This window comes from Mobula hypostoma, chromosome 28 (genome assembly GCF_963921235.1).
Source record: "Mobula hypostoma chromosome 28, sMobHyp1.1, whole genome shotgun sequence".
In the NCBI taxonomy this organism is placed as follows: Eukaryota; Metazoa; Chordata; class Chondrichthyes; order Myliobatiformes; family Myliobatidae; genus Mobula; species Mobula hypostoma.
In genome coordinates this window covers 7,060,014-7,204,192 of record NC_086124.1, presented here as the reverse complement: position 1 = coordinate 7,204,192, position 144,179 = coordinate 7,060,014, and the positions used below count along the sequence as shown (strand labels likewise).

Below are 144,179 nucleotides of genomic sequence, written 5' to 3'. Positions count from 1 at the left end.
ACATACCCAAACCAGAAGCCATGGATGAACTAGGAGATTCGCAGTCTGCCATTGGCTAGATCTCAGGCCTTCAAGACCAGTGATCCAGAGTTGTACAAGAAGTCCCATTACGAACCACGGAAGGCTATTTTAAGGGTGTAAAAACAAGTCCGATTGTGTTTCGAGATGGACTCAGATGCACGTCAGCTCTGGCAGGGTTTGAGGGCCATTACTTCCGACAAAGTGAAACCTAACATCATGAATAGCAATGATGCTTCAGTCCCAGATGAGCTCAGTGTCTTTCATGCACACTCTGAAAGGGAGAATAAAACTACACCTGTGTGAACCCCTGCAGCATCGGGTGGTCCTGTGAACTTCGTTTGCAGGCCAACGTTAGAACGTCTTTCAGGAGGGTGAACCCTTGCAAGCCATCAGGCCCTGATAGTGTATCTGGTAGGGCTCTGAAAACCCGTGCCAACCAACTGGTGGGAGTGTTCAAGGACATCTTCAATCTCCCACCGCTGTAGTCGTAATTTCCCACCTGGTTCAAAAGGGTGACAGTCATTCTGTTGCCTAAGAGGAGCCGAGTGAGATGCCTCAGTGACTATCGCCCAGTGGCATTCACGTTCACAGTGATTCACAGGTGATTTGGAAGGCTGGTCATGGCTAGAATCAACTCTTGTCTAAGCAAGGACCTGGACCCTCTGCAATTTGCCTTTCGCTATAGGAGGTCTACAGCAGATGCAACCTCACTGGCTCTCCACTCAGCCTTGTATGACCTGGACAACAGTAATACCTGCGTCAGGCTGCTGTTTATTGATTGCAGCTCAGTGCTGAACACAATTATGTCCTCACTTCTAACCGACGAGCTCCAAAACCCGGGCCTAGATACCTCCCTCTGCAATTAGATCCTTGACTTCCTCACTGGGAGACCTCAGTCAGTGCGGATTGGAAATAACATCTCCTCCTTCTGACAATCAGAACTGGCACACCTGAAGGATAAGTGTTTAGTCCCTGCTCGACTCTCTCCACACCCACAAATGTGAGGCTAGGCACAACTCAAACGCCATCTACAAATCCGCTGTTGACACAACTGCTGTTGGCAGCATTTCAGGTGGTGATGAAGAGGCATACAGGATCCCTGTAGAATAGCTAGTTGAGTGGTGTCACGGCAACAACCTTACACTCAATGTCAGTAAAACTATGAGACATAAGACATAGGAGCAGAATTAGGCCATTCAGTCCATTGAGTCTGCTCTGCCATTTCATCATGACCGATCCCAGCTCCAATTTAACCCCATATACCTGCCCTCTAACCATATCCCTTGATGCCCCAACCAATCAGGAACCTATCAACTTCTGCTTTAAATATATCCATGTACTTGGCCTCCACTGCAGTCTGTGGTACAGCATTCAACAGATTCACCACTTTTTGGCTAAAAAAAAAACCCTCCTTACTTCTGTTTTAAAAGGTCACCCCTCAATTCTGATACCTCCCCCAGAGAGAACATCCTCTCCACATCCACCTTATCTAGTTCTTTCAACATTTGGTAGATTTCAATGAGATTCCCCCCGCATTCTTTTAAATTCCAGTGAGTACAGGCCCAGAACTGCTAAAGCTTGTCATATGTTAACCCCTTCATTCCCAGAATCATCCTTGTGAACCTCCTCTGGACTCTCTCCAATGACAATACTGCCTTTCTGAGATATACGACCTAAAACTGTTGACAATATTCCGAGTGTGGCCTGACTAGTGTCTTATAAAGCTTCAGCGTTATCTCCTTGTTTGCATATTCTATTCCCCTTGAAATGAATGCCAACTTTGCATTTGCCTCCTTTACCACAGACACAACCTGTGAATTAACCTTCTGGGAGCCTTGCACGAGACCCCCTAAGTCCCTTTGTACCTCTAACCAAGGAATTGATTGTGGCCAAGGTAACACAAAGGAACACACACCAGTCCTCATTGAGGGCTCAGAGTGGAAAGGGTGAGCAACTTCAAGTTCCTGGATGCCAACATCTCTGAGGATCCATCCTGGGATCTATCCCAAAATATCAATGCAATTACAAAGAAGGCATGGCCACAGCTATATTTCATTAGGAGTTTGAGGAGATTTGATGTATCACCAAAGACACTTGCAAATTTCTACAGACGTGCCATGGAGAACATTCTGACTGGCTGCATCACTGTTTGGTCTGGGGTGGAGTTGGGGGGGGTGGCTCCAGCACAGGATTGGAAAAACTGCAGAAAACTGTAAACTCAGCAAGCTCCATCCTGGACACTAGCCTCCCCAAAGTCCAGGATGTCTCCAAAAGGCGATGCCTCAGAAATGCTGCATCCATCATTAAGAACCTCCATCTCACAGGACATGCCCTCTTCTCATTGCTACTATCAAGGAGAAGGTACAGAAGCCTGAAGACACACACTCCATGATTCAGGAACGGCTTCTTCCCCTCTGCCGTCGGATTTATGAATGGACATTGAACCCATGAACACTGTCTCAGTAATTTCCTTCCTCTCTTTTTGCACTACTTATTAAATTATTTTTTATATCTACATCTTGTTATAATTTCTTGCTTTTATTATTATGCATTGCAATGTACTGCTGCCGCAAAGCAACATATTTTGTGACATAAGCCAGATATTAAACCTGATTCTGAGTGTCTCTGGTGTATCAGATACACAGTTAAAACATCACATCAACAAGGTACAAAGATCAGTCAGTGTGAAATAAAATGTGTAACAATTTGAAAAATATTACCCGTTAAATGTAGGCATCTGTTAGTCTCGTGAGACCATGAATTTGCGCCTTGGAAGGTTTTCAGGGCGCAAGCCTGGGCAAGGTTGTATGGAAGATTGGCAGTTGCCCATGCTGCAAGTCTCCCCTCTCCACACCACCGATGTTGTCCAAGGGAAGGGCGCTAGGGCCGATACAGCTTGGCACCGGTGTCGTCGCAGAGCACTGTGTGGTTAAGTGCCTTGCTCAAGGACACAACACGCTACCTCGGCTGAGGCTTGAACTAGCGACCTTCAGGTCAGTAGACCAATGCCTTAACCACTTGGCCACGCACCAACGCTCATTAAATATATTAAATATAAAGACAGGAATATGACCTTGAGAATCCAAGATATTTATCAGGAGCACTGTATACACAAGGCCCTGAGCATTTCAAGGAAACCTCCCATCCATCCCACAATCCCTTTGACCCCCCTGCCATCAGTCAGGAAGTACCATAGCACAAGGACTGTTAGGATGGGAAACACCTTCTTCCTCCTGGCCCTGAGACTACTGAACTCCCTAAGGGCCAGTAGCAATATACTGTTTACTTTTTAACTTGTATCATAAATAAACCTTATTCTCAATGTCCATCTTCTGGAATATATTTTATAATTTCTAAATTTATTTGTTGTAATATTACATTTTGTGTTGTGTGCAAGTTACATGTACTGTGTTCTCCAAATCTCAATGCCTCAAATCCCTCCCCCCCTCTCTCTGCATTCCGCAGGGATCCCTCCCTACACAACACCCTTGTCCATTCGTCTCCCCCATCCCTCCCCACTGATCTCCCTCCTGGCACTTATCCATGTAAGTGGAACAAGTGCTACACATGCCCTTACACTTCCTCCCTTACCACCATTCAGGGCCCCAAACACTTCCAGGTGAGGCAACACTTCACCTGTGAGTCGACTGGGGTGATATACTGCGTCCGGTGCTCCCGATGTGGCCTTTTATATATTGGTGAGACCCGACGCAGACTGGGAGACCGCTTTGCTGAACATCTACGCTCTGTCCGCCAGAGAAAGCAGGATCTCCCAGTGGCCACACATTTTAATTCCACATCCCATTCCCATTCTGACATGTCTATCCACGGCCTCCTCTACTGTAAAGATGAAGCCACACTCAGGTTGGAGGAACAACACCTTATATTCCGTCTGGGTAGCCTCCAACCTGATGGCATGAACATCGACTTCTCTAACTTCCGCTAGGCCCCACCTCCCCCTCGTACCCCATCTGTTACTCATTTTTATGCACACATTCTTTCTCTCACTCTCCTTTTTCTCCCTCTGTCCCTCTGAATATACCTCTTGCCCATCCTCTGGGAACCCCCCGCCTTGTCTTTCTTCCCGGACCTCCTGTCCCATGATCCTCTCGTATCCCCTTCTGCCTATCACCTGTCCAGCTCTCGGCTCTATCCCTCCCCCTCCTGCCTTCTCCTATCATTTTGCATCTCCCCCTCCCCCTCCAGCTTTCAAATCCCTTACTCACTCTTCCTTCAGTTAGTCCTGACGAAGGGTCTCGGCCTGAAACGTCGACTGCGCCTCTTCCTAGAGATGCTGCTTGGCCTGCTGCGTTCACCAGCAACTTTGATGTATGTTGCTTGAATTTCCAGCATCTGCAGAATTCCTGTTGTTTGCCTCAAATGGTTTGGCAAGTGACTTGTCATTTGAAAATGAACATGGATAGATTATGTGACTTGAAGGACAATTTTAAAAAATATCCGAAGTGGCTTACAAATTTAAAGCCTACTCCAGCGAAGGTGGAGGAAGTATTGAAAAAACTATATTTTGTTGCGTACCCAAAATAATGGTGAGATTTGTATACTTCTTCAGTTCATACCTATACATAGTGTACCAAATTTTAGCAGTAGTAATGTAATCACTCAAGTCAACGTGATGTTCACCTAAGAGGTTGTCTATTGGTGGGGCCTCAGGACGTTGTTGAGGCTAATCCAGAAACCATGCATTCTGGGGCAGTGTGGACAAGAGTAAGTGGCAGCTGTGGTTAGTTAGTGGTCTTTGGTTGTTCAGGCTCTCCTTTCACAACTTAAGGACAATCCATCTGGGTTTCACCCGCAGTCCAAAGGCCAGACAACGCGCCAACCAGGATTTGGAACAAACCCTAGCCTCAGAAAGACCTGACAAGTGGTGTGACCATTTGACGTGGGCAGAGGCCGCTCACAACACCTTACAGGTATCCTCCGCCACTCTTCGGGAGGTACAGGTTGAGGTTCCTGCAGCCAAAGATCTCGCCCAATCCAGTGCTGCAAACGGAAGCTGACTAGAGCAAGAGAGATTTTGCTGGCCTCTCCCCGGAAGGCGGAAACGAAGGCTAACCAAAGGAGAAGACAAGGGTCCACTTTGCAGCCTGGGCAACAATCTGGCTGTCCACTTCTCCGGATGGAGTCTAGAAAGTTGCCACCAGTTCAATGAACCCTTCAAAGTCCTCAAGAAACCTGGGACTGTACTCACTGGAATTCAGAAGAATGAGAGGCAATCTTATAGAAACATATAAAATTATGAAAGGGATAGATAAGATAGAGGCAGGAACGTTGTTTACACTGGTAGGTGAGATTAGAACGAGGGGACATAGCCTCAAGATTCAGGGAGGTAGATTTAGGATGGAGATGAGGAGGACCTGCTTTTCCCAGCGAGTGGTGAATCTGTGGAATTCTCTGCCCAATGAAGCAGTGGAGGTTACCTCAGTGAATATACTTAAGACAAGGTTGGATATATTTTTGCATGGTAGGGGAATTAAGGGCTAGGGAGAAAAGGCAGGTAGGTAGAGATTGGTCCATGGCCAGATGAGCCTTGGTGTTTTTGAATGGCACAGCAGGCTCGATGGGCCAGATGGCCGACTCCTGCTCCCGTTTCTTATGTTCTTATGTTCTTATGAAAGTAAACCCAGTGGTTTACACCCTGCAGCTCCCGAAGGCCTTGAATATCAATGCACTGTCTATATCTCTAAATTAAAACCTGTCAGCACCAGCCCTACACCACCACCCAGGTTTATCAATAGGGAACAGGTCTTCACAGTAAGAAGAATTTTGGACTCTCTAACTGTTCGGGGTGTTTGGCAGTACCTCATGGATGGGAGAGATTTGGACCCGAGGAGAAGTGCTGGGTGACTGAGAAGGGCATCTTCGATCCAGTTCCATCCGCAGATACTGTCACCATCTCTCCAAGCAGCCAGGGCCATCAGGAGTCGGCCGTAGGGGAGGGTTCCTATTACGATACGCACCCAACTGCGCCAGATTCTGAAATTCTGACGCTCTAACTCTCCAGATTATGGATAGCTGGTGTGACCCCTTTAAGGATTCCGGACCGTCCCGCTAATTGGCTGCCATGGCTTGGCGCCATGATTTAAAAAGCACCTAAATGGAGGTTCAGTGCTCCACTAGAGATATCGTCCAGTGTCTTGGTTCGTGCTTAGTTCTCGTTCCAGTTTCATACTGTGTCTTGAGTCCCGCCTTAGGTACTCCAGCATTTGGGCTGAACCATTTTCGTTCAGGTCTCTCATCACAATCTAACCTTGTTGCTATGTTCAGGAAACTAAGGACTTGTATCATGAGATCCCCCTGTTCATCAACATAGAACAAAGAACATAACATTACTGCACAGTACAGGCCCTTCAGCCCATGATGTAGTGCCAACACAAGAGTTTCATAAATGCTCCAAAAGTACCTTCCTCTACGGCAGACCCTGCCCACACATTCCACACACTCACCACTCTGTGTGCTGGCTGGTGGCGTAGTGGCATCAGCACCGGACTTTGGAGCGAAGGCTCCCAAGTTCGAATCCAGCCGGCTCCCTTGCACGCTTTCCGTCCGTGCTGGGTTGAGCATTGAGCTAGCAACTCGGCCTCATAAAAATAAGAAAGCCTGCTAAAAAAAAACTCTGTCACGTCGGCGTCCCGATGACCCCACTCGGAATTAAGGGCTTTCTTCTTCTTCTACCAGTCTGTGTGAAAGTACTTACCTCTGACATTCCCCTTCCCCACACTTTCCTCCAATAACCTTAAAATTACGCCCCCTGCTATTAGCCATTTCTGCCCGAGGGGAAAAAAAGTCTTTGACTATCCATGCGATCTGTTCCTCTTATCATCTTGTACACTTCTCTCAAGTTGTCTCTCATCTTCTGTCCTTCCAAAGAGAAAAGCCCTAGCTCACTCAATCTATTAACGTAAGATCTGCTCTCTAGTCCAGGCAGCATACAAGTAAATCTCCTCTGCACCCATTTGAAAGCTTCCCCATCCTTCCTATAATAAGGGGACCAGAAGTGACCACAATACTCAAGTGTGATCTAACCAGGGTTTTATAGAACTTCAACATTACCTCACGGCTCATGAACACAGTCCTTCAAATACTGAAGGTTAACACATCAGACACCTTCTCAACAAGCCTATTGACTTGCATGACAAACTTGAGGGATATGTGGATGTTAAACTCAAGATTCCTCTGTTCTTCCACATTGCTAGGAATCCCATCATGAACCCAGTATTCTGCCATCTTGCTGTCATTGTTCAAAGAATCCATGACTCGGTGTACAGTATCCACTCACAGAAGTGGGTAGTTCAAAACACACAAGGCACGGACAGGTTAGTGTAGCGATCATTTCACAGCTAAATGTGCATAAGATAAAACAAAATAATTATAATTACCAAATTAAGCCAAAAGATATATAATTACCGAACTTTTCTTTCCAGGCAAGCCATTCCATTCCTCAACCGAGAAGCTGACGGCACTTGACAATGTCAAAGCCATAGTCAGTATCAGAAGCTTCATTCTAGATTAAAGAATTGAAATGAAATGATTTGATTCAAAGTTTTAAAAAGTGTGAGTTGGAGCATTTTTAGAGGAACAGGAATGGTCATTCTCACCCAAAGTTTTCTGTGAGCCAAACTGCTGCTGGGATTAGTCTCTGGTGAAATAAAATCCCAAGTTCGGGAATCACGAGAAGTCTAGTATTTATACCCTTGCAAATGTCATCTATGGTGTTTGATTGCTCGGTCAAAAAAAGAGGAAATGGATGGCTCCTTTCAATTTGGTACAAACCGCACAATGATAGTAGGAAATGCATGAATCAACAGGCAATTTCCCAGATATATACACTCATAAACAGTTGGGAAATGTGGCAGGGAATATTTACTTAAAAAAGATAACATTTCATTTTCTTTTGTTTTGCAAAAACACAAAACATTTCTCAATAGAAGTGCACTTCCTTACTCCAAGCATCGGTGTTAATTCTACCGTCTTTACCTGGCCCTGTTGGGAGTAGTCCTTCACACTGTGCTCTTTAGGCAGTGGGAAAGGCATTCCTCTCTCCATTTCTGACCTACAGCTGTAGTCGTGGTTTGCAAGCCACTGGCTATGATGCTCACAGAAGCCAAAGCAAATTTCTGTGGGAGACTATTCTAACTGGTTGCCTCCATGTGGTACAGAGGCGGGTGGTGGGAGGTGGTGTCACTGCACGGGATTGAAATAAGCTGCAGAAAGTTGTCAACTCAGTCAGCTCTAAGAAGGGCACTAGCATCCCCAACACCTTCAAGGATCGATGCTTCAAAAAGGTGATATCCATCAATAAGGACCTCCATCACCCAGGTCATGCTTTCTTCTCATTGCAGCCATCAGGGAGGAGGTACAGCAGAAGTCTGAAGGGACACACCAAACGATTCAAGAACAGCTTATTTCCCTCTGCCATCCGATTTCTGAATGGACATTGAACCCATGAACACCACCTCATTACTTTATATTCCCTCCTTTTGCACTACTTATTTAATATATAAAATTCTTACTGTTATTTACCATTTTTATTATTAAGTATTGCAATTTCTTTATAACTCAGGTCCTACAGACCAGGCAACATCCTTGTAAGTTTTCTCTGCACTCCTTCAAGCTTATTTACATCTTTCCTGTAGGTAGGTGATCAGAACTGCACACAATGCTCCAACATCTCACACAATCTCAACATAGCATCCCATCTCCTGTACTCAATACATTGATTTATGAAGGTCAATGTGCTAAAAGATTTCGTTACGACCCTATCTACCCATGACGGAACTTTCAGTGAGTTATGTACCTGTATTCCAACAACCCTTTGTTCTACCACACTTCTCAGTGCCCTATCATTCACTGTGTCAGACCTACCCTGGTTGGTCCTACCAAAGTGCAAAATCTCACCCTTGTCTGCATTTAATTCCATCTATCATTTTTCAGCCCATTTTTTCAGCTGATGTAGATCCCTCTTCAAGCCGTGATGGCCTTCCTCACTGTCCACTACACCCCCAGCCTTGGTGTTAGCCACAAATTTGCTGATCCAGTTAACCACATTATCATCCAGATCATTGATATAGATGACAAATAACAGAGGACCCAGCACTGATCCCTGCGACACAACATTAGTCACAGGCCTCCAGTCAGGGAGGCAATCCTCTACTATCACTCTCTGGCTTCTCCAACAAAGCCACTGTCTAATCCAATTTACTACCTTATCCTGAATGCCGTGGACTGAACCTTCTTGACTAACCTCTTATGCGGGACCTTGTCAAATGCCTTACTAAAGACCAGGTAGACTTCATCCATTTTCCTGGCAACTTGCTCAAAAATCTCTTTCAGATTGGTTAGAGATGACCAACCACGCACAGAGCCATGTTGACTGTCCTCAATCAGTCCATGACTATCCAAGTACTTATATGTCCGGTCCCTATACCTTTCAATAACTTTCCAACATTTGATGTCAGGCTCACCAGCCTATAATTTCCTGGTTTCCGTTTAGAGCTTTTTTTAAACAGGTGTCCCAATGGCATCAACAAAGAACCTGCACCAAAACTTTTTACACGTATCACTAAACCCAAAGCAGATTCAGAGAACGGCAAAGCAATGGAGGAAGGTGGAGCAAAGTCAGATGGCACTAAATGGCAACAACTGTGCTTGCATCTTCGGAAACAGCTCTATTTCTGTCTTTGATATCTCTTTTTTTTTCCTTTTCAAGGTTCTTTTGAAGACCCTGACCTGGAGTTACACTCTGACTTTGGTTCTTTGCGGGAATGGGACCCAATCTCAGGGCCTCAAGACCAGCCGCTTTTTGATATCCCAAGGACATGGCCTAGAGGACTAGCGTGCCTTCGGGTGCCGGCTTTTCCTGGCTCTGGAGATGGGCTGATTCAAGGCCGGTGCCCCTGACTGAGGCGTTGCGGGAGAACGCGGAACATCGGCAGCAGCAGGTTAGCTGTCAGCTGTGCGTCCAGAGACCCGAGTCTCAGGGATGATTCTCTGGGCACAGAGCTTGAAAAAAGTGACGCAACAGACTTTTAACAACATAAATCAGTGAGCTGTTTGTTATGCCTCCCCTCTCGCTGTGAAAGGGAACACCTCTTTTTCCCCTATTAGGGGGAGAGAGAGAGCCTGTGGTATGTCGAATACCGGGTGAACGAGTAGTCTTTGGGGTACTGCAAATCTGTGTCTTTATTGATGCTTTACAGCACGCTTAAGTGCTTGGTGGAGGGTGCTGATGTTTTTTTTTGCTGGTGGGGGAGTGGGGGGTTGTTGTCTTGCTGCTGCTTGTGCGAGGGAGGGGGTTGCTGAGGGGTGGGAGTTTGGAGTTCTAACGTTTAGCTGTCATTCATTCTTTGGGGCACACCTCTGTTTTCGTGGATGTTTGCAAAGAAAAAGAATTTCAGGATGTATAATTCTATACATTTCTCTGACATTAAATGTACCTATTAAACATGCCGGAGAATCACAGACTGAAAGACTCCTGTGTCCCTCCAAATCTTAATGGGTTGCTTTGACTCAGGATCAGAGGCAAGAGAAATGAAACCATCCATTAGGAAGGAAGTGGAGCCAGCCAACTCATGCTCGAGACATCACTGTCTGGAGACAGAGGAATTTGCTACAGTTTTCACAAAAGCTACAGGCTTCACAGATTTCAGTTTCTTATTGAGCACTGAGCATTCAGCAATTAGATGACCAGGCTTCCTGCAGTAGAAGCACACTTGGTCAGCTGGGGCATTCACAGATGTATAATTCTTAGCTAAGAGCGAGGCAGGGTGTACTGGTGTTAAAGACCGCGCCTTTACCCCTGTACTCAGCTCGCTGATTACTGCCAAAACTGACTCTGTAGGTTAAGACATACTCATCCGCCAATATAGCATCTTGTGCAAGAGTTGACGCCTTTTGCTCATCTAAATAAACAGATACAACATCAGGCAAACAGCTCTTAAATTCCTCAAGCAAGATGAGTGGCCTAAGTTGTTCTTTAATTTCTACTTATTTAGCAAAGCACCACCAGCCAAACAGACTCTTCTTCTCTCTGGCAAACTCAAGATATGTTTGCTGCTCAAGCTTACTTCAGCTCCTAAAGTGGGGTGATAAGCCTCAGGAACCAACTCGTAAGATTTCAAGATAATCCCTCCCCCTCCCTTCCCCTATCTCTATTTCACTCTGCCCCCTCCCCCAGCTGCCTATCACCTCCCTCATGGTTCCGCCTCTTTCTACTACCCATTGTGTTTTCCCCTATTCCTTCTTCACCTTTCCTGCCTATCACCTCCCTGCTTCCCCTCCCCCAGCCCCTTTATCTTTCCCCTTACTGGTTTTTCACCTGGAAACTACCAGCCTTCTCCTTCCCACCCTCCCCCCACCTTCTTTATAGGGCCTCTGCCCTTTCCCTCTTCAGTCCTGACGAAGGGTTCCGGCCCAAGACGTTGACTGATCGTTTCCACGGATGCTGCCCGACCTGTTGAGTTCCTCCAGTGTGTTGTGAGCAACACACATAAAAGTTGCTGGTGAACGCAGCAGGCCAGGCAGCATCTCTAGGAAGAGGTGCAGTCGACGTTTCAGGCTGAGACCCTTCGAAGGGTCTCGGCCTGAAACGTCGACTGCACCTCTTCCTAGAGATGCTGCCTGGCCTGCTGCGTTCACCAGCAACTTTTATGTGTGTTGCTTGAATTTCCAGCATCTGCAGAATTCCTGTAGTTAGTGTGTTGTGAGTGTTGCTTTGACCTCATCATAATCAGTGCTCTTTTCAATGATTTTGTTAATAATCAGTCAATATATATATATATATAACATGAGCTTCAAGTTAGAATAAATTTCTTTTCCAATCTCTTAATAACACTTGGTTCTTAGTTCTCGCACCGTTCCTCTCTCTCGGGGAAGATGTCACTTGTTCAGTGTTTATTTCGCCCTCCTCGTGGTGCAACTTGCGCCTGGAAGCATGTGTCCAATCAGGTTTCTCCTTCACCTTAACGACTGTGCGGGTCATCAGCACTAGGTAGGGGCCTTTCCACCTGGGAGAGAAAGAATCTTTATTCATTGATCTCACATATATTCTATCCCCCAGCTTAAACGGATGTGTGTTACCTTCAGTTAAGGGTGCCTGGGCTTGCCGGATTCTCTCATACAATTTTCCTGCCTCCTGACTCAAAGCTTGTGCATATTTCATTGTCTTCTCATCATTCCATATTAGCGCTACCTTTTCTGGGGTCGTGGGTAGCATAGTTCCTGTTGACATAGGCTGCCCCATCAAAATTTCATGAGGGGTAAGTCCTGTATTTCTATTCTTCTGATTTTGCAGAGTGTAGATTACTGAGGGCAGTGCATCTGGCCATCCGAGGCTGTTTTGCTGACAAACTAAACAAGTTCGTGCTACCTTCTCGATTGTTACTGTAATCCCTGTGGCATGCCATTGCTGAGTGATGGCATGCTGCATCCCTCCTTTGCCTATGTGAGCCTGGCCATGTGCCAGGTGAGCCAGGGGCAAAAATAAACTACGTGGGCGCACCACTCGGCTGTCTGAATGACGCCATAGCCCGGTATCCTGGTAGCATCCAGATTTTCTCCAGGTACATTTCTCTTGCTGTGAGGCAAGATTTTGGGCTTCCTGCAACTGCTGGACATCCATACACACAGGGAGCTCCTTCCCTCCCAATTCAACCTGAGAGACTTGTAGCAAAGGCTGTTTTGCTACTACATCTCCAAACCGATTTCCCTTGGAGATCTCATCCTTGGCTGAGGTGTGTGCCTCGCAGCTAATTATTGCTAAAGCCTGTGGCAACTGTATAGCTTCTAAAAGGTTCGGTACTAAGGAGGGTGTTTTTTGAGTCATCTCTAGTACTAACACTTCCTTCGGCTCCCTCAGCTTCAATTCCTCTTTCCTGAGACCCTCCTCTTGTTACAGTGATGTCTGCTCCCCTGGGGGTGTCAGGTGCCTGGACTACTCCCCTTTCAGCAAGGACAGCCTCTTAATTTAATCTGGACTCTACCTCCCTTTCAGCTAGGACAGTCCCTCAAGGTTTAACTCGGCCCTCTTAGTTAGAGTTTCTTTGGATCTCGCCCAATGGAGAGCCCATCCTTGTCGCCAGATTCTGTCGAGGAAACACTAGCTAAGAATTCCAGAGTGACTTCGAGTTTCGTTTTAAGAGTTTATTAACATGATATCATGGAGGTTTTGCAGCAGTCTCCACCACCACCAGAACTCTGATTTTTAGGTTGTTACGAGCTCAAATTTATACAGCAAGACAAACAACTTCACATAACTTTGTTTGGCATCCCACGGCCAGTACAAAATCAATCGTTTAAAAGACATGCCAATTATTCTCTCAGCGTGAGTTTAACAGCCTTCTTTGTTCCCTGTTATCAAGCCTCATAATTTAACCCCAGACGCATCCTCCCTCCTGGTTCCAGGGGAAGAGTATCTTATTAATTGGAGTCCCTGATACTGTGCTTATCATCCAAGGTTATTCTCGACACGTATCAGTAGTCTTAAGCCGAGCTGTTCCCACCAGACACTAGTTTTAATTATTTCTACCACAGGTCCAATAAATTCAACCATTTACCCTTTTATGACCAATAACGTCAACCATTGAACTACTTACCAAAAATGTCCAATAACTAGTCATTGGACCATTTCCCCCTTGATGTCAAGTAACTTTGACCATTGGACTATTTCCCTTTTGATGTCCGATACTGTCAACCGCTGGAACATTTCCACTTGCTGTCTAATACATTTAATCACTGGACCGTATCCCCTTTAACATCTAATAACTTCAACCATTGGTCCATTTCCTCATTGGTGTCCAATAACCTCAGTCATTGGATCATTTCACCTTTGATGTACAATAACTTCAACCATCGGAAGATTTCCCATGATATGTCCAATAACTTCAACCATCTGACCACTTCCCTTAAACATTTAATAATTTCAACCATTTCTTTCCTGATGCTCAATAACTTCAACCATTGGACCACTTCCCTGAAAATGTCCACTAAATCCAACCATTGGACCATATCACCTTTGATGTCTTGCAACTTCAACCATTAGACCATCTCCCTCTTGATATCCAATATCTTTAACTTTTGGAACATTTTGCATTTGATGTTCCAAACTTCAACCATTGGACCATTCTACATTTGATGTCCAATAACTTAAGCCATTGAACCATTTCACACTGAATATCCAACAACTTCAACATTGGACTATTTCCTTTTTGTTGTTCAAGCATTGAACCATTTCCCAGTAAATGTCCAATAATTTCAACCATTAGTTTTGCAATTGCTGTCCAATAAGTTCAACCCAGTAGATGTCCAATAACATCAACTATTGGACCATTTTCTATCTGAGATCCAGTGAAGTGAACCACTGGACCATTTCTCCTTTGATATCCACTAACTTGAACCGTTGTACCATTTCCCTCTTTGATGTACAATAACTTCAACAAGTAGTGCATTTTCCTTTGAGGCCCAATACTTTCAACCATTTGGACTATTTCTCCTTTGATGTCCAATAATTTCAACCAATCAATAGGTACATTTCCATTGGAATATTTTGACTTTAATGACCAATAACTTCAAACATTGGACCATTTTCCAGTAAGTATCCAATAACGTCAACCATTGGACCATTTCCCCCTTGATGCCCAAAAACTTCAAGCATGTCCAATTTCCCAGTAAATGGCCAATACTGTCAAACTTTGGACCATTTTGCCTATGATGTACAATAAAGTCAAACGTTGGACCAATTCCCAGTAAATGTCCAATAACTTCAACAGTTGCACCATTTCAAATTTGATGTCCAATAACATCAACCATTGTAACATTTCACTTTGAATGTCTGATGACTTCAACATTTTACCATTTCCTGTTTGCTGTCTAATAACATCAACCATTGGACCATTTCCCAGAAAACGTCCAATAGTTTCATCCATTGGACTATTTCCCCTTTGATGTCTAACAAATTCAACCATTGGACCGTATTGTATTGATGTTGTATAACTTTTATAACCTATAACTATTAGACCATTTCCTGCTTAATGTCCAATATCTTCAACCATTGAGCTATTTCGCATTTGATGTCCCATAACTTCAACAACTGGACCATTTTACATTTGATGTACAATAACAACCATTGAACCATTTCACACTGAATATCCAATAACTTCAGCCATTGGGGCATTTCCCAGTAAATGTCCAATAACCACCCGTTGGACCATTTCCCTTTCGATGTCCAATAGGTACAAACCATTGGATTAACTTCAACCATTGGACTGTGTTGCCTTTGCTTTCCAGTATCTTCAACCACTGGACCATTGCCCATTACATGTCCAATGCCTTCAACAACTGGACCATTTCCTCTTTGATGACCAATAAATTCAACCATTATACCATTTTCCCCTTGATGTCCAATAACTTCAAGCATTGGACCATGTCCCATTTGATATCCAATAGCTTCAACCAGTGGACTGCTTTCTGTTAAGTGTCCAATGACTTCAACCATTGGAAAATTTCACACTAAAATGTCCTATAAGTTCAAAAATTGGACCATTTTCCATTAAATGCCCATAACTTCAGTATTTTACCATTTCCCCTTTGATGTCCAGTAAGTTTAACCATTGGACCATTTCTCATTAAATCTGCAATAACTTCAACCACTGGACTATTTCCCCTTTGCTGTCCAATAACTTTAAACATTGTGCCACTTCCTATTGAATGTCCTATAACTTTGCCCATTGGACCACTTCCCCTTTGATGTCCAATAAGTTCAACCATTTGACCATTTCCTAATAAATGTCCAATAACTTCAATAATTGGTACACTTCCCCTTTCATATCCATTAACTTCAACGATTGGACCATTTCTCATTTGATGCCCAATAACTTCAGCTGTTGGACTATTTCCTCATAAATGTTCAAAATTTCAGCCATTGGACCATGTTCCTATTGATGTCTAATAAGTTCAACCATTGGCCCACTTCATCCTTGATCTTCAAAAACTTCAGTTTTACTTGAGATTCTTCATACCACTTGAGTCGCCTTGATGTGAAAGACAGTCATTCTTAACTCCCATGTGAAATTCTGCTCTATGTTCCATGTTTGGACCAGTGCTGTGATGCAAAGAAAGTTTTTGATACATTGGCCTTCGCAAGTCATAGTATGAGACTAGAACATGGGATGTTATGTTGAAGTTATATAAGACTTTTGTATGGCCCAGTATGGAATATTGTGTGTGGTTTTGGTTACCTGCTTACGGGAGAAATATAAATAAGTGTGAAAGAGTACAGAGGAAATTTACAATGATGTTGCCAGGTCTGGAGGACCTGAGTTTAGAGGGTGCGTGCGATCACAAGAGGCTGGATAAACTTGGGTTATTTTCTCTGGAACGCTGAAGGGAGGATCTGACAGAGATTTTCAAGATAATGAGAGGCATAGAGAGAGTGGACAGAGAGTATCTGTTTCCCAGGGTTGAAGTGAAAATGTACGAGGATGTTGCCGGGTCTGGAGAAACTGAGTTATAAGGAAAGATTAAATAGGTTAGGACTTTCTTCCTTAGAACATATAAGATTGAGGGAGATTTGATAGAGGTATACAAAATTATAAGGGGTATAGAGAGGGTAAATTCAAGCAGGCTTTTTCCACTGAAACTGGAGGTCATGGGCTAAGGGTGAAACGTTTAAGGAGAAGATGAGGAGAAACTCCTTCACTCGGACGGTATGGAGGACTTTGGACCTGGTGCAGTTCAATGGGAGTAAGCAGTTTTAAAGGTACGGAATGGACTAGATAGGCCAAAGGGCCTTTTTATGTGCCTTATTTTTCTATGACTCTATGACTCTCTCAGTGTTCAGCCAAAATGATGACAGCCTAAATGGTCTTGCAGGAGCCACGTATCTATTTTCTCTCTGCCTGTGTTCTGCATTTATAATCAGTAATGGTATTTGTCATGTACGTTGGGGCCAAGTAGAAATAAGTGAGTATCATCACGTATTCAGACAATTGTGCCATTAGTTTAGCTAGAGGTAGACTGAGCAGGGTATGGTTTTTTTGTGTGGACCGCTAACTTGGCTTCTTTCGCTTGTTTTGCAAATGTTGCTAATATTGGTCGCTCATCTTTGCTGGTTTCATATTAAAGGATGGACTTGGAACTCAGTTATTTGGAAGTGCATCATATGGTGTAAGTTCCCAAACTCAGTCTCTCCATGGTTTTGTCTGGGTTTTCAAGTAACTGCTGCAAATCTGTTATGTTCTGCTGTATTTTTATATTGCTTTCCATAGGTATTAAAATGTAGGGAGCATGTTGTAACATTGAAAGCTAAGCTATTTAGTTAAAAAGTCTCAAGAATGAAACTGGTGAAAATAAGGTCAGACAAGATATTACAGGAACTCATTGTCCAGGAAATGCTTTTTGCTGACATAAGGAGATTCATTTGAGAGGTGTTATGAGGCAAAGCTGCTGAATTTCACACTTGGCTATCTGATGTATCCCTTCCACTACAAGTGTTTACCAGAAAACTGACGCTGTTACAGAATGTGAAGACCATCATTTTTCATTGATGAAATGCATCAGAGTCGGAGCAGATGATGGACACATGACCATCACCATGCCTGCTTCACAATCGATGAAGTCGTGGATCTGATCTATACAGTTCCGAGCCCCTGCCTGGTCCTTCGAACCAGAAACACAAGAGGTCCCACAGACGCCAGAAGTCCTCAGCAGGAACACACAAAATGCTGGAGGAATTCAGGCGGTCAGGCGAAATTGAAGGAGGGGAATTATTCAGGCTGAGACTCTTCATCAGGATGGTGAAGGAAGAGCGGAGACGCCAGAATAAGAAGATGTGGGAGGGGAGAGAGCACAAGCTGGCAGGTGATAGGTGAAGCCAGGTGAGGGGGGAGGTAGGTCCAGACTTTTGTTTCTATATTGCAATATTGTGTGATGCAGGCCCTCCCACCCCTTCAAGCCATGCCACCGAGCAACCCCCTGATTTAATCACGGGACAGTTTACAATGACCAATTAGCCTACCAACTGGTACGTCTTTGGACTGTGGGAGGAAACCAGAGCACCCGGAACTAACCCCGCAGTCACAGAGGGAATGTACAAACTCCTTACAGGTGAAACCCCGGTTTCCTTGAGCTGTGTAAGCCTCGGGAATACATACTCCGGCCCCGCCAAATCCATGAGACTGGGACGGCTCTCCCACCACAAACCCCGGTTTTTGTGAATGCCGTGTAATTTTCTACCCTGTTAGAACTCAGAGCCGAGAAATAACAGACAGCACACCACATACGATCAAGGGCATTATATTTATGAGAGTTAATTTATCTAAAGGGTAAGTGAAGAAAAGAAAGAAAGTTTAGTTGATTAACGCTGTTTAGGTTAGTTGTCTTTTTTGGGCGGGATATTTTTTTTCCTTTCTCATGATTTTTTTTTAGATTTTTTTCTGTTTTATATTGTTCATCTGTATCCTGCATGATTGGGAGATTTAACACTCGTGTGTCAACGGGGCTTATATTTAACTATGTTAACTACAACAAATGTATTCCCAATAACTTTGTATCAATAGTATGGTATGTTTATTATTATGAAGCTAATAAAAAGATTGAAAAAGAAAGAAAGAAAAGAAAGAAAAAAAAAATCAGGGCCCATAATACTTAAACAGTCAAATATGCACAAGTTGCTCAACTCCTCCAGAAGTTATATTCACTAATCCTCAGTAGACCTCTGCCCCTTGCTCCATCGAATCACGGTCGCCAACTGGGTCAAATCTTACGATCGGTTCTCTCTTCATTTCCCGCCGAGCAAAACCCTCGCTCATACCGGTGTCAGGCACATAAAAAAACCTGCTCCCCTAATTGGATAGCTCACATTCCAAAGCACCCATTATCCGTAGTCATAACCCAAACACTGCTTCTACACGAAGACTATTATGTAAGCAGTGAAACCTTTCTCAGGGCGTCACATAGACAACAGCGACAACTGAACCCAGCTCACCTGAAGCGTAAAGCATTGTGCTAACTGCGCGCTACAAAGCCGTCCCAGCATCTTCTGATCAGATTCCACCCTTGCTCCCCTCACTTTAGTTGACGTAGTTTAAAGGGATTTCTTTTATTATGGAAGTTATTTTCCCCAGTCCTTATTTCAGAATCAGAATCACAATCACAATCGGGTTAAATATCACCGGAAAGTGACATGAAATTTGTTATCTTTGCAACAGCAGTACAATGCAAAACATGATAAATATGGGGGGGAAACTGATTACAGTAAGTTTATGTTTTTTTTGTGTGCCATACTGATGCACTATCAATTACTCCAAAAGACTGGAAGTAGAGTAATTACTGAAATGCTTTTATTAACAGTAAATGGACCAACGTCCGTGCTGAGTATCTGTCCTGGACTGAGGGAGGAGCAGTGACACAATTGCCTTTATTCAGGGGTCTGTGGGAGGAGCCACAGGAGCAGTCAGCAGAGGGGCATGTCCAGGCATGTCCAGACAGGTAACCCAATTACAACATATATATATATATATATATATATATCTGTATATATGGTTTACCGCACATACTCTGCCAGAGCCTCGACGACCACTTTTCAAGTGGTTGTCTTGAAGGAAAGATTCTGTGAGTGCTCCCCAACGTCCTCCTCACAGCGCAGTTTTTTTTTTATGAGGCCGAGTTGCGAGCTCGACACTCAACCTGGCACGGATGGAAAGCGTGCCCGGGAGTGGCCCGACTGGATTCAAACTCGGGAGCCTTCGCTCGGGAGTCCGGCACTGATGTCACTGCGCCACCCGCCGGCTAAGTTTATATATGTGTATTAAATAATTAACTAAGTAGAGCAAAAGCAAAAATAAAATAAAAGCAGTGAGGTAGTGTTCATGGGTTCAATGTCCATTCAGAAATCTGACGGCAGAGGAGAAAATGCTGTTTTTGAATCATTAAGTGTGTGCCTTCAGGCTCCTGTACCTACTCCCTGATGGTAGTGATGAGAAGAGGGGTCTTCAGGCTCGTGTACCTCCTCCCTGATGGTAGTAATGAGAAGAGGGGTCTTCAGGCTCCTGTACCTCCTCCCTGATGGTGATAATGAGAAGAGGGGCCTTCAGGCTCCTGTACCTCCTCCCTGATGGTGATAATGAGAAGAGGGGCCTTCAGGCTCCTGTACCTCCTCCCTGATGGTGATAATGAGAAGAGGGGTCTTCAGGCTCCTGTACCTCCTCTTTGATGGTAGCCATGAGAAGAGGGGTCTTTAGGCTCCTGTACCTCCTCTTTGATGGTAGCCATGAGAAGAGGGGTCTTCAGGCTCCTGTACCTCCTCTTTGATGGTAGCCATGAGAAGAGGGGTCTTCAGGCTTCTGTACCTCCTCTTTGATGGTAGCCATGAGAAGAGGGGTCTTCAGGCTCCTGTACCTCCTCTTTGATGGTAGCCATGAGAAGAGGGCTTTGCTGGGTGCTGAGGATCCTTCATGTTTGATGTCACTTTTTTGAGGCATCGCTCCTTGAAGATGTCCTGGATGCTATGGAGGCTAGTGTCCATGATGGAGCTGACTGAGTTTACAACTCACTGCAGCTTATTTTGGTCCTGTGCGGTAGCCGCCCGCACCCATCCCCGCCCTCGCATACCAAGCAGTTCCAGATTCTGACTGCCTTCAGTGTTTGGAAGTGGTTACATTTGATGCAAAACACCTCACACAAGAAGGCAGACTGCTCCTCATCGATGTGGGTAGATACTTCATCAACAATTCTGAGAATTGGAGCTTCGGTGACATTTCTTTGCAGCATAATATACACCTCGGTGAAAAATAAAGTATTATCTACAAGTTAATCTGTGGCATTTTACTGAACAGCCTGTCAGGCACAACCTGTTTCAGTCTGCACAAGTTCAAAGTCACCACGTAATTTCTATTTGAATGTTAAGGTAAGGTCTCCCTTGTAAAAATTGTGCATAATTTAATTTTAATTTAGACTTTTCTTATGAACGCTGCCTACAGTGGCTGATGCCATGTGCCTGTGATGCTGTCAAAAACATGTTTATCATTGTGCATATCAATGGTTCAATTTAATATCAGAGAATTTATACGGTATACAACCTGAAATTCTTACTCTTCACAGACATCCACAAAACAGAAAAAACCCCAAAGAATGACTGACAGTACCACGCAGACCCCTCCCCACTCCTTGCACTTGCAGCAGCAAATGCATCAACTCTCCCCCTCTCATACCAGCAAAAGCACCGACCCCACCACCATGCAAGCAATTGCAACCCCCACCCCAGGGACCATGATCCAGAGTCTATCAAAAGCTACAGTCCATAACACAGCACTTTGGTATCTCAGACCGGCTCTCTCTCTCTCTCTCTCACCAGCAAGGGAGTGAGGGTTTAATCCTGCAGCGATGAGAGCGGGAGACCAGCAGGTCACCGACCGTTTCGATGTTACAATCTTCCGCCTCGCTTCTCTGAGATCCCCCCCACCCCCCAGCTCTAGGACCGACAGGCTGTCACTCACTATCAAAAAGAGAGGGAGAGCTACGATAATAAACTTGACTTTGACTTTGATTATTCAATAATACTTCAGTTTTGTTTTCCAAAGTGAAAACTAAATGTCTTCTTATGACCATTAAACTGAGTGAGGCCATGCATCGGCGTTCAAAGACTCGCATGCAACACACGCAAGATTCTGGAGGAGCACAGCAGGTCAGGCAGCATCCGTGGGCAAGAGTGAACAGCACGAATAGTCAACATTTCCGGTCGAGACCCTTCTTCAGGTCTGAGGAGGAAGGGGGAAGATGCCACGATAAAAAGGCGGGACCATCCTTTTATCTAAACATCAAGTTTTACAATCCAGCATGTGAAGGAGACGGGGTGAACTCGGGGACTTTCTTGTTTGTGTTTCTATTACAGTCAAAGCAACAACTTTAAGAGATCTCATTTTCACTACTTTAAAAAGTTCGTGTCATTTGTCATCATTTATAGTTGGTTCTAGTTATTTTCTTTCTTGTAAAAAATATGTATAACTTATGTTTTATTTTTCTTCTTAATGCTGCTTATCTGCTGCTCTGTGCCTGTGACGCTGTTGTAATTAAGCTTTTCATCACACCTGTTCATCCACATGACAACAAACTTTGGATTGATTTTGTCTTTAAATTTTCAATAACTTAAATGTTTTAAAATTTAACATCTGGTGTCTTCAGATTTGGTTCTCAAAACCCAACCTTAATTTATTTCAGTGGATGGTATAAAGCCCTAACTATCAGTAGAAGGAAGCCAAGCTTGGATAGGATAGGGGAAACACACACCAGTCCTGATCGTTTCCACAGATGCTGCCCGACCTGTTGAGTTCCTCCAGCGTGTTGTGAGTGTTGCTTTGACCCCAGCATCTACAGACTATTTTGTGTTTACACACCAGTCCTCATAGGGAGATTAGTAGTGAAAAGCATGAGCAATTCCAATTTCCTGGGTGTCAATTTATCTTAGAGGAGCTAACCTAGACCCAGCATTTCGATGCAGACATAAAGAAGGCAAGACAGCAGTTATACATTATTCATCAAAGTTGCTGGTGAATGCAGCAGGCCAGGCAGCATCTCTAGGAAGAGGTACAGTCGACGTTTCAGGCTGAGACCCTTCGTCCTGATGTGTGTTGCTTGAATTTCCAGCATCTGCAGAATTCCTGTTGTTTGAGCTATACATTATTAGGAGTTTGAGGAGATTTAGTATGTCACCAAAAGCACTTGCAAATTTCTATAGATGTACCATGGAGAGCATTCTAACTGGCTGAATCACCGTCTGGTATGGGGTGGTGGGGAGCGGGGGTTACTGCACAGGATCAAAATAAGCCGTAGAGAGTTGTAAACTCGGTCAGCTCCATCATGGGCACTGGCCTCTGTAGTATCCAGGACATCTTCAAGGAGTGAAGTCTCAAAAGGGGGGGCGTCCATCATTAAGGTTTCCCTAACACAGAGGGCATGCCCTCTTCTCATTGCTACCATCTGGGAGGAGGTACAGGAGCCTGAAGGCACACACTCAACGATTCAGGAACAGCTTCTTCCCCTCTGTCATCTGATTTCTGAATGGACATTGAACCCATGAACATTTCCTCAGTACAACAAATTTAACAACATATGCAGGTAATATTAAACCGGATTCTGATTCTGAAATCCAGGCACATTAGAAGAAGTTTCAAATTTACTTATCATGTATACATCATTGTAGCAAGGGGAAGAAGCTAATTATTATTATCATTTGTTTTTTTTGTATTTACACAGTTCATCATTTTCACACTAGTTATTTGTCAGTCTTTGCTTGTGTGTAGATTTTCACGGATTCTATTGTAATTCTTTGTTCCACTGTGCATGCCTGCAAGAAAAGGAATGTTGGGGCTGTATATGTCGGCACTGATCTACTTTCGTTGAACTTTGAAGACTGAGACTGACCGTCACAAAGGGAATTGGCGTAAGTGGGGCACAGCTGCAGATTCAGGCACGATCCTCTGGAACTGCAGAGCCACCCGAGGGACCTTATGATCTACACCCACCCCTGTTTCACTCCTCTGTCCTTACAAAAAGCCACTCGGCTGCTCTCCTGGGAATGATGCATAGTTTATGGATGAACAAAAGAGAAGAAGATTACAACACTTCATGGAAACTGAATGCTCACAAAGCCCTTATTTAGAGTATCCTCCAAAAGAGAAATGTGAAGCAGTCTTGTCTCTTGGGACATTATGAGGTACTAAAGGTTTTCAAAGTTCAAAATAAATTTTATTATCAAAGTACGTATACAACCCTGAGATTCATTTCCTTGTGGACAGTCACAATAAATCTATAGAATAATAACCAGAAGAGAACCAATTAAGACCTTAGGCATCCAACCAGAGTGCAGAAGACAACAAATAGTGCAAACACATTTTTTTCAGGCATCCGTTAGTCTTGCGAGACCATGGATCTGCGCCTAGAAAGCCTTCACTCTCCAGGACACAGGCCTGGGCAAGGTTGTATGGAAGACCAGCAGTTGCCCATGCTGCAAGTCTCCCCTCTCCACGACACTGATGTTGTCCAAGGGAAGGGCATTAGGACCCATACAGCTTGGCACCGGTGTCGTCGCAGAGCACTGTGTGGTTAAGTGCCTTGCTCAAGGACACAACACGCTGCCTCGGCTGGGGCTCGAACTCATGACCTTCAGGTCGCTAGTCGAATGCCTTAACCACATGGCCATGTGCCCACGCTGCAAATACATACATATATACATACATACATACATAAATAAATAAACAAACAAGCAATAAATACTGAGAACATGAAACGAAGAGTCCATAAAGTATTGAAAGGCCCAGACGGAGTGGATGTGGAGAGGATGTTTCCTACTGTGGGGGAAACTAAGGACAGAGGGCACAGCCTCAGAATTTACAACAGTGATGAGGAGGAATCTGTGTAGCCAGAGGATGATGATTCTGTGGGATGCACTGGTATGGATGAAGTCATTGGGTACAGTACATTTAATGCAGAAGTCGATAGGTTCTTAATTAGTAAAGGGGTCAAAGATTATGGGAAGAAGGCAGGAGAATGGGATTGAGAGTGAGAATCACTCAGCCGTGATTCGATGGGTTAAAAGACCCTAGTCTTATGGTCTAATTCAGATGTTCCCAAACTGGGGTCCACGGACCCCTTGCTTAATGGTATTGGTCCATGGCATAAAGAAAGGTTGGAAACCCTTGGTCCAATGGGATTTGTGGTCAAAAGATTACTTAAATGTACCGAGATGCTCTTAAACCTAAACTAATTTAGTTTTCTCTTGCTAATTGTTAGTCTCGATAATTGCCCTTCCTCCTATTCTCTCACTGTACCCTCAAAGTTCAAAGTAAATTTATTATTAAAGTATGTATATATAATATGTCACCATATACTACCTTCAGATTCATTTTCTTGCAGGCATTCACGGTAAAACAAAGGAATACAATGGAATCAATGAAAAACTACGAAAACACTGACCACCAAAGTACAAAAGAAGACAAACTGAGCAAATACAAAAATAAATACTGAGAACATGAGTTGTACGGTCCCTGAAAGTGAGTTCATTGGTCGTGGAATTAGCTCAGAGTTGAGGTGAGTGAAGTTATCCATGCTGGTTCAGGAGCCCGATGGTTGAAGGGTGATAGCTGTTCCTGAACCTGGTGGTGTGGGACTTCAGGTTTTCTGTACCTCCTGCCTGATAGAAAAATACATTCAATTTTCATCGGTGGTGCGCAAGTGGAACAGGTCAAAAGCTTTAAGTTCCTCGGGGTCAATATCAGAAATGACCTGACTTGGTCCAACCAAGCAGAGTTCACTGCCAAGAAGGCCCACCAGCGCCTTTACTTCCTGAGAAAAGTAAAGAAATTTGGCCTGTCCCCGAAAACCCTCACTAATTTTTATAGATGCCCCGTAGAAAGCATTCTTCTAGGGTGCATCACAACCTGGTATGGAAGTTGTCCTGTCCAAGACCGAAAGAAGCTGCAGAAGTTCGTGAACACAGCCCAGCACATCACACAAACCAATCTTCCATCCTTGGACTCACTTTACACTGCACGCTGTTAGGATAATCAAGGACACAACCCGCCCAGCCAACACACTTTTCGTCCCTCTTCCCTCCGGGAGAAGGCTCAGGAGCTTGAAGGCTCATACAGCCAGATTTGGGAACAGCTTCTTTCCAACTGTGATAAGACTGCTGAACGGATCCTGACCCGGATCTGGGCCGTACCCTCCAAATATCCGGGCGGACCTGCCTCGCGGTTTTTTTGCACTACCTTACTTTCCATTTTTCTATTTTCTATTTATGATTTATAATTAAAATTTTTAATATTTACTATCGATTTGTAATCCAGGGAGCGGGAAGCACAGAATCAAATATCGCTGTGATGATCGTACATTCTAGTGTCAATTGTTTGGCGACAATAAAGTATAAAGTATAATTGCCGATGTACCTTTCTCAGATTGGTGTTGTAGGAAGGTGGTGGTGTAGAACTTCAGGTTTTCTGCTTCTCCCTCCTGCCTGACAGTCGTAGTGAGGAGGGCATGACCTTCCTCCACGTGCTGGGCTTAGAACAAGTCGTCTGACATATCAGCACAACTGAAAATTGGTGTACCATCTCCAATTATTTTTCTCCCCTTTCTCAAGTCAATGCTACTGGTTTTGTTGACATTGAGTGTAAGGTCATTATTGCGGTACTTATCTTCCTCCAGTACACAGAATTATCACCACAGTGGTGTCATTATTGAATTTTTGGATATTTTAGGAGTTGTCCTTAGTCATGGGTGTAAATAAAGTAGAGCAGAATTGTCTTGAAAGATCCCTGATTCAACAAAATCCCTGCAATGCTGGACAAGAGCCCTCAATACACATCCTATCCATGTACGAGTACTTACCCAAACTTCTCATAATTTTTACTTAACTATCTCACTGGGCAGCCACATTTACCACTTTCATACCGTTCAGATTATGAACAGTTCCCAGGAATGAAACTCTGTTGTAATCCGGGAAGGATATGGGCTTCACTCACTGTCACTTGGTCGTGTAATGAGAACACAATGGTTAACATAATTCCCTCCCCACCACTGAGCACATCTGCAAGAAGCACACTGCCACGAGAAAGCAGAATACATCCTCAAAGAACCACCGCCCCCACCCACTGTACTCTCTCCTCGGTGCTGCCATTGAGGGGGCACAGGAGCCTCCGGTTCCACACCGCCAAGTTCAGGAACAATGATTACCCCTCCACCACCAGGCTCCTGAACCAGTGCTGGTAACTTCACTCACCTCAACATCGAACTGATTCCATAGTCTACAATACGGACTCATTACCAAGGACTCGACAGCTCGTGTTCTCGGTATTATTTATTTACTTATTACAGAATCAGATTTAACATCAGCGGCATGTATTGTGAATTCTTTTGTTTTTGCGACAGCTGTACAATGCAATTCATAATAAGAAACAGCTGTAAACTACAGTATAAATATATATATATAATTGTTAAATTAAAAAGTAGTCAGGTAGTGTCATGGGTTCAATGTCCATTTGGAAATCTGATGGCAGAGGGGAAGAAGCTAATTATTATTATTTTTATATATAGCTTGTTCTCCATATTGTACTGCCCAGGTTTGCATATCTAGACAGTTAGGATGCAATATCTATAGTCAACTCTGACTGAAGGAGGCCCTCACATGTCTTTCTTTTCACATTGGTTGCTTGAGTGCAGTTTTTCACCGATTCTATTTTATGTCTTTGTTCTACTGTGAATGCCTGCAAGGGGAGCGTGGGGGGGACTTTGGGGTTCTTACGTTCATCTGCCGTTCATTCTTTGGGGCATTTCACTGTTTTCATGGACGGTTGCGAAGAAAAAGCATTTCTCTCTGACATTAAGTTGGGCCTTTGAATCTTCGAACCTTTGAAGAAAATGAGTCTCAGGGTAGTATATGTTGGCGTATGCCTACGTTGATAATGAATTACCTTTGAGTTTTGAAGACTGAGACTGACGGGTGTTCGGTCACAAAGGGAATTGGCGTAAGTGGGGCACAGCTGCAAATTCAGGCACGATCCTCTGGAACTGCAGAGCCACCCGAGCGACCTTATGATCTACACCCACCCCTGTTTCATTCCTCTGTCCTTACAAAAAGCCACTCGGCTGCTCTCCTGGGAATGATGCATAGTTTGTGGATGAACAAAAGAAAAGGAGAAAGATTACAACATTTCATGGAAACTGAATGCTCACAAGGTTCTTATTTAAAGTATCCTCCAAAACAGAAATGTGAAGCAGTCTTGTCTGCTGGGACATTATGAGGTGTTACATAACCGGCCACAATGAATGTCAATCGAGTCAGGTTATATAAAAACAACCAAACATTTATTAAACACGGGTAAACAATAAAAAACAAACGAAAACCTTAACCGGAAGTCAACCGCTATGCGGCCATTCAACAAATGGCTACTCAGTACTGGTTCTTAAAGCGATAAATGCGAAAACAGTTCTTAAAGTGGTAAAGTCAAACACAGTTCTGAAAACGGTGATTTAGAAAGTCCAACAGATTTATACATTCAATTGGGAGAGACTTCTCTGGAGAAGGATTTCTTCATAGAAGCGACTTTCCTGCTGGTTCTGCCCAAAGGATTTACGATGAAGGAAATAAATGGCTTAAAACAACTGACCTTTATTTCTAGAGAGCAAACCTTGCATGAATTTCCTTTCTCTTTTGGCAAGAGTTATCTCCGATGCAGGTCGCTACTTCTTCAACGATGACTCAATAAGGTCGATCCTTTGTTAAACTCCCGAACACTCCCGACTTCTCTTAATCCTTCACATCCTGTACTTCGATAAAGTCTTCACTCTCCAATACTACTGAAAAGGTACATCAACCAATCTGGCAGAAATGGGTAAACTACCAGTCCAGCACTATTGTACCTTACAATAGAACGTAAAACTCCGTTTTAAAAATGAAACTGCGTCATAAAACAAATACGCAACGGAACGGAGACTCTGACTAACGTTCTAGCTGGAAAACTAACTGTGTCACCAGAAGTCTTCCCCTTTATACCCGTGGTGAGCATGTCATCACGTGACCTCACATCGGCGGGAAAATTACATCAGGTGACCTCTAAGAAACCATTACATCATTCTCACAAGAAAGTCACAAGATCTCCTTGAGGCGTGTAACAGAGGTACTAAAGGTTTTCAGAGTTCAAAGTAAATTTTATTATCAAAGTACATATACAACCTTGAGTATGTGGGCATACTCAATAAATTTGTAGAATAATAACCATTACAGAATCCATGAAAGACCACCCACCCTGGGTGTCCAACCAGTGTGCAGAATACAACAGACCGTGCAAATACAACGAGAAAAATAAATAAATAAACAAACAATAAATATTGACAACATCAGATGAAGAGTCCTTGAAGGTGAGTCTATTGTTTGAGGAAATAGTTTAGTGATGGGGCAAATGGAGTTATCTCCTTTGGTTCAAGTGCCTGATGGTTGAGGGGGTAGTAACTGTACCGGAATCTGGTGGTGTGAGTGCCGAGGCTCCTGTGCCTTCTACCTGATGGCAGCAGTAAGAGGAGAACATGTCCTAGGTGGTGGAGGTCCCTGACATTCATTTTCCTGTGGTCATACTCGTCAAATCTATAGAATTATAACTACAACAGGATCAATGAAAGATCAACCAGAATGCAGAGGGTTTAAATGAACTATGTATACTTAATGCATGGCAATATGCAATTAGTTTTACAGATTTACATCCTATTTATACTTCTAGTTTGGAAGCATAATGTTTCGTGAATGTGGTCAGCATTATAGAGCCCACGAACATTGGTAAATCAGCCTTTTCTGAGTATGTTAGGCAACTGTTGAACAGCAGAGGGCACTATCGCCTCAGTTTCACAACAGTCACCATATTTCACACTAAGTACCCTCGCTCAGAACACTTCTCAAAGTTGTTAATGTAGAGATGCTTTTTGTGCTTGTAGATAGCTATGACATTTTACTTTATATTTTCAACTTCTACACTGAATGATCTAGTGGCACAATTATAGATTACCAGGTATGATGCTGTGGCATCTCTGAGGACCCAACCTGGTCCCAACATATCAACGCAGCTATAAAGAAGGCAAGACAGCGACTGTATTTCATTAGGAGTTTGAAGAGATTTGGTATGCAGACATCCCACCTCTCCCGGAAGTTCTGGGTGTCTTCCGCGTATTAATAGTGGCTCCCTGATGCCCGCAAATTATATGCAATATCCCGGAAATCAATTTTTTTGAGAGCGAGCGCAAGAGCGCGAGCGAGAGAGTGAGAGAGCGAGAGCACGCGCGCCATGGGAGAGTGTTCCAAAAAAAGAAAATATAAAACGTACGTCACCCCAGACTACACTGAAGTGTACCCCTGCCTAATAGGGGTCAAAAATAATGACAGTGTTGCTCACTGCACTGTTTGCAACAGTGACTTTTCTATTGCCCGTGGTGGGTTAAGACTGTAAAAGACATGTTGAGGTGAGTTTAACAGGTTCATTAGCATAGCTAACGTTATTTAAACTAGCTGGCTGGCTGCTAAGGAGCTACCCTATTGCAGACATCCCACCTGTCCCGGAAGTTCCAGGAGTCTCCCACAAATTGATGGTGCTACCTCCCTGAAACGAGTTTTTGCAGGGTGGGATGCCTGGGTATCTCAACAAAAACACTCAAAAACTTCTATAGATGAACCATGGAGAGCATTCTGACAGGCTGCGTCACTCTCCGGTATGGGGAGAGGCTACTGCACAAAATCGAAAGAAGCTGCAGAGGGTCATAAATTTAGTTGACTCCATCTTGGGTACTAGCCTACAAAGTACCCAGGATATCTTCAAGGAGCGGTGTCTCAGAAAGGCAGCGTCCATTATTAATGGACAGGGCATGCCCTTTTCTCACTGTTAGCATCAGGTAGGAGGTACAGAAGCCTGAAGGCACACACTCAGCGATTCAAGAACAGCTTCTTCCCCTCTGCCACCTGATTCCTAAATGGACTTTGAAGCTTTGGACGCTACCTCTCTTTTTTTTAATATACAGTATTTCTATTTTTGCACATTTTAAAAAATAATCTATTCAATATATGTAATTGATTTACTTGCTTATTAATTATGTTTTATTTTATTTATTTTTTTCTCTCTCTGCTAGATTATGTATTGCTTTGAACTGCTGCTGCCAAGTTAACAAATTTCGCAGCACATGCCGGTGATAACAAACTTGATTCTCACTCTGAGTCATGGATAAAAAAGATCATAATTGGAAACTTAACAGTTGCAATGTGAACAAAGTCAGCAGAGAGATGCAGCTGGCAGATATGAAGTAGTGTTTTATTTGACAAATGAAACATAGTTGCCATCATATTGAGACTCTTTCAGAGAAGGAGGTCTGCTTGGCCCGAATTTATATGACATTTTATATGCTGAAGATCAAAGGATAAATCTATATTTGCAATGTATTTGCAAGCTTCCTTCAAATTATATATAACTTTTACACCTCCTTCTTTGCACCCACACTCTAGATAAGGTTAATCAATATTGACTGGTTTTTCAATTCACTACTGTTTACTGTTTTGGCCACCTATTGTCCAGAGCTGCATTTTAAATTTAATCTACAGTCCATGTTCAGGTTTTAAGGCTGGTTGCTGAAGTTAGTTACTGAAGTTAATATTTTGCTGTACGCCATTAGTCCAGAACAGGCCCTAGCATTAACATCTGAGGATACACATCGTATTGAAAAGACAGGCAGGTAAGCAGAGGGGGTTGGCTCTGTTAGTAAAAAATCAAATCAAATCCTTGGAAAGAGGTGACATGGGATCAGAAGATCTAGAAACCGTGTGGGTAGAGTTAAGAAACTGCAATGGTAAAAAGAACCAAACAGTAGCAGGATGTGGGCTACAAATTAAAATGAGAGACAGAAAAGGCATGTCAATTTGACAGTGTTAACAATAATCACGGTGGATTTCAATATGCAGGAAGATTGGGAAAATCAGGTTGGTGCTTGATCCCAAGAGAGGAAATTTGCAGAATGCCTATGAGATGGCTTTTTAGAGCAGTTTGTTGTTGAGCCCACTAGGGGAACAGCAATTCTGAATTGGGTGTTACGTCATGACCAAGATTTGATTAGGAAGCTTAAGGTAAAGGAACCCTGAGGAGACAGTGATCATAATATGATAGAATTCATCTTGCAGTTTGAGAATTGCCCAGAGTGTTTCAAGCTGGTTACTAGCTTGGTAACTGATTTAGAACAAAGAGCCATAAATTACCAGTTGTCACTTGTGGACGAAGACAATAAATGAATACTGATTTGGACCAGAGCCAATAAGAAGGTGCTATAGGTCAATTAGATGACCAACAGCCAACAAGACTGAAATGTGACATTTAAACTGGTAAGGAAAGTGTATAAAAGCAGAGGCTTTGATTAAAAAATAGCGACAACTCTCTCCAGAGACCAACCTTTGTGGATGTAGAGTGCCCCGCGGACACATGGAGATTAGATTGGGACCGCGAGGAACACATCGGAAGCACAGGCTCCTTTTCCAGGTATTACCTTTTCTATTCTTTGACTACTCGTGGAAGGTCCGGGAAAAATTGTAGGTGTGCTCAGTTATTTGGTTGTGAAAATTCACGTGCTTTTCAGTTGAGACAATAAAGTTCCTTGTCAGTAATTGCAGATTCTCTCTGTGCCTACCTGACCATTATTACTAAGTGGCAATCCTTGTAATAGAGGTGTACAAAATGATAAGAAGCATAGATAGAGCGGACAGCCAGAGAATTTTTACCAGGGTGGAATTAGACTAATACAAGCGGGCATAATTTTAAGGTGATCGGAGGGGTGGGGAGATGTCAGAGGAAGGTTTTTTACATACAGAGTGGTAGGTGCATGGAATTCACTGCCAGGGGTGGTGATAGAGGCAGATACATTAGGAACACTTAATGTAACTCTTAGGCAGTCAGATGACAGAAAAATGGAGGTCTATGTGGGAGGGAAAGATTAGATTGATTTTAGAATCGGTTGAAAGGTTGGCACAACACTGTGGGCAGAAGGACCTCTACTGTGCCGTACTGTCCTATATTCTGTGTTCTGTTCAATTCAAAACAGGCCAATGTACATATCTTCTTTCCTACAAACCGCAGAACTAATTTCCTCAATCTTTCTCCACTTTATTAACAGTCATTTCCTGCCGGTCTTGGGTGATTTTGATGTCATTCTTTACAATACTGTGGGGGTCTGGATAACACATCAAGAGGGCTCGTTGGGTATTTTCTGACTCTCAGATAAAACATGGTGCGGCGGAGAGGATATTGACTGGCTGCATCACAGCCTGCTATAGAAACACCAATGCCCTTGAATGGAAAAGCCGAAAGAGGTAGTGGATTCAGCCCAGTGCACTGCAGGTAAAGCCCTCCCCACCTTTGAGCACATCTGCATGGTCACAGGAAAGGAGCATCCATTTACCAAGAGCAACAACATAGAAATTAGAGCAGCAGAAGCTGAAAGGAGACCTGGTTCAGAGACAGCTGGTGTCTATCTGTTTCCTGGGCTTGAAATGTTTAATACAAGGGAGCATGTATTTAAGGTGAGAGAGCATAAATTCAAAGGAGATGTGTAGAGCCAGGTTTTTTTTAGACAGAGCTTGGTGAGTGCTAGAATGTGCTGCCAGTGGTGGAGGCAATACAACAGATAAACAGGCAGACTATTATTTAAATGGGGAGAGAATTCAAAGTTCTGAGATGCAACGGGACTTGGGAGTCCTCGTACAGGATACCCTTAAGGTTAACCTCCAGGTTGAGTTGGTGGTGAAGAAGGCGAATGCAATGTTGGCATTCATTTCTAGAGGAATAGAGTATAGGAGCAGGGATGTGATGTTGAGGCTCTATAAGGCACTGGTGAGACCTCACTTGGAGTACTGTGGGCAGTTTTGGTCTCCTTATTTAAGAAAGGATGTGCTGACATTGGAGAGGGTACGGAGAAGATTCATTAGAATGATTCTGGGAATGAGAGGGTTAATATATGAGGAACGTTTGTCCGCTCTTGGACTGTATTCCTTGGAGTTTAGAAGAATGAGGGGAGACCTCATAGAAACATTTTGAATGTTAAAAGGCATGGACAGAGTGGATGTGGCAAAGTTGTTTCCCATGATGGGGGAGTCTAGTACGAGAGGGCATGACTTAAGGATTGAAGAGCGCCCATTCAGAACAGAAATACGAAGAAATTTTTTTAGTCAGAGGGTGGTGAATCTATGGAATTTGTTGCCACGGGCAGCAGTGGAGGCCAAGTCATTGTGTGTATTTAAGGCAGAGATTGATAGGTATCTGAGTAGCCAGGGCATCAAAGGTAATGGTGAGAAGGTGGGGAGTGGGACTAAATGGGAGAATGGATCAGCTCATGACAAAATGGCGGAGCAGACTCGATGGGCCAAATGGCCGACTTCTGCTCCTTTGTCTTATGGTCTTATGGTCTAACAGAGGTATTTAACAGGCTCTTAAATAAGCACATGAATATCCAGGGACTAACCAGATATAACATTTGTGGAGGTAGAAGGAAATAGATTAGTTACACATTTAATTGAATTGAATTGACTTTATTTCTTACATCCTTCATATACATGAGTAAAAATCTTTATGTTACCTCTCCAGCTAAACATGCCATGTGCAATCATAGTAATTTATAATAAATAGAACATTCAATGTAATATAGAGTACACTCAAATCAGCATGAGTTCATCAGTCTGATGGCCTGGTGGAAGAAGCTGTCCCGGAGCCTGTTGGTCCTGGCTTTTATGCTGCGGTACCGTTTCCCAGATGGTAGCAGCTGGAACAGATTGTGGTTGGGGTGACTCGGGTCCCCAATGATCCCACGGGCCCTTTTTACACACCTGTCCTTGTAAATGTCCTGAATCATGGGAAGTTCCCAACTACAGATGCGCTGGGCTGTCCGCACCACTCTCTGCAGAGTCCTGCAATTAAAGGAAGTACAGTTCCCATACCAGGCAGTGATGCAGCCAGTCAAACTGCTCTCAAATGTGCCCCTGTAGAAAGTTCTTAGCATCTGGGGGCCCATACCAAACTTCCTCAACTGTCTGAGGTGAGAGAGGTACTGTTGTGCCTTTTTCACCACACAGCCGGTGTGTACAGACCACGTGAGGTCCCCGGTGATGTGGGTGCCAAGGAACTTGAAGCTGTTTACCCTCTCAACCCCAGATCCAGTGATGTCAATAGGGGTTAGCCCGTCTCCATTCCTCCTGTAATCCACAACCAGCTCCTTTGTTTTTGCAACATTGAGGGAGAGGTTGTTTTCTTGACACCACTGTGTCAGAGAGATGACTTCTTCCCTGTAGGCCACCTCGTTATTGGTATCATCATCTGGGAACCTCACCACCCAGTACATGTTCTCTTCTCTCTGTTAAAGGAACAGGAGCCTCAGGACTCACACCACCAGGTTCAGGAACAGTTACTACCCATCAACCATCAGGCTCCTGAACCAAAAGTGAATAACTACATACAACTTCACTTGCCCCAACATTGAAATGCTCCCACAACCTATGGACTCACTTTCAAGGACTCTTCATCTCATGTTCTCGATACTTAATGCTTACTTATTTATTATTATTATATCTTTCTTTTGTATTTGCACCGTTTATCGCCTTCTGCACTCTGGGTTGAACGTCCAAGTTGGGGTGGTCTTTCATTGATTCTGTTACGGTCATTATTCAATTATAGATTTATTGAGTATGCCCACAAGAAAATGAATCTCAGGATTGTAAATGGGGACACATGCGTACTTCGATAATAAATTAACTTTGAAAATAGACTTAAAATACTCTGTAAAATGGGATCACGTTTTTTACCTGGGAAGGTTTTTATGTTAACTTTATAACATTAACCAGACGCTGGCTAAAGGTGATTCTGCTTACCCATGTTTGGTGTATCTATGTGCTAAGAAATCACACTCAGATTTCGTGGAAGGATAGCAGGTTTGGACTATTTTGTGACCATCAAACAGATTCCATACAGTTACCTCCTGTATTTGTGACTGAAGTTTTACAAGTATTGTGGTCACATACTGATTCTATCATCTCCCTGATGGTTTCTCTAGCTCCAGTAGCAAGTACAATCTCTTCCTCGGGCACCACATCCTTTCACCTTCACTTTCAGAATCAGGTTTAATATCATCAGCACAGGTCGTGAAATTTGTTGTCTTTGCAGCAGCAACACAATGCAATACATAATAATAGAGAATAAATGTGAATTACAGTAAGTATATATATATATATAAAATAGTTAAATTAGTAGTGCAAAAATAGAAATGAAAAAAAAGTAGTGAGGTAGTGGTCACGAGTTCAATGTCCATTCAGAAATCAGATCGCAGAGGGGAAGAAGCTGTTATTGAATTGTTGAAGGTGTGCTAATTGATTTACTTACTTACTTATTTATTATTTTCTCTTCTTCTTCTAGATTATGTATTGCATTGAAATGCTGCTGCTAAGTTAACAAATTTCACGACACATGCCGGTGATAATAAACCTGATTCTGATTCTGAATCTGACAGATAACTTAAGTTTGTTATAACTACACAATTATTTAGCCTCATGCCGATTAACTCCTGGGATGCTAGGTTTGTCATATAAGAACAATGACAAGCAGAAGGTACAACAGCCTCAGGACTCGCGCTACCAGGTTCAGGAACAGTTACTAACCCCTAACCATCAGGCTCCTGAACAAATGCGGTAACTACACTCACTTGACCCATCATTGAGATACTTACACAACTAATGATTTCACTTTAAGAACTCTTTATCTCATTATCTCACATTATCATTATTTATTGATATTTAGTTACATTTGCATTTGCATAGTTTGTTGTCTTCTGAACTCTGGTTGATCTTTCATTGATCCTGTTACAGTTACTATTCTATAGATTTGCTGAGTATGCCTGCAGGAAAATGAATCTCAGGGTTGTATATGGTGACATATACAATATAAATAACGAGAACATGAGATAATGAGATAAAGAGTCCTTAAAGTGAGATCATTGGTTGTGGGAACATCTCAATAGATGGGCAAGTGAGTGTAGTTATCCTCTTTTGATTAAGAGCCTGATGGTTCACACCATGAATTGGAATTGGAATTGATTTATTATTGTCACATTTACCAAGATGCAGTGAAAAGCTTGCCTTGCAGACTGTTCATTCAGATCAAATCATTACACAGTACACTGAGGTAGTACAAGATGAAAGAATAGCGGAATTTTATTTTTTAGTTATTTAGGAAGGCAGCAACATAACAGGTCCTTCTGGCCAATGAACCCACACCGACCAACTCACCAACTTGTACATCTTCGGAATGTAAGAGGAAACTGGAGCAACTAGAGGAAACCCACATGGTCAAAGGGAGGAGGTACAAACTCAGATAAAGTGTAACCACTGCAGAGAAAGGGCAGAGCAGGTCGTCAATATCCAAGAACACATCCGGGCAGGTTGTGAGGTCGACATTCCATTTTATTGTACTGGGGGTGGGGGGCATTCAATAATCTTGATACAGTGGGGTGGAAGCTGCCCCTGAGTGTGGTTGTACATGCTCACAGGCTCTTTTATCTTCTGCCCAACTGGAGAGGGGAAAAGAGAGAATGTCCAAGGTGGAAGTGTCAGATAAACACCATCGCCAAAAAGAGAGATTCTAATCAATTACCCTTGATATTCAAAGTTCAAAGTAAATTTATTATCAAAGTACATATATGTAGCCCCCCTGGCCACCCTCAGGGTCGCTTGGCTTGCTGTCGTCTAGGGGAAACAGCCCTCGGCCCCACCAAACTGGGTAATTAGTTTGTGTGGATGCTGTGTGAGGTACCCCACCCCGCCCAAATAACAGACAATACACCAGATACGATTAAATGATTTACAGTTTATAGATATTACTGGAACTATATAATTAATAGAGAATAAAATATAAGAGGAAAATAAAAGGCACCACACTTATCAAAGTTCAATCTCTTCATGCACAAAACAGTTGGAGCTCAAGACCCTTCTTCTTCACCCTGCGACCCCTCGGACCACCTCGACCGGCGGCCTGGGACCAACAATGGTGGTCGACCAGACGCTCCACACGAGTCCGTCTCCGTCTCCTCTCCTCGCCGAACGCCCTCCTCGGGGTCTGACCCCGTTAGCGGACTCACAGTACCTGGTCCATCCACTGTCTTTCTCTCCTGCCTTCAGCCTCAAAACCCTGCGCATACAAATCTTCCAGATACACCAACGTCATAACAACTATCCCAATTGGTTCGTAACATCCTCTTACATCCTCTTATCAGCCCCTAACCCACAACAAGCTGCGAACGCAAAACTTTCTCAGCGTTTAACATAACAAAGAAGCATTCCCAAGTATAACATAACAAAGAAGCTATTTTAATTAGCCTACACAGTAACATTAAAGACGAAACCCCCTTACATATACAACCCTGAGATACATTGTCTTGGAGGCATACTCAATAAATCTGTAGAATAATAACCATAACACAATCAGTGAAAGACCACCCAACTAGGGTGTTCAACCAGACTGCAGCAGACAACAAATTGTGCAAACCCAAAAATAAATAAATAAATAAGCAAGCATCAAGATCATGAGATGAAGAGTCCTTTAAAGTGATTCCATAGGTGTGGGAACATCTCAACGATGGGGCAAGGGAAGTTGAGTGAAGGTATCCCCTTTCATTCAAGGGACTGATAACTGATAGCTGAACCTGGTGGGGTGAGTCCTGGGGCTCCTGTACTTTCTTCCTGGTGGCAGGAGCAAGAAGAGAGTGGTGGGGGTCCCTGATGATGCATGCTGTTCTACTGCGACAATGCTCCCTGTAGTTGTGCACAATGGTGGGAAGGGCTTTACCCGTGATGGACTGGGCCATATCCATTACTTTTTCGAGGCTTTTCCATTCAAGGGAATCAGTGTTTCCATACAACGCTCCAAACCCCTCCCATCCATGTAACAATCCAAACTTCTTTTATATGTTATAATCGAACCCACATCGACTATTTCCTTTGATACTTTGTTTCACCTTCTGAATGAAAATGTTTCCCCTCAGGTTCCCCTCAGATATTTCACCTTTCACCCTAAAGCGATGACCTCCAGCTCTAGTCTCACCCAACCTGAGTGGAGAAACTCACTCGTGATGTTGTGGGGATGGAACAGGACTCTCTGACGGTGGTGTCTGAAAAGAGGATGCTGTCCAAGTTGCATGCCATCTTGGTCAATGTCTCCCATCCACTACATAATGTACTGGGTAGGCACAGGAGTACATTCAGCCAGAGACTCATTCCACCGAGATGCAACACAGAGCGTCATAGGAAGTCATTCCTGCCTGTGGCCATCAAACTTTACAACTCCTCCCTTGGAGGGTCAGACACCCTGAGCCAATAGGCTGGTCCTGGACTTATTTCCTGGCATAATTTACATATTATTATTTAATTATTTATGGTTTTATATTGCTATATTTATACTCTATTCTTGGTTGGTGCAACTGTAACGAAACCAAATTTCCCTCAGGATCAATAAAGTATGACTATGACTACGACTATGAGAAAGCTTTGCATCCATTCAACTTATCTATACCCCTCATAATTTTGTATACCTCTGTAAGATCCGCCCGCCCCCCCCCCCATTCTCCTGCGCTCCAGGGAATAAAGTTCTAACCTTTTTAACCTTTCCCTACAACTCAAGTCCTCAGGACCTGGAACCATTTTTGTAAATTTTCTCTCCCCTCTTTCAAGCTTATTCATACCTTTCTTTTAAGTAGCTTACTAGAACTAAACGCAATACTCTATGTCGGCCTAATCTATGTCTCGTACAACTTTAACGTAACATCCGAACTCGTGTACTCAGTGCCCTGATTTGTGAAAGCCATTGTGCCAAGTGTTCTCTTTACGGGCCTGTCTACCTGTAATACCATTTTCAAGGAATTATGGATCTATATTCCCAGGTCCCTTTGACCTACAGCACACTAGAAAGCCCTACCATTCTCGGTGTAAGTTTGACCCTGGCTTGTCCTCCCAAAATGCAACACATCACACCATCCTGAGATAAGACAATAAAATATAGTAGCAGAATTAGGCCACTTGGCCCATCGATAGAAACATATCACATTTCCTTCATCGTTGCCGAGTTGAAACCCGGGAACTCCTTTCCGAACAGTGCAATGGGAACTTACTCTCCATTTGCACCAAAACTGTAATTTCTAAAACATTTAATGAAACAAAATTAACGGAATGGATATTAGAAGAGGTTAATGTTTCTGCATCAAAAAAAAATGTTGAGTCATTAATTAATCACCAATGTCACAAAGTTCATTATGGGGGAATCTATGCCATTAGTATTTGCCAAGGAAGCATATTTTCCCCACCATTTGTCATTCGTAACTGCAGTTCATAGAATTTTGGCTCTGTGACTAATTCTGAATGAGCTTTTCATCAAAGTAGAGTGCTACATTTCAGCAGGCAACGCCCAAGAAAACTATCATCATACTAAATATTCTGGCACACCCGGAAAATTTCCCCTTTTTTTCTGGAAGTGGACGTTATTCTTTCTTGCAGAGTGAGGCAGAAGAACAATGGGCCAGCTCTCAACAACTTGCCAATAAAAACGTTCAAATTAACTTAATACAATATTGGAAATCATCAGGACATTAGCCAAAAGTGCAGAGCTGAAAATGATACACCTCGCTCTGACCTCTGGGGGGAAAGCAAATAAAAATGTACTGTATACATTATGTAATTCTTGTGTGTGTCACCCTGGGTTTCCAACATCTGCAGAATCTCTTGTGTTTAAGTAAAACTTGTAATCGCTGGCACTGGGAATAAATACTAAACCATAGACTTAGATGTCAAAATAAATCTTGCTGGCTTTGAAACAGAACAATGGAGTAAGTATACTGCAGAAGATGCTTTCATTTAAGGCAGCAAAGTTGCAAGTCACTGGGTACCAGTGAAGGGTGTAAAGAGTCTACATTTTCGCCATTCAGTGTTACTGAACAAACGTTCCACAAAATGAAAATGCCTTACACATTCTGACTTTTTATCACTCCGCAGAAAACAAGTAGAACTGCAGTAAGTATTTGCAGTAAGTGATTTGATGTTGAATGTGTTGTTTGTTTCAATGACCAACACAGTCTGAGGAATCAGAATCAGGTTTAATATCGCTGTGTGAAGTTTGTTGTTAAGCAGCAGCACTATATTGTCATACATAATAATAAAAACTGTAAATTACAGTAAGAAGTGTGTGTGTGTGTATATTAAAAATGCAATAAGTAGTACAAAAAGAGAAAAAAAGTAGTGAGGTAGTATTCATAGATTCAATGTCCATACAGAAATCTGATAGCAGAAGGGAAGAAGCTGTTCCTGAATCATTGAGTGTGTGCCTTCGGGCTCCTGTATCTCCTTCCTGATTGTAGCAATGAGAAGAGGGCATTCCTAAGTGATGGGGGTCCTTAATGATGGACGCCGCCTTTTTGAGGCACCGCTCCTTGAAGGTATCCTGGATGCTGGGGAGGCTGGTGCCCATGATGGAGCTGACTGAGTTTACTACTTTCTGAAGCTTACTTTGAAACTGTGCAGTAGCCACCCCTTCTCATGCCAGATGGAGATGCTGCCATTTAAACACTCTCCATGGTACATCTGTAGAAATTTGGAGACATACCAAATCTCCCCATGCTCCTAATGAAATGTAGCCACTGTTGTGCCTTCTTTGTAGCTGCATTGATATGTTGGGTCCAGGACAGACCCTCAGAGATGATGACAACCAGGAAATTGAAAATGCTCACCCTTTCCACTTCTGATCCTTTGATGAAGACTGGTGTGTGTTCCCTCACCTTACCCTTCCTGAAGAACACAATCAATTCTTTGATCTTACTAACGTTGAGAGCAAGGTTGTTGCTGCAGCACCTCTGAACTAGCCGATATCTCTCACTCCAGTACGCCCTCTCATCACCACCTGAAACTCTGCCAACCGTAATTGTGCTGTCAGCAAATTTACAGATGGCATTTGAGCTGTGCCTAGCCACACAGTCATGGGTGTAGAGAGAGTAGAGCAGTGGGCTAAGCACACATCTTTGAGGTGCATGAGTGTTGATTATCAGTGAGCTGGAGATCCGCACAGACTGTGATCTTCTGGTGAGGAAGCTGAGGATTCAGTTGCAGAGGGAGGTACAGAGGGCCAGGCTTTGGAGCTTTTTGATCAGCACTGTAGGAATGATTGTGTTAAACACAGACCCGTAGTCAGTAAACAGCAGCCTGACCTAACTGTTAGTATTGTCCAGATGATCCAACACCACACAAAGAGCCAATGTGATCACAGCTACCATAGCCCTATTGTGGTGATAGACTAATTGCAGTGGGTCCAGGTCCTTGCTGAGGCAAGAGTTGGCTCTAGTCGCGAACAACCTCTCAAAGTATTTCATCACAATGGATGTGAGTGCTACCGGGTGATAGTCATTAAGGAACCTCTCCCTGCTTTTCTTGGGCACTGGAATAACTGTTGCCCTTTTGAAACAGACGGGAACTTCTGGGCAGTAGCAATGAGAGACTGGAAATGTCTTCGAACAGACCTGTCCTCATCACCGTAGATGTGAGTGTTACTGGATGCTGGGGGCAGCCTACAAGTATTGACACGCTTTTGACGCCAACATAGCATGCCCACAACTCACTAACCCTGACCCCTAAATCTTTGGAATGTGGGAGGAAACTGGAGCACTCGGAGGAAATCCATGCGGTGATGGGGAGAACGTACAAACTCCTTACAGACAGCAATAGGAAGGGAACGCCAATCTTCTAAATGCTGGAGCTGCACCGCTAGACTACTGTGATGCCCTTCTATGCTACTGCCCACTCTACTAGATCACTGTGGAGATCGTGGAGATTCGCCATGACATCTAAAACTCCAACAAACTTCTATAGATATGAGGTGGACAGTATATTAAGTGGCTGCATCATAGCCTGGTATGGAAACGTCAATGCCTTTGTAAGGAAAATCTTACTAAAAGAAGTGGATATGGCCCAGTCCACCACGGGTAAAGCCCTCCCCATCACTGAGCACACCTACATGAAATGCTCTCATAGGAAAGCAATATCCATCATCAGGGACCCCCACCACACAGGACATGCTTTCTTCTTGCTGCTGCCATCAGGAAGAAGGTATGGGAGTCTCAGGACTCACACAACCAGGTTCAGGAACAATTGCTAACCCTCAACCAACAGGCTCTTGAACCAAAGGGGGTAACTTCACTGAACTTCACTTGCCCCATCGCTGATATGTTCCCACAACAAATGGACTCACTTTCCAGGACCCTTCATCTCATGTTCTTGATATTTATTGCTTATTTATTTATCATTATTGCTTCTTCTTTTTGCATTTGCACAGTTTGTTGTCTTCTGCACTCTGGTTGAACACCCTAGCTGAGCAGTCTTTCATTGATTCTGTTATAGTTATTATTTGATAATATTTGTTGAGTATGTCCACAAGAAAATAAATTTCAGGGTTGCATATGGTGACATATATGTACCTCGCTAATAAAAAATTACTTTGAACTTTGAACTGAAACAAAATCAGAGAAGCTAGAAGAATTCGGCCAGTCAAGCAGCATCTGTGGGAAGCGAAACCTTCCTCAGGACTGAGCTAAGCTGAGACACAAACTGGTTTCTCTTTCCATAGTTCATGCCAGACTGGCTGAGTTCAAAGTCACGTACACAAGTCTGGAACGCCTTGGCAGTGTGGTGGTTCGCACCATGTGGCCAAGTGGTTAAGGCGTTGGACTAGCGATCTGAAGGTCGTGAGTTCGAGCCCCAGACGAGGCACTTAACCACACAATGCTCCAGTCCACCCAGCTGAAAATGGATACCTGCAAAAATGCTGGGGGTTAACCTCGCGATAGACGGGTGTCCTATCCAGGGAGGAGTCTCGTGCTCTCAGTCGCTTCACGCCACGGAAATTGGCATAAGCACCGGCCTGATGAGCCTATAAGGCTCGGGACAGACTTTAACTTTAATTACAACTCGAGGTGTTAGAGTTAAGAGTTCATACCCAGTGTCCCCTGTAAGAAGTTTGTACATCCTCCCCACGACCACGTGAGTTTCCTCTGGGAGCGCTGGTTTCATCCCACAGTCCAAAGACGTACAGGTTAGTAAGTTAATTGGTCGTCGTAAATTGTCCATCATGAGGTTGAGGTTAAATCGGGGGCTGTCAGGGATTGTTGGAGGTTGGTGTGCAGTGTGGCTCAAGGGGTCAGAAGAATTCATCTGCACCGTATGTCTAAATAAAAAAAAATTACACTTTTACACAGGGGCAATAAAAAACTTACCTGCAGCAGCATCACAGACATATCGGGTCAGATATGGAGGGCGATGTTGGAGGGAATGGTTAGATTAATCTTCAAGTAGGTTAAGAGGTCGGCCCAACATCATGGGCCAAAGGGCCTGTACTGTGCTGTAGTGTTCTATGTTCTCTGTTATCAGTGCACACAGGAGTACAAATTAAACTGAAGTGGCACGGTAGCGTAGCGGTCAGCACAACACTTTACAGCACTGGCGACCTGGGTTCAATTCCCGACGCTGCCCGTAAGGAGTTTGCATGATCTCCCCATGACCGCGTGGGTTTCCTCCGGGTGCTCTGGTTTCCTCCCACAGTCGGTCGGTGGGCTCGTTGGCCATTGTAAATTCTCCTCTAATTAGGCTAGGATTAAATCAGGGGATTTACGGGCGGCATGGTTCAAAAGTCCAGAAGGGCCTATTCCCCGCCGCATCTCAATAAATCATAATAAGTACATTTTAGGCCATTTGTCGGGTAGAGGGAAAACATCTCGCTGCTTGCTCCTCCACTCTCCCCTACCCCCTTGTTCATAGCGTCCGACGGACTGACTCCTTTCCCAGACTCTGTTACGTCTTGCTTGATAACATTCCTGTGAAATACTTTAGGACATTCTTCCTATGTTAAGATGTCACGCTAATAGATGTTGTCTCTGCTCTAAGTCCTCAGGCCATACCACATTACCTGCTGTAAGCCCAGCCTGCCAAAACTTATTCCTAATTCATGTGTTGGCAACAGGTATCAATGGCACAGTATTAACCCCGCTAATTATATGAATATTTTATTTCCCTTCAAAGGGGAAAGAAAAACGACAAGTATTTGACAAACTACACAATGAGACTTCTGTAAAATGTGCATTTTATGATTCACGCAGTGGTGTTTTAAGGTGTTAATGTCCCTTAGATTGGCTGGTATTATTATTGGGATTTTGTTGGAGACATCTTACTTACCAATAATGTCCCAGCTCTTTATACATATATGGACTCTGATCATTCCCCAGCAGATGACATAATTGACTTAACTTGGTCCATCCTTAAAATAACCAGTCGGTCAAAGTGTCTGATATAACTTTCTCCCTGCTGTGGAATAAAGATGCCATATAGATAGGGTGACATCTTACAGCCTAACACACAAGATACTGGAGCAAGCCAGCAGGTTTGGCAGCATCTATGAAGAAGAATAGAAAATCAATGTTTTAGGCTGAGATCCTTCATCTAAGGTTCAAAAGTTCATTTTGAATATCAGGGAACATATGCAGTATGTAACCTGAAATTCTTTCTCTTCACAAACATCCAAGAAACAAGAACCCCACTGAATGAATAATAGAAACACTGAAGCCCCTTCACAAAAGCAGCAACAGAAGCTTCGACCCCCCTTCCTCCTCCCCACTTGCACCAGCAGAAGAAACCCCCCCTCCCACTTCATTCAAGCAACAGCAGAAGCCCCCAAAAAAGTTCTCAATCTAGAGTATATCAAGATGACAGGACTGGGAAGGAAGGGGGAAGAAGGAAGAATGGCGGGAGGAGAAGATGGCAGCGCGACGCAGCTCGCAGCGGCCACTCCGGTGGTGATGTCTGTTATTTGTCAAGTAGGGTGCCGTGCACAATCCTGATTTGATGGAGACAGACTTGAGAGCACGGAGGAACATCTGGTGAAACTTCTGAAATGCCTGCTTCACTGCCGCTGCTACTGTGTGGTCCAGAATCTCCGGAGGGGAAGGCCCCGAGTCCTCGGCTTTGCTTGTTGCTCGGCGGCCGGGTTGGGGATCGAAGCGCTCGGCAGAGGATGGTGCTTGGAGAGGCTGTGTCGAAGGGGCTGGTCGGAGGCCCGAAGTTTTCGGATGGACTCAGAGTCCGCTGCGGTCGGGTGCTTCCAATGGTGCTGCATCGGCAAGTTGGCGGCGCTTGGAGGTTCATGGCAGGGAGAGTTTCTCCCTTCTGCCGTCTGCGTGAGGTGATGAGTCTATCGGGACTTTGAGACTTTTTTTTACCGTGCCCATGGTCTGCTCTTTATCAAATTATGGTATTGCTTTGCACTGTTGGAACTATATGTTATAATTATGTGGTTGTGTCAGTTTTAGTCTTGGTTTGTCCTGTGTTTTCTTGTGATATCATTCCGGAGGAACGTTGTATCATCTTTTAATGCATGCATTTCTAAATGACAATAAACGAGGACTGAGTGTCCTCATAATCTAATCTAATCAGAGGAAGGGTGGAGGTGAAGCAGTACAAGCTGGCGGGTGATAGATGAAGCTGGGTGAAGGGGTAAGTTAGGTGGTTGGGTAAGAGGAGGAGAAATGGCGAGAAGCTGGGGGGGTGATAGGTGGAAAAAGCAAAGGGCTGAAGAAGAAGGAATCAGATAGGAGAGGAGTGACGACTATGGGAGAAAGGGAAGGCGGAGGGGTACCAGAGTGACAGGCGGATGAGGAGAACAGAAGGAATGAAGAGGGAATCCAGAATGGGAAATGGAAAAAGAGAGAAGCGGGAAGGAGGGGAAATTAGAAGTCAGAGAAATTGCTGTTCATACTGTCAAGTTGGAGGCTACCCAGATGCAATACAAGGTATTGTCTCTCCAACCTGTAAGTGGGTTCATTGTGGCAGTAGAGGAAGTTAGAGAAATCAGTGGTCATTCCATCAGGTTGGAGGCTACCCAGCTGGAGTTTCAGGTCACAACCTGAAGTTCTACTCATGCATTAATGAAGATACAAGGCTTCTCCATTTGTATTTTTCCATCCTTTGTGCTAAATCCTTCAGCCACTGGACCATCAGAAAGTAACTGCTCACCTCCTCCATCACCTCCATTCAGAGCCCACACTGTCCTCCCAGGTGAGGCAACACTTCACCTGTGAATCTGCTGGGGTTGTCCCTTGTATCTGGTGCTCCTGATGCGGCCTCCTGTGCTTTGGTGAGACCTGCCGCAAATTAGGAGACCGCCTCGTCGAGCACCCCCACTCCATCCGCCGAAAGTGGTGCCTCCCGGTGTTCCAACATTTCAATTCCCATTCAGATTCCCATTCCAACATGTTGGTCCGTGGCCCCCTCTTGTGCCAAGACGGTGCCACTCTCAGGGTGGAGGAACAACACCTTATATTCCATCTGGGAAGCCTCCAACCTGAGGGCATGAATATTGATTTCTCCTTCTGATCAAGAAAATGTTACCCACCTCTTCCCCTCCTCTTCTTTTCTATTCCCCACTCTGGCCTCTTACCTCTTCTCACCTGCCCCTGGGTCCCCTCTTCCTTCCCTTTCTCCTATGATCCACTCTCCTCTTCTATCAGATTCCTCTTCTCCAGCCCTTTATCTTTCCTCCCCATCTGGCTTCACCAATCACCTTCTAGCTATCCCCCTTCCCCACCTTTTTGTTCGGGCACCTTCTCCCTTCCTTTTCAGTCCCGAAGAAGGGTCTTGGCCTTCAAACCGTACAAACAATAAAAGTCAGCAAGTAACGTTCAGAACTGAAGTTCACGGAAGTGGGTCAACAGCCACGCAGCCAGTCATCGATGCAGCTGATTCAGGAGCCCGTTAGTTGCAGGCCACGGCCTCAGTTCAGCGCAGAGACGAGTAAGCCTCACGGAGTTGTGAACTGAACCGGCCCGCACCTCACCCCCGACCCCGACACCCTGACCTTTCAATCTGTCTAACCTTGGGTCACTCCTCACTCTCGGACCCAAGCCCTGACACTATAAGTAAAAGTATTTTTTTTTAGATTATGAGAACACTCAGTCCTCATTTATTGTCATTTAGAAATGCATGCATTAAAAAATAACACAATGTTCCTCCAGAAAGATATCACAGAAACGCAAGACAAGCCAAGACTAAAACTGACAAAACCACATAATTATAACATATACACGAGGAATTCTGCAGATGCTGAAGAGTCTAACACCATTTGCGAGAAAAGGGGATAATTATAACATATAGTTACAACAGTGCAAAGCAATACCGTAATTTGATGAAGAGCAGACCATGGGCATGGTAAAAATAAGTCTCAAGTCCCGATAGCCCCATCACCTCACGCAGACGGTAGAAGGGAGAAACTCTCCCTGCCATGAACTCCAAATGCCGCAAACTTGCCGATGCAGCATCATTGGAAGCACCCGACCGCAGCGGACTCTGAGTCCGTCCGAAAACTTTGAGCCTCCGAACGGCCCTTCGACACCGAGCACCGAGCACCGAGCACCATCTCTGCCGAGCGCTTTGACCCCACCCTGGCCGCCGAACAACAAGCAAAGCCGAGGACTCGGGGCCTTCCCTTCCGGAGATCCTGGATCACACAGTAACAGCGGCAGCGAAGCAGGCATTTCAGAAGTTTCACCAGATGTTCCTCCGTGCTCTCACGTCTGCCTCCATCAAATCAGGATTGTGCACAGCACCCTACTTGACAGATAACAGATATCATTCACCGAAGTGGCCGCTGCGAGCTGCGTTGCACCGCCATCTTCTCCTCCCGAGAATATTTTAATTTCCATTAATGTTTAATGATCGACATTGATTTTGGAAAGGAGGTGAATATATTTTATTTAGAAGTAAGTCAAGAGTAGCAGAAAGTGGTACAATTAGTCGGTTCCTTCATGGGTACTAGCCTCCATAGTATCCGAGACATCTTCAAAGACTGATATCTCAAAAAGGTGGCACTCATCATTAAGGATCCCCCATCACACAGGTTATGCCCTGTTCTCAGTGTTACCATCAGGAAGCGGGTACAGGAGCCTGTAGACACACACTCGGTGATTCAGGATCAGCTTCCCCCCTCCCCACCCAATTTCTAAATGGGCATTGAACCCACAAACACTACCTCATTACTCTTTATTTGAATTTTGGTTCTTTTGCACAATTTAACTTAACTATTTAATTGACACATATATATTTATAGTAATTTAGTTTCTACTCTATATTTATTTATCATGTATTTCATTGTACTGTTGCCGTAAAATTAACAAATTTCACAACATATGATATTAAACTTGATTCTGATGCTGAATTAGTTAAATGAACAAGAATTCTTAATCAACAGAATATTACAAGATAACGCAAATATTATTTAAATACTACATACGCAACACTCCTCCCTGTTTAGCTATAAACGCCAACTCAATTTAGAATGAATTTCAACTATATATACAGTATATTATGTAATACAACTACTATATACAGACATTCGTAGCATAGCAAATTTTAAGTTATCCCATTCAGGCTTGAGGATTTACTCACTGTAGAGGATTTGTACATATAACCTGTAATCTATTATTTAAATGAACCAGAATGCTTCAAGATTATTGAAATATTATTGAAATGTTAAATACACAACACTCTCCCGCTCTGGATGCTTCTACTCTGTAAATGAGCAAGAAGAAACTTCTCAAAACATCTTGTCCAACAGACAGGGATTTGTCTGCAGCTGCAGACGAATGTTTTCGAGGCTTAACTGCAGCGGAATCCTGTCAACATCAACTCAACCGTGCCAAAGCAACAAATGTCCATGCTCAGGAAAATAATCCTGCCCAGCGTGAAACTGATATCTAAAAATACACAGGCGCATCTGAGAAAACATGCACTCAGTGACCATTTTATTAGATAGCTCCAGTACCTAATAGAGTGGCCACTGTGTGTATGTTTGTGGTCTTCTGCTACTGTAGCCCGTCCACCTCATGGTTTGACTTGCTTTGCACAGCCTACTCCGATCCTGTGTAGTAGTCCCACCCCCACCCCCCATACCGAACTATGATTCAGCCAGTTAGAATGCAATTTCAAGATCGTGGGTGTCAAGATCTCTGAGGATCTATCCTGGTCCCAATATACAGATGCAGCTATAAAGAAGGCAAGACGGGAGCTATATTTCATCAGGAGTTTGAAGAGATTTGGTTTGTCACCTAAAAATACTAGAAAACTTCTATAGATGTACTGTGGAGAGCATTCTGACAGACTGCATCACTGTCTGGTACAGGATGGGGGGATAGCGGCTACTGCACAGGATCGAAGCAAGCTGCAGAGGGTTGTAAAATTAGTCAGCTCCATCATGGGCACTAGCCTCTGTAGTATCCAGGACATCTTCAAGGAGCGGTCCCTCAGAAAAATGGCTTCCATCATCAAGGATCCCCCTCAACCCAGGACATGCTCCTTTCTCATTGTTACCATCAGGAAGGAGGTACAGGAGCCTGAAGGCACGCACTCTACGATTCAGGAACAGCTTCTTCCCCTCTGCCATCTGATTTCTGAATAGACATTGAACCCATGAACACTACCTCAATATTTTCTCTTTAATTTTAGTCTTTGCCCTACTTACCTTAATAATCTAATATATATCTACTTACTGTAATTCAGTATTTTCTATATTTATCATGTACTGCATTGTACTGCTGCTGCAAAGTTAACGAAATTCACGATATTAAACCTGATTCTGATTCTGATGTGTAACTCACAGATTCGTGGTATCACACAGCCAGCTCTAAAGCTTTTGAGAGGCCTTTTAGATCACAGGAGAGCGGGGCTCCAGCAGATGTCAACAAAGTCTTTATTGACCTTCCCCCTGCTGCACTGGGGAGGGTGTAGTGTGAACTTGCTCTTGACTGGTCCCAGCTCGGCTGGGCTCGGCAAAGGCTGACTCTAGTGCATCTCCTCGAGCACTGAGTTCCATCTGTCATGTTGCTATTTTGGGGGCATCGCCTATTGAAGAACAACATCATCATCAGAGAATCCCTCTCGTTTCACGGAAATAACATTTGGGACTGTAAATTCTCTGACCTCGGGAAATTGGATAATTTATAAATATGAAGGGCGGAATGGGCATGTTCCCAATATGCATCCCAGGAATTGTACACTGCTTTCTTTACAAATTTAATTTTTTTTCTAATTTTGAGATACAGAATGGTAACAGGCCGTCTGACCAATTAACCTACCCATGTGACCAATTAACCTACTAACTCGTACATCTGTGGGAGGAAACCAGAGCACCCAGAGCAAATCCACGCGGTCATGGGAAGAGCGTACAAACTTCTTACAGACGGCAGCGAGAAATGAATTCGGGTCCCTGGCGCTGTAATAGGATTTGCCATCCACTACGCTACCAGGCTGTCCCATAAACGAATCATCCCTTATTCAGCACAGGGCTGCGTAATCTTCCCGGTACCTGGAGGGTGGGTACGGGAGCACCAGTGGGACCCCTGACTTTCAGTAAGAGCAAATGTAGGACATGACATAAAAGTTGCTGGTGAACGCAGCAGGCCAGGCAGCATCTCTAAGAAGAGGTACAGTCGACGTTTCGGGCTGAGACGTTGACTGTACCTCTTCCTAGAGATGCTGCCTGGCCTGCTGCGTTCACCAGCAACTTTGATGTGTGTTGCTTGAAATTCCAGCACCTGCAGATTTCCTCGTGTTTGCGTTGTAGGACATGAGTTAGTTTTGTAATGTAAAAAGTCGTGCAAAAGAGCAGAGACGAATTATGTGCTGGGATAAGGGGTAGGATTTGTATATCTGTTAAAGCTTTGACTACACTTGGAGATGTCCTGTACCTAATAAACTGGCCACTGAGTGTCTATGAAAGCTCTCAGATATCCAGGACATTGTATATCAAACGGTAGTAGCCCTGATTTACTACTGCTTGTTGGCCACTGGATGTATGTTTGTGGTCTTCTGCTTCTGTAGCCCATCGACTTCAAGTTTTGATGTGCTGTCCATTAAGCGATGCTCTTCTCCACACCACTGCTGTAACACGTGGTTATTTGACTTATGTTACCTTCCTGTCAGCTTGAACCAGTCTGCCCATTCTCCTCTGACCTCTCTCACTAACAAGGTGTTTTCCACAGATCTGCTGCTCACTGGATTTTTTTTTTCACTTTTTGCACCATTCTCTGTAAACTCTAGAGACTGTTCTGTGTGAAAATCCCAGGAGATCAGCAGTTTCGGAGATACTCAAACCACCCTGTCTGGCACCCACAGTCAAGTTCACTTAGATCATGGTAGCATAGTGGTTAGCACAAGGCTTTACAGCACAATTCCTTGGTTCAATTCCTGACCCTGCTTGTAAGGAGTGTGAACATTCTCCTTGTGACCACGTGTGTTTCTTCCAGGTGGTCCATTTTCTTCCTAGAATCCAAAGACGGACCAGTTGGGAGATCAATTGATTATTGTAAATTGTTCCATGATTAGGCTCAGATTAAATCGGGGAATACCCATGTTACTCGAATTTATTTATCTCAGTAAATAAATAAATAAATAGTGCACAAGTGGAACAGGTCAAAAGCTTTAAGTTCCTCGGGGTCAATATCACAAATGACCTGACTTGGTCCAACCAAGCAGAGTTCACTGCCAAGAAGGCCCACCAGCGCCTTTACTTCCTGAGAAAACTAAAGGAATTTGGCCTGTCCCCTAAAACCCTCACTAATTTTTATAGATGCACCGTAGAAAGCATTCTTCTGGGGTGCATCACAACCTGGTATGGAAGTTGTCCTGTCCAAGACTGGGAGAAGCTACAGAAGACTGTGAACATGGCGCAGCACATCACACAAACCAATCTTCCGTCCTTGGACTCACTTTACACCGCACGCTGTCGGAGCAGTGCTGCCAGGATAATCAAGGACACGACGCACCCAGCCAACACACTTTCTGTCCCTCTTCCCTCCAGGAGGAGGCTCAGGAGCTTGAAGGCTCGTATGGCCAGATTTGGGAACAGCTTCTTTCCAACTGTGATAAGACTGCTGAACGGATCCTGACCCGGATCTGGGCCGTACCCTCCAATATCCAGACCTGCATCTTGGTTTTGTTGCACTACCTTACTTCCCATTTTTCTATTTTCTATTTATGACTTATGATTTAAATTTTTAATATTTACTATCAATTTGTAATCCAGGGAGTGGGGAGCTCAGAATCAAATATCGCTATGATGATTGTACGCTCTAGTATCAATTGTTTGGCAACAATAAAGTATAAAGTATAAATAAGTAACTCACATTTCTTTACCATTCTGATGTTTGGTCTGAACAACAACTGAATCTCTTGACCATGACTACATGCTTTTATGCACTGAGTACTGCAACATGATTGGCTGATTAGATATTTGTATTAACTAGCTGGTGTACAGGTGTACCTAAAAAAGTGACCATTGAGAATTGATTTTGGCATTTTAGATATAGTAATATCTGAAATTAATATATTTAGCTATATTAATATAATTAATTTAGGCCCAATGCCTAAAACTAGGTATCCTTGCATTATGAAATACATGTTGCAATAAATAAGAAGAAGATGTCCTGGACTGCTTAACCACCATCAAACACATTCACAGCATTGACTTACATCATGTCCTTGTGATTTTTCCTCAGCTGTCCCACCAATGCCACTATTCTCGAATTACGGTGTAAGTTTCTAAGTTTACGCTTAAGCTGCAGGTCACTGGGACACGAGCACATGACTGGATGATTTAAAACACCAACAGTTCTGTCTCATCAGAGGCAGATGAAAAGGGCTTCCAACAAGACTCTAGTTATAAACGACGTGTGACCTCACCCAGACACACTGCAATGTGGGACACCCATCTATGGAGGCAATGCTTGTGAATATGACATCTGAACCATCATAAATTACTGTCGGCCTCACGGGTGACAGTTCACATTTACGAAACAATCTACATCTACCTAAAGTTACATTTCCAAAGATTAAAGGAAGAGATTCTGCAGATGCTGATAAATCTGAAGCAAATACACAAAATGCTGGAGGAACTCAGCAGCTCAGGCCACATCTAGGGAGAGGAATAGAGTCAAAATTTCGGGCCGAGACTCTTTTTCGGGACTGGAGAGGAAGGGGGAAGAAGTACAAGCTGGCATGCGATAGGTGAGACCAAGTGAGGGGGAAGAGGGGGGTTGAAGTGAGAAGCTGGGAGGAGATAGATGGAAAAGTTATTGGGCTGAAGAAGAAGGAATCTTTTATCAGTTGCTTTTGGATCCACAAACACTGTCTGTGAACACAAATAATGTTTGTCAAGTATGTCACCAATGAATCCATTGGAATACACAATCATTCCAAACTGCTTCCCTGGCCTATTCCTGAAGAGGAGTTAATTATCCAATTATTTTGTTCACGGTCATTTGAGGAACCTCTACAAAAATTCTCAGGCATTAAGTACAAAGTTCAATGTGAATTTTATTATTGAAGTAGAGAGATATGTCACCATATACTACCCTGGGATTCATTTTCTTGCGGGCAGATCCAGCAAATCTGTAGAATAGTAACTATAACAGGATCAATGAAACATCAACCAGAGTGCAGAAGACAACAAACTGTGCAAATGCAAATATAAATAAATAGCATTAAATAACAAGAACATGAGATAAAGAGTCCTTAAACTGAGATCGTTGGTTGTGGGAACATTTCAGCTAAGGGTGTTTATCCCCTTTTTTCCAAGAGCCTGATGGTTCAGTGGCAGTAACTGTTCTTGAACCTAGTGGAGCGAGACCTGAGGCTTTTGCACCTTCTTCCTGATGGCAGCAGCGAGAAGAGGGCATGACATGGGTGGTGGAGACCTTTGATGATGGTTGCTGCTTTCCTACAACAGCATTTCATGGAGTTGTGTTCAATGGTGGGAGGGCTTTACCCATGACATATTGAACTGAATCCACTAACTTTTGTAGGAAAAATGTTTATGAGTAATTTGTAATCAGATGGAATCCAAGAGTACTGCTTTAATTGGAACAACCTCACCCTTTCCACGATTAATAATAATAATTATTATAAGCATTGAACAACATGCTCAGAGTTGGAGAATTCTTCCTAGAAACAGAGGGGTTCCTTGTGGCAATACAGGACCAGGTGGTTAACACAAAAAGATACCAAAAACACATAATAAAATTCTAACAAATTCAAGATGGTAGATGTAGAAAATTTCAAGGAAAACCAGAAACAATCCAACACATTACAGGATCCTGCAGCAGTTTAACTCAATCTGATTACTTACACAGGCACAATCAAGTGGCAAAACTCATTCACCAAAATCTTGCTTTAAAATACAAACTCATACATGAAATCACACCTATCGAAAAATACAAGCTTGATCCGGTTTTAGAGACAGAATACCACTCATTATATTATGACCGATCAGTTATTACAGATAGGACAATCCACGATAACCGGCCGGATATAATAATACAGGATAAACAAGCAAGAACAACTTAGTTAATAGACAGAGGCATTCCAAACATACATAACTTACAGAAATCAATAAGTGAAAAACACCAGAAATATGCTGAATGAAAAGAGGAAATTGAAAGACTATGGAACATGAACGGGGTATATATTATCCTGATAGTAATATCTACAATTTGCATCATCCCAAAGTCACTAGCATTAAACGATTAGGCCTACACAGTATTATCTATGCAAATCTCCAGAAAGCAACAATACTAAACACCACCAGAATAGTCCAGAAGTTCCTAGCAATTGAGAAATGAGCATACTTGGCTCTGCCTATTTTACCAGCTTGAACTGAGAAAAAAAAGGAATAATAACACATTATAATTATAACACTTTTCATGCAGATGATGTAGATCAAAGTGTTTTACAATGGGATAAAGTGCAAACATGAAAATAAAAGATGAAAAGATGTTAATTAAAAGCAAGGTTAAATAAATAGGTTTTGAGCTGGAGTTTAAAAGTGTCAACAGAGAGTGGGTCCCTTATAGTTTTAGGTATTGAATTGCACAGCTTAGGAGTGTGGTTCAAAAAAGCTCTTCTGACAATTATTGTTTGAGGGAGATTGTTTAAATTTAAGAAACCAATGGGTGAAGACCTGGGAGCTCGAGCAGCTTTGCAATTTACACTTCATAATTGCAGCTTTAGAATTTATAGCAGCACACACAAAATGCTGGAAGAATTCAGCAGGCCAAGCAGCATCGATGGAAAAGAGTACAGTCGACATTTTGGGCGAACACCCTTCAGCAGGACTGCAGAAAAAAAGCTAAGGAGTAGGTTTAAAAGGTTGTGGGGAGGGGAGAGGGAAACACAATGTGATGGGTGAAACTTGAAGTGGGAGGGATGAAATAAAGAGCAGGGAAGTTGATTGGTGAAAGAGATACAGAGCTGGAGAAGGGGTGGAGATTGAGATTGCATTGTTGGTGCTAGACAGACTAGATGTGGAAAGGATGTTTCCCATGGTGGGAGAATCTAGGACAAGAGGTCACAGCCTCAGGATAGAGGGGCACCCTTTCAAAACAGAGATGCGGAGAAATTTCTTTAGGCAAAGGGCAGTGAATTTGTGGAATTTGTTGCCACGTGCAGCTGTGGAAGCCTGATCGTTGGGTGTACTTAAGGCAGAGATTGATAGGTTCTTGATTGGACATGGCATCAAAGGTTACGCAGAGAAGGCCAGGAACTGGGGTTGAGGAGGAGAGAAAAAAGGATCAACCATGATTGAATGGTGGAGCAGACTGGATGAGCCAGATGGCCTATTTCTGTTCTTATGTCTTATGGTCTTCGTTAAGTATCTAAGTACCATCTGTACCAAAGAGATGACAACACAAGTTTCACTAAAAGCACAGATGCCTTTCCAGGAAACATTTTCAACTCTGCCACCCTTATAATTCCAATTTTTGTGAACTGTGACGCCTTAGATTACCAGAAAAATGCTTTGATAGATGCCATGTGAGGCATGTGTGGGTGTTGATGGGCGATGGGGAGGGGTGGGGTCACAGATTATGGTAGGTGGGGTTACTCGGTCATTCTTCGTGATCAACACCATTTCCACATCAACACCATTTCCCAGCAGCTTCCCCATTATCCCTTGATTCCATTGAAGGTTCTGGGCCTGTACCTGCTGGAATTTAGAAGAATGAGGGGGGAATCTCATCGATAAATATTAGACACTGAAAGACCCCGACGGAGTGGATGTTAGAAGGATGCTTCTTTTGGTGGGGGAGTCTGGGACCAGAGGGCACAGCGTCAAAATTGAGGGACCTGAATTGCGAATGGAGATAAGAAGTAATTTCTTTGAGCCAGAGGTGTTGAATCTGTGGAATTTGTTGCCAAAGACAGCTGTAGAGGCCAAGTCATAGGATATAGTTAAGGCAGAGGTTGATATATTCTCGACCATCAGGACATAGAAACATAGAAACATAGAAAATAGGTGCAGGAGTAGGCCATTCGGCCCTTCGAGCCTGCACTGCCATTCAGTATGATCATGGCTGATCATCCAACTCAGAACCCCGCCCCAGCCTTCCCTCCATACCCCCTGACCCCCGTAGCCACAAGGGCCATATCTAACTCCCTCTTAAATATAGCCAATGAACTGGCCTCAACTGTTTCTTGTGGCAGAGAATTCCACAGATTCACCACTCTCTGTGTGAAGAAGTTTTTCCTAATCTCGGTCCTAAAAGGCTTCCCCTCTATCCTCAAACTGTTGCCCCTTGTTCTGGACTTCCCCAACATTGGGAACAATCTTCCTGCATCTAGCCTGTCCAATCCCTTTAGGATCTTATACGTTTCAATCAGATCCCCCCTCAATCTTCTAAATTCCAACGAGTACAAGCCCAGTTCATCCAGTCTTTCTTCATATGAAAGTCCTGCCATCCCAGGAATCAATCTGGTGAACCTTCTTTGTACTCCCTCTAAGGCAAGGATGTCTTTCCTCAGATTAGGGGACCAAAACTGCACACAATACTCCAGGTGTGGTCTCACCAAGGCCTTGTACAACTGCAGTAGCACCTCCCTGCTCCTGTACTCGAATCCTCTCGCTATAAATGCCAGCATACCATTCGCCTTTTTCACTGCCTGCTGTACCTGCATGCCCACTTTCAATGACTGGTGTATAATGACACCCAGGTCTCGTTGCACCTCCCCTTTTTCTAATCGGCCACCATTCAGATAATAATCTGTTTTCCTATTTTTGCCACCAAAGTGGATAACTTCACATTTATCCACATTAAATTGCATCTGCCATGAATTTGCCCACTCACCCAACCTATCCAAGTCACCCTGCATCCTCTTAGCATCCTCCTCACAGCTAACACTGCCACCCAGCTTCGTGTCATCCGCAAACTTAGAGATGCTGCATTTAATTCCCTCATCCAAGTCATTAATATATATTGTAAACAACTGGGGTCCCAGCACTGAGCCTTGCGGTACCCCACTAGTCACCGCCTGCCATTCTGAAAAGGTCCCGTTTATTCCCACTCTTTGCTTCCTGTCTGCTAACCAATTCTCCACCAATACCTTACCCCCAATACCGTGTGCTTTAAGTTTGCACACTAATCTCCTGTGTGGGACCTTGTCAAAAGCCTTTTGAAAATCCAAATATACCACATCCACTGGTTCTCCCCTATCCACTCTACTAGTTACATCCTCAAAAAATTTCTATGAGATTCGTCAGACATGATTTTCCTTTCACAAATCCATGCTGACTTTGTCCGATCATTTCACCGCTTTCCAAATGTGCTGACATGATAGGTTACAGGGAGAAGGCAGGAGATTGGGGCTGAGAGGGAAATGGATCACTCATGATGAAATGGCAGAGCAGACTCATTGGAGTGAATGGCCTAATTCTGCTCCTATGTCTTATGGTCTATTCCCTCAATGTTCAGAAATATATTGACCCATTTAGAATGAACTCCACTGCCTCATCAAAACAAAAGAATTGGGGATAGAGCAAGACAGACTGGAACACCAATGACTTATTCCAGAATTAATTAACTAACTCTCTCCCTCTCTCTCCTGCTCTCCATCTATCTCTATCTCAATCTCTATCTCCATCTCTCAATCTTTCTATCTCTTTCTTTCTTGTGCTCTCTTTTTCTCTCCCTCTCTCTCTCTGCCTCTCGCTCTTTCAAACAGTGATCAGACATCCCTACCTGGTTCCTGATTCTTCTCCTCTTAAAAAAACTGGCCATCCCTGGGTTATAAATGTCCAACGAATGTGCACCTCCCACATATGAATGAGCACCATAATACTAAATCCAAAAGTCCAACATACGTCCATATGTTGGTGCCTATGAATGGCAGAACTAGTGTCCTCTCTCTCCACTTTTAATACTGTTCTCTCCTATCTGTCTTTGGAGCTATTGATGCCACTTAATACAATATCGTCGCTGTATTGAATCGGTTAGAACTTTATTCCTTGGAACGTTGAAGATTGAGGGGAGGTTTGATAAAGGTATACAAAAGTATGAGGGAAATAGACAGGGTAAATGCTAAGTTGGAAAATACACAAAAACCACTCAATATGGCGACCAGCTTAATATCATCTCCTCTCTCACACATTTTTAAAAGCAGCATCTGATGCTCTACATTATATCCACAAGGGAGAAAATGTCTAAACAATATTTGAGGATAAGAATTATTGTGTGTAACGTTTATAATTAAATTGCCCTGGGAAAAAGTCTCTGGCTACCTACTCAATTTGAGCCTCTTATCATCTTGTACACTTTTATCAAGTCATCTCTGATTCTCCTTCTGTGCAGAGAGAAAAGCCCTAGCTTGCTCATCCTATCTTTATAAGACACACTCTCTAATCCAGGTAGCATCCTGGTAAATCTCCTCTGCACCCTCTCTATAGCTTCTACACTTCTCAAATCCTTCTCTCCCTCCTGCTACCTGACTAATTATTCCCCCACTATTTATAATTACAGGTCAATGATATTGATCTTTTGCATTGATTATGCCCATTGTGGGGTGGCAGGGTGGAGACAAGTCTTCACCAAAGGAAGTGCAAGGCACTCCTTCCCTCCGCTAGCCTACGAGTCACTCTTGGGCAAGGGGTAGCACCTGCTTAGCTCCCTCCCAATCAGAGTCAATTGAAGCCATGGGAGCAGGTGGTGGATGGTCGTATGAGCCACTGGTGCATATCACAAGTCCTGGTTATACGACCACTGACATCAGCCAGACAACCTCTGAAGAGTATTGACATTGGCTGGGGTCACCCATCTTGTAAAGACACTGCCTAGAAGAAGGCAATGGCAAACCACGTCTGTAGAAAAATTTGCCAAGAACAATCATGGTCACGGAAAGACCGCGATTTCCCACGTTATACGACATGGCACATGATGATGGTGATGCCTATTGTGTGCTTACTGCTGGGCTTTTAAGCTATTTTTATTGCAGCCTCACTATACTGGCACCTGATTTGTTTTGGGTGTGCCTGGCTGCTGTTCTGGGCATGCCCTTCTTCGCCCTTCTTTCAAGTTCAAGGTTCAAAGTTCAAAGTAAAATTTATTATCAAAGTACAAATGCTACCATATACTACGCTGAGATTCTTTTTATCACAGGCATTTATGGGAAAATAAAGAAATGCAGTAGCATTTATGAAAAATTATACATAAACAAATAGTGGCAAATGACTAATGCACATAAGAAGACAAATTGTTCAGATTTTTAAAAGTAATACTAAGAACATGTCCTTAAAAGTGAGTCTATAGGTCGTAGGGTGAGTTCAGATCTGTAGTGAGTGAAGTTATCCACACCGGTTCAGGAACCTGATGGCTGTAGGGTAACTGTTCCTGAACCTGGTGGTGTGGGACATAGGGCTCTTGTACCTCCTGCTTGCTGAACGGTTGTAGTGAGAAGAGAGCATGGCCTAGATGGTGGAGTCTTTGACGACAGATGCTGCTTTCTTGTGGCAGTGCTCCACGTAACTCATCAGTGGAGAGGGCTTTGACTGTGATGGACTGGGCGGTATCCACCGCTTTCTGTGTTCTTTGCTGTTCTTGGGCATTGGTGTTTCTATAACAGGCTGTGATGTGGGGTAGTCTCTACCGTGCATCGGCATAAGTTCATCAAAGATTTTGGTGACATGCTAAATCTACGCAAAGCATCTCAGAAAGTAGGAGCACTGCCGTATCTTCTTCACGATGGCATTTACATGCTGGTCCCAGGACAGATCCTCTAATATGATTACACCAAGGAATTCAAAGCTACTGACCCTCTCCACTTCTGGCTCATGGACCGTTCTCCTGTAGTCATCAGCTCTTTGGTTTTGCTGACATTGAGTGAGAGGTTATCAAGGCACCATTTGACCAAATTTTCAATATTCCTCCTATATTCTTATGTGTCACCATCTTCGATTTGGCCAACCACAGTGGTGTCCCTCATTCATGATGATGGAAAGTAACAAAGCTCTTTACCCAAAATATAGAACATTTATGCTGTATTAGCAGGAGCCAAAGTTTTTCCCAAATTGGATCTGTCTCACAAGTAAATGTGGATAAAGAAAGCCAGTAGTTTTTGCAGACCCAGGTGACTACTTCCAGTTCGTCCATGAAACAGTTTATTCTTCTTCTTATCTCATGTCTCTTTTTTCTTTTCAAGGTGGCTGGGGTCCTGGTGGAGTCCATGATCTACAGCTGCAGCTCAAACAACTGTTCTCCATGGGCGGAGGATTCTCATTCTTGGACTCACCATGACGCCTGGCATTTCGCTACCTCCAGGTGTGCCTTCAGGAACCGGCCCCGTGACGACTCAGCTCCTCACCGGTGTCACCAACTGAAGTGTCGCAGGAGACTGAAACATCGAGACAGCTGGCAGTGTGCACTGCTGTCGGAGGAAGGCCCCTGCACTTGAGCGATCCCTGTCTGTCTCTTGCTCTCTTTTGACAGTGAGTGATGGTGCTCAGGTTGCAGAACTCAGATTGTAATGCCAAAACAGCGAGCCGCTTGCCTCTCACTCTCAGTTGTTGCAGGGACGATATATCTCCCTCCCTTGTGGATGTCTGTGAAGAGTAAGAATTTCAGGCTGTATACTGTATACATTCTCTGATATTAAATTGAACTATTCAACACTTTACACACATTAATACCTCCAATGGGCTTCATATAAACACTACACAGATTTGAGGATGAAGTTGGAGGACTGATCAACTACATTATGGTTAAAGACCATAAAATTCACTTTGCCTTTGTGTTGTACACATGGATGAAAGGTGAGAAATATATCTAGATGGAAAATCTAGATGGTACATTGGCCTTTATTAATCAAAGTATTGAGTATAAGAGCTGGAATGTTATGATGAGGTTGTATAAGGCATTGGTGAGGCCGAATCTGGAGTATTGTGTTCAGTTTTGGTCAGCAAATTACAGGAAGCATATAAATAAGGTTGAAAGAGTGCAGAGAAGGTTTACAAGGATGTTATCGGGACTTGAGAAACTCAGTTACAGAGAAAGGTTGAATAGGTTAGGACTTTATTCCCTGGAGCGTAGAAGAATGGGGGGAGATTTGATAGACGTATATAAAATTATGATGGGTATAGATAGAGTGAATGCAAGCAGGCTTTTTCCACTGAGGCAAGGGGAGAAAAAAACCAGAGGACATGGGTTAAGGGTGAGGGGGGAAACGTTTAAAGGGAACATTAGGGGGAGCTTCTTCACACAGGGAGTGGTGGGAGTGTGGAATGAGCTGCCAGATGAGGTGGTAAATGCGGGTTCTTTTTTAACATTTAAGAATAAATTAGACAGATACATGGATGGGAGGTGTATGGAGGGATATGGTCCGTGTGCAGGTGAGTGGGACTAGGCAGAAAATGGTTCGGCACAGCCAAGAAGGGCCAAAAGGCCTGTTTCTGTGCTGTAGTTTCTATGGTTCTATGGTTCTATGGAAAAGAAGTTGTGGACAATCATAAATAAGAGAAAATTTGCAGATGCTGGAAACCTAAGCAACACACACAAAATACTGGCGGAACTCAGAAGGCCAGGCAGCATCTATAAGAAATAAGTACAGTCAATGTTTTGGGCTGAAACCCTTCAGCAGGACTGGAGGAAAAAGCAAGCTGAGGAGCAGATTTGAAAGGTGGGGGAGAGGAGAGAGAAACACCAGGTGATAGGTGAAGCTTGGAGGGGGTGGAAGGACGAAGCAAAGAGCTAGGAAGTTGTTCAGTGAAAGAATTTCACTTCCCATTCCCATTCCGATAAGTCCATCCATGGCCTCCTCCACTGTCATGATAAGGCCACACTTAGGTTGGAGGAACAACACTTTATATTCCATTTGGGTAGCCTCCAACCTAATGGCATGAGCATCGATTTCTCAAACTTTCAGTAATGCTCTCCCCCCCACCCTTCACCATTTCCCATCCCTTTTCCCTCTCTCATGTTATCTCCTTGCCAGCCCATCACCTCTTTCTGGTGTTCCTCTCCCCTCCACCGCCCCACCCCCCCGCCCACCACCACCTTTTTTCTTTCTTCCATGGCCTTCTGTCTCTTTCACCATAAAATTCAACTTGCATTTGTGTCGTACACAGAGATGAAAAATGAGAAATATATCTTGAGTGAAAAGCTGTGGACAATCTGCGGATGTTGGAAATCTAAGCAACACACACAATATGCTGGAGGAACTCAGCAGGCCAGGCAGCATCAATGAAAAAAAGTACAGTCAACGTTTCGGGCTGAAACCCTTTAGCAGGATGGGAGAGAAAAAACTGAGGATCAACTTCCTAGCTCTTTGTTTCATCCCTTCCCCTCCAAATTTCACCTATCACCTGGTGTTTCTCTTTCCCTTTCCCTCAGCTTCTTTCTGGATACAATCAAGTGTGCTTTTTTTCCATAGATGCTGCCTGGCCTCCTGAGTTCCTCCAGCATTTTGTGTGTGTGTGTTGCTCGGATTTCCCAGCATCTGCAGATTTTCTCTTGTCAGCCATAATGAAATGGTGGAGCAGACTCAATGGGCCAAATGGCCTAATTCTGCTCCTATATCTTATGGTCTTCTAGTCTTAAATGTCCCTACACTACTCTGATGACCTCAAGGGTCAACACCAGACATTGTTACAAAGATCAACGAGAATTCAAATCGCAGTCAATTGGTTAAACAGATAAAGTTGCAAATATTGGAGAATTTTACATCAGTAAGACTAAGAAATTGATTATAGTTTCTGGAAGGGGATGTCGAGGGAACATACATCAGTCCATATTGAGGGATCAGCAGTGGAAATGGTGAACCGTTTCAAGTTCCTGGATGTCAAAGTCTCTGAAGATCTATTCTGGACCGAACAAATCAATGCAATTCCAAAGAAGGCACAACAGTGGCTAGATTTCATTAGGAGTTTGAGGAGTCTTGGTATGTCACCAAAGACAGTTGCAAATTTCTACAGATGTACCACGTAGAGCATTCTAACTGGCTACACTACCATCTAGTACGGACGGGCCACTGCAAGGGATCAGAAAAAGCTGCAGCAAGTTCAAAGTTCAAATTACATTTATTATCAAAGTATGTATACATTATATAATCCTGGAATTCATCTCCTAACAAGGAGCCACGAAACAAAGAAACTCAAAAGAACACATTTAAAAAAGACCACCAAACCCCCAATGTGCAGAGAGAAAAAATCATGCAAACAATAAACGCAAGCAAATAGCGTTCTGAACTGAAGTCCACAAAGAGAGATGGGCCCCAGACCCTCAGTTCAGCACAGAGTGGAGCAGCAAGCTGAACTGACTCGTTCCTTGCCTCAGGCCCTAACCTTTTCAATCTGGCTCTTGCCTAAATCATCGTCCAAACATTGGGCTTAGTCACCTTGATGTGCTCTAAGGATCGGACCTCACGGCCTTGATTTGGCCTGTACCAGACCTTTCCAAAATGGCCTGGCGCTCAAAACTATCGAGCCTCGGGTCTTTCTTGCTCTCAGCAATGAGCCCACTGCCTTGCCTCAGTTCTCCCATATCTAATTGCTTCCAAGTCCAAAGGGAAGTTACAGATTATTGCTTGCAATGATTGTTTACCAGAGAAAGAGCGATTAACCAAGTAATTAGTTGTTTTCCTTGTTTCATCGGCCACCAGCCAGACATTGCTGAGATTCACCAGCACCATCTTAAGCCTGAAGTTGAAAACTAAGTCAGCTTCGTCATGGGGAATAGCCTCCCCAACACTGAGGACATCTTCAAAAGACAATATCTCAGAAAGATGGTATCCATCATCAAGGACCTCCCTCCCTCAGGACATGCCTTCCTATCAATGTTACCATCAAGGAGAAGGCCACAGCCATCCAATTTCTGAATGGATATTTGTCACGTACCCCGTGACGGGAATAAAGAACCAGCAGAAATGGAAAACACTTTGGAGTCCAGTATGGCTATTAACTAATAAAATTTATTAGTAACTACACAATACAGTAATATAAACGTAGATAAATCAAACAGGTTAGCAATGATTATATATATAAGTAAGTAAATCAGTAAGAGTGGAAATATATATGAAAACCCAGCTTCTTCAAGTCTAGGGGTAAAAAGATACAGTCTTACAATGATGAGTAAAGTTCAGTTCAGTTCAGTTCATGGTATTGAGTTGAGCAGTGATGGAGAGGGAGAGAGGGTGAGATTTGAGTCTTCAGGTGAGCTGATGCCGTCGATCTTTTTGTTGTCCTTCGAAATCCTTTAAAAGTCACCGACTGTGATCACAATAAAGAGGACCGTTTTTCTGTGGTGGAGCTATCAACTCAGGCAAAGGTTGGACACATGGACAACTCCCCACCAATCAACCCCTTTTCTCACTGTAAGAGCCAACTGATCGATCCGCCTGATCGATCCTCCAAAAACCCACTTTTTCTGTGGGCGCAACAAAGCTCATTCAGTGTCCAAAACATGTGTCTGAGGTCTATATCATCTGACCTCTATTTATCTCACCATACTGGGTACCAACTGTCATTCAAATAATTCCTCCTTCCTTTCTCTGTGTAAGAAATGTACAAGCAGGCAAATGTCCTTGAGAAGTGTAAACACGCTGCCGAAAAATCATAACATTGATTGTCCATCAAATAACGCCGCCCTCTGTCACCATAGCGACTTACGAGCTCTGAACTCAGCAGGAATCCAAAAGTTCCTCAGTTCTTTCTCATGTCTTAAAGTGACAGTCCAACAGTTAGTCTTCATCTCTCTCTCTCCTTCTTTCTCTCTCTCTTTTCGAAAGCATAGTTCAAAGGGGCAATCCAGCACAGTTCATACGGGCAATTCAGGACCTCTGTCACACATTAAACTCATGAACACTACCTCACTATCTTTTCCTTCCCCCTCAGGATATCATCTTCAACTACAAAATTCCTTTTAGAACACAGAACATTACAGCACAGTACAAGCTCTTCAGCCCACGATACTGTGTCAGCTTTTTAGCCTACTCTGAGATCAATCTAACCCTTTGCGTTAGTGGTCGTATAACTTGTGATATGCACCAGCTGCTCACACAACCATCCACCACCCGCTCCCATAGATTCACGTGACCCTGATCGAGGGTCTATGCAGGTGCACCTTGCCCAAAGATGACCTGCAGCCTAGCCGATGGAAGGCCCCCTTTACACCTCCTTTAGTAGAGATGCATCTCACCCTGCCACCCTAATATGTCCATAATTAGCTCGTGCTAAATACTACTTACAAATTTTTGAATGTTGTCCAGTGATTCAGTGTTTATTGTACACCTATTGTCAATTAAATGGTTGTACGTACATCTATAAATCATGATTAATAGCCACAGTACGGTGTTTCTTTACACTCTTTATATCTCCTGTGCTTTAAGGAGCAACTGTTGCTAGGGGGATCCCAACAGGGGTCAATTATCACTTGTGAGTTGGGATATTAGCTGGCCGAGATTCTGCTGTAGCAAAGTTATCAGCAAATCTGCAAGCATTTGCCTTCATTACCAAGAGAAACTGAGAACAACTTGACTGTTTGTGCACTTGCCACCACCCTACCAATGATCCAGAACCTTGTGCCTATTCCTCTAACAGTGGAATCCCCTATCATTTCTGCAGTCCTCTTCTTCCCCTCACCCCCTCCTCCTTCCCTTCGGAGACCTAATTGCTGTGGCTCTCCCTGGTAAGTCGTCCCCCTCAACAGTGTCCGAAACAGTATGCTTATTATCGAGGGGAATGGCCACAGTACTCTGTACTGGCTGCCCATTTTCCTTTCCTCTCCTGACAGTTACCCATTTACCTGCCTCCTGCAACTGAGGGGTGACCACCTCCCCGTAGCTCCTGCCTATCACTTCCTCAGTTTCCCGTATGAGTCCAAAGTCATGAAGTTGCAGCTCCAGTTCCTGAACACGTTCTCTAAGCAGCTGCAGCTCAGTGATCCTGGTGCCGATGTGGTCATCCGGGAGGCTGTAGGTCTGCCAGAATTCCCACATCTCACACAAAGAACACAGCACATCACCTGGAGCCACTCTCAGTGCTTACACAGATGAAGAATGAAGAAGAAGAAGAAGAAACTCACAAGATGCTTACCTTGCCTTAGCCAGCTCTCACCGGAGCCTAATGAGCCAAAGCTTCCCTGCTCTAATTGTGGTCCACTCCAACAATGGCCACTCCCCTTGTCCTTGCCTTATTTTTATTTATCATTGATAATGAATGGTGACTGTATTGCTAAGAAGATAAAAATCCTGCAAAAGCTCCTTTTACAAATATATCTCTCCCCGACATGCATGAGGCCTCCTCCGTCAATCTTGGGTGTACTGCATTGTCCGTTGCTGCATCCAGTACACTCATGGGAAGTTTCACGCACTCAATAACTGCAGACTGTAAGAAATCCAGAGAAATTTATTCAATTAATGATTTACAATGAAATCAAAGAATCAGAATCAGGTTTAATATCACTAGCATATGTCACGAAGTTTGCTAACTTTGCGGCAGCAGTACAATGCAATACATAATAATAGAGAAAAAAACCTGTGAATTACAGTTCATGGGTTCAATGACCATTCAAAAATTGGATGGCAGAATGGAAGAAACAGTTCCTGAATCGTTGAGTGTGTACCTTCAGGCTTCTATATCTCCTCCCTGATGGTAACAATAAGAAGAGGGCATGTCTTGGGTGATGGGTCCTTAATCATGAATGCCACCTTTTTGAGGCATTGCTCTTTGAAGATGCCCTGGATACTACGGAGGCTAGTGCCCAAGATGGAGCTGGTTAAGTTTACAACTCTCTGAAGCTTATTTCGATCCTGTGCAGTAGCCCCACCCCCACCATGCCTGACAGCGATGCAGCCAATTAGAATGCTCTTCAAAATACAACTGTAGAAATTTGTGAGTCTCTTTGGTGACATATGAAATCTCAAACTCCTAATGAAATATAGCTGCTGTTGTGCCTTTTTCGTGCTTCATGTTGGGACCAGGTTAGATCCTCAGAGATATTGACACCCAGGAACTTGAGATTGCTCACTCTATGGCAGGGGTCCGCAACCCTTTTTGCACTGCTGACCGGTTTAATATTGACAATATTCTTGTGGACCGGCCAACCCAGGGTGGGGGGGTGGGGGGTAGGGTTGCCAACGGACAAGAGTAGCAGTTAAATACGTTGTGTTTACCCCAAGAAAGACTACAATGACCATGAAGCCTTGCGCGGGCACCTGTGCACATGCGTGTACGTGCCGATATTTCTTTCTACAAATCGTTTTTGGCGATTCTGTTCCGGCAGTGGGGGGTTGGGTGTTAATCACGACCGGAATATAGATGATAATTAAATAATAAACTCAATTTCATTTCTAAAAGGGTTTATCTAACGATTTTAATATTAAACACACAGCACATATTTTCCTCACATGCATATAGCAATAAGTCAATTATCAGGGGTGTTTGAAGTAAGTGTTGAACGAACTTCCAGTAGAAGTGGTATAGGCAGGTTCAATGTTATCATTTAAAGAAAAATTGGATAGGTATATGGACAGGAAAGGAATGCAGGGTTATGGGCTGAGTGCAGGTCGGTGGGACTAGATGAGAGTAGCGTTTGGCACAGACTAGAAGGGCAGAGATGGCCTGTTTCCGTGATGTAACTGTTATATGGTTATATATGTAAGTCAATAGCATCATAACATTTTAAATAACATTTGGATATTAAACACACATCACATATTTTCCCCGTATGAACATATAAAATCATTGCAACGCACCAATATCGCTGAATCAGTGGGAGGAAGTCAGAATAAGAAGGTGGGGGAGGTGACAAAGAAGTACAAGGTAGCAGGTGGTGGGTGAAACTGAGTGAGGGGGATATCATCAGTGATATAACCTGGGGGTCATCGGGTGTTCCAGGTCTTTCAACATCATACACCCTCATCTAAGCAACCCAGCCAGGGTTGATCAGGCCCCAGCTTGTATCCCAGCCACACTGGTCCATGGGTCACACCTCTTAATCCATAGCCATCCAGAGGCTCGCTCAGCAGCCTCTGTGACGGTCCTGACGCCTCTTTTCTTTGCAGCCCATGTAATGCCAATGAGAGAGTAAGCTCTACAGAGCAAAACCTCGACACTCCACCTCTATCGGCTCACATCATGTTCTGCACCCCTGTCTCTGGCAGTGCTCTACCAGCTCCTGGTACTTGGCTTTCTTACGTTCAAACGTCTCCTCAATCTGTTCTTTCCAAGGGACTGTCAGTTGTACCATGACCACTTGCCTCGAGGTTTCTGTCGTAATGGCCATGTCAGGCCTCAGGGATGATGATGCGATGAAGTCTGGGAACTTTAATTGTTTGCCAAGCTCAACTTTCAGTTGCCAGTCAGATGCCGTGGTGAGCAAGCCTGTTGGTGATCTGGGCTGAGGTTCTGGTGGTCTCCAGGTTTGACAAAGGCCATGGGCTCTCTGGGTTGGTGGAGATGCCTACTGTTGTAAATGGCTGAGGAGCTACTATCTGCCACTGCCTTCAAAACCTGGTCACGGGGCCAGGGGCAGTGGCTTTCTCCCAGGGCTTCTAGGCAGCTGCTGAGAATATGTTTCAGGGCCCCTCTGCCAGGACAGAGAGAACATGATGGTGACTCACTTTTGCCCCAAGCATAACTTAAAGAAGATGGCGGTCCGACGGCAGTGCGCGTGGCCTCCCCGGTGGTGATGTCTGTGATCTGACAAGTAGGGGACCGTGCACAATTCTGATTTGATGGAGAAGGATGTGAGAGTACGGAGGAACATCTGGAAATCTTCTGAAATGCCCGCATCGCTGCTGCTGCTACTGTGTGGTAACCAGAATCTCCGGAGAAGAAGGCCCCGAATCCTCGGCTTTGCGTGTTTCAGCGGCCAGGGAGAGGTCGAAGGTGCTCGGCAGAGGATGGCACTCGGGAGGCTGTATCGGAGGGGCTGGTCGGAGGCTCGAAGTTTTTGGATAGATGGACTCAGTGTCGGCTGTGGTTGGCTGCTTCCAAGGCATCAGCAAGTTGACAGTGCCTGGAGGTTTACGGCAGGGAGTTTCTCCCTTTTGCCACCTGCTATCGGGGACTTGGGAGTCAATAAACTTGGGGACTTTGAGACTATTTTTACCGTGCCCATGGTTTGTTCTTCATCAAATTATGGTGTTGCTTTGCACTGCTGTAACTATATGTTATAATTATGTGGTTCTGTCAGTGTTAGTCTTTGGTTTGTCCTGTTTTCTGTGACACCACTCTGGAGAAACATTGTATCATTTCTTAATGCATGTATGCATTTCTAAATGACAATAAAAGAGGACTGAGTGTCCTCATAATCTAAAAAAATAATAATACATGTAAAGCATTTCTGAGCTTTTTTACTACAGGTATAAATGACAAATCCATTGAAAATTCTCTCTGAGAGTATTTTACCTGTAATCAAAACTCTTTGACAAAGAAATTTGCATCTTCTGCCTTTCCTTTTTCCCCTTCATCTTTAATGCGGCAGACTTCAATACCGTAAATCAGCAAGTGTTTTTTTATATGTCTTGTTAGTCTCCCTTCTTGCTGTGTGACACCTCACTGCCCCTCCACTAGGGAGAGAGAGAGCCAGTGGTATGTCGAATTGTCGGGCGAACGATTAGTTTTTGTTTTACTGCAGAGCACAGTCTCTATTGGGGGCTTGGTGGGTGGAGGGTGCTGATGCTTATTTGTTGAAATAAGTGGAGGAGAGGGAGAGGATCATTGCTTTGCCACTTGTGCGTGGGAGGTGGGGAGAAGGGTGATTTGGGGTTCTAACCTTTTTACTGTCATTCATTCTTTGGGGCACTCTTCTGTTTTTGTGGATGCCTGTGAAAAGCAAAAATTTCAGGTTGTATATTGTATAGCTTATCTGATATTAAATAGAACTATTGAACTATTGAAATATCTTGTTTAGTCTGGAGATATTGTAACAGAGGAAAGAATTATCAGTTCAGAGTACATGTCCATTAATAGAATGCAATATTCAAGCCAAAATACGATCAGCTACTTTATTTAGCACCAACATTGGTTTAGATAACATTTTCTCTAATATTACTCACTGCAATCTACCCATTATATCTTGGCTCTGACTTTTAATTGCATTAATACTGTTACAGATTATTTCAGCACATGACATTAATGAAAGCTGCTAACAAAACCTGGCTAGCGCTATGCAGCATCCAATTTTAAGTGGGAAATTTAGTGAAAGGGTTTTGAATAAAGTGTCATTAAACAAAATGTCCTAGAGTAAGTTTTATCCCCTGATTTATTCACACCGATGGATCTTTCCCTTTCATGTCTCCACAGTCCCACAACAAATTATCTTACATGATCTATTGTTATTTATTTATATTTTCATTTGCACAGTTTGTTCTCTTCTGCACTCTGGTTGATTTTTCATTGACCCTGTTATAGTTATTTTTCTATGAATTTGCTGAGTATGCCCACAGAAAAATTAATGTCAGGGTTGTATATAGTGACATATATGAATTTTGACAATAAAATTTACTTTGAACTTTGAAATTTTTTGAACTTTTAACTGTCCTCTTCAATGTCAATTTGCCAGAACATAACAATTTGGGTTTGAGGACTTGGGAATAAACCTGACTAAACTTTCTCTCCTATACTTAGGGTGTCGGGATGGAGGTATGTCTCTGCAAAGGAGGTGTAAGGTGCTCCTTCCCTCCACTAGCCTGCAGGTCACTCTTGGGCAAGGTGTAGCACCTGCTTAGCTCCCCCCCCCCCCGATCGTGGTCATGTGAAGCCATGGAAGCAGGCGGTGGATGGTCGTATGAACAGCTGGTATGAACAAGTATGTGACTACTGATGCCAGACAGACAATCTCTGAAGAATATTGATAGTGGCTGGGCATCACCCATCATGTAAGGACACTGCCAGAAGAAGGCAATGGCAAACCACTTTGCCAAGAACAATCATGGTCAAAGACCATGATCGCCCACATCATATGACACGAAACACAATGAACGAACATAGATTGGAACTTAGTTCATTTTCATCCTGGTCTGCATCTGCTCCCTATAGTGTCAAAATTAGTGATAATGCATCATAACATTAAATAACAAATAGATGCATTTTAAAAACTTCAGCAAAAGGTACAGTAGATCTATTTAACAGGTAACTTTTTTTGTTCTGTTATACATACAATATTTCATATTGTTTTAGTTAACTGTTTCCATCCACATTTAATTAAATCAGAATCTTCTGCTTCTGCAGCCTTAGCTCCCAGTGGAGAATAGGCCATTGATGACCTCCCATCTCCATTGTCCTCTGCTCTTTTCCAAGATTTTTATTAATTCATTTATATATGAGAATACAGAGTACAGGAAAAAAATATCAGTACATTAAACTAAATCACACATAAAGACTCCTTACCCTATATTCGTACAAATCAATTAGTTCGTAACATTGAAAAATAATAATGTCTTTATATTAAAAAAATCTAACCCACTGCCAAGACCAAAGCTGATTAACAGCAAAAAAAAGAAAAAAGATTGTTAGTCATCATCTGTGCTTTAACAACAAATCAAAGGTTTTGAAAATAATTCAGAAAGGGTCCCCACAATGTTTGAAAGTCTTTATTAGCTTCAAAGATTGAACATCGAATCTTCTCTAAATTTAAACATGACATCACATCACGTAACTATTGGGTGTGAATAGGAGGGGCCACATCTTTCCATTTAAGCAAAAGCGTCCTTCTGGCCTTAAGAGACATAAAAGCCAAAATGTGCAAATCAGATGGCTCCAAAATAATATCCTTTCCTCCAACAATACCAAATAAAGCCTCTGTTCTGAGCCAGTTTCTCAAGGGTGGACCAAGAGTGTTCCCATCGTCTAATTTCAGTCTCGGTGTTTCTCCTCCATGCGTTCTTTGGACGTCCCTCGTTTCTCGTTCCTTGGGGGTTCCATTTTAATGCCTGCCTGGCTTCCTCGAGGTGTGGCCAGTCCACCTCCATTTCTGTTTGCGTATTTGTATCTCTATGGATTCTTAGTTGGAGTTTCCCCCACAGTGTCCGGTTGGTTACTTTCCTAGTTCATGTGATGTTTAGGAACCTTCTCAGGCACTGGCTGAGGAAAGCCTGCAGTTTTTGTATTGTCTTCTTTGCTGTTCTCCATATTTCAAAACCATATAGGAGCACTGCTTCAACAAGTGATGAAGATAAACGCCACTAGCAATAGACCCAACGTGATGTGAGATACAACACTGGAGGTAGTGACTTCCTTTGTCTAGCTCGGAAGCACTGTGAATATATATGGTGAAACAGATGAGGATGTCAAGGCTAGGATCAACAAGCTGGGAGTAGTTTTCAACATCTGGAAGTATGGACATCAGGAGACATATCAAGGAAAACCAAGATCACAATCTTCAACTTTAATCAGAACAAGAATTAGTTTATTATCACTGACATAGAGTGTATAAAAATAAGCAGTGCAAAAAGAGAGAAAGATAGTGAAATAATGTTCATTCACCATTCAGAAATCAGATGGCAGAGAAGAAGGAGTTGCTCCTAAAACGTTGAGTGTAGATCTTCAGACTCTTGAACCTCTTCTCTGATAGTGGCAATGAGAAGAGGGCATGTCCAAGGTGCTGGGATTCCTGACTGATGATGCTACCTTTTTGAGGCTTTGAAGAACATAAGAACACAAAAAAATAAGAAATAGGAGCAGAGTCGGCCATCTGGCCCGTTGAGCCTGCTCTGTCATTCAATAAGATCATGGATGATCTGGCCATGGACTCATCTCCATCGACCGGCCTTTTCCTCATAGCTCTTAATTCCCCTAATATGCAAAAAGCTATCCAACCTTGTCTTAAAGTTTTCCTCAAAAGTTTCATAGTCACTCTTTTCATGTGAATCTCTGTGTAAAGGCAGGTTGTCTATCCTCTCTATCAGAGTCAGATTTAATATCAATGGTATAGGGCAGGAGGAGAAGATGGCGGTGCGACGCAGCGCGCGCAGCTCTCCGGTGAAATGATATTGTATTTGTAAGTAGGATGCCGTGCACAATTCTGATTTGATGGGGACAGACGTGAGAAGGCACAGAGGAACATCTGGAGAAATTTCTGAAATGCCCGGTTCGCTGCCGCTGCTACTGTGCAATCGAGAATCTCCGGAGGGAAGGCCTCAAAATCCCCGGCTTTGCCTGCTGCTGGCGACCGAGGCTGAGGTCGAAGCGTTCGGTAGAGATGGTGCTCGGTACTCGGTGTTGGAGGGCTGATCGCAGCTCGAAGGTTTTGGACGACTCAGAGTCGGACTGTGGTCGGGCATGGCAGGGAGAGTTTTCTTCCTTCTCCCATCTGCGGGAGATGTGGGACATTCAAGAGACTTTGAACTTGTTTACTGTGCCATGGCCTGTTCTGCATCAAGTTATGGTATTGTTGCACTGTTGTAACTATATAATTATGTGGTTTTTGTTAGTTTTTCAGTCCTGGTCTGTCCTGTGTTTCTGTGATATCACACTGGAGGAATATTGTATCACTTCTTAATGCATGCATTACTAAATGACAATAAAAGAGGACTGAGTGTCCTCATAATCTAATCTAAAAAAAGTCATGAAATTTGTCTTTGCAGCAACAGTACAATGCAATACATATTAATAGAAAAATAAAGAAACATCATTTACAGTAAGTATAGAAATATACACAAATATAATAGTTAAATTAAATAAATTTTGTAAAAATAAAAATAAAAGAGAAGTGAGATACTGTTCAAGGGTTCAATGTCCATTCAGAAATCTGATGGCAGAGAGGAAGAAGCTGTTCCTGAATCGTTGAGTGTGTGCCTTCAGGCTGCTGTACTCCTTCCTAATGGTAGCAATGAGAACAAGACATGACCTTCAGCCACCTCTGCACTGATGATTGATCTAACTAGAGGTCTAACCATCCCCATGTACCCATTGTTAACACCAGAAGCTCCTCCTCTAGTAGTATTAATGGGGGCTAAATGATCACTCTTTGGGCACTTTATTTCAATGCAGTTACAATAACTTCTGTACTCTGCAGATACAGGAGACTGCAGGTGCCGGAATATACAGCAGAAGAAAATCTACTGGAGGAACTTACACAAAATTCTGGAGGAACTCAGCAGGACAGGCAGCATCCGTGGAAAAGCGTAAACAGTCGACTTTTCAGGCCTTCATCAGGACTGGAGGGTGGCAGAGATCACAGAGAGGGGAGCAGTGAGAGAGTGCAATGCTGTACTCCTGTCAAAGGGAAGATTTAAAACGTCTTCATGATAGGCGTCCCTTGAAGAGACTTCACAGTGTAGAAGTAGTATCTCAAACATGAGAAAACCTGCTGTCAGTTGCTGGAAGTCCAAAGCAACACACCCAAAATGCTAGCAGGTCAGGCAGCATCTATGGAAAAGAGATAAGAAGGGTCTTGGCATGAAAGGTCATCTATTTACTCTTTTCAGTAGATGCTGCCTGGGCCTGCTGAGTTCCTCCAGAATGTTGCCTTGGATTTCCAGCATCTGCAAAATTTTCTTCTGTTTCTGGAGGAAACAGTAGATTCTGTGGAATGATTCTGTCATTGTCTCTGGTTAAGACCCATCATCTGGACTGGGACTACATCCAAATGAAGGAACTGAAACCAAGATATTCATTGTCCATTTCTCTCTACACATGCTGCCTGACCAACTGATTTTCTTTAAAGGTTCATTTTTAACTTCTATATTTTATTTGAAATACTTAATCATTGACCAACACTGATTCCAAACACAACTAATAAACACTCCGTGTCCACTTTATCAGGTACACCTGTACACCTGCTCATTAATGCAGATATCTAATCAGCCAATCATGTGGCAGCAACTCAATACATTAGAGCATGGAGACATGGTCAAGAGGTTCAGATGTTGTTCAGACCAAATATCAGAAAGGAGAGTAAATGTGATCTACGTGACTTAGACTGTGGAAGGATTGTTGGTGCCTCATAGGGTGGTTTGAGTATCTCAGAAACTGCTGATCTCCTGAGATTTTCATGCACAACCATCTTCAGAATATAGGAGAAGAGAATGGACCATAGCAGAAAGGGAAGGGGGGGGGGACCAGGGGAAGTAACAGGCAGGTGAGAAGCAGTAGCAGGTCAGAGTGGGGAATAGAGAGAGGGGAGAGGCTGAATTTGTTTACCAGAAGGAGAAATCGATATATATACCATAAGTCAAAGTTGCTGGTGAACGCAGCAGGCCAAGCAGCATCTATAGGAAGAGGCGCAGTCGACGTTTCAGGCCGAGACCCCTGAAGCGTCGACTGCGCCTCTTCCTATAGATGCTGCTTGGCCTGCTGCGTTCACCAGCAACTTTGATGTGTATTGCTTGAATTTCCAGCATCTGCAGAATTCCTGTTGTTTGCGTATATACCATAAGTATACACTTGGCAATAACGGGATACACTGCATCTGAAATCAAAAATTTGCTGCTATTTGGAGTTTATTGAATTACTTTCTCGGCTTAAAATTGGCTGGTTGAGTGATGTCACAGCAACAACCTTGCACTCAACATCCGTAAGACCAAGGAGTTGATTGTGGACTTCAGGAAGGAGAGTTCAAGGAAACGTACAGCAGCCCTCATTGAGAGGTCAGCAGTGAAAGGGGTGAAGATATTTGTGCTAACCCTTTCACCTAATCCAAAATCAGCTTTTCCCTCCTACGTAGCCCTCCATTTTTTTTCTTTCATCCATGTGTCAACCCAAAAGTCTTTTAAATGTCCCTACACTACTCTGACAACATCAGCTGGTCTTCCAGGATCAACACCAGCAACACCAGACAAAGAACAAAGAGAATTCAGAACTCCAGTCAATTGGTTAAACAGGTAGAGTTGCAAATATTGGAAAACGTTATGTCAGCAAGACCAGGGAATTGATTGTAGATTTCAGGAAGGGGATGTCGAGGGAACACACTTGAGGGATCAGGAGTGGAAAGGGTGGGCAGTTTCAAGTTCCTGGGTGTCAACACCTCTGAGGATCAAACCTGGGCCCAACATATTGATGCAATCACGAAAAAGGCACACCAACTGTTATACTTCATTAGTAGTTTGAGGAGACTTGGTACATCACCAAACACTCTAATAAGTTTTGACAGATGTACCGTGGAGAGCATTCTGACGGGTTGTGTCTGTCTGGATTTGCAGGCAGCAATGCGCAGGACTGTGAAAAACTGCAGAGGGCTGTAGACTCAGCCAAATCCATCTTGGGCACTAACCTTTGCACTGTCGAGGACTGCCTCAAAAGCTGATGCCTCAGGATGGTGGCATCCATGAAGACTCCTGCCACCTAGGACATGCTCTCTTACCATTACCACCTTTGGGAGGAGGTACAAGACCCTGAAGACTTACACTCAATATTTTAGGAACAGTTTCTTCATCTCTGCCATCAGATTTCTGAACTGTCTGTGAACCCATGAACGCTACCTCAGTATCTTGCTCTCTTTTTACATGATTTATTTATTTTTTAAATATGTTCTTATTGAAACTTATAGTAAGTGTTATACGTGCATTGTACTGTTGCCACGAAACAAGAAATTTCACAGCATATGTTAGTGATAATAAACCTGATTCTAATTATTCTTATTCTAATGTGTGAGAGGTCCGGGGAGTACAGGAATGAACAAATGGTTGTTTTCCATTTCCCAAAACTTGCAATGAAAACATTAAACTTGCTGACAAAGCAAGTAGTTAAACATATTCTATTGCTTTAACATTTACTCCCCATTGTTGTTTTAAAAGTGAAATCATTTTCAAGTTGGTCTCCTGTTGTGAAGTAGGTTGGAGCTTCTCTCTGTGTCCGCTTTATTAGCTACCTCCTGCACCTAACAAAGTGGCCACTGAGATTACGTCCATGGTCTTTGGCTGCTGTAACCCACCCACTCCAAGCTTCAACATGTTGTGCATTTAGAGAGGCTCTCCTGCTGTAATGTGTGGTTATTTGAGTTACTGTCAGCTTGAACTAGTCTGGCCATTCTCCTCTGGCATCCTCGTTAACAAGGCGATTTTGCCCTCAGAACCTCTGCCCACTGGATTTTTTTTTTTGCTTTTTGCACCATTTTGGGCTGCTGACCATGAAGATCATCATGAAATTTCCCTATCACACCATTTTTTGAAATCACCTACTTGATTTCATAATTCAAGTCAGAATAACTGATGCCAAGATTAAGGAAAGCATTTTTGTTGGTCCACAACCAAACAAGCCATCAATGACAGGCAATTCGAAGAACTTCTAGTGGGACCGGTGAAAATCACATGGAAGGCATTCAAGGATGTTGCTGAAAAATTTCTTGGCAACTACAGAGCACCAAACTACATGCAGCCTGTTGACGACATACTTCAAGCATACAAATCCATGAAATGCAACACGTCACTAAAGATTCATTTTCTGCATTCCCATTTAGACTTCATCCCTGCAAATCTTGCACTGTCAATGTTGAGCATGGGGAAAGGTTTCACCAGGACATTACAGTCATGAAGAAACGGTATCAGGGCAACTGGACTCCCACTATGCTCGCGGATTATTGTCGGACACTTAAGTGAGAAGCCTCAGACACTGAGTACAAATGGAAATCATCAACAATTATCTTTAGCTTAATTAAGCTATTGTAAAACAACAGTGCCATTATGCAATTAAACACGTTATATTCAATAAAAAATTAAGTTCTTGTTTCTCCAAATTCCTACATGATATAAGTAGTCTGAAATCATACTTGTGTTCAGCTTCAAGCGGTCTATCACAAACGAAAAACATTTCTGAGGAAGCAACACTTCCGAAAAAAATTTGTCTGGTGTTATTTCAGACAACTCCTGAAGAACAAAAGACAATCAAGAAAATCGCTGGGATTCCTTCATTTGTTTGGGAGACTATGCCACTTAATAGTGGCAGGAGACTGTTGTTGACACTACACTGTGATTAGAGTGATAAGCTTTTAAATAGCATCAGTTGCGCGTGTTTGTGTTGAAAGAGCAGTGATTTTTGGCAGTGATAGTTCAGAAGAATAAGCAGTAGAAAAAAATCTCAAGTGTTTGCTCACTGCAATTTTAAGCATTTAGTGTTGGAGATGCCAGACCCGGCCAAGACTGAAAATGAAATGATTTCACTACGTCAACAAGTTCAGATCCATGGATAATTTGAAGGTATCGACAATCAGCTTGAATGTTACAATTAAAATAAATATTTGGAGGATGCAGTCATCAATAGTATTGTATGAAGGCAGTCCATTATCTGCACTAAGAGTCTGTGCAGATTTTGTTCATGGCATACACTGGCTGAATTCCTCGGTGGATAACTGTTAGGAACTAATACAGAAGTTTTATAGTACTGTAGCTACTACTGGTAGTGTTCTAATTTGTTTACTATTTCACTCAAATGCATAATTTATGAATCAGTTTGCCTTTTTATATCTTTTTAGCTATTTCCATGAAATTTTGGCTAATTGGGACAGCCTCTTAATTGGGTCAAAACATACTGGTTGCAATGTGCCCAATTAACCAGAATCCACTGTGATTCTTACCTTCTGTGTCACCTTTTTTGCTCCTGACCCACCTCCATTCCTCCCAGTTTGCTCCCTTTTCCATGCCCCCCCATCCACCTATCACCTACCAGTGCCTCTCACCCCCTCCTCCCTCTTCTCTTTATCGTGGTTATCATCCTTCTCTACTCTCTGTCGTGATGCAGGCTCTCAATCGAAGCATCATCAGCTCCTTCCCCTACAGATTCTGCTCAACTTCCATAATCCCTGGGCGCAAATGGCAAATACCAGAGGTCACCTTTATTAAGCTGAGTGGAGAGGAGTTTGGAGGTGATATCGGAGGTAGGTTTCTCACACACAGAGTGGTGGGTGTGTGGAATGCACTGTTAGGATTGGTGATAGAAGCAGATACTTCCTGAAAAAGCTAAAGAAATTTGGTCTGTCCCCTAAAACCCTCACTATTTTTTATAGATGCACCGTAGAAAGCATTCTTCTAGGGTGCATCACAACTTGGTATGGAAGTTGTCTTGTCCAAGACCAAAAGAAGCTGCAGAAGATCGTGAACACGGCCCAGCACATCACACAAACCAATCTTCCTTCCTTGGACTCACTTTACACCGCACGCTGTCGGAGAAGTGCTGCCAGGATAATCAAGGACACGACCCACCCAGCCAACACACTTTTTGTCCCTCTTCCCTCCGGGAGAAGGCTCAGGAGCCTGAAGACTCATACGGCCAGATTTGGGAACAGCTTCTTTCCAACTGTAATAAGACTGCTGAACGGATCCTGACCCGGATCTGGGCCGTACCCTCCAAATATGCGGACCTGCCTCTCGGTTTTTTTGCACTACCTTACTTTCCCTTTTCTATTTTCTATTTATGATTTATAATTTAAATATTTAATATTTACTATCGATTTGTACTTTAGGGAGTGCGAAGCGCAGAATCAAATATCGCTGTGATGATTGTACGCTCTAGTATCAATTGTTTGGCAACAATAAAGTAAAGATACATTAGAGACATTTAAGGGACTCTTAGATAGGCACATGGATGTAAGAAAAATGGAAGCGTAACTGGGAGGAAAGGGTTACATTAATTATGGAGTAAGCTAAAAGGTTCCTCCAAGAGGACCACAGCCTTGTCGTAGGGTTTGGAGGCTTGCGTGCCTCAGTGACCCGGAGAGCTACGTTGGCTGGAGTCAGGGATTTATGCTTTGGCTCTTGGTAGGCTCACCCATGCCAAACAGGTCAAAGGGTAGAGGCCAGACTGAGAGTGGTCCAGGTTTGGGGGTTCATCTCAGGGCTAACAACCCTGACTGGTCAAACAAAACTGTTACAGAAATAGCAGTGAAGAATCATTCTACATCTGCACGTGACAGTATTCCTGAGTCTCCACCGGGGACTTGCACGACTGACAGTAGTGAAAACCAAGAGGAAGCTACTGACACAGTGAAGGACATTCATTGCTACCCTAAACGCAGTAGATAGGTAGGTAGGCTAAAAGGTTAGCACAACATTGTGGGCTGAAGGCTCTGTACTCTTCTTTATTGTTCTATGTCAGAGGTAGTTTTTTTTATTACATAGACTGGTGGGTATGTGGAAAGCGCTGTCAGGGATGGTGAGCAGAGGCAGATACTTTCGGGACATTTAAGAGACCCTTCGATATGCACAACTATTGTTGTTTCTTTTTGGCCTTGTGGCGTATCAGATGGCATTTTATGCTGTTTCCTTAGCATTTGTCTGTTTTTAATGAGGCTGAGGTACTAGCTCGACGCTCAACCCAGCACAGAAAGCGTCCAAGAAGCCAGCCGGATTCAAACTTGGGACCAGTGGCCTGAACGTGCGGTGCTGATGCCACTACACCACCGGATGAAAGAAAAAATGGAGGGCTTTGTAGCAGAGAAGAATTAGGCTGGGTCAGCACAACATTGTGGGCCAAAGGGTTCAGACTGTACTGGATTGTTATATTTTCTAACTCCATCCAGTCTTAGTTTAATACCTCTCCATGCTCACACAACAGCATGGTGGCATAGTGATTAGCACAACGCTTTACAGTACTGGTGGCCCCGGTTCAGTTCCCGCATGCCATCTTGGTAGCGAGTGTGTTTGGCATCTAAGTCCAGGCTACAGAACTTTAGATAGGAAAGCCAGCAATCAAATTTTGCCTCTTAACAGTAGGCATACTACTTGGACCAAAAATTAGTCCTTGACCCGGTATTGTGAATTAACAATAATAGTAATTTGCCAAATAAGATTACTAAGATGCTGCCTGGCCTGCTGATTTCCTCCAGCATTTTATGTGTGTTACTAAGAAACTTGAAGTAATTGGGAAGTCCTGGCAGGGCATCAAGGAAAGTAGCTGATTGCAGAGTAACACTGAAGCTGAGGAGCTAGGAGGAACTCTGATTAACACTTGATTAGATACTGCATTACATGTGGGATTAAGACATCTGGTCCCTGGCCAACTGTCTATTTGTGATAGAGGCTACATCTACAGTACTGCCTTACAGAGAGATGTTCTCTTTCCATTACTAAACAGCATTAACACGAATAATAAATCAGTGTTGGTCTATGACCCCAGAAAGTAAAAATAAACAATCAAAGTTTTTCATATTTTGAGATTCAGTGTGGAATAGGCCCTTCTGGCTCTTCAAACCACACTGCCCAGCAATCGCCCAATTTAATCCTAGCCTAATCACAGAACAATTTACAATGACCAATTAACCCACCAACCAGTACATCTTTGGAATGTGGGAGGAAACCAGAGCACCTGGAGGAAACCCACGCGGCCATGGGGAGAACTTGGAGGACCAGTGGACCACTCATAGTCTAGCCTCTAACTTTTGACCTGTTTGGCATGAGTGACCCCACCAAGAGCCAAAGCATAAAGCCCCGACTCCAGGCAACATAACTCTCTGGGTCACTGGGGCACACAAGCCTCCAAACCCAATGACAAGATTGTGGTCTTCTTGGAGGTAATTGTATTTCAGTTCAGTTCAATTTAGTGTTGCGTCGCTTGTGGACTCCAGGCTGCAGATCTAGTCTGTGTTCAAAGTGCCCCGATGAAAATTATGCAAAATAGCAAAAAGAAAAGGTGCAAACAGAAACCAGCAATGCATACAACATGAATTGCAGAGTCAGATATGATTATATGATTACGAGGACACGCAGTACTCTTTTATTGTCATTTAGTAATGCATGCATTTAGAAATTATACAATGTTTTTCCAGAATTATATCACAGAAACACACGACAAACAGACTTAAAAACTAACAAAAACCACAAAATTATAACATATAGTTACAACAGTGCAAAGCAATACCGTAATTTGATAAGAACAGACCATGGCACGGTAAAAGTCTCAAAGTCTCTCGAAAGTCCCATCATCTCACGCAGACAGTAAACCTCCAGCGCCGCCAACTTGCCGATACAGTATACTGGAAGCATCCGACCACAGTCCGACTCCGAGTCCGTCCAAAAACTCCAAGACACCGACCAGCTCTCCGACACCGAGCACCGAGCACCATCTCTGCCAAGTGCTTCGACCCCGGCCCCGGCAACAGGCAAAGCCGAGGATTTGGGGCCTTCGTCTCCAGAGATTTTCGATCGCACAGTGGCAGCAGCAGCGAAGCAGGCATTTCAGAAGTTACTCCAGGTGTTCATCTGCGCTTCTCACTGCTGTCTCCATCAAATCCGGATTGTGCACGGCCCCCTAGTTACACATACGATATTCATTTGGAACGGCCGCGCACGCTCCGTCGCGCCGCCATCTTCTCCTCCCTCCTTTGCTACCCTATGTGCCCATGATGCTGCTGTGGGTGTTTCATTGTCATACACACAAGCACACATATGCAAACAAGATTCAAAGGATCAAGGGTTCAGAGCTCATTTATAAATTACACAACATGACTTTGGCTTCGACTGCCTGAATTAAGTCATGATGATTCAAAACTAACAGGGAGTCATCAGCTTCTTTCCTGTGCTGAGGCACAAGATTCTTCACCTTCGACGTTTCAGGCTGAGATACTTCTTCAGGACTGAAAATGAAGGCGAAGAAGCCAGGATAAGAAGGTGGGGGAGGAAAATGTGTAGAAGCTTCCAGGTGATAGGTGAGACCAGATGAGGGGGAAGATGGGTGGGTGAGTGGGGGAGGGGGAATGAAATAAGTAGCTGGAAGGTGATGGGTGATCAGATAAAGGAACCATAGGAGCAGAATTAGGCCATGCAGCCCAGTGGGGTAGAAACTTGCCCCGCCCTGCCTGCAGCCCAGGTTCAGATTTGGTTGCTGGTGCTGTCTGTGTGGTCTTAGCTTGTTCACCCTCCTTTACATGCTGCACTTTCCTTCCATATCCCAAAGATGTGCAGCCTGGTAGGTTCACCAACGCCCAAGAGATCCTGCTGATGCTGGGGAGGCCAGGGCAACACACACAACGTGCTGGAGAAACTCAGCAAGTCATGCAGCATCTACAGGAAGGAAAAAATAGTCAATGTTTCGGTCTGAGGACCTCCTTTGGATGGGAAATGAAGGGGGAAGAAGCCAGAACAAGAAGGTGGGGGAGGGGAAGGATTACAAACTGGAAGGTGAGAGCAGGTAAGGGGGATTAAGTAAGAAGCAGGGAGGTGATAGGTAATACCAGGCCCTTGAAAATTGGTTATTATTGTCGCATGTGGCAATGTGGAGTATTATCAACAGTTTTGGGCCCAATATCTCAGAAAGGATGTGTTGTCATTGGAGAGAGTCCAGAGGAAATTCACGAGGATGATTCCACGAATGAAGGGGTTAACATATGCGGAGCGCTTGGCAGCTTTGGACCTGTACTCATTGGAATTTAGAAGACTGCGTGGGGATCCATTGAAACCTACTGAATGTTGAAAAGACATTTTCTATGGTGGGTGTATCCAGAACTATAGGGCAGTGGTCCCCAGCCACCGGGCCATGGACCGGTACCGGGCCGCAAAGCATGTGCTACTGGGCCGCAAGGAAACGATATAATTTGACGATATGAAATGATATGCACCTTTCCTCATTCCCTGTCACACCCACTGTTGAACTTGAACACACGCGAGGTCATCAGTGACCCAAGACATGCAAAGGAATGGGTCCCTGACCCATTTGTGAATGTCCCTGGTGAATCATCCACGTCAGCGCAGGAAAAAGATCAACTCCTCGAGCTTGCAAGTGACGGTGGGCTGAAAAGTATGTTTGATATAGCATCTCTGCCAGCATTCTGGATCAAAGTCAAGGCTGATTATCCTGAGATAGCCACGAAAGCACTGAAAACGTTGCTTCCATTTCCAACATCATATCGCTGCGAAGCAGAGTTTTCTACAACGAATGCAATGAAAACTAAATCACGGAATAGACTGGACATAAGGAACCCCGTTCGAGTATCGCTGTCTTCCAGCACCCCTCGATAGGACCGTCTTGTTGCAGGGAAACAAGCCCAGGGCTCCCACTGATTCAGCGATATTGATGTGTTGCAATGATTTCATATGTTCATATGGGGGAAATATGCGCTGTGTGTTTAATAGCCAAACGTTACTTAAAATGTTATGATGCTATTAACTTATGAGTGACTTATAATTGACTTATCACTATATTCATGCGAGGAAAATATGCACTGTGTGTTTAATATTAAATTTGTTAGATAAACCCTTTTAGAAAAGAAATTGAGTTTATTAGCCACTTATAGTTGACTTATCACCTATATTCCAGTTGTGATTAACACATCCCCCCACCCCACCGCCGTCAGCCGGTCCGCAAGAATATTGTCAATATTAAACCGGTCCACGGTGCAAAAAAGGTTGGGGACCCCAGCTATAGCGCACAGACTCAAAATTAAAGTGATAGCCTTTAGAATAGAGGAAAGGAGGAATTTTTTTTAGCTGGAGAGTAGTAAATCTGTGGAATGCTCTACCACAGACTGTGGTGGAGGCCAAGTCCATGCATATATTTAAGGCGGAAGTTGATCGTTTCCTGATCGGTCAGGGCAACAAAGGCTATGGCAAGAATGCAGGTGTATGGGGTTGAGTGGGATCCGGGATCAGCACAATGGAATGGTGGAGCAGACTCGACGGGGTGAATGGCCTAATTCTGCTCCTATGCCTTGTGGTCTTATCCACACTGATCGTTTCATTACGACAGTGCATCGAGGTACAGCAGCGAGGTCACGGAACAGATTACAGGCGAGGTGATGCTTGTTGTCTTGAAGCAAGTTAGTGTAGATAAATCCCCACGGCCTGAAAAAGTGTTCCCTCGGACTCCAGGAGAAGCTAGTACAGAAATGACAAGGGCCTGACAGAGATATTAAACATCCTTAGCTGCAGGTGAGGTGCCGTGAGATTAGAGGATATGAATGTGGTTCTGTTGTTCAAGAAAGGCTCAAAGAATGAGTCAGGAAATTAAAGATCGGTGAGCCTGACAGCAGTAGTGAGAAAGTTTTTGAAGGATATTCTAAGGGACTGACTTACTTATTTACTTACTTCGATACAGCACGTACCAGGCCCTTCCGGCCGTTCGAGCCGTACCACCCAGCAATCCCCAATTTAATCCTAGCCTAATCGTGGGACAATTTACAATGACCAATTAATCTACCAACCGGTACATCTTTGGGCTGTGGGGAGAAAACCTGAGCACACGGAGGAAACCCACGCGGTCACAGGGAGAACATACAAACGCCTTACAGACAGCGGTGGGAATTGAATCTGTGTTGCCTGTACTGTAAAGCGTTGTGCTAACTACGACACTACTGTGTCACTCTATCCAAGTATCTAAGTACATGGATTGACAGGGACAGAGTAGGTATGGCCAACATGGCTTTGGTTGTAAGTTGTGTCTAATCAATCTTACAGATACATAGAGAGATACTTAATTGATCCCAAATGAAATCACAGTGTCACAACAGCATTACAAGTGCACAGATATAAGTATCCAAACAAAAGTAGAAAGAATTAAAAATAAGTTACTACAAACAGTCTAACAGGAGGGGGTCTCACTTCCCCAGCTATAGGTTGGCTCACTGTAGGGCCTGATGGCCAAGGGTAAGAATGACCTCATATAGTGCTCTTTGGAGCAGCATAGTTATCTCAGTCTATTATTAAAAGTGCTCCTCTATTCAGCCAAGGTGGCATGCAGAGGCTGAGAAACATTGTCCAGAATTGCCGGGATTTTCCGTAGGGTCCTTTGTTCTATCACAGTCTCCGGTGTGTCCAGTTTGACTCCTATAACAGAGCCAGCCTTTCTAATCAGTTTATTGAGCCAGCTGGCATCGCTCGTGTTGATGCCATTTCCCAAGCACTACATAGAATATTGTACTGGCAACAACAGACTAGTAGGACATGTGAAGGAGAGGCCTGTATATTCCAAAGGATCTCAGTCTTCTCAGGAAGTAGAGGCAACTCTGGCCCTTCTTGTACACATCCTCTGCATTGGTGCTCCACTCAAATCTGTCAACCAGGTGCACCTGCACGTAGTTGTAGGTCCTCACCACATCCATGTCCTCACCATCAACAGTAACAGACAGTAATGCAGGTTTAGTCTTCCTAAAGTCCATCACCATCTCCTTTGTCCTACTGATGTTGAGTTGCAGATGATTCAGCTTGCACCACTTGACAAAGTCCTCCACCAGGCCCTTGTATTCTTCCTCCCATCCTCCCTTTATGCATCCAACTATTGCTGAGTCATCAGAGAATTTCTGCGGATGGCATGACTCGGTATCTAAAGTCCAAGGTATACAGGGTAAACAAGAAGAGAGCCAATACAGACCCTGTGGGGCCCCAGTGCTGCTTATAGCCTTGTCTGACACACAGCTCTGAAGCCGCACAAACTGTGGTCTGCCAGCCAGGTAGTCCTTTATCTAGAATACAATGGAAGTGCCAATCTGCATTGTATGGAGTATTTCCCCTAGCAATGAGCACTGTGTAATACTGAAGGCACTTGAAAACTCAAAAAACATAATCCTCACAGAGCTGCCCTGCTTATCCAAATGGGAGTAGGCTCTGTTCAGCAGGTGGATGACAGTATCGTCGACTCTAATGTACTCCTGGTAGGCAAACTGCAGGGAATCGAGGGCTGATCTGACCAGGGGTGGGAGTTGAGGTAGGACCAGCCTCTCTAGGGTCTTCATGATGTGTGAGGTCGGGGCCCTGGACGGTAGTCATTCAAGACTTTTGGTTGGCCCTTCTTGGGTACAGGGACCACACATGAAGTTTTCCACACCATCGGGACCCTTTCCAGGCTGAGACCCACACTGAAAATGTGCTGGAGAACTCCACACAGGTGCTCAGCACACTCCTTCAGGGCCTCGGGGTTCACACCATCCAATCCCAATGCTTTACAGTGTCTAAGTTTCCCCACAGCCCTTCTCACCTACTCAGTACTGAAGGTGAGTCCATGATGACTGGGAAGTTGGTGAAAGGTGGGGGCTGGGGGAGGTGAAGATTTGGACGACAGCAGTTGGTATGTGGAGGTGTGGATGGTAGGTGTCGGGCAGGGAAGAGAGGTAGACCGTGATAACCTGTGCTGTTCATTCACATGTTGAATTGGAGGGGGTAGAAGGGAGGAGGGGAGGTATTGGTGTTGAGGGAGCATTGGGTGCCTCTGCATCTGGATTGGTGTGCTGAGGGGGGTGTGAACGGGGGGGGGCAATTGTCAAACCTATTGAGTTATCAAGTTTTACGAGCAAGTTACCAGGATAGTTGATAAAAGCAAGGCAGTGGATGTTGTCTACATAGACTTTAGTAAAGCCTTTGACAAGGTCCCGCATGGGTGGTTTGATCAAGAGGTATTCAAGATTATACACTGACTTCATGGAAGAGGCCAGAGAGTCATAGTGGTTGATTTCTTCTCTGACTGGGCGGCCTGTGACTAATGGTGTGCCACAGGGATCGGTGCTGGGTCCATTTTTATTTGCCTTCTATATCAATGATCTGGATGATAAATTGGTAAACTGGATCAGCATATTTACAGATTATCCCAAGATTGGGGGTGTAGTAGACAGTGAGGAAGACTTTCACGGCTTGCAGCGGGATCTGGAAAAATGGACTGAAAAATGGAAATTTTAATGGAAATTAATGCAGGCAAGTTTGAGATGTTGCACTTTGGGAGGACCACTTTGGGTAGGTCTTACACAGTGAGCGCCAAGAGACTGAGGAGTGTAATAGAACAAAGGGATCTGGGAATACAGGCCCATAATTCATTGAAAGGGCCGTCATGGGTGGATAAGGTCATAAAGAAAGATTTTGGCACATTGGCCTTGATAAATGAATGCACTGAGTACAGGAATTGGGATGTTATGTTGAATTTCTTCTAAGATACCATCTAGTCCATGCTGAACCACTTAAACTACTTACTCCCATCGATCTGCACTGGGACCACAACCCTCCACACCTTTACCATCCATGTACCCGTCCAAACTTCTCTTAAATATTGAAATCGAGCTCACGTGCTCCACTCGTGCTGGCAGCTCGTTCCACACTCTCACCACCCTGTGAGTGAAGAAGTTTCCCCTCATGCTCCCCTTGAACTTTTCATCTTCCACTCTTAACCCATGGCCTCTGGTTGTAGTCCCACCCAACTTCAGTGGTAAAACGCAAACACGAGGAAATCTGCAGATGCTGGAATTTCAAGCAACACAGATAAAAATTGCTGGTGAACGCAGCAGGCCAGGCAGCATCCATAGAGTCTGTCCTGACGAAGGGTCTCGGCCCGAAACGTCGACAGTGCCTCTTCCCATGGATGTTGCCTGGCCTGCTGCATTCACCAGCAATTTTTATGTGTGTTGCTTCAGTGGAAAAAGCTTGCTTACATTTACCCTACCAATACCCCTCATAATTTGGTATACCTTTATCAAATATCCCCTCAGTCTTCTACGTTGGAAGGAACAAAGGGCTAACCTATTCAAAATTTCCAAATAACACAGGTCCTCCTATACTGGCAACATCATTGTAGAGTTACTCCGTACTCTTGTAACCTTATTTACATCTTTCCTGTAAGTAGGTGACCAAAACAGCACACAATACTCCAAATTAGGCCTTACCAACGCCTTATGCAACTTCAACATAACATTGAAATGCTATTTAAATACATATTTATGCAAATCCTATTTTGACTGATTATGGCAACAGCACATTAATTACTCGTTAATAAGCAACAATTTACATAATCAGATGCTGTTCGGCAGCAGACCTGAAATTGATAACCAGGCCACGCTGAGTCGTTGGGCTGTCAAGAGGTCACTCGCTTGTTTGCTGAACTCGTAACCCAGAGTTGAGTCAACATTTAACTTTTTAATTAGAAGATACTTGCCGCTCGCTGGTGGACTTTGCAAGGACCGCGCTCTTTTGAAACGAAGGCTTAAAGCACTTGGGGCTTTCGTTGGTTTGTTTTAATTTATCCACCCAGGAGGTTAACAAACAAAAGTTATTTTAAACTGTAAAAGCTATGCAGATATGAAGCGCGGATACAACTGATTTGGGAGACGCAAAAGATTGGGCGAAGCGAATTTGAGCATTTTTTTAAAATTAGCACGCATAAAATAATGTAATGCTTCTCTTTTAACATCCCATCGTCTTATTCTTTACCTTTGGGGGGGGGTCAACATTTCTTTCTGAAGCTGCTGATCAGAAATAAAACGCTTTGTTTCCATGAGGTAAACGCAAGATCAGAATCGGGTTTAACAATATCGGCATATGTCGTGAAATTTTGTTGAGTTTGCGACAGCGGTACAATGCAATACAATAATAGAGGAAAAACTGATTTAGAGTGGGAGAGAGAGAGAATTATATATATTGTTAAATTAAATAAGTAGTGCAAAAATAGAAATAAAAAATTAGTGAGGTAGTGTTCTTGGGTTCAATGTCCATTGACCGTGTAGTAGTTGCCTCGCCCCATACATACCAGATGGTGATGCGGCCAGATATATCAAGTCCCCACAACTACTTATGGAATGAGATTGAAATGTGAGTGTTCTTTACAATCAATGTCTTTTTTTATTTATTTTCAGAGGCCATTTAACACTACAATACTGGTCAGGTCATTGACCCCACAAAGTTGTGCTGATCTTTATGGTAAATACACTCCTCCATATCAGCTGGTTGAGTGGTATCGCAGCAATCTCAGTAAGACCAAAGAGCTGGTTGTGAACTTCAGAACGGGGAAAACGAAGGAACATCTTCATAGAAGGATCAGAAGTGGACCGAGTGAGGAATTCCAATTTCCAGGGTGTCAATATTTCCGAACATCTACCCTGGACCCAACAAACAAGCCGATGCAGCTACAAAGGAGGCGCGACGGCGGCTATATTTCATTAGCAGTTGGTGGAGATTTGGTACGTCACCAAAAAAACTGGAAATTTTCTACAGATGTACCGTGGAGAGCATTCTGACTGGCTGCATCGCCGTCTGGTATGGGTGGAGTGGGGGGTAAGAGGGCTACTGCACAGGATCGAAGTAAACTGCAGAGAATTGTAAACTCAGTCAGCTCCGTCATGGACACCAGCTTCCGTAGGAGGTCATCTTCAAGGAGCGATGCCTCAGAAAGGTGGCACCCATCATTAGGGACCCCCCCCCCCACCACCACCACCACTCAGATCATGCCCTCTTCTCATTGCTACCATCAGGGAGGAGGTACAGGAGCCTGAAGACCCCTCTTCTCATTGCTACCATCAGGGAGGAGGTACAGGAACCTGAAGACTCCTCTTCTCATTATTACCATCAGGGAGGAGGTACAGGAGCCTGAAGGCACACACTCAACGATTCAGGAACAGCTTCTGCCGCTCTGAATGGATTTTGAACCTATGAACACTACCTCACTATTTTCTCATTTTTGCACTACTTATTTAATGTAACTACTATATATTATAAACTGTAATTCACGTTTTTCTTTCTCCATTATCCTGTATTGAATTCTACTGCTGCCGCAAAGTTAACAAATCTCATGACGTATGCCGGTGATATTAAATCTGATTCTGATCCAACCCTTTCCATATCCATGCGTCTAAACTCCTCTTACACCGTTTCCACTAACTAACCACTCTGCGTTAAAAAAAACTTTCCCCTTCTAATCTTAATAGCACGTCCTCTGGCGTTTGACATTTCCATAGTTTACTTCGCAGAAACAGAATCGGGTTTAGTATCATCGGCATATGTCCTGAAATTTGTTGACTTTGAGGTAGCAGTACAATGCAATACATGATAATAGAGGGGAAAACTGTGAATTGCAGTAAGTTTATATATTTTAAATAGTTAAATTCAGTAAGTCGTGCAAAAATAAAAATGTAGTGAGGTAGTGTTCATGGGTTCAATGCCCATTCAGGAATCGGATGGCAAAGGGGAAGAAGTTGTTCCTGAATCGTTGAGTGCGTTTCCCCTCATGCAAAACTTAAACGATTCAATTGTAAACTCCTGACGAAGGGTCTCGGCCTGAAACGTCGATTGTACCTCTTCCTAGAGATGCTGCCTGGCCTGCTGCGTTCACCAGCAACTTTGATGTGTGTTGCTTGAATTTCTAGCATCTGCAGAATTCCTCGTGTTTGCAATTGTAAACTGAACTTAATTTGTATGAGGCGCGGTGGTTAAAGGTCGAGCTGTCACTCACCCCCTCTTTAGAAAAATCCTCCCGTTCGCGCATCCCTGCCGCAGGTCATTGGCGTTCGCTTTGCCTCAGGGAGGAGCCGACGTCTGGATGTGGGTTTGCGATGCTTTGGGGGTACGCGTCGGCTGCTCCGGGCTAGTGTGCCGGAGTTACTGTCATTCACATGTCGAGCCTTCTGTCAGTGGACTAGGCGAGGCTGTGCGGCCAGCCAAGCCTCACGAGGCGGCCACCTGTCTCAGCGTGGAGCCCTTCCAACCCAATCGTTCAGCATGAGCTGTCTGGATATCATGCACCATACGTACGGCGCACGTCCTCATAGTTCGGCGCAGTGTACACAGGTGGGACAGCAGCTCGGGCAGCGGGCCGTTCGACTACTCATTCTCGTTACTACAGCAGCGGTCTCTTGCCAGGAGTATTTAGTTACTAGGTGAGACAGTTGGAGAATGCTCGATTCCCGTTAGGTAAGATCCACTGGGATTGAATTGATCCGCCCTGCCGGCGGTTGCAATCTGTCCCTTTATCCGGTCATTTCTGTTTTAAAGCTTCGGGTTTAAAAAGCCGCTTGGCATAGGTGGACTCGTGGTGTCGCCGCTCTTGGACGCTCGCTCCTCTTCTCTCTCCCGATCCCGAGAGGCGCCAAGGGCTGCTGGGTTACCAACCGCAAGTTGTTGCCCCGTTGTGACTTATTTCTTACAATCGGCCTGGAAGTTAAATTTTAGCTTTAAGAAGTCCAATTCCTGTTTTTATTTCCATTTCACTTTTTGAAAGACACGGATCACTGCGTTTGAACGGGGAATCTCCTCTCCCCTTTCCTGTGTGAATGGCGCACAGTTTGACAGAGACTTGTGATTTGTACCGAAATCCTGTGTGTGTGTGTGTGTGTGTGTGTGTGTGTGTGTGTGTGTGTGTTGCAAACCAATGAGTGGGTACGCTGCCAGTTTGTGAAAGACACTGTGTTGGGGAAGGATTAACCCCAGAGTGAGCGCCTCTACCCCTCGGTATATATCCCAGCGGCGCGGTCAAAGCCTGTGCCCGAGAGGGAGTCCCCTCTCGCTGTCCCGTCCTGCTACTTGGAATGTAAAAGTGACATAGCGGAGATACGTTTCCCCAATCGGATTGAATGCTATTGAATGCTTATTAAAGCGCAGGGTCGGCGTTAGTACTACAACTGGTATACAGTACTTCGGTTTTAAATATGTACCGCGCGTTTTCGCCACGTCCGGGATTTCCTTGTTAAGCATCTTGAAGTTTGCCACTTGGCGCGTACTGCCCGGCTGAGCCGAGTCTGCAGAGGTCAGTCCGCCCACTCCGCCGTGGGCCGTGTCCTTCAGCGTGTGCCGCTCTAACACCCCGCTCTCTAAACTCTTCCAGACTTTCGCGGTTTACTCAGGAGCGCAGGGAGGGTCGATGGACGTCGGTGAGCGTCACAGCCCCGTCCCAAGTGAGGAGGATGCCGTGAGGGAGAAGGAGAGACCCGAGGCGGAGTACATCAACTCCAAGTGCGTCTTGTTCACCTACCTCAACGGGGACATCAGCGCTTTGGTGGACGAGCATTTCACCCGAGCTTTGAGAAACTACAGTCCGGAGAGCGGGAGCAGCAAAGCCGGGAAAGGGAGCCCGGAATCGTCAGGTACCGTCTGACCCGATGCCCCGTCCACTGGGGAATGTATTGCTTTTCCTACCATTTGGCCCGTTGGGTACAGAATCAGGTTTAAAATCACTGGCATGTCTTGTGAAATTTGTTGTTATGCATACATTTTAATGTCTGGTTTCTCCATACATTAAAAAAAACTATAAATTACAATAGGAAATATTTTAGAGATACAAACCGGTAACGGGCCCTTCCGAGCCAACGAGCCCGGGGCGGCCCAATTACACCCATAAGACCAATTGACCTGCAAACCCTAGCGTCTTTGGAAGGTGGGAGGAAACACGCGCGGTCACGGGAAAAATGTACATACAGGCAGCGGCGGGAACTGAACCCGATTTCTCTGGCGCTGCAACAGAGTTACGCAAACGGCTGCTATAATTACGTGGAATCAAAAAAAAACAGTGCGGTACTGTTCAAGGATCGGTTCAGAAATCTAACATTGGAGGGGAAGAAAATGTTCCTCAAACGTTGGATGTGTGTCTTCACGCTCCTGTACCTCTTCTCTAATGGTTGTATGAAGAGGAGGGCTGGCTCCAGGAATAATTCTATCCACCCATCTATTTCCCTTGCAAACCATTCTGTCCAGGGGTTCCCAACCTGGGGTCGATGGACCCCTTGCTTAATGGTATTGGTCCATGGCATAAAAAAGGTTGGGGACCCCTGAGAGGGGAATAAACAGTCGACATTTCAGGGCTGATGAAGGGTCTTATCTTCAAACTTACTGCCTGTTAATCCACTGGCATTTAGGGCAGCAATGAAGATCCTCCATCTCTGTCTGTCCTTGGTCGCACAAATATAGGCAGATTCTTCATTGCTGTTTCCGTAACAACTGTGTTTGACCCAGAGCTGAACCCCTGAACCTGGAGGTCCAGTGGACCACTCTTAGTATGGCCTCCACCCTATGACCTGTTTGGCATGGGTGACCCAACCAAGAGCCAAAGCGTAAAGCCCTGACTCCAGCCAACATAGCTCTCTGGGTCAGTGAAGCATGCAAGTCTCCAAACCCTACATCAAGGTTGTGGCCCTCTTGGAGGCTCATCTTTAGATGTCTACTGTTTATTCTCTCCATGGACCTTGCTGAGTTCCTCCACTATTTTGTGTGTGTGTGTGTGTGTGTGTGTGTTGCTCAACATCGGCAGAACCTCCTGTGTCTATGACCTGTTCCCTCTCCTTCCCGTCAATTGCCCCATAGATTCTGCCACTCAACAACACACTGGGAGACAATTCACAGGAGCTAATGAACCCACCAACACCCAGCGTTGTTGGAGTGAGGGAAGGAACCCAAAATTGTCACAGGGGAGCATGCAAACTCCACACAGCCAGCACCCTCCACACAGGATTGAACCCGTGCCACTGGATCTGTGGGGTAACAGCACTAACATCTATATAAATATATTTATTAATTTATTTATTGAGATGCAGCTCAGAATAGGCCCTTCGAGTCACGCCACCCAGCAATCCCCCGATTTAATCCTAGCCTAATCCTGGGACAATTTACAATGACCAATTAACCCACCAACTGATATGTCTTTAGACTGTGGGAGGAAACCGGAGCACCCGGAGGAAACTCGCGCAGTCACGGGATGAACGTACAAACTCCTTACAGGCTGTGGCGGGAAATGAACCTGGGTTACTTGTGCTGTAAAGCACACAAAATGCTGGAGGAACTCAGCAGGCCAGGCAGCATCTATGGAAAAGTGTACAGTCAACGTTTCGGGTGAGACCCTTCAGCAGGACTGCAGGAAAAAAGACGAGGAGTCAGAGTAAAAGGGCAGAGGGAGGAGGAGGGAGAAATACAAGGTGATAAATAAAACTGGGAGGGGGTGGAAGGGCGAAGTAAAGGGTTGGGGAGTTGATTGGCAAAAGAGATTCAGGGCTGGAGAAGGGGTAATCTAAAAGAGTACAGAAGGCAATGGATGAAAGAGAAAGGGTGAGGATTACCAAAGGGAGGTGATGTGTAGGCAAGGAAGTAAGGTGAGAGAGGGAAATGGGAATGGGAAATAGAAAAGGGGCTGGAGGGGGAATTACCAGAAGTTGGAGAAATCAATGTTCATGCCATACATCATCCTTCCTTCCAGTTTCACCTATCACCTTGTATTTCTCCCTCCCCTCGCCCCACCCTTTTACTCTGACTCCTCATCTATTTTCCTCCAGTCCTGTGAAGGAGCCTCAGCCTGAAATGTTGACTGTACTTTTTTCCATAGATGCTGCCTGACCTGCTGAGTTCCTCCAGCATTCTGTGTGTGCTACTTGGATTTCCAGCATCTGTAGATTTTCTCTTGTTTGTACTGTAAAGCATTGTACTGACCACTACGCTAGCATGCTGCCCTGTGGCACCCTGTTGCCAGGGTAAATTACCCCTAAGCAAATTTTTCTCTTCACCCGCCCACCCCCAACCTCTACCCCCAGATGCTGCTAGACCCAAACCTCCTGAGTTCCTCCAGCAGGTTGTATCTTGCCTCAGGTCTCAGCATCTGCAATCTCTTCTGTGTCCACCTAGAAACCATGGCTGTTCTGCTGAAAGGCCATCAATCTGAACGTCAGCGTAGTTTCTCTCCACACGCCGCCTGACCAGTTGTGCATTTTCTACTTTGATCGCAAGTTGCCCCCATTGTTTTCTCCTTGGGGCAAAGCAGGATGAGGGGTGACTTGGAAGAGGTGTTCAAGATGATAGGAGGCATTGATCAAGTGGATAGGCAGAGACTTTTTCCCTGGGCAAACAAGGACGCATAATTTTATGGTGACTGGAATAAAGTATAGAGAGTGGGAGATGTCAGAGTTAGGTTTTTTACAGAGAGTGGTAGGTGCATGGAACAGCCTATCAGGTTTGGTGATAGAGGCAGATACATTAGGGACATTTAAGAAAATGTAAGCATATGGATAATAGAAAAATGGAGGCCTACATAGGAGGGAAGGGAAGGGTTTGATGAAGGGTTCCCAACCCGGAATCCACGAACCCCTGGGGGTCCATGGCATAAAACAGGTTGGAATCCCCTGCATTAGATTGATCTTAGAGTAGGTAGGTCTCCTCCCCCCACCCCACCATTTGTGACAATTACCGGGAGCACTGTAGACAAAAGGATCCCTACCACCCATCCCACAATCTCTTCTTTTTTTAAAATACTTTATTTTCAAAATTTTCCAAAAAAAATGAGAACAACAAAAACATACCAGCTCAGACATGTATAAAAAAGAAATAAGCAAAAAAAAAAGACATAACATTAGAGGGATGCCTATTGTACAAAGTGCTGAAAAATACTTCTAAATCTCAAATGAGGGTCGTGAGAAGTCAGCTGGGGGGAAATTGCTCATCTGGCCCCGGCCTCGTCCAGGTAGGCAAGAAATGGATCCCAGATAGCCGAAAATTTTTTAATTGAATTGTTTCTCAAGGACCTAAGTTTCTCCATCTATATGACTAAGATCATATCAGCTATCCATCTCCGAAAGGAAGGGGGAGAGGGTGATTTCCATTCCCTCAAGATCAGTCTTTTGGCGACAATCATCCCCAGCCTCAGAGACTGTTGTATGGCTGCAGGGAAACAAATAATAGATTGCGAGCAGCCAAATATAGCCAGACCAGCTTCCAAGGGGAAGGATCTTTTATAGGCCTTTGAGTACCAGTCGAGTATTTTGGACCAATCCCACAATCTCTTCGACCCACTACCATCCGGAAAGCGGGTACAGGAGCATCAGGACTGGGACTGCCGGACTGGGTAACAGCTTCTTCCCTCAGGCTGTGAGACTCATGAATACCCTGCCACCTCGGAAGTCTCGTCACTAGTTCAGCGAGCTGTTTACTGTTTCCCTGTACTGTGCTTTACTACATGCATTTTAAGATACATATTATTAACTTATTTATGGTAGTATTTTGGTTTATGTGCTGTGTGTGATAAATGTTTTGTGGGTGCTTTGTGGTCCAGAGGGACATTATTTCGTGTGCTTGTGTATATGTGCAGTAAGATAACAATAAACTTGAACTTCAAAAAGTCAGCACAACATCATGGGCCGAAGGGCCTGTACTGTTCTATGTTCTATGATTGTTTTTTGTTTTGCTCCTAAATGCGGAATTGTAGACAAGTTCACTGTCGTCTAAAATGATCGTTCTAAGCATCGTTTACTGGGGGTGGATTCTGGGAACACCACAAGTTCAGAAAAACAGTTCATCAAAGGTCTTCTTGGAAACTCAAATTAATGCAACAGACAGAGAGTGGGAGAGGGCGTGTATGAGAAGTGTACCTAAACCTATAGCGACACACATCAAAGTTGCTGGTGAACGCAGCAGGCCAGGCAGCATCTCTAGGAAGAGGTGCAGTCGACGGTTCAGGCCGAGCCCCTTCGTCAGGACTAACTGAAGGAAGAGTGAGTAAGAGATTTGAAAGTTGGAGGGGGAGGGGGAGATCCGAAATGATAGGAGAAGACAGGAGGGGGAGGGATGGAGCCAAGAGCTGGACAGGTGATTGGCAAAAGGGATAGGAGAGGTTCATGGGACAGGAGGTCCAGGAAGAAAGACAAGGGGGGGGGAACCCAGAGGATGGGCAAGGGGTATTTTCAGAGGGACAGAGGGAGAAAAAAGAGAGTGAGAGAAAGAATGTGTGTATAAAAATAAGTAACAGATGGGGTACGAGGGGGAGGTGGGGCATTAGCGGAAGTTAGAGAAGTCAATGTTCATGCCATCAGGTTGGAGGCTACCCAGACGGAATACAAGGTGTTATTCCTCCAACCTGAGTGTGGCTTCATCTTCACAGTAGAGGAGGCTGTGAATAGACATGTCAGAATGGGAATGGGATGTGGAATTAAAATGTGTGGCCACTGGGAGATCCTGCTTTCTCTGGCGGACAGAGCGTAGGTGTTCAGCAAAGCATAAACTTATAGTCAGGATTGCCTGTTGCATAATCATTGTTAAAAAAGCAGGCAGACAATGACAATATTTCTAGATGTATGATAATCTCAATTCTCTCAAGGATATCAAACACTTATAACAAGTGGAACATTGACTTCTCAAACTTCCACTAATGCCCCACCTCCCCCTTGTACCCCATCCGTTATTTACTTGTATACACACATTCTTTCTCTCTCTCTCTCCTTTTCCTCCCTCTGTCCCTCTCACTATACCCCTTGCCCATTCTCTTTCCCCCCTCGCCCTTTTCTTTCTCCCTGGGCCTCCTGTCCCATGATCCTCTCATATCCCTTTTGGCAATCACCTGTCCAGCTCTTGGCTCCATCCCTCCCCCTCCTGTCTTCTCCTATCATTTCGGATCTCCCCCTCCCCCTCCCCCTCCCACTTTCAAATCTCTTACTAGCTCTTTCTTCAGTTAGTCCTGACGAAGGGTCTCGGCCCGAAACGTCGACCGTACCTCTTCCTAGAGATGCTGCCTGGCCTGCTGCGTCAACCAGCAACTTTGATGTGTGTTGCTTGAATTTCCAGCATCTGCAGAATTCCTCGTGTTTGCGTAACGAGTGGATTTGTACATTTCTTGAGCTTTTCTCAGTACTACCCGCAGGGAGGAGGTACAGGAGACTGCAGACACACACCTAATGTTTTAGGCACAGCTTCTTCCCCTCCATCATCAGATTTCTGAACAGACAATGAATATCCTCTCTAGTTTTGATCACTTTTTGCAGTACTTATTTAATTATAGATATTCCTTATTTAAATTTACAGTCATTTCTATATCATGCACTGTACTGCTGTCACAGAACCACAAATTTCATGACACAGGGCAGCACAGTAGCATAGTGGTTAGCACAACGCTTTGCAGTATCGGAGATCTGGGTTCAATTCCCGCCGCTGCCTGTCAGGAGTTTGTACGTTCTCCCCATGACCGCGTGGCTTTCTTCCAGGTGCTGTGGTTTCCTCCAACACGCCAAAGACCTACCAGTTCACAGGTTAATTGGTCACTTTAAATTGTCCCATGATTATGTTAGGATTTAATTGGTCACTATGCTAGGATTAAATTGGGGGGGGTTGCTGTACAGCATGGCTTGAGTTGCTGCAAGGGCCGATTCTACACTGTATCTCTAAGTGATAAGTAAGTAATACTAAAGCTGATTCTGAAACAGATTTATCAACATTGACTTGGAGATCATGAGATTGGTTGTTTTGCACAGCAGTACAGTGTATGGGGTGTCCAGGGAGGGGTAGCACCTCTGGTGAAGGGGCTTTTCATATCCATCCTAAACAATCCACTCACCTTTGATCCCCACCGCACAGTCAGCTCTCACCTGAGGCTCCAAGTCGCTGTCTACCCTGGTACACAGTTTTGACAGGGGCGGGATAAACCAGGTGAGGGTAGCCGGTGAGTTAGGGACATGCCTGTCCCAGCATATGAAGCCAGCTCCGGCGGACTGGCCAGATGAGATCTACAGTGGGATCCAAAGGCCAGGAAGGCGGTTCTGCAAGACTCCATAGAGAGCGAAGGGCGTGACAAGGCACAGAAGACATCATGGTCATCCACTGCAACCAAGGAAGACCCCAGTTTGTGACGCTTATTTGTACCACTGGACCCAGACTTCTGAGGTTGAGAGAGTAGAACTACCCCAGTGCAATGACTTTTCCAGTTTAAAAACTCTCCTGCACAGGTTTCCTGCCATTGTTGGACACAATGGGCAACCACCAAGGTGCAGAAACATAAAAATTGTTATGAATAAATAGTGCAAAACAAAAAATAACAAGTTAATGCAGTTGTTATTTTCTGTGGGGGATGCCGTAGATGTCCTGTTACATGTTCTGAATGGACATTCAGCCAACCCAAGAACACTACTTATGCTCTCTTCTCACTTCCCCTGGATCCACTCCTCCTTCCCTTTCTCCTGTGGTCCACTCTCCTGTCCCATCAGATTCCTTCTTCTCCAGCCCTTGACCTTTCCCACCCACCTGGCTTCATCTATCACCTTCTAGATACCCTCCTTCCCCTCCTTCCCACCTTTTATTCTGGCATCCTTCCCCCTTACTTCTCAGTATTGAAGAAGGGCTTTGGCCTGGAACATCAACTGTTTATTCACGTGACCTGCTGAGTTCATTCAGCACGTTTGTGTGTACTGCTTTGGATTTCCAACATTTGCAGACGTTCACTTGTGTGTGTTTATATATTTTTTAACATTGTAATTTATAGTATTTTCATGTATTACATTGCAGTGCTGCTGAAAACCAACAAATTTCACAACACACATAAAAGTTGCCGGTGAATGCAGCAGGCCAGGCAGCATCTATAGGAGGAGGTGCAGTCGACGTTTCGGGTCGAGACCCTTCGTCAGGACTAACTGAAAGAAGAGCTAGTAGGAGTCTGCCAGAGAAAGCAGGATCTCCCAGGGGCCACACATTTTAATTCCACGTCCCATTCCCATTCTGACATGTCTATCCACGGCCTCCTCTATTGTAAAGATGAAGCCACACTCAGGTTGGAGGAACAACACCTTATATTCCGTATGGGTAGCCTCCAACCCGATGGCATGAACATTGACTTCTGTAACTTCCGTTAATGTCCCACCTCCCCCTCGTACCCCATCAATTATTGCCCATCCTCTGGGCTTCCCCCCCTCCCCCTTTCTTTCTCCCTAGGCCTCCCGTCCCATGACCCTCTCATATCCCTTTTGCCAATCACCTGTCCAGCTCTTGGCTCCATCCCTCCCCCTCCTGTCTTCTCCCATCATTTCGGATCTCCCCCTCCCCCTCCCACTTTCAAATCTCTTGCTAGCTCTTCTTTCAGTTAGTCCTGACGAAGGGTCTCGGCCCGAAACGTCGACTGTACCTCTTCCTAGAGATGCTGCCTGGCCTGCTGTATTCACCAGCAAATTTTATGTGTGTTGCTTGAATTTCCAGCATCTGCAGATTTCCTCATGGTTGCGTGAAATTTCACAACGTATGTCAGTGATATTATGCCTGGTTCTGATTCTGAAAAGTTAAGCTCCGTGGTTAAGATGACATAGCAACTTATTCCCAGAAATCGGGAACCCCAAAAGAATTTTGCCCCCATTGGAATGTTTTTCTTTCATGAAATGTGTAATGTAGCAAAAGTAGAATCCCATCTGTGCCCCCAACAACATCCATGCAAAAGCCACCTTTCATTGTATTGTCTGAGGGGAAAATTAATCAAAAACCAAATATTGTGCTTGGCTGTTTTTAATTGAGATTTCATTTGCTCGATAATTATGTGCTGTGTCGTATGATGTGGGTGATCATGGTCTTTCCATGACCATGGCTGTTTTTGCCAAATTCTTCAACAGAAGTGGTTTGTCATTGCCTTCTTCTGGGCAGTATCTTTACAAGATGGGTGACCCCAGTCAGAGACTGTCTGCCTGGTGTCAGTGGTCGCATCACCAGGACTTGTGATATGCACCAGCTGCTCTTACAACCATCCACCACCCGCTCCCATGGATTCACCTGACCCTGATCGGTGGGTGGGGGGGGGAGCGGCTACACCTTGCCCAAGGGTGACCTGCAGGCTAGCAGATGGACAGAACACCTTACACTTGCTTCGATAGAGGTGTACTGGTGTACTTCCACACCACCACCCAAATTGAGATTTACTATTTTTAAACTAGAACTTGATAATAGAAATGGGTGTAAAGCCAGTGAAAGTTATTGCAGACTGAATGGGCCCCTTTGTGCTCAGGAATCACTACTCCAGTGCTGCGTTAGAAGAATCCATCAATACAGAAGGGATTCTGCAGATGCTGGAAATCCAGAGTAACATGCACAAAATGCTGGAGGTACTCAGCAAGTCAGCCAGCATCTATGGAGAGGGGTTTTAAGTGGGAGGAGCCACAAGAGGTTTTAGCAGCAGGAACTGTCAACGTTTTGAGATGAAACCCTGCATCAGGACTGATGCACGGTTTTGGTCCCAAACGTGGACAATTCCTTCCCTCCCATAGATGTGGCCCGAACTGCTGAGTTTCTCCAGCAGTTTCTTTGTTGCTCCAGATAGTTTGGTTGTTGCTATGTTGCCTTCTGGGGGGCTTGCTGTGCTTCTGTTCTGCAAGATTGTCAGTAATTTGCAGTTTCAGTTGATAGTGAGGAAGGCAAATGAGATGTTAGCATTCATTTCGAGAGGACTAGAATATAAAAACAAGGATGTAATGTTGAGCCCTTATAAGGCACTGGTGAGGCCTTGCTGGAGTATTGTGAGCAGTTTTGGGCCCCTTATCTAAAAAAAGGATGTGTTGATATTGGAGATGGTTCAAAGGAGGTTGATGAAAATAATTCCGGAATTGAAAGTCTTGTCACATGAGGACCGATTGATGGCTCTGGGCGTGTGCTCCTTGGAATTCAGAAGAATGAGGGGGAATCTCATTGAAATCTATCTAATGTTGAAAGGCCTTGATAGGGTGGATGTGGAGAGGATGTTTTCTATGCTGGGGGCGGGGGTCTAAGACCAGAAAACACAGCCTCAGAATAGAGGGGCATCCATTTTGAACAGAACTGAAGAGGAATTTCGTTAGCCAAAGAGTGGTGATTCCATGGAGTTCATTCCCAGGTCATTGCGTATATTTAAGACAGAGGTTGATAGATTCTTGATTAGTCAGGGCATGAAGGAATACAGGGAGAAGGCAGGAGATTGTTGCTGAGAGGGAAATAGATCTGCCATGATGAAATGGCAGAGCAGAATCAATGGGCCAAATGGCCTAATTCTGCTCCTACAGTGCCTAGGAAAAATATTCACCCCCCCCAACCCTTTGTTCATATAAATGAATGTTACATCCAGGGATTTTGATCTATTTAACTAAGAATGTTTATTTGTGAATCACATGCTCCTTTTCTCACAGTAGAGCCCAAAAAAACAGGGAAAATTGTAAAGCATGAAAAACTAAAAATTCAAAAGCTGACACGTCAGCAGTTCAAAAGTATTCATCCCCCTTTAATCTCTTGCAGCTGTTACAGCCGGTAGTCTTTTCGAATTAGTCTCTTATTAGCTTTGCGCAATGTGATGGAGCAAGATTTGCCCATTTCTTCTTCCAAAATTGCTCGTGCTGTGCCACGTTAGTTGGGGAGTGGCGATGGACAGCAATCTTGAGTTCTTGCTCGAGATGTTCAATCGAGTTAAGGTCAGGACTCTGACCGGGCTACTCAAGGACATCAATTTTCTTCATTTGAAGCCATGGTTGCTTTTGGCAGTATGCTTTGGGTCGTGTCCTGCTGAAAGACCAACTTCTGCCCCAGTTTAAACTTTCTGGCAGAGACCTGTAGGGTTTCATCCAGCGTTTTTCTGTATTTTGCAGCATTCATCTTCCCATCAATCCTGGCCAGATTTCCAGTCCTTGCTGCTGAAAAGCATCCCCATAGCACGATGCTACCTCCACCATACTTTACAATAGGGTTGGTGTTGCCTGGCTGATGCGCAGTATTAGATTTGCACCACACATACCGCTTAGTGTTAAGGCCAAAAAGTTCTTCTTCAGTCTCATCCAACCACAAGACCTTCTTCCACATCTTTGCAGTATCTTCTAAGTGACACTTTGCAAAGTCTTTAGGGGCAAGAAGATGCTTTTTTTTAAAGCCAGGACTTCTCTCTTGCCATTCTTCCATAAATATCCATTTTGTCCAAGGCCTTAGAGATTGTGGAGCCATGAACTTCATCTCCATTTGTAACCACTGGCTTCTGCAGCTCACTCAGAGTGACTGTTGGCATTATAGTAACCTCTCTTACAAATACTAAATTCTTCTCCAGCAACTGAGTTCAGAGTGACAGCCTGACTTGGCAGTGTGGCTGTGGTTTCATATTTTTTCCACTTTTTCGCGATGGACTGTACTAAGGTCCAAAGTATGTTCAGTGCATCTAAGATGGTCTCATACCCTTCCCTAGATTTGTGCTTCTCTATTAACATTTCCCTGACTTTTCTTGAATGCTTTCTTGTCTTCATTTTGGTTTGGTCTGTTGAAAATCTATCATACTGTTGGACCTTACAGAGAGAGGTGGTATTTATTCTTATGACTTCATTGAAAACAGGTGATCCTCCAATTTTGTACCTCAACAGACTGGGTGAGTTGGTAAGGTAATACTGTATATTGCACGTGAGGAAAGTTAGTGTAGTATTTACAAAGAGGATGAATACCTTTTCAGCCTCACAATTTTGATTTTTAATTTTTAGTAAGTTGTGAACAGGTTTTGGAAAGTTTCTTTTGATTTGACATGACCCACAATGTTTTGTAAATTAGCACAAAAAATCCTAAATTCAATATATTTTAAAATTTAGAAAATGAGATAGTAAAATGTGAAAATAGTTGTTGGAGCTGAACACTTAATCTTATGGTCTTATAGTTAATACCTCATTGGCCATGAAGTGCTCTGGGATGACATAAGGCTGTAAGAACTGTTACGGAAAGGCAGGGTCCAGGTTCAAGACCAGCTTTTTATGAAATATGTGAGGATTTTGACCCTTACCAATCAATAACTTGACCCTGGCATTTTCAAACATCAGTGTCCGTTGGACAAGTACTCCCGAGAAAAGCACACATCCATACATTAGAATTGTCTGGGAGACAGTTGAAATTGCCAAACCGTGCCATCGAAATGCCGTCGATGTCAGTTTCTTTACAATGTTTACTGAAAGTTCAATATTCTTCTTTAAATTACAAAGAAAATCATATATAAAGACATCCTATTCGCGTCTTGAACCAAATCGCAGTCACTACCCCTCAACCATCAAGCTCTTGAACACAAGAGGATAACTACACTCACTTGCCCCATCACTGAGATGTTCCCACAACTAATGGACCCACTTTCAAGTTACTGTACTGTAGATTTGCTGAATATGCCACCAGAAAATTAATCTCGGGGTTGTATATGGTGACATGTATGTACTCTGACAATAAAATTTACTTTGAACTCTTGAATCTTGATAGCCCTAATCACTATGATTTAGCATCACTGCCCACTTCGATGTCATTGTATTAAAACAGTTTTTGTTCTACCCCTATCTCACTTACCAGTCACCTCCTCCAGGGTCTCTCCCTCTTTCCCTTTCTCCTATGGTCCACTCTCCTCTCCTACCAGATTCCTTCCTCTCCGGCCCTTTACGTTTCCAACCCACCTGACTTCACCTATCACCTTCTAGTTATCCTCCTCCCCCTCCCCCACCTTTCCATTCTGGCATCTTCCCCCTTCCTTTCCATTCCTGAAGAAAGGTCCCGGCCCAAAACATCGACTGTTTATTCACTTCTCTCGATGCTGCTCGACCTGCTGAATTGCTCCAGCATTTTGTGTGCATTGTTTCTAACTGTGTTCTTCCTTGTAAAGTATTGTGTTTGATTACTTTTTCTTGTGAACGCTGCTTATCTGATGCGATGTGCCAGTGGTACTGTAGCCAGTAGGCCTTTCATTGTTCCTGTGCACACGTGTACTTGTGCGTAGAGTATTAAACTAATATCGGTTCCCTAGTAAATAGGAAGAACTCTCTTCTTCATGATCTACCTTGTATCATCTAGCACAACTTTTTTTTAATGCCATGGACCCCTACCATTAACCAAGGAGTCTATGGACTCCAGGCTGGGACACCCTGACTTCCAGCACCTTATTGCACCTTTTCTGCAACTGGTGCACATTATTCTTCAATCAAGGAAGGTGCAAACCTTTAAACCTTCAAAGGAGGTTCATGAAAATAATTCCAGGATCGAAAGGCTTGTCGTAGGAGGAGCATTTGATGGCTCTGGGTCTCTAATCACTGGAATTCAGAAGAATGAGGGGTGACCTCATTGAAACCTATTGAATGTTGAAAGGCCTCGATAGAGTGGATGCAGAGAGGATGTTTCCTATGGTGGGAGAGTCTAGGACCAGAGGTCACAGCCTCGGAATAGATGGGTGTCTACTTCTTTAGCCGGAGGAGGAATTTCTTTAGCTAGAGAGTGGTGAATCTGTGGAATTCGTTGCCACAGGTGGCTGTGGAGGCAAGGTCGTTGGGTATATTAAAGGCAGATTCATGATTAGTCAGGGCATGAAGGGATTCAGGGAGAAGGCAGGAGACTGGGGCTGAGAGAGAAAATGGATCATCTGTAACAAAATAATGGGGCAGACTCGATGGGCCAAATGGCCTAGTTCTGCTCCTATCTCTTACTCTATTATTAGTTTTCTTTGTGATATCTCAATGCACCATGAAATGAATTGATATGTACGGTCAGTGTGAAAGATAGGCTTTTCACTGTGCCTTGCTAGATGTGACTACAATAAACCAATAGCAATAATATTTCTATATGAGGGACCTAATCTTCCAGGCATTGTGGTAGAGGCAGCTCCATTATTGACTTTTTAAGAGTATCTTAGATAGACAAAAGGTAGTGGATTCAGCCCAGTACATCATGAGTAAAGCCCCCCCAACCATGGAGCACATCCACATGAAACACTGTCGTAGGAAAGCAGCACCCATCATCAGAGATCCAGGTCACCCAGGCCATGCTCTCTTCTTACTGCTGGCATCAGGTAGAAGGTACAGAAACCTCAGAACTCACACCACCAGGTTCAATAACAGTCACTACCCCTCAACCATCACGCTCTTGAATAAAAGGGGTTAACTACACTCACTTGTCCATCAATTGAGATATTCCCATAACCAAAGATCTCATTTTAAGGACTCTTTATCTCATTATCTCATGTTCTCGTTATTTATATATATTTGTATTTTCACTGTTTGTTGTCTTCTGCACTCTGGTTGATCTTTCACTGATCCTGTTATAGTTACTACTCTATAGATTTGCTGAGTATGCCTTCAAGGAAATGACTCTTAGGTTGTACCTTGATAATAAATTTATTTTGAACTTTGGACACTTGGATGAAATAAAAATGGAGGGATACAGTACTGTGCAAAAGTCTTAGGCACAAATGTATAGCTAGGGTTGCCCGTGTCATATGACAGAGCACATAATGATGATGATAAGGCTAGGATGCCGAAGACTTTTGCACAGTATTGTAATCATTTTATATATTGCTCTGTACTGCTGACACAAAAAGAAACATATTTCATGACCTATGTGAGTGATGATAATAGAGGCATCCGTTAGTCTTGTGAAACCATGGATCTGTGCCTGGAAAGTCTTCACTCTCCAGGGCGCAGGCCTGGGCAAGGTTGTATGGAAGACCGCCAGTTGCCCTTGCTGCAAGTCTCCCCTCTCCACGACACCGATGTTGTCCAAGGGAAGGGCATACAGCTTGGCACCAGTGTCGTCGCAGAGCAATGTGTGATTAAGTGCTTTGCTCAAGGACACAACACGTTCTGTCGGCTGAGGCTCGAACTCACGACCTTCAGGTAGCTAGTCCAATGCCTTAACCACTTGGGCACGTGCCCACAAATGATAAACCTGATTCTAATATGAGTCTCTATTGTGTGCTGAGAGAAGAATTGTAGTTGGGAAAAGGGGAAGGGAGAGAGGCGGGAGTGGGAAGCATCAGAGAGATATTCTGTAATGATCAATAAACCTATTGTTTGGAATCAAATGACCTTTGCTGGTGTCTCAGGGCTGGGTGTGTCTGCACCCACGCCATATCCCCACACTCATACCCCTTCTCTGCCAAATGTACCACACCCTCCTGGGCTGCTCCACCTCCACCATTCCCAACAATCTTCGCTTCTGCCAGATTTACAAACTTGCTCTCCGCTCCACATTGACTAAGTTCAAAGTAAATTATATTATCAGAGTACGTACTTATCACCACATACAACCCTGGGATTCGTTGTCCTGCGGGCATACTCTGCAAATCTATATAGTAACTATAAACAGGATCAATGAAAGATCAACCAGAGTGCAGAAGAGAACAAACTGTGTAAATGCAAATACAAATTAATAGCAATAAATAACGAGAACATGAGATAATGAGATAAAGAGTCCTTAAAGTGAGATCATTGGTTGCGGGAGCATCTCAATGGATGGGCAAGTGAGTGTAGTTATCCCCTTTTTAAAACAGTACCGTGCAAAAGTCTTAGTTGCTTTTGCTCAGTGCTGCATGCAGGAGGGAAGGGTTAAATTATCGGTTAAAAGATCAGCATAACATTGTGGGGACGAAGGGCCTGTATGTTTCAATGTTCGAATGGTTAAATCAGTGATGAGGTAACTCAGTTCATTTATATATCTCATTGTTCTTAGTGATGAGAAATGTCTAGTCATCAGATTTAATTTATCAACATCCCTAATCAGGTAGTTATGTTCAATAATATGCCCTTCTAAATATAACGCATGTTTCCAGAAGTGATTTTATCTTGAAACTTAGTTGACCTTGCAGTGGCTGCCGGATACTAACTAATAATAGGATCCTCGCTCACTAGTTCTATTTTGGTCACTAAACTGGTTAACGCTTATAGTGTCTTACATTCCGTTGGTACTCGAATCTCTCTGCGGCAGGAAATCCGCTATGTTGTTATCAGGGAATCTTAGAAAATGTACGACACGGAGAGGAAATTTAGCAGTTCTTTGAATGCACAAGTTAGGAGCAAGTGGAAGTTGCTTAGCTCCTTGAATCTGTTCAAACCTTCAATAAGATTGCTTTCTATTTGAGCCAATCACCCCTACTAGGGCATTATCAGGGATGCATCTCACCCTAACCATGGATTTTTTACTCTCCTCCCATCCGGTAGGCGCTACAGGAGCCTCTGCTCCCGCACCAGCAGGCACAGGAAGAGCTTCTTCCCTGAGGCTGTGACACTGATGAACCTCTCATCACAGCACTTAGCAGTATTGTACTGTCTCGGTTCTTTTATATTTGTGTGCTGTAGCACTTTTTTATTCGCAGTTATTTTGTAAATAGCACATTTCTGGTCAGATGCTAGATGCATTTCATTGGCTTTGCATCTGTACTCGGCACAATGACAATAAAGTTGAATCTAATCTAATCTAATCTAATAAACCGCCAACAGCAGTTGGCCAGAGTCCTCTATCGTACGCTGAAGTTTGATCGGCCCCGTGGCGTTCACTTTCACTGCATGACCTCATACGTCTTCTAGGCGAAGATCCTTCCTCTCCCGCGGATGAGGTCTTTGGAGCTTCTGTAGCTCTGGGTGTTTACGGGATGGCGTTGCCAGCCCCAGCTACTCCTTTCGCGGCTGGGCTTGGTGAGCTCTCAATAAGATTGGAATCAATTTTAAACAAAATATCAGATTCCTGCCCGCTGCTGGCAACAAGAGACTGAATCCAAGGAAAGCATCCAGTCCAGATGGAATACCTGGCCCAGTACTGAAGACCTGTGCCAACCAACTGACTGGTGTATTCACAGATATCTTCGACCTTTCACTCTGACAGCGCGTGGTACCCACCTGCTTCAAGCAGACTCCAATCATGCCAGTGGCCAAGAAGAGGTGATAAACTGCCTGAATGACTATCGGCCAGTGGCACTTGCATCCACAGTGATGAAGAGTTTTGAGAGGCTGGTGTTGAAGCATATCAACTCCTGTCTGAGTGGCGACTTGGATCCGCTCTAATTTGCCTACCAAAGCAATAGGTCTACAGCAGATGCTATCTTGTTGGCTCTTCAAACAACCCTAGGACATCTGGACAGCAAAGATGCATACATCAGGATGCTCTTTATCGAGTACAGCTTAGCATTTAACACCATCATCCCCTCGAAAGTAATCAGTAAACTCCAAGACCTGGATCATGGATTTCCAAACGTGTCGACCCCAGTCATTTTGGATTGGCAAAAACGTCTCCTCCACATGCGAAGTAAAAGCATTTCAGGATGTACATTGTATACATTTCTCTGACATTAAATTGGACCGTTGAGTAATCTCCATCAGCACAGGAGTACCGCAGGGATGTGGGCTTAGCCCCCCGCTCTACTCACTCTACACCTATGACTGTGTGGCCAAGTACAGCTCCAACACCAGATACAAGTTTACTGATCACACCACTGTTGTGGGCCACATCAAAGGTGGTGATGAATCAGCAAACGAGAGGGAAATTGAAAATGTGGCTGAATGGTGTAATTACAACAGCCTCTCATTCAATGTCAGTAAGACCTAGGAACTGATTGTAGACTTCAGGTGAGGGAAACCAGAGGTCCATGAGCCAGTAATCATCAGAGTGACTTTAAATTCCTGGCTATCACTCTGTCAGAGGATCTCTCATATAAATATAATTGTGAAGAAACCACAACAGCGCCTCTACTTCCTCAGGAGTATGCAGAGATTGAGCATGTCATCAAAAGCCTTTGCAAACTTCTATAGATGTATCATGGAATGTGAGCATTATGACCTGGTATGGGAACACCAATGCCTTTGAATGGAATATCCTACAAAAGATAGTGGATTCCACCCAGTACATCACAGGTAAAGCCCACCCAATCATTGAGCGCGTCTACACGAAACACTGCTGCAGAAAAGCAATATCCGTCGTCAAAGATCGTCACCACCCAGGCCATGCTCCTTTCTCACTGCTGCCATCGGTTAGAAAGTACAAGAGCCTCAGGACTTGGAAACCAGCTTCAAGAACAGTTACTACCCAACACCCATCAGGTTCTTGAACAAAAGGGGATAACTACACTCATTTAATGACTCTTTTAATCTTATTGTTTCATGCTTGTTATTTATTCCTATCGATTTATTATCTACATTTGCAGTTTGTTTACTGTTCCTGAAGTTTATAGTTACTGTTCTATAGATTTGCTACATAAGCCTGCAGGAAAAGAATCTCAGGGTTGTACATGGTGACATGTATGTACTTTGATAATAAATTTACTTTGAAGTTTGAACTTTGAATCTGTGGAATTTATTGTCACAAGCAGCTGGGAAGGTCAAGTCATTGGGTGTATTTAAGGCAGAGGTCAAAAGATTAGACAGGGTATGAATGGATACAGAGAGAAGGCGAGAGATTGGGACTGAGAAGGAAAATGGATCAACCATGATGAAATGGCAGAGCAGACTCGATGGGCTGAATTGTCACCAGGGTTCGGATATGGCCCAAGTGTGGAATGAGAGACACTGAAGCAGGTCGATCAATCACAGACTTTAATGCGAACAGTGTTAAAGGGAAAAAAAGCAATAAACACTAGGCCAAACAGGGCCGTTAACTTAAACTCTCAAATAGAAAACGAAGCCTACACTACAGCTGAAAAGAACAACTAAGAATTAAACGAATATCGCTAGTCTTCAGAGTCAGTTGACTCAACAGTTCAATTTCTCAGGCAAGGCAGAATGCAGGCAGCGAAGTGTTGCTGTGTCCAACTCTCAACAATACTACGATGGAATGAATGGAGTTAAATATTATCACAATGAAATAATAATTAGCTGACAGGTGCATGTTCATGAGCGCGATTGCCAAATCTTGTTGCGCTGCCGAATCAGAGGTTGTGACGTGAATGGCCTAATTCTGCTCCTATATCTTATGATCTTACGGTTTAAGTATTACAGTGCTGAGAATTTGCAGCTCTTTGTCTTTTTATTGATCATCCTGCTGTCTACATTTTATTTCAGAACAATAATTTGTTGATCACTCTCCAAGAAAGTGAGAGAAATAGGCAGCACTGTAGCGTAGTGGATAGCACAATGCTTTACGGTACCAGCGACCCAGGTTCAATTCCCGCCACTGTCTGTAAGGAGTTTGTACCGTCTCCCCATGACCCTGCGGTTTTTCTCTGGGTGCTCCAGTTTCCTCCAACAGTTCAAAGACGTACCGGTTAGTAAGTTAATTGGTCATTGTAAATTGTCCCATAACTCGGCCAGATTAAATCAGTAGATGCCGGTCAGTGAGCACCAAAGGGCTGGAAGGGGCTGTTCCACACTACATCTCAGTAAATACAAGAAACAGAATCAGGTTTTTCTAACTGACACACATTGTGAAATTTGTTGCTTTGCGGCAGTATGAAAATTACTATGAAAAAATAAATTTAACAGAATAGTGCGACAGAGGAATAGCAATTCAGAAATTTGATGGCAGAAGGGAAGAAGCTGCTTCCAAAACATCACGGCTGGGTCTTCAGGCTGCAGTACCTCCTCCCCAATGGTAATAATAAGAAGAGGACGATAGTAATGATAAGAGATGGTAAGACGTGAAGTATAGAATACCTATTTCTGTTCCCCACTCTGGCCTCTTGCCCCTTTTCATCTGCCTGTCACCTCCCCCTGAGTCCCCTCCTCCTATGGTCCACTCTCCTCTCCTATCAGATTCCTTCCTCTTCAGCCCTTGATCTTTCCCTCCCACCTGGCTTCACCCATCACATTCTAGCTCACCTCCTTCCCATCACCCACCCGCTTTTTTTATTCTGGCATCTTCTCCTTACCCTTTCCAGTCCTGATGAAGGGTCTCGGCCTGAAATGTAGCCTGTTTATTCATTTCCAGATGCTGCCTGACCTGCTGAGTTCCTCCAGCATTTTGTGTGTGTTGCTCTGGACTTGCAGCATCTGCAGAATTTCTTGTGTTCAGAGAACCTTTGTTATGTTTTGTAACTCCAAAATATTGAACTAATTGAAAGGAAAACAAGGGATCTGGGAGATAATTCATGTACATTAATTTTTTTTTTACTTTAAGCGGGGCAGTCATATGATGTAGTGGTGTGATGATGTTTGCCATTCACATACTTTTACACATGACCCGTAGTGAATGATTTAAACAGCAAACTGGTGTATAGGGAGGCAGTACAAATCAGATCTGTTATCACTGAATTTGATTATGTAAAATTTTTTTTGTTTTGTAACAGTATTACAGTGTATGAGGTGTCCGGGGAGGGGTGACGCATTTGGTGAAAGGGCTTGTTGTCATGTCCATTTTGAGGCAGATCACGCACCTTTGGTCCCCACCGGACACTCAGCTGTCATCTGTGGCTCCAAGTAACTGTTTGCATGTGACAGCAGTACACCACTTCAACAGGTAGGCTAAACCAGGTAAGGGTAACCAGCAGGCCTCATACCATGGTGAGATAGGGACACCGTGGATTGTCACCTTGTCGTGGTGGAGAAGCTTGTGTGGTCCTGTGATCTCGAGAGCAATGTCGTCTGGAGCTATGCTCCTGGTAGGGTCACCCATGGCGGTAAGGTCGAGGGTGAGGTCCCTGACAAAGAACAATCCACCAAGACCTCAACAGTGGAACAGGCGGATGAAGTTACTTCGAACTCAACCGCTGTGAAGGTGGATGAAGGCTGCAACAAATCCATCAGCTCCAGTCGTCGTGGTTTCCGTGCCATTGGAATCAGTTGGTTGATTTGTGAAGTATCGTGTGTTTCTTGGAGTGCAACATCAAGTACACGTTAAACAAATACACACACAGGCGTCTTCGCTCTGTACGGAACGAAGACCGTCATCCTCGACCTCGAAGGATCGTCACGACGACGACTGAGGGATATGCCTGTCCCAGCATGAGGGTTCAGCTCTGGCGGACTGGGGGGATGAGATCTACAGTGAGATCCAATGGCCAGGAAGGCGGGTCTGCAATGCTCCGTAGAGAGCAAAGGCATGACAAGGCACAGAAGACGTCACGGTCATCCACTGCAACCAAGGAAGACCCCAGTTTGTGACGCTTGTTCGTACCACTGGACCCGGACTCCCGAGGTCGAAGGAATGGAACTGCCCCAGTGCAACGGCTTGTCCACTTTAAAAACTCTCCTGCACAGGTTTCCTGTCATCGTCTGACACAGTGGACAACCACCACCACAGTGCAAAGACATAAAATTATAATAAAATTCAAGCATAAATTGCTGAGTGTGGGACTTCAAGATACCGTGCCACCTCCCGATGATAGTAATGAGAAGAGGGCATGTCTTGCGTGGTGAGGGTCCTTCAGGATGAATGCTGCCTTCTCGAGGCATCACCACTTGAAGATGTCCTCAATGGTGGGGATGATGGATATTTAAATTTTAAGTGGTGACCAAGGAACGTGAGTTTGAGGAATTGATAGTCGTAAATAAGGAGATAGCAAATGAAACAAATATGTATTCAGCATCAGATTTTACTTGAAAGGATAAATGTAGCATTCCAGAAATAAATCTGTAAATCTAGAATTGGAAAGAAAGGAGGAAATCGGAATAGTTACCATCACCTGTAATGTGGCACTGAGCAAATTGTAGTGATTGTTGGCCGACACATCGGTGGGTACCGATGGATTTCATCTATGAGTCTTAAGGAGCTTGTAAGATGGTTGAAGCATTGATTTTAATTATTCAAAATTCTCTTGATTCAGGAGAGGTTCCATTGCATGGGAAAATAAGAAAAGTAACTCAAAAAGGGAGGGAGACTAAGCAAAATTGCTTGCCAGTTAGGTTGACCTATATCCCCAAGAAAATATTAGAAGCTATTTCTAAAGATGTTATAACAAGAAATAGAAAATATTCTGGATAATCGAGTAAATCCAACATGGCCTCTCCTATCAGATTTCTCCAGCTCTTCCACCTATCACCTGCCAGCATTTCACATCCTTCCGCCCTCCATCACCCACCCACCTACCACCCCCCGCCACCTATCACCTGCCAGCTTGTACTCCTCCTCCTCACTGTCCCCCTCCCACCCTTCTCAGTCTGGCTTCTGCCTTTCCAGTCCCAGCGAATGGTCTCGACCAAAAATGTCGACTCTTTTTATTTTCGTTCATAGATGTCGCCTGATCTGCGGAGTTCCTCCAGCATTTTGTGTGTATTGCTTTGAAATTCTCTTCCTCTCTCACGTTGTTGTATTATTTTGTTCTTAGAGCAGGGGTTCCCCACCTTTTTAACGCCACGGACCCCTACCATTAACCATGGACCCCGGGTTGGGAACCCCTGATTTAGAGAGACAGCATGGTAACAGGATCTTCTGGCACAAAGATCCCATGCTGCCCATTGACACCCATTGGATAAATTAACCCACTAACCTCCATGTCCTTGGAATGTGGGATGAAACCAGAGCATCCAAAGTCATGGAAAGAATATGCAAACTCCTTTCAGACAGTGAAAGAAGTCGAACCGGATTAGCTGGTGCTGTGAATTGCCACACTAGCCAATACACTACTGTGTCACTCTGTGAATTAATTTCCAAACTCTTTTCCTTGAGTGCTGTGAAAACTAATAACGGAAAGGTAAACAGAACTTTGGTCAGTGATGTCACAGGGAAGCAGTACCCATCCATCATCAGGGACTCCCACCACCCAGGCCATGCTCTCTTCTTGCTGCTGCCATCAGGAAGAAGGAACAGGAGCCTCAGGACTCACTCCACCGGTTTCAAGAACAGTTACTACCCCTCAACCATCAGGCTCTTGAACCAAAGGGGATCATTTCACCTGCCCCACCACTGAAGTATTCCCACAGCCTATGGACTCACTTTCAAGGACTCTTCATCTCATGCTCTTGACATTTATTGTTTATTTATTTATTATTATTATTTCTTTCTTTTTGTATTTGCACAGTTTGTTGTCACGCTGGTTAAATACCCAAGTTGGTGCGGTCTTTGATTGATTCTGTTACGGTTATTCTTCGATTATGGACTTATTGAGTATGCCCACAAGAAAATAAATCTCAGGGTTATATATGGTGACATATATGTACTTTGATAATAAATTTCCTGGTGGTGGAGTGGAAATACATCTCTAGCGAAGGAGGTGTAAGGTGCTCCTTCCCTCCACTAGCCTACAGGTTGCCCTTAGTCAAGGTGTAGCACCTGCTTAGCCCCCGATCAGGGTCACGTGAAGCCATGGGAGCTGGTGGAGGATGGTCGTATGAGCAGCTGGTGCATATCACAAGTCCTGGTTATATGACCACTGACGCCAGGCAGACAATCTCTGAAGAGTATTGGTAATGTGTGCGCGGAGGTGGGGGGGGGGGGTCACCTGTCTTTAAGTACACTGCCCAGAAAAAGGCAATGGAAAATCACATCCTGTAGAAAAAATTGCCAAGAGCAATCATGGTCACGGAAAGTCCATGATTGCCCACATCAATATGACATGGTACATAACAAACGAAAGATAATAAATGTACTTTGAACTTTGATGTCGCTGAATGCCCAACAAGGATCAAGAGGCTTTCTATTGCTTCTGATTAATATGTTCACAACCTCATTGATGGAGCTTGGAGTTACATTCAAAGCTAGACCTTCCACCTGAAGTTTTAGACTTTGTTTCACTTTCCTCAAACTTTGCTCCCTGTCCTGCTGAGTTTATCTAGCATTTTTTGTCCTTATCTCTTATGTTGAGACTGTGACCCCCCGGCTTCTAGAGACCCAAATCAGTGGAATGTCTACATCAGGAATTCCCAACATGGGATCCAAGGACCCCTCCATTAATGATAGGGGTCCATGGCATTAAAAAATGTTCAGGAACCCCTGGTGTACATCCATCCTTTCTAGAGTTTTTTTTTGCATTTTGGGCAGCACAGTGGTATAGCTGCTAGTGCTTCACTTTGCAGAACCAACGATCTCGGATTGGAGTTCAATTTCACCACAGCGTTGAAGGAGTTTGTACGTTCTCCCCGTGACTGCATGGGCTCCTTTGGGGTCCTCTGGTTCCTTTCTGTATTTCAAAGATGTACCAGTTAGAATCAGCGAATAGTCAGCATGCAATGTTGCTGCTGGACGCGTGATGACACTTCCAAAATCCCTGCTGATTTGGTTCGAAGCAAAACACACATTTCAATGTTTCAGTGTACATGTGATAAATAAAGCTTTATCTTTATCAATTAGATTCTCTCTTTCTCTTGAATTTGAGCACAGGCCTGGTCTGTTTAGTCTCTCATATGGTAAATATTCGGCCCCAGGAGTTAATTTGTTTTGATTTCCGTTATGTGCAAAGCCATATAGTTAAACTAATTTGCAGCCGGAGAATGATCACACAAGGTTTTCATGTTCCAAGACAGCAAGAAGCCTCAGAGTTGTGGTCATAACTCAGTGCATCACAAAAACCAGCCTCCTCTCTATGGACTCTGTTTACACTTCACATTGCCTCGGTAACAAATTAAGTGAGTGGATTACAAAGATCCCCACCAGACAGTCTCTCTTTTCCCCCACTCACATCGAGCAGAAAATACAAAAGCCTGAAAACATGTACCATCAGGTTCAAGGACCATAAGACATGAAAGCAAAATTAAGCCATTTGGCCCATTGACTCTGCTGATAAACCATGGCTGATTTCTTATCCCTCACAACCCCATTCTCCTGCCTTCTCCCTGTAACCTTTGACACCCTTACTAGTCAAGGACCAAAGTGAAAGTAGTAAAGTAAATTTTATAATCAAAGTACATACATATCACCATATACAACCCTGAGATTCATTTTCTTGTGGGCATACTCAGCAAATCTATAGAATGATAGCTATCAACGCACACAAAATGCTGGATGAACTCAATATGTCGACCGTACTGTATTCCATAGATGCTGCCTGGCCTGCTGAGTTCCTCCGGTATTTTGTGTGTGTTGCTTGGATTTCCAACATCTGCAGATTTTCTCTTGTTTGAGAACAGTAACTATAACAGGATCAATGAGAGATCAACCAGAGAGCAGAAGACAACAAACTGTGCAAAAGCAAACATAAATAAATAGCAATAAATAACGAGAACATGAGATAATGAGAGAAAAAGTCCTTAAAGTGAGATCATTGGTGGTGGGAACATTTCAGTGGATGGACAAGTGAGTGTAGTTATCCCCTTTTATTCAAGAGCCTGATGGTTGAGGGGTGGTAACTGTTCTTGAACCTGGTGGTGCGAGTCCTGAGGCTCTTGCACCTTCTACCTGATGGCAGCAATGAGAAAAGAGCATGGCCTGGGTGGTGAGGATCTCCGATGGTGGATGCTGCTTTCCGCTCACAGTGTTTCATGTAGATGTGCTCAATGGTTCTGAGGGCTTTACCTGTGATGTACTGCTCTGAATCCACTAGAAACCTCAATTTAAATATACCCTATTGGCCTTCATAGCCTCCACAGATTCACCACCCTGTGCCTAAAGAAATACCTCCTCATCTCTATTCTAAGGGGGCATCCTTGTATTCTGAATTGAAGTTGATAGGTGTCAAAGGTTATGGGGAGAAGCCAGGAGAATGAGGTACTAAATCAGCTATGATGGAATGTAGAGCAGTCTTGATGGGCTAAATAGCCTAATTCTGCTCCTATAGCTTATGGTCTTATGGTCCTTGTGCCTGGTGGTATGTGCTTTCAGGCTTTTGTGTTTTCTGCCTGATGTGAGTGGGGAGAAGAGAGACTGTCTGGTGGAGTCTTTGTAATCCACATACATCATTTGTTACCCTCTGGTCCTAGACTCCCCCGCTATTGGAAACATCCTCTCCATATACCCTCTTTCTGGGCCTTTCTTATTCAATAGCATCCAATGATATTCCCCCCTCATTCATAATCATAGAGTCATAGAGAAGTACAGCAGAGAAACAGGCCCTTCAGCCCATCTAGTCCATGCCGAAATGACTTAAACTGCCTACTCCCATTGACCTGCTCCGGGACCATAGCCCGCCATACCCCGGCCAAAACTGCGCACAATACTCCAGATTAGGCCTCACGAATGTCTTATACAACTGCAGCACAACATCCCATCTCCTGTACTCAGTACTTTGGTTTATGAAGGCCAATGTGCCCAAAGCTTTCCTTATGACCCTATTTCTAGTCTCCAGTGAATACAGCTTCTATCCAGCTGTCATAAGACTATGGAACAGTTCTCTGTATGATAAGGTGGACTTTTGACTTCAAAGTCTACCCTGTTATGAACTCACATCTCATTGTCTGCACTTTCTCTTTAACTGTATCTCTATAGTTACCGTTATCCCTTGTCCTACCTCACTACACTGATGTGATTAAGTGATTAGTATGAATGGTATACATGTAAAAGTGAGATGCAGTCAGAAACTGAAAGGAGATATGACAATAACAAACCAACTTCCCTGCCTTACATCCATCATCAAGGACCTCCACCATCCTGACCATGCTCTCTTCTTGCTTCAGCCGTCAGGAAGGAGGTACAGGATCCCTAGGTCGTGCACTACCAGGTTCAGGAACAGTTACTACCCTTCAACCATAAGTCTCCTGAAACAGTGTGGATAACTACACTCACCTCAACACTTACTGATTCCACAACCTATGGACTCTACAACTAATGCCCTGGGCTCGCTCGCTCTCTCTTTCTCTCTCTCTCTCTCTCTCTCTCTCTCTCCCCCTGCCACCCCATCTCTCTCTCCCCATCTCTCTTTCTCTCTCTTTCCATCTTTCTCTCCCTCTCCACCTCTCCCCATCTCTCCCTCTCCATCTCTCTCCCGATCTCTCTCTTGATGCTTCCCCATCTCTCTCTCCCCATCTCTCTGCCTCTCTCTATCTCCCCCCCTCTCCCCATCTCTCTCTCTTCCTCCTTTCCTCTTCCTCCCTCTCTCTCCATCTCTCCCCATCTCTCCCCATCTCTCTCCCTCTCTCCCCATCTCTCTCCCCATCTCTCTCTCCCTCTCTCCATCTCTCTCTATCCCTCCCCATCTCTCTCTCCATTTCTCATCTCTCCCCATCTCTCTCTCTTCCTCCTTTCCTCTCCCTCGCACCCTCTCCCTCTCTCTGTCTCCATCTCTCTACCCACATTTTGTTTCCTTCTGCCCATTGGTCGTCAGCCTTTGTGGGCAGCTTTTCATTGATTTTATTGTATTTCTTTGTTCGACTGTGAATGCCTGCAAGATAATGAATCTCTGAGTAGTATGCGGTGACGTAGATGATCTTTGATAATAAATTTACTTTTTATTCTTCCAGAGGGCTCTCTGAACCAGCGTAATTTCCCTGCCTCCTTTTGGGACAGCAATTACCAGGCACCCCCGGCCACCTCAGCAGCCAGCAGCAGCAGCGTTGGTTCTCAGCACTCAGAGCTTCATCTAGCCTCCACAGAGCCCTACACAGCCGTCCTGCATCCTCACCTGGCTCATCCCCCAGAACACTGGCACTACCCACTGGCCGGGCCCCTCAGCCCACAGGCGCCAGCGTACCACCAGCCCAGGACTGTACACGAACTCTACCCCGTCAGCCCCAACCTCGACCCTCGCTACAGCACTTTGCTCATGCCCAACCTCCGCTCCAGCAGTCTGCAGCCGGCCATCAGTGGCCCTGAGCCCACTGCCCCTTGGTCAGGGGTCTTCCCCACGGCTGAAGTGACGCAGACTTTGAACCTGAACGTCGATGCAGGTAAGGCTCTTTAAGTGTCTCTTTGAGGAACATTGACAGTACGGCCATAGGTTCTGATTGGAAAGAAACGATCAAGATTCAAGATTGTTTACCATCATTCCTTTGTATACAAGTGTCAAGGAGAAAGAAATCATTTGTTACTCAGTAGGTACATTTAATGTCAGAGAAACGTATACAATGTACATCCTGAAATTCCTTTTCTTTGCAAACATCCACGAAAACAGAGTACCTCAAAGAATGAATGACAGTTCAATGTTAGAACCCCAAAGCCTCCACCAACTCCCCCCTCCCACGCACAAGCAGGAGCAAGGCAACGAGCCCCCCCCCCATCCACCAGCAAAAAAGCATCAGCGACTCCCACCAAGCACTCAAGCGTACAGCAAAGCATCAGTAAAGACACAGACTTGCAGTACCCCAAAGACTACTCGTTCACCTGGTATTCAACGTACCACAGGCTCTCTCTCTCCCTAAAAGAGGTGTGCCCGTTTCACAGCGAGAGGGGAGACATAACAAAACAACTCACTGATTTATGGTGATAAAAGTCTGTTGTGTCGCTTTTTCCGAGCTGTGTGTTTCTGGGCACACAGCCAGGAGCAAGCCCACTGATTCTAATGTTCCTTGTTCTCCCGAGACGCATCAGTCAGCGGCACCAGCCTTGATTCAGCCCGCCTCCAGAACCACGAAAATCCGGCACCCTGAAGGCACGCTAGTCTTCCAGGCCGCACCCTTGGGATATCGAATGCAATCGGGATCCAATGCAGCATAAATAAACACAACAAGCAAAAAGAATACCAAAAAAAATATGAAAACAATACTATAAAAAACAATGTACAAATAACTGTTATATAGAAAGACCGCTTAGAGTCATAGAACAATACAGGCCCTGCAGCCTATCTAGTCTGTGCCGAACCGTTTAAACTGCCTACTCCCATCAACCTGCACCGGGACCATAGCCCAACCATCCATGTACCTATCCAAGTTTCTCTTAAACGTTGAGATCGAGCTTGCATGCACCATTTGCACTGGCAGCTTGTTCCACACACTCTCATGGCCCTCTGAGTGAAGAGGTTTCCCCTCCTGTTCCCCTTAAACTTTTCACCTTTCACCCTTAACCCATGACCTCTAGTTGTAGTCCCACCCAACCTCAGTGGAAAAAGCCTAATTGCATTTACCCTCTCTGTACCCCTCATAATTAGGCCTCACCAATGTCCTATACAACATAACATCCCATCTCCTGTACTCAATACTTAGATTTATGAAGGCCAATGTGCCAAAAGCTTTCTTTACTTCTGCGGCCACTTTCAATGATTTATGAACCTGTATTCCCAGATCCCTTTGTTCTACCACACTCCTCAGTGCCCAACCATTCACTGTGTTGAGACCTACTCTGGTTGGTCCTCCCAAAGTGCAACATCTTGCACTCTTTGCATTAAGTTCCATCTGCCATTTATCAGCCCATGTTTCCAGCTGGTCCAAATCCCACTGCAAGCTCTGATAGTCTTCCTTGCTGCCCACTAAAGTGGATGTACATCAATTGACACTAGGTGAGGCTAGGTTCACCTTAAAGCTTACTGTCATGAGCGTACATGCACAGGATATAAATGTCATTAAAATTAGCTTTTTGTAGCAGCAACACAGTGCATTACAACAATAAACTCAAACTGACATGAATTATACATAATTATGCATGACAGTTGGTGCGTGGCCAAGTGGTTAAGGTGTTCTTCCAGTGATCTGAAGGTCGCTAGCTCGAGCCTTGGCTGAGGCAGCGTGTTGTGTCTGTGAGCAAGGCACTTAATCAGACATTGCTCTGCGATGATGCTGGTGCCAAGCTGTATGGGTCCTAATGCCCTTCCCTTGGACAACATCAGTGGCATGGAGAGGGGAGACTTGCAGTATGGGCAACTGCCGGTCTTCCGTACAACCTTGCCCAGGCCTGCATCCTGGAAACCTTCCAAGGTGCAAATCCATGGTCTCACGAGACTAACGGATGCCTATATAAATGCATGACAGATAACGACACAAGTGCAAGTTGAGAAATTCAAAGAAATTGAGTCTCGTAGTGTTAGGGTTTTTCAGGTGAGTTCAGGAACCTGATGGTAGTGTAGAAGAAGTTAATGTTAGACTTTGAGGTGTACATCTTCATGCTCCTGTACCTCCTTTCGAACTTTATCGTTATTCATAGAAACATAGAAATCTACAGCACACTACAGGCCTTTCGGCCCACAATGTTGTGCCGACCATGTAACCTACTCTAGAAACAGCCTAGTATTTCCCTGCCACATAGCCCTGTACTTTTCTAAGCTCCATGGTACCTATCTAAGACCCTCTTGAAAGATCCTATTGTATCCGTATTATATTCGACGCCACAAGTGTAAAAGCAAGAAAATTTGTCAAGCGCTCTTGTTTTAAATCTTCTGTTTAGAATTGTAGGAACCCTGTTCTGCACATTATATCTGAAATAAATGTTATAGGACTCTTCAATCTTTGAAATAAATTTTATAAGACTCTTCGGTCTAGCATTTGGCATTTTGCAATTTAATCTAACGGATGTTCTCAGAAATGTTTATTGTGGGGTAATGATGCAAAGATACATCTTAGGATGCACTGGGACACATCGTCAGTGATGTAACCTGGGGTCTTCGGGTGTTTTGGGTCCTTCAGTATCGGACACCCTCACCCAGGTAACCCAGCCAAGGTTGATCAGGCTCCTGTTTGTGTCTCAGCAGCACTGGTCCACGGGTCACACCTCTTGATCCATAGCCACCTGGAGTCTCGCCCAGCAGCCTCTGGAACAGTCCTGATAACTCCTCTCTGCAGCCCTAAGGAGAGAATAAGTTCTGCACAACAAGCAGCCAGCAAATCCTCTACGCCCCGCCTCTATAGGCTCACATTGTGCTCTCCACCCCTATCTCTGCCACTGCCCAACCAGTTCCTGGTATCTGATTTTCTTACGCTCAAATGCCTTCTCAATTGGGTCTTCCCAAGGAACTGTCAGTTTTACCATGACCACCTGCTTCGAGGTTTCTCACAAAATGACCGTGCAGACCTCGGGGATGATGATGTGATGAAGTCAGGGAACTTTAATTGCTTGCCCAGATAAACTTACATTACCAGATGCATCCTTCATTCTCCAGCATTTTCAATGGAATCATTCGTTGAGTGGTTTCAGTTTAAATGTACAAAACTGCCAACAATTCTGACATTTTTTTCTTTGAATAATTCTAAACTTCTATAGTTGTACCATGGGGAGCATTCTAACAGGCTGCATCACTGTCTGGTATGGAGTGGCTACTGCACTGGATCGAGAGAAGCTACAGAAGGTTGTAAATCTAGTCAGCTCCATCTTGGGCACTAGTCTACAAAGTACTCAGGACATCTTTAGGGAGTAGTGTCTCAGAAAGGCAGCATCCATTATTAAGGACCTCCAGCACCCAGGACATGCCCTTTTCTCACTGTTACCATCAGGGAGGAGGTACAGAAGCCTGAAGGCACACACTCAGCGATTCAGGAACAGCTTCTTCCCGTCTGCCATCCGATTCCTAAATGGACATTGAAGCTTTGGACACTACCTCACTTTTTTTTAATATACAGTATTTCTGTTTTTGCACCTTTTTTAAATCTATTCAATATACGAAATTGATTTACTTGTTTGTTTATTTATTATTATTTTTATTTATTTTTTTATTTATTCTCTGCTAGATTATGTATTGCATTGAACTGCTGCTGCTAAGTTAACAAATTTCACGTCACATGCCGATGATAATAAACTTGATTCTGATTCTGAAAAAGTTTAGTCTTTGGTAAATCTGAATTAAATCTGCATCTGAACTAGGACTAGTTAAAGGTTCTCTCTGTTGGACCCTACCACTGTTATTTTTTGCTCTGAATTCAAAGATGTCAATTTTATAAGGAAAGTACCGCTGATGGTGAAACATGTGAAAATATAATTGAGGAGCAAATATTGGTCACTTAGACTTTAGAGCCTACTTTGCTATTTAGGACATTCTTCACTGATCTAATTGTAACATTAGACATGCATTCCCATTCACTATGGTAACATTTGATCTTTCAATGGTTCAATTTAATGTCAGAGCATGTACACAGTACACAACCTGAAATTCTTACTCTTCACAGACATCCACAAAACAGAGAGAAAAAAAAACAAAGAATGAATGATAGAAAAAAAAATTAGGACCCTTCCCCCGCAAAGCCCCCCACTTCCACACCCAAGAAGTAGCAAAGCATCAATGCTCCCCCACACTCCCACCACCCACCAAGCAATAGCAAGCCCCCACAGACCATAATCTATAGACCATCAAGAACTACTGTCCATCCTAACACCTCAGCATCTCAACAGGCCCTCCCTCTCACTACCGAGGGAGCGGGAGATATCTATCCTTCCACAGCAAGAGGGAAGGCCAACAGTTTGCTGTTACAATGTTATGGTCTGCAGCGTTGATTGTTTCGAGCTCCCCTGATTCGAGAGTCAGCAGACTCTCCTTCACTATCTTTCTTGTCAAAGATTGATCTACCTCTGCCAAAAAAAATCTTTAAAATATTCTGCTTCCATGCCCCATGGAGGAAGAGATCTATGACCCTCTGAGAGGTATCAGATCTGCAACATTACCTCACGATGCCTGAACTCAATCCCCCAATAAATGAAGGCCATCTCCCTTCTGTAGTATCCAGGACTTCAAAGCGCAATGCCTCAAAAAATGTGGTGTCTATCATTAAGGACCCCCACCACCCAGGGTCATGCCCTCTTCTCGTTGTTACCATCAGGAAGGAGGTACAGGAGCCTGAAGGCACACTCAATGATTCAGGAACAGCTTCTTCCCCTCTGCCATCCGATTTCTGAATGGACATTGAACCCAGTACTTTTTTATTTCTATTTTTTGCATTACCTGTTTAATTTAGCTGCTTTATATATATGCTTACTGTAATTCACAGTTTTGTGTCTATTATTATGTATTGTGTTGTACTGCTGCTGCAAAGACCACAAATTTCACGACATATGCTGGTGATGTTAAAGCTGGTTCTGATCAACAACACTATCAACTTGTGCGGCAACTTTGAGTAATCTATGGGCGTTGTCCCCAAGATCCCTCTGTTACTAAGTCCACAAGACCATAAGATTTCAGAGCAGAATTAGGCCATTTGGCCCATCAAGTCTGCCGTGTCATTTCATCATGTCATTTTCCCTCTCAGCCCCAGTCTCCTGCCTTCTCCCCGTATCCCTTCATGCCCTGAATAATCAAGGATCTATCAACCTCTGCCTTAAGGTACTGCAGTTTGCCAAAGAACTCTGGATATTCAACAGGTCAAAGAGCACCTATGGACACAGAATTGTGCAAAAGTCTTACACACACACACACATATATATATATATATATATATATATATATATATATATATATATAGCTAGGGTGCCTAAGACTTTTCACAGTACTGTAGTAATTTTATGTATTGCACTGTTCTGCTATCACAAAAAAAATTCAGGATGTAGGTGAGTGACGATAAACCTGATTCTGATATGGGTTTCTATTATGGACTGAGAGTGGGAAGGGGGCAGAGAAAGGGGAATCACAGTTTGCAGAAGAGGAAGGGAGAGGGTAGGGAGCGGAAAGCACCAGAGAGACATTCTGTAATGATCAGAATCAAATGACCTTGCCTGGTGTCTCAGGGCTGGGTGTGTCTGCACACGTGTCAACCCCAGCCCTCTGGCACTCCTGCTCTGCCACCTGTCCCACACCCCTCCCACAACGTTCCACCCTTACCAGTCCCAACATTCTTTGCTCCCGCCAGATTTACAAACCTGCTCTCCACTCCACGTTGACAAATACAGTTCTATGCAACTGTCTTTGGCATTCTAGATATATATATATTCTAGATAGATATATATATAGGTCAGTATTGTGTTATCAAGGCTTAATCCCTATAGCTTGACAATTAATAATGTGTCCTTTGAGGGGCAGTTTTAGTTTAACACAGGGCTCAAAATTATTCCCCTTTGCAAGAGGATCATTTGTGAAAAAGAAAATACACATGGTGGCCATGTTATCAATTTCTTATTTATTTTTTGAGATACAACACAGAACAGGCCCTTCCAGCCCTTTGAGCCGTGCCAACCAGCAATCCCCCAATTTAGCTCTAGTCTAATCACAGGACAATTTACAATGACCAATTAACCCACTAACCGGTATACCTGTGGACTATGGGAGGAAACCGGAGAAATCCTTACAAATAACATGGAATTGAACTCTGAACTCTGACGCCCCAGCTATAATGACATCACACTACCCGCCAGGCCTCTTCTGCTGCTGAGGCTCATCCACTTCAAGGTTCGACATGTTGTGCATTCAGAGATGCTCTTCTGCACACCGCTGTCATAACGCGCGGCCATTTGAGTTACTGCCACCTTCCTGTCAGCTTGAACCCGTCTGGCCATTCTCCTCTGGCATCTCTCATTAGCAAAACGTTTTCACCCACCGAACTACCGCTGACTGGATAGTTTTTGCTTTTCACACCATTCTCAGTAAACTCTAGAGACTGTTGTGGATGAAAATCCCAGGAGATCAGCAGTGTCTGAGATACTCAAACCACCCCATCTGGCACCAGCAATCATCCCACGGTCAAAGTAATTTAGATCACATTTCTCCCGCATTCTGATGTTTGGTCTGAACAGCAATGCGTATCCATTCATGCATGCTTTAATGCATTGGGTTGCAGCCACATGATTGGTTGATTAGATATTATCATTAACAAGCAGATGTACCTCATAAAGAAGCCACTGAGTTTAGATCTGTTTTCTATAGATAATCGGTTGCATTGACTAATGTAGATCCTAGATTGTGTGCTAGTTGAATTTAATTTTTGTCTGGTTCTTTTTTTGCTCTCCACACACACACACCCATTTTCCCATTCTCTCTTATCAGGTCTTCAGAACCACAACAAAGCCAAGGATGTGTTCTGGTTTTAGGCATGTGTGGCTTAAGCGTTGAAGCTGTAATAATGTACTGTGATCTCAGTTACAGCTCGACACTACTGCCTGCCTGGAGGATCATTCTTCGGCTGAAAGGAAAACAGTCACTTAGATCTGTTGGTATAAACGGACATGGGGCAAGATTAGCTCAAGTGGTCAGTGAAAGGCTGTCACAGCAAGCTGCACGGAAGGACAGTCGATCATTTGGATATTCCAAGGGAAGATTTGAGCAGCTGATTGACTCTCATTTATATTCGTCTCCTGCTGACTCCCTGACTAAGAATCAGGACTTCAACATTAAACGTTTGCCGTTTTTATCTTAATTCAATTCAAGTTTTGGGTTTGCCCTTTACTTTGCTATCTGTTTGTTCTTGTGATGTGGAGGATCTCGGCGTGATTAAAGGTGGGGTGGGGAGAAAAGAAATGCGGTGTCATTGGAAGACTTTATCCTTTGAAGTTTCTTTCGTCAAGTTCACACCCACCAGATTTGGAGCCCTCGCATGTTAAACACTGGTGCAAGTGGTAAAACAAAAGGACTTAATTTCAAATTTCGAAGTAAATTTTATGATCGAAGTACATATGCAACACTAAGACTCACTTTCTTGTGGGCATGCTCAATAAATCTATAGAATAACAACTATCAGAGAATCAATGAAAGACTGCCCAACTGGACGTTCGACCAGAATGCAGAAGACAACAATCTGTGCAAATGCAAAAAGAAGAAACAATAATAATAAATAAATAAGCAATAAGTATCTAGAACATGAGATGAAGAGTCCTTGAAAGTGAGTCCATTGGTTGTGGGAGCATTTCAATGATGGGGCAAGTGAAGTTATCCACTTTGGTTCAAGAGCCTGATGGTTGAAGGGGTACTAACTGTTCCTGAACGTGGTTGTGTGGATCCTAAGGCTCTTGTACCTTCTTCCTGATAGCAACAACAAGAAGAGAGCATGTCCTGGGTGGTGGGTATTCCGAATGATGGATGCTGCATTCCTGCAACAGCGCTTCATGTAGACATGCTCAATGGTTGGGAGGGCTTTACCCATCATGGACTGGGCCATACCTACTACTTTTTATAGGATTTTCCATTCAAAGGCATTAGTATTTCCACACCAGGCTGTGAAGCAGCCAGTCAGTATACTCTCCACTACCATCTATAGAAGTTTGTCAAAGTTTCAGATGTCATGCCTGATATCTGCAAACTCCTATGGAAGTCGAGGAGCTTCCATGCCTTCTTCATAATTGTACTTGCGTGCTGGGTCCTCCAAAAAAATATTAGCTAGGAATTTAGAGTTACTGACCCTCTCCACTTCTAATCCCCCAATGAGGAGTGGCTCATGGACCTCTGGTTTCCATCTCCTGAAGTCTATAATATTTTATTTTCAATGCTCCATTACTGTACATTAAGGGGAAAGAGGCTCCTGCCTTGCCACTGATGTCCGTTATTTCATTGTCAATGTCAGCTGGCCAAGATACAAGATTGCCGCTGCAAAATCAGTTTAGCAAATTTGATTCTGTTGAACAAAGGAAAGTCTTGCGTTTCTCGAGCACTTTAATTTGACAGGCAGTGAGACACTCTCTTTATTTAATTTTTTTTTAATTCAGCTAACATTGTAATGTGGGAAATCTCAGTTTGTGCCCGGCAACCTCTCGCATGATTGATTTTAGGATTGTATATTGAATATTATATTTGCATTAACTCTTGAAATGCTTCATCAAGCAGTGGCAAGGAACCTTTATGGTCTCACCTCAGAAAGTCCATATCTCAGCCTAACATCGCATTGGAAAGTGGCAGCACTGACAGTCCTGCAAATTATAGACACAGGAGATTCTGCAGATGCTGGAAATCCAAAGCAACACACACAAATACACATAATTCTGGAGGATCTCAGATGGTCAGGCAGCATCAGTAGAGGGAACTGGACTCATCTACCATCTAGCAGCTTAAACACCTCCCCACCACCTTATTCTGCCTTCCTCCTCCTCTCCTTTCCAGTATTGATGAAGAATCTCGGCCCGAAACAGCAACTGTTTACTCCTCTCTATAAATGCTTCCTGACCTGCTGAGTTGTTTTCCAGAATTTTGTGTGTGTTGCTCTTGACACCCCAGTGGGAGGTCAGCTCAGATTATTAGGTCAACCACGCTTGGAATGGGTTGCCTGCTCAGGACGAAGGATTTCCTGGATGTTTGATCTCATGATCTCCACCAATGTTATTTTGATTCCTATTTAGCAGCTTAGATCCTCTTTAATTTAATGGCCTTGCTGTGTTCTGCCAAAAGTACAAAGTACATTTATTGTCGAAGTTTGTACACTTAATAAACCTTGAGATTCCTTACAGGCAGCCACAAAATGAAAAAAAGACAATAGAACCTATTAAAAAAGGATGACTGTCAAACTGGGGCACAGAAGCACAATTGAGAGCATCCTGACTGACTGCATCACTGCCTGATATGGGAACTGTGCTTCCCTCAGTCACAGGATTCTGCAGAGAGTGGTGCCGACAGCCCAGCGCATCTGTAGTTGTGAACTTCCCATGATTCACATGTGTAAAAAGGGCCCGTAGGATCATTGGGGACCTAAGTCATCCCAACCACAATCTATTCCAGCTGCTACCATCCGGGAAGCGGTACCGCAACATAAAAGCCAGGACCAACAGGCTCCGGGACAGCTTCTTCCACCAGGCCATCAGACTGATGAACTCACACTGATTGAGTGCACATTATATTTCATTGACTGTTCTATTTATTATAAATTACAATGATTGCACATGGCACATTTAGACGAGGACATAACGTCAAGACTTTTACTCCTCATGTATGTGAAGGATGTAAGAAATAAAGTCAATTCAATTCAATTCACCCAATGTGCAGAGAGAGAGAAAAAAAACAAATTGTGCAAACAGTGAAAATAAGCATATAACATTCAGACCAGAAGTTCACGACAGTGAACGCCCAAGCTGGTGATTCTACTGTGGATTTATTGAGTATGCCCACGAGAAATGTGACGGTATGGTAGTGTAGTAGTTAGCAAAATGATTTATGGTACAGGCGACCCCAGGTTCAATTCCTGCTGTTGTCTGCAAGGAGTTTGTATGTTTTCCCCAAAACTACATGGGTTTCCTCCAGGTGCTCAGGTTTCCTCCCACAGTCCAAAGACATACCAGTTGGTAGGTTAATTGGTCATTGTAAATTGGGGGACTGCTGGCAGCATGGATCAAAGGGCCAGAGGGCCTATTCCATGCTGAATCGCAATAAATAAATTTTTAAAAATAAATGAATCTCAGAGTTCTATATCGTGGCATATATGTACTTTGGCAATAAATGTATTTTGAACTTTGAACCTATGCAGTAACTCAATTTCAAGGAATATACAGCTCAGTATTATTTATTTACATTCTCTGTTATTTGTATGATTTGACTTCCTTTGCTCATTGGTTGTCAAGTCTCTGTTTATGAATAGTTTTTCATAAATTTTATTGCAGTTCTTTATTTTTCTGTGAATGCCTACAAGAAATGAATCTAGAGGTACTATATGGTGACTTACACGTACCTTGATCATAAACTTACATTAAACTTTGAACTTTGAATTTGGTGCCTCATTTTGAATACAACTCTGTGGGAATATCTTTGGAATTTATTCCACTATTTGTGTTCTTCCTTTTGGAAATCAAACAGTTTCCCTTCTAACATGAACGGAATTTTTAAAAATTGTGAACCTTGTAACCAAAGTAGTATCTATAGCCACTCTATTAGAGTATCCCTTTCTTCATTTTCACTTTAGAAGAACTTGCTGCAAGCTTTTGATTATACTTTACACTTTATTGTCGCCAAACAATTGATACTAGAATGTACAATCATCACAGCGATATTTGATTCTGCGCTTCCCGCTCCCTGGATTACAAGTATTAAATATTAAAAATAGTAAAAATTAGTACATATTAAAAATTTAAATTATAAATCATAAATAGAAAATAGAAAAATGGAAAGTAAGGTAGTGCAAAAAAACCGAGAGGCAGGTCTGGATACTTGGAGGGTACGGCCCAGATGCAGGTCAGGATCCGTTCAGCAGTCTTATCACAGTTGGAAAGAAGCTGTTCTCAAATCTGGCCGTACGAGTCTTCAAGCTCCTGAGCCTTCTCCTGGAGGGAAGAGAGACGAAAGGTGTGTTGGCTGGGTGGGTCGTGTCCTTGATTATCCTGGCAGCACTGCTCTGACAGCGTGCGGTGTAAAGTGAGTCCAAGGACGGAAGATTGGTTTGCGTGATGTGCTGCGCCATATGATTACTATATTAAAGTCAAAGTAAGTTATTATCACAGTACGTATGTGTCACCATGCACAACCCAGCGATCTATTTTCTTGCGGGCATTTGCAGGAAAATAAGGAAATACAACAGAATTTATGAAAAGCTACATGCAACCAAGGACTGATAAACAACCAATGTGCAAAAGAAGACTTTGTGTGCAAATAAAAACAAGTAAATAAATAATATTGAGAACATGAGTTGTAGAGTCCTTGAAAGTGAGTCCGTAGGTTGTGGAGCCTGTTCAGAGTTGAGGAGAGTGAACTCATCCATGCCAGTCCAGGGACCTGATGGTTGTAGAGTATTAACTGTTCCAGAACCTGGTGGTGTGGCACCTAAGACTCCTTAACATCCTGCCCAATAGTAATAATGAGAAAAGAGCATGGCCTGGATGGTGGGGGCCCTTGATAGTGGATGCTACTCTCTTGGTGCAGTGAAATCTATTGAATGTTGAACGGCCTCGATAGAATGGATGTGGAGAGGATGTTACCCATGCTGGGGGAGTGTAGGGCCAGGGCACGCAACCTCAGAAAAGAGGGATGTCCATTTAGAACTGTCGAATTCGTTACCACAGGTGGCTGCGGAGGCCAAGTCATTGGGTATTTTTAAGGTAGAGGTTGATAGATCCTTGATTGGTCAGGGCGTGAAAGGTGATGGTGAGAAGGCAGAAGACTGGGGCTGAAGGGGAAATGGATCAGCCATGATGAAATGGTGGAGCAGATGCGATGGGCCAAATGGCCTAATTCTGCTCCTATATCTTATGGTCAGCATTGTAAATGTGCTCAGTAGTGGGGAGGGCTTTGCCTACGATAAACTAGGGGGGCGGTGGGGGGGTATCCACCACCTTTTGTTGACTTTACCGTCCTTGGGAATTGTTTTCTTTTCCAGACTATGCCATGATGCAACCAGTCAGGATGCTTTCCAGTGTGCATCTATAGAAATTTTAGAAAGATATCAGTCAGGAAGAGTGCGGGTCCAACCACACCACCCAGGACAAAGTAATTCACTTGTCTGGCAACCCGTTCCGTGCAGCAACTCCTTCTACAGTGCGTACCATCTCCAGAATGTACCCCACTGAGCTTGAGGACACGCCCAAACGCACATCACCAAAAAGGGCAAAACAACAGGTGCATAGGAATATTACCATCGACAAGTTCTCCTCCACGCCATATGTCGTTCTGATGTGGAAATCTATAGCACTTCCTTTCTTTGGCCCAAACCCTGGAACTCCTGACCCCATTTCCATGTCAGAATAATGGAATGAAGGAATTGAGGTGACAGTAACCTCCATATTGTCTACGCCGACAAAATCAGTGACCACGTTGTTGAGGGTTGGTAGTACAACAAGAACATGATGGGCATCTTTGACCTTACTCTTTTTGTTTGCGACCTAAGTGTAACAAAATGCAAATATTATTCAAATTTTGGGGAACTTCTTCACTCGGTGGGTGGCGCGCTAGCTGGCAGGTGATCGCCATGGCCCTCCTCCTTCCCTTTCTCCCGTGGTCCACTCTGCTGTCCTATCAGATTCCTTCTTCAAAGTTCAAAGTAACTTATATTATCAGAGTGCATACGTGTCACCACATACAACCCTTAGATTCTTTTTCCTGCGGGCATACTTCGCAGATCTATAGAACGGTAACTGTAAGTAAGATCAATGAAAGAGCAAGATCACTGAAGACAACAAGCTTTGCAAATGCGAAGATAAATAAATTGCAATAAACAACGAGAGCATGAAATAACAAGATAAAGAGCCTTTAAAGTGAGATCATTGGTTGTGGGAACATCTCAATAGATGAGTGTAGTTATCCTCTTTTGTTCAAGAGCCTGATGGTTGGGGCCTATCACCGCCCAGCTTCTAACTTCATCCCCCATCCCCTACCCCCCCCCCCGGCTTCACCTCTCGCCTTCTAGCTGGTCCAACTTCCCCTTCCCACTTTCTTATATTGGAATCTTCCCCTTCGTTTCAGGTCCTGATGAAGGGTCCTGGACAGAAACGTTGACTGTTTATTGACTTCTATAAATGCTGTCTGAACTGCTGAGTTCCTCCAGTATTTCTTGTGTCCTGCCAAGGACTCCAGCTATACACAAAAGTAAACCATCGAAAGTGTCTACATTTAAAGCACGACCTTAGCATTTAAATTATTATTTGACACCAAGGTTCCCCTCTTACTATCTCTTCTCCCCACCCGCCCGTCAGCTCCCTCTAGTGCCTGTCCTCCTTCCCTTTCTCCCGTGGTCCACTCTCCTCTCCTGTCAGATTCCTTCTTCCTCAGCCCTTTACCTTTTCCAGCTATTACCACCCAGCCTCTCACTTCATCCCCCCCTCCCCACTGGCATCACTTATCTCCTTCCCCCGCACCTTATCCACACCCCGCATTTTGTATGCGTCCATCAAATCTCCCCTCATTCTCCTATGCTCCAGTGGGGGGAAAAAGCTCTAACCTATTCAATCACGTCCTAAAAGTCAGCTATGTATGGGATTTGCCCCTCACCAGGTCTCACCTACCACCTACAAGAGAAAATCTGTAGATGCAGGAAATCCAAAGCAATGCACACAAAATGCTGTAAGAACTCTTTTTCAGCCCTTTATTTCTTTCACCAATCAATTTTCCATCTCTTTATTTCACCCCCTTCCCCCAGTGTCAGTTTCTGCCACCTGCCACCATGTACTTCTTCCCCCCGCTGCCTTCTTATTCTGACCTCTCTCTTTTTCATTCACGTCCTGATGAAGGGACTTAGCCTGAAATGCTGACTGTTTACTCTTTTCCACGGATGCTGCCTGGGCTGCTGAGTTCCTCCAGCACTTTGTGTGCGTTGCTCACCCATTGCTGGCCGACTTGTGCTCCACCCCCTCCTCTCACCTTCTTTCCCCCTCCCCTTCCAGTCCTGGAGAAGATTCTCGGCCCAACAAGCTCACTCCCCTCCAAAGGTTCTGCCTGACCTTCTGAGTTCCTGCTGAAGGGTCTCATCCCAAAACATCGACTGTACTCTTTTTCCACAGATGCTGCCCGGCTGCTGAGTTCCTCCAGCATTTTGTGTGTGTTTAACTTGGATTACCTACCATCAGTGACATCAACACAGTGCGTGCCATGTACTGATTACACTTCCAAAAGTCTAACCACTAGTAAATAAGAGACCTCGTGCTGATGTCGAGGCACATGATATACGATTAACTGCAGAACTTCAAACGATTCTTATCAAATACCACATGGATGCAGTGAAGACAGCTGTGATTTGAAGTATATTGATGTTTGCTAGTGAATCCACTAGTTCTGCCAGCTTATTTCACTAACCCTTTCAACACAAATGAAACTCTTCCGTGTTTTGAGTCATTCCTCTCTTCTCTTCGGACATTTCCGTCCATGTTCACACTGTTGTATTGCTCAAGGTCTTTCTGACAGAGAAGTTAACATGTACGCTGCTGTGTAGAGGTCTTGGGCACATCCATGTAGCTGGGCTGCCTAAGACTTTTTACACAGCGCTGTAGTAATTTTATGTGTTGCACTGTGTTGCTGCCGCAAAAATAAAACAAATTTCATGACATGTGAGTGATGATAAACCTGATTCTGATATGGGTCTCTGTTGTGGACTGAGAGTGGGAAGAGGGCAGGGAGAGGAGAATCATGGTTGGGAAAAGGGAAGGGGAGTGGGAAGGGAGAAGGAAGCACCAGAGAGACATTCTGTAAGGATCAATAAACCAATTGTTTGGAAACAAATGACCCTGCCTGGTGTCTCAGGGCTGGATGTGTCTGCAACTGCGCCATCCCCCACCCCTGGCACAAGACACTACAAGATTCAGGTAAGTAACGGAGGTGAGAATGGGAGCCACTGGGAGAGAGGTGTATAGTAGTTATAGTCATAGTCATACTTTATTGATCCCGGGGGAACTGGTTTTCATTACAGTTGCACCGTAAGTAATAAATAGTAATAACACCATAAATAGTTAAATAGTAATATGTGTGTAAATTATGCCAGGAAATAAGTCCAGGACCAGCCTATTGGCTCAGGGTATATGACCCTCCAAGGGAGGAGTTGTAAAGTTTGATGGCCACAAGCAGGAATGACTTCCTATGACGCTCTGTGTTGCATCTTGGTGGAATGAGTCTCTGGCTGAATGTACTCCTGTGCCCACCCAGTACATTATGCAGTGGATGGGAGACATTGTCCAAGATGGCGTGCAACTTGGACAGCATCCTCTTTTCAGACACCACCGTCAGAGAGTATGGCACGTGGACGCAGACGTGGGCTGGTGGAGGGGACCTGTGTGTGAAGTAAGTGGATGGAATGGGGGGGTTGGGGGGGAGCTGGACAAAGACATCTGAAGGTGTGCTGGAGCAGAGGGTGGGAATGGGGGTCAGAAGGACGAGAGCAAGCTAAAGGAGTAGGCTGTGGACCATGAGAAATAGGTGTAAAATTAGGACATTTGGCCCATCGAGTCTGGTCTGCCATTCTATCATAGCTGATTTATTTTCCCTCTCGACCCCAGTTTATCCTTCTCCCCATAGCTTTGACACTCTTAATAATAATAAAGAACCTATCAATGTTCATTTTAAATGCACCCAATAACTTGGCCTCCACAGCCACCTGTGGAAATGAACTCCATTGATTCACCACTCATCTCTGTTCTAAAGTGATGTCATTCTATTTTGAATCTGTGCCCCCTGGTCATAGACTCTTCCACTATAGGAAATATTCTCTGCACGTCCATTCTATCTGAGCCTGTCAATATTTGGTAGGTTTCAATGCGATCTCCTCTCATTCTTCTGGACTCTGGTAACCACAGGTCCAGAGCCATCAAACTCTCCTCATACATTGATCCTTTCACCCTGGCATCGTTCTCTACTGGACACTCTCCAATGCCAGCACATCCTCTCTTAGCTTATAGGGTCAGAAACTGCTCACAGTACTCCAAATGCAGTCTGCCAAAGTCTCAGCATTACAATCTTACACACGCTCAAAATGAATAGTAACATGGCATTTTCCTTCCTAACTGTGAACTCAACCTTCAAATTAACATTCAGGGGTGGAGGAGAGGAAAGAACAGAACATTGAATTGAACAGAAAGTCCCGAATGAATCTGGATTTCTTTTCCTATACAAGCACAAAATAATGGAAGGAGGAGGAAAACTTCCTTCTTGCTTACTCGAGCAGTCAATACAACCTTTGCTGAACTTCTATCTCAATGTAGTTTTCCTACCCTCTGCCCACTTGTTCATTCGCTATGTGCCAGGTCATGTGACGTGGGCAATCACAGTCTTTCCATGACCATGATTGTTCTTGGCTAAATTTTTCTACGGAAGTGGTTTGCCATTGCCTTCTTCTGGGCAGTGTCTTTACAAGACGAGTGACGCCCAGCCATTATCAATACTCTTCAGAGATTGCCTGCCTAGCGCCAGTCATAACCAGTACTTTCGATATGCACTGGCTGCTCATACGACCATCCACCGCCTGCCCCCATGGCTTCACGTGACCCTGAGCGGGGGGCTAAGCAGGTGCTACACCTCATCCAAGGGTGACCTGCAGGCTAGCGGAGGGAAGGAGCGCCTTACACCTCCTTCGGTAAAGACAGTTTCCACCCCGCCTACCCATACCTGCCTTATTAAGTATATCATGGATTTGGCTCCATAGTCCTTTGTGTGAAGATGTTAGGGATTAGACAGATACACATAGGGGCATGATAGGTCAGTAATGGGGAAGGTATCCGGTGTGAAGCACATTTTCACTGGCCCACTTAATCAGATCTTCCTTAAAGTTTGGCCTGCTTGGGACAGATTTCTGTCCAGGGGCCAAGAGGAGGATATGTTATGGAGTATCCTGGAGGTACGTGAATAGAGCATATATTAATTTAAACAAGAACGATGCTTCAGTTCTTATTGTAAACGAAAATAAGTTCAGGAAGCTTTGCAATTAGCCTTCAGTTTTTTTATATAACTTGTAAGCAGTACATTGAAGTTAAAAGCAGAGACTGCTCTACAGGCTAAGAGACGCATATGTGAGAACAAAACATTAAGACAATGGAGTTGTGTTAATTGGCTTGCAACAAAACAGGCAAGATGGCTAAGTTATTTGACCATTACGACTTCAGTACAAGCTGGCAGACCAGACAGATGTTGTCACTCAGCATATCAAACATGTCTTAGGGAAAGGCAATCAATAGCTTTTGTGTACTTAACGATATTTGTTGTGTACTCAGCAACAGCCCTGTAAATGTTAATTTTGGGTGTCTGGTTCTCTACCAACAAAATATTTTATACCACTTGTGTGAATTAATTTGTGACAAAGATGTTTGAACATTCAGAGGCGTCTGCCACTGTAGATATGTAACTAAAAGGAAGCATTTTCAACCCAAAATATTGAAGGAAACAATGATATTGTAAATATTGAAATTATATTGTATCAGCTACTGCTATCTTTGATCTTAAGAGTATAAAAATGTGATATACTATTGGGGTTTTTGAGCCTCTACAGAGAATGTCTCCAGAATGACGCCTGCTTGTTGCGACGAATAAAGACTTCTATATCACCAGCTTCAGTGCCTCTCCAGTGACTCTGTTCACAGTCACAACAAAGATACAATCAGTGGACTCTTTACTTGGAACCTCCTGTACAAAATAAAGTGGCCATTGAGTGTACGTTTGTGCCCTACAGGTGTTTCCACAATCCATCTTCCTCAAGGTTTGACGTGCTGGGCATTCAGAGTTGTTCTTCTGCAAACTGTTGTTGTAACACATGGTTATTTGAGTTACTATCACCTTCCTGTCAGCTTGAACCAGTCTGACCATTCTCCCTCATCCTCTGTCCTCTCTCATTAACAAGGCAGTTTCACCCACAGAACTTCCACTCACTGAATGTTTTTCACATGATTCTGTAAACACTACAGACTTTTGTGCATGAAAATCCCAGAAGATCAGAAGTTTCTGAGATACTCAAACCAACCCATCTGGCTCTAACGATCATTCCATGGTCAAAGTCATTTAGATTGCATTTCTTCCCCATTCTGATGTTTGGTCTGAACAACAACTGAACCTCTTGACCGTGCCTGCATGCTTCTATGCATTGAGTTGCTGCCACGTGATTGGCTGATGAGATATTTGCTTTAACGAGAAGGTGTACCTAATAAAGTGGCCACAGATTGTAGTCCTCCTTGCCTTCATCCTAAAAGTCTAACACCTTCTCACTGTCCAACTCTGTGTCCCCATCGTGAGAGCTGGAAACAGGTAAGGCTGGTCATCAGGGCTCTGGTGAAGCTGTACAGGCCAATCCCCTGTCCAGTGGATGCAATGGATTACAGAAACATTGATGAACCCCAACCATACTGTCAACTTTGGACAATGGAGATGGAAGGTCATCAGTGGCCTGTGTTCCACTGGGAGCTAAGTGTCCAAGAAGAAGAAGGAGAAATTGAGATGCAGTGGAACTGCAATCCTTGTTTTGAGTCCTCCCAGCACAGAGGAAAATCCTTCCTATTGTCCAATCTGTCAGAATCATGTTCCCGTGTTAGGAAACCTCGCCATTCCCAACATCCTTTGCTCTCGCCAGATTTACAAACTCACTCTCTAATCCGCGTTGACAAATTCAGTACTGTGCAAAAGTCTTAGCCACCTTAGCTATATTTAAGTACATTATATATATTAAATCAATCAAATCAAAGTACATTTATTATCAAAGTCTTCTCCGTGGATTGTCACCTTGTCGTGGTGGAGAAGCTTATGTGGTCCTGTGACCCCGAGAGCAATGTCGTCTGGAGCTATGCTCCTGGTAGGGTCACCCATGGCGGTAAGGTCGAGGGTGAGGTCCCTGACAAAGAACAATCCAACCAAGACCTCAACGGTGGAACAGGCGGATGAAGTTACTTCGAACTCAACGGCTGTGAAGGCGGATGAAGGCTGCAACAAATCCATCAGCTCCAATCGTCGTGGTTTCCATGCCATTGGAATGTTGATCTGTGAAGTATCATGTGCTTCCTGGAGTGCAACATCAAGTACACATTAAACAAATACACCCACAGGCGTCTTCGCTCTGTGTGGGCCACTTCTTCAGAATGAAGACCATCATCCTTGACCTCGAGGGATAGCCACGATGACGACAGATTATCAAAGTATGTATGCAGTATACAACCATGAGATTTGTCTTCCTACAGGCAGCCACGAAACAAAGAAACACCAGGGGACCCATTCAAAGAAAAACGTCAAACCCCCAATGTGCAACACAAAATCATGCAAACAGCAAAAAAAGGTCAAAAACACAGAATACAAGAACACCAAATCACAGATCATCAAACTAGTCCAGTCATGTTGAGTTGAGTTCAATCCAGCTCTGTCACTTGTTAACTTCAGGCCTCAAAGCCAGTTGGTCCTGATCAAAATCGCACAAAATAGCAGCAAAAAGGAGCGACCAGAAACCGGAAACTCATCATAAAGTGAACTACAGAGTTCAAGCCACAAATCACATCGATTAAACCTTGCTCTCAAGACCCAGGGTTCCAGCAGCATTGAGTGAGAGAGAGAGAGACCTTTCATAGGCAGGGACTTTCCTCTGGGAGCAGCAGACGAGAGCGAGAGAGAGAGACTGTCATCAGCGGACACCTTCCTCCAACGGTATCGAGCGAGAGCCTGCTAGATGGCGCTGAGCACCCTCTTATCTTCCATTCTCTCCACGATGATTTCGATCTTCCTCAACTCTTTAATCAGCGAGATCAGTGAGAAATGGAGTCGATCGCGGGCTCGTGCCCCGTCTCCGGGCCACACACTCCACCCCAAACCTCACGGAGCCTCCTTGGAGATCGCCGAATTGGCCCGGTAACGCACCGCCAAAAAATGTAGATCACAGGCTCCAACAGTAGTAGAAAGAAAAGAAAATGTGAAAGAAGTAGTTTTGTGAACTGTCTGAAGAACGTCGTCATTGTTTGCTGGCGCCATCTTCCCCAGCCACGCCGCCATCAGTATTTGCACAGATTACCCTCATTTACACACTGTTTATTTGTCAGAATTCATTTGTTTTTCATAGATTCCATCGTGTTAGTTCAAATGCCTGCGAGAAAATGAAACTCAAGGTCGTACGTGGTGACATAGCCGGCCGGTGGTGTCGTGGCATCAGCACTGGACTTCGAGGCGAGAGGTCCCGGGTTCGAATCCGGCCAGCTCCTTGCCCGCTTTCCATCCGTGCTGGGCTGAGCGTTGAGCGAAAAAAAACAGAAACCGTGAGATCGCTGCCCGGTCTACCACAAGGCATGAAGAGGAACACCAATATGCTTTCATTTACTGAATGAGAATAAATTTACTTTGAATATTTTTGAATAGAAACCTGTGAAATTAAGAACCTTCTAGAAGGCACGTAATGAGAGCATATGGGAAAATGGGAAGGTGGTTTGGGACTGTTGCTTCCTTTCACCAGAAACGTTTGCCATATGTAGCTAATAAATCACACGAGGAATGTGTGCTCAGTGACTCAGTCTACTTACTGTCCTTTACACAGACCCAGTCGTGTGCACCTGTGTGAAATAGAATCTGTGTATATTTGTAAGATTTTAATGTACCATCCTGTCTGTGAACATTAAGGCTATTTTGAAGAGTAAACTGTGGTTCATTAGCATTAATAGCCATATAATAAGTTGCAATTTCACTCATCTTAATGCCTTGCCAGGGTTTCAACGCGATTGGAATGTTCGACGGGTCAGTTCGATTAACAAGCTTAACAACAAGAAATGAGTCACATGAGCTCTCGTCGCTGTTCCAAGTTATTTTCCGCCAATGGTAAGTGAAGTTAATAAAACAACACCCTTCACCGTCTACAAAACACCTTGAAAAAATGTCTCGAGACAGTTCTAGTGGCATTAAACTGGCCAGGTCTCATATTAGGACAGTTTGCTGAAGTTCTGGTTGGTAGGGTAGAATACAAGAAACGTTCACTCACTCGGAACCCAAAATCAGGCCACAGCGAGGAATACTCATCGTGATGAACTTAAATAGTGAATATAGCACAGGAACCCTGTGCATATCAAAATCAAACCTCAATAAACTAAAAACAGGGTGCGTGAGGAACCAGCGTTCAAAAACAAGCAGTACGAAAAACGCGAAGAAAACTTAACGGCTAAACCATTCGCTTTGTAAGGTAACATAATTGGTGGAAATGTACATAATTCACAACCACCAACATTGAGTTCGGGGTTCACTTTAAGAGGCTGGTCTGACGTGATGACATAATTACGTAAAGGGCTTTTACTGCACTTCGTGCTCAGGTTTAGGAATTCAATAAATGAGTTGTATGGTTTTTTTTCCTTAAGCGTAAAACACTTCATATCATTTTATTTGTGAAAACGTGCATCGGTGACCTTGATGGTCTTGGACGATTCTGGAGTTATTGAACATGTCAGCCAATACAGTTGCTCCAAAACTGCCGGAGCTTTGGGAGCAAAATGCTGTTGCTTGGTTTGTTCAAGCCGAGGCCCAATTAGCACTGCAAGAAATCACTACCGCTGACACCAAATTCTGCTACACGGAGGTGTCACTCAGAATCTCCACAGCTGAGTTCTCTCTCCTGTGCAATGCCTCAACCGGGCGCCCTCACCCCATAGTGCCCACAAACTAGAGGCGGACTGTTTCTAACTCTGGAAGGCCTCACAGAAACTGGTTGCACTAACGTTTGTTTGGCACAGTCTCGGAAAGGATGTGCATGATTGGACTGCAGCCTGTGGGGAGAGCCAGCGGACAAAAATTAATCACTGTGTCGAGGTGCCATTGGCACTTTTTGAGGTCCCTGAAAGAATGTCTGGGCACAGTTTTAAGGTGCTTGGAAGTAGGTACAGAGGAGATGTCAGGGGTAAGTTTTTTACACAGAGTCATAGTCATAGTCATAGTCATACTTTATTGATCCCAGGGGGAAATTGGTTTTCGTTACAGTTGCACCATAAGTAATAAATAGTAATAGAACCATAAATAGTTAAATAGTAATATGTAAATTATGCCAGTAAATTATGAAATATGTCCAGGACCAGCCTATTGGCTCAGGGTGTCTGACCCTCCAAGGGAGGAGTTGTAAAGTTTGATGGTCACAGGCAGGAATGACTTCCTATGAGGCTCCGTGCTGCATCTTCGAGGAATGAGTCTCTGGCTGAATGTACTCCTGTGCCCACCCAGTACATTATGTAGTGGAGGGAGACATTGACCAAGATGGCATACAACTTGGACAGCATCCTCTTTTCAGACACCACCGTCAGAGAGTCCAGTTCCATCCCCACAACATCACTGGCCTTTCAAATAAATTTGTTGATTCTGTTGGTGTCTGCCACCCTCAGCCTGCTGCCCCAGCGCACAACAGCAAACATGATAGCACTGGCTACCACAGAGAGTGGTGAGTGCGTAGAATGGGCTGTCATCAACGGTGGTGGAGGTGGATACAATAGGGTCTTTTAAGAGACTCTTGGACTGGTACATGGAGCTCAGAAAAATAGAGGGCTATGGGTAACCTTAGGTAATTTCTAAGGTAAAAACATGTTTGGCACAGCTTTGTGGGCCTGTTTTCTATGTTCCTATTGCATTTCTTTGCTTTCTGTGAATGCCCACAAGAACATGAATCTCAGGGTAGTATATGGTGACATATATGTACTTTGATAATGAAGTTAATTTGAACTTTGGACTTTGAGCCAGATGCAGCTCTACAGCACTACACCCTTCACAGGATCATCATCATCATTACGTCGTATGATGTGGGCAATCATGATTGTTCTTAGGAAATTCTACAGAAGTGGTTTGCCGTTGCCTTCTTATAGGCAGTGTCTTTACAAAATGGGTGAGCCCAGCCATTATCAATACTCTTCAGAGATTGTCTGCCTGGCGTCAGTGGTCGCATAACCAGGACTTGTGATGTGCACTAACTGCTCATTTGACCATCCACCACCTGCTCCCATGGCTTCACCTGACCCTGACTGGGTGGGGGGGCGGGGGGGGCGCCTAATCAGGTGCTACACTTTGCCCAAGGGTGACCTGCACACTAGCAGAGGGAAGGAGCACCTTGCACCTCTATGGTAGAAACGTATCTCCACTCTGGCACCCAAACAATAAGAAATATATATGAAAAAATTAATGTAGTGCAGAAAGACAGCAAATACAGTGACCTGTTGTTCATGGATTCATTGCCCATCTGACAGCGGTGGGGAAGAAGCTGTTTCTAAATCATTGAGCGTGTGCCTTCAGGCTCCGTGGTGGCAATTT

The 144,179-nt window shown here is 44.1% G+C and overlaps 1 protein-coding gene across 6 annotated transcripts; it reads left to right on the top strand.

Moving 5' to 3' along the window:
- The first annotated feature begins 92,143 nt into the window (after positions 1-92,143).
- LOC134338830 (transcription cofactor vestigial-like protein 2) lies at positions 92,144-135,487 on the top strand. Of its 6 annotated transcripts, none has more exons than XM_063034927.1 (4): positions 92,144-92,356; positions 93,390-93,648; positions 120,256-120,681; positions 132,856-135,487. In XM_063034927.1, the coding sequence occupies exons 1-4, from the start codon at positions 92,288-92,290 to the stop codon at positions 132,903-132,905; spliced, it is 804 nt and encodes a 267-aa protein (XP_062890997.1). In that variant the 5' UTR covers positions 92,144-92,287; the 3' UTR covers positions 132,906-135,487. The 6 variants fall into 6 exon arrangements, with proteins under 6 accessions (XP_062890997.1, XP_062890998.1, XP_062890999.1 ...); XM_063034928.1 differs by lacking the exon at positions 132,856-135,487 and adding an exon at positions 127,713-132,826; XM_063034929.1 differs by lacking the exon at positions 132,856-135,487 and adding an exon at positions 127,620-132,826.
- Positions 135,488-144,179: the final 8,692 nt, after the last annotated feature.

Coding starts and splice junctions, on each gene's coding strand:
- LOC134338830 (XM_063034927.1), top strand. CDS start 92,288: ATGAGCTGTCTGGATATCATGCACCATACGTACGGCGCACGTCCTCAT. Junction 92,357..93,389: donor GTTCGGCGCAGTGTACACAG/GTGGGACAGCAG, acceptor AAACTCTTCCAG/ACTTTCGCGGTTTACTCAGG. Junction 120,682..132,855: donor GAACCTGAACGTCGATGCAG/GTAAGGCTCTTT, acceptor TTTCTTTTCCAG/ACTATGCCATGATGCAACCA.